Source organism: Trichosurus vulpecula, chromosome 4, assembly GCF_011100635.1.
Source record: "Trichosurus vulpecula isolate mTriVul1 chromosome 4, mTriVul1.pri, whole genome shotgun sequence".
Lineage (NCBI taxonomy): Eukaryota > Metazoa > Chordata > Mammalia > Diprotodontia > Phalangeridae > Trichosurus > Trichosurus vulpecula.
In genome coordinates, this window is record NC_050576.1 from 108,587,591 (window position 1) to 108,731,769 (window position 144,179).

A 144,179-nucleotide genomic window follows, 5' to 3' on the forward strand; every position below is an offset into this window, starting at 1 on the left:
TATTCATTTTCACCTCAGATTTGGTCCAAATTTCTGACATTTCTAATTCAGGATGCCAATGCTGCTAACCAGCATGTTAGCTATCCTCCCCAGCTTTTGTTCATTTGAATCTGACATGCACGCTGTCTTAGGGCTTTCATCTAACTCATTAATCCAGGTGTTGAATACTGCCTTAGTTTCTTCATATGAAACGGAAAAAAAAAGACAGAATCCTAAGATCATTCCTTGTGTGTCTAAGGCAGCCCCAGAGTCAACAAGGAATTTTTTTTCAGATTCTTCAGTCAACATATGTCATCAAAACAAAAAGAAATATTCAGACCAGGATCAAATGTTGAGGGGTGGGTTGGACAATTAAAGGGTATACCTGAAATGTAAGTTTTTGGGAACAGGAACTGGTTTTCATTTTGTTCTTATATCTCCGCCTAGCCTGGTGCACTTCATAAATGCTTGTTAAGTTGAATTGAACAGGGCCAAGTATGGATCTCTGGGGCATTGTACTAGATATCTTCTTCCAGGCCCATTGCCATGGGTCTTGCTTTTCATTTCAGATCAAACATTTAAGCGCTTAGTATATGAGAGGCACTCTTCCAGGTGCTAGGTACAAGGCCAGAGAATTCTGGAATTTCCTATAATTGTCATCATCAATGAAATTCTGTCCATCTTTTAAGGTCCAATTTAGCTACCTCCTTTTTCTATGAGCCCTTCTATGTTCAGTACAGCCAAAAGTGAGCTCTCTCTCCCTTCTAACTACCACACGACTGGCTTTATCTCTTTCTCAGTGTCCTTATCTTATACAGCCTAAAATTGCAACATCATCTCCCTGGCTAGACTGTAAGCTCCTTTAGGGCAGGAACCACAGCTCGTTAAGTTTAAACACTTACATTTTTATTTAAAGTTTGCTAAGGTTTTCCTTCCACAACCTAGGTGAAAGAGGCAAATCCCCTGGCTCCTTCCTTTTTGTGAAAGAGGCTAGGGGAATCATCACAGTGAGTTTTCTTCTCATGGTGGTTTCAAAAGGAAGCACCTTTCTGAAGGTCAGACATTTCATCTTCTGGTCTGTTTTTGATATTCTCATTTTACAAAAGAAGGCAATTGATGCTCCAAGAGGTTTTGACTCATAGGGAGGTAAATGAAAGAAAGCAGACGACAAGGAAAACTTGAACCCAGATCTCAAGACATCAAAGCCAATGTTCTGCCACTGACCTTAGCATGGTGTTTTCTTCACTTGAGCTATTTAATGTCTTCAGCAGTCTTTATTGACCCTCTAGAAACTCATGAATTTTTGCACTCCCTTTCTCGCCAGAAACCCGCTTTCCCCTTCCTTTATTTATTTATTTGTGTGTGTGTGTGTCACTGTCTTTCTTAAGAGCTGGCAGAGTCCGATGAAGCAAAGCAGCTAGTATAGTGATTCGGGCGTAGAAAACCTGGGTATGAATCTTGGCTCTCAGATTTCCTACTGGTGTGATCTTGGCCAAGTCACTTATCCGTCTCCACTGGGCCCCAATTTCCTCCTCTATAAAATAAAGGGGTTGGATGAGATGACCTCTAAGGTCACTTCCAGCTCCAATTCCTATGGTTCTCAGCATCTTCTTGTTCCCTCTTTATTGGATGCAGTTACAACCCTGAGTCACAAAGCCGCAGAATATTCGGACCGAAAGGGACCCCCGCCTCCGATTCCCACCAGCCAGAGCTGTCCAGGGTCTGCCCCCTCCCGCAGCCTTTGCTTCGGACGCCTGAATAGGAATCACACAACTGAATAAAAAGCGACCTTTCGCCTTGAATTACTCGGAAGGTTCCCTTTCCCTTTGTGTAGAGCTGGCCTCCAAGAAAAGCCTCTCGATTTTTCTCTTGTTCTTCTCCCTCTCCAGCCTCTCCCGATCGCTTCACTCCAACCCCAGTCTCTGATCCTTCCCTTTAAGGGTTCCCCCTCCCCTCCCCCACACCTTCCCTTCGCCCGTCCCCCCCCCCCATCCTCCAAACCCCGCCCCCTCTGGCCCTCCCCTTTAAGGGCCGTCCCCGGCGAAGCCGAGGCTCTGACGCGGCCGCCGGGCCCCGGGGCTGGTTACATTGTCGCGCCGAGCTTCCCCCGGGCCGGCCCCCAGCCGTCCCCGCGCGGCTTCCCGCAGCGCCAGGCCCCCCGGGGGGCAGGCGCGAGCCCTCACGCCCGGACGGACCGACGGACCGCCCGACGGAAGCCGCCGACGGGCCGAGCCTGGAGCCGGGGCTGAGCGGGTCTGGGGAAGCCGGCTCTGCCGCCACCGGGGAGCAAACTTCCCAGCCGGGCGGGGGCTGGCGGGGGCCCCGTCCAGGGCCGGAGGAGGAGACGGCCCCGAGTCCTCCTCCTCCTGCTCCTGCTCCCCGGTCTCCCGGCACCATGCTGTCTAACTCGCCCGGCCAGACCCCGCCCGTGCTGTTCCCCAACCCTCCGCCGCCACCCCCGCCGCAGCAGCCCCAGCCCCAGCCCCCGGTGCTGCCTCTGCCGCCGCCGCCGCCTCCTCCTCCTCCGCCGCCTCAACAGCCGCAGCTGCCGCCGCCCCCCCAGCCCCCCCAGCAGTTCCCCCAGTTCTATGTCAAGTCGAGCCTGCAGATCAAGAAGAATGCCATCACGGATGACTACAAGGTCACCAGCCAGGTCTTGGGGCTTGGCATCAACGGGAAAGTTTTGCAGATCTTCAACAAGAAGACCGGGGAGAAATTCGCCCTCAAAGTAAGTTTGGGGCCCGGGAGGAGGAGAAGGGGACTCCAAGGAGCGACTGCCACCTTATCGGGGGAAGCCGGGAACTGCTTAGAAAGATCTACCTGACCCTCCCTTCTCCCCCCAGCTCCTTCCTGGGAGCCCCCAGGGTAAGGAGGGGGAGGGGTAGAGAGAGTGCTGGGGGGAGAAGGAGGAGGAGGAGGTACTGTTTGAGTTATTGTTGGTAGTTATTATGGAGCGTGTGACTTTGGGGGAGGGGAAGGTCAGAGCAGATTTTTGGTGTCCCTGTGATCGCGGGACAGTTTCCGGTCACCTTAGGGAGTTAGTGTAGTGAACTCCAAAGGGACTAGGGAGGACTATACCATTTTGGGGTTTGAGCGGGCTTCATTTGAATCTGTATGGTCAGATCCTGGATCGCTTCTGCTTTAACACCCGTAGTCAGTCTCAAGGAAGTGATTTTGAGGGGTTGTGGTTCCCCATCTCTCCTCTCTCTGCCTCTCCCTATCTCTTTCCTTCCCTTCCTCTTCCTCTCCCCTCCCCTCCCCTTGCCTCCCTCTCTCTCTCTGCCGGCACAAAAGGCCCATTACTCATTGAGCTGGTTGGTTGGTTGGTTTGGAGAAGTCGGATCGTAGAGGTTTATTTTGCCTCTTTCCTTATTTGGGAGGCGGAATGTGTGATTTCACTTCCCTTGCCCTCTAGAGTAAAAGTCTTCTGTCTTCTACTTAAAATGCATTGGCCCAAAGAAGTGCCAGACCGGAGATTCCGGAGGGGGAACCCCGCCTTAGACCCATGGGTGGGGGAGGGTGATTTGTTTTGGCCAGTATGCCTCTTCGCTTTCGCAGTGTCCACCCCCAACCCCCATGTCACTCCAAAGAGGGAGGCTTTGATACTGTATCTGCTATTTTCGTAGTTCCATTGATCAAAATTATTATGTACGCCTTGACCTTTTTGAAGTTTTTAGTAAATCCTTGATGAGGTGTGTGGTGTGGAAAGAAGCTTCTCCTCCTGAAACCCTAGAGATGAGAGATTTAATGTGTCCCTCCTCTAGGTACTACTTCAGTTTTAGGGAGGAGGATTGAGGGACAGATATCGGGAGGCACAAGAAAGCAACCCTGTGAGGCAGGGGGTTTGGCCTTGGAGATCCCACACTGGGAATTGGGACAAAGCAGACTCTAGTCTGAGCTAGGGGCAGGTTAAGGGAAATCATCACAGTGAGTTTTCTTGCCACAGTGGTTTTAAAAGGAAGCACTTCTCTGAAAGCAAAGAACTTCATCTTCTGATCTGTTTTCGATAGATATCTTGGTGACTGGGGAAGAGGGGAAAGTCCTTGTTTGTATGAGGGGACAGCTGTGCTGTCGTGGGAAAGAGTCAACAGACCTGGGTTTGGAATCCTGGCTTTGTCACTTCCTTAATTAGTGACGTTGAACCTCAATTTCCTCAGATGTAAAATAAAGATAGTCTCTACAATACCTCCCTCACTGGATTGTTGTAACAGTCAAAGAAGATAATGGATGTAAAACACTTTGTAAACTGTGAAGTGTTTGAAGTCAGTTGTTAGTGTTAATATCCTTCCTTCCCAAAGTGATTTTTTAAAAAGGTGCATAAATTCATGTTTGAATAGCCATTATTCCTTCTCTGAGGGATGGTGAATAAAAACATATATATTGGCCTTAAATATGATGTGCTGACTAGCTCCAAAGATGAGTGTTTTTTTTTTTCTTAAACTGGACAAATAACCTTCAAATTCTCTTTTGTAGTTGCATGTTTCTCTAAATGTAAGCTGAAGGTATGCTCTGAGTTTTGAACGTTGTGAAGGGCAGTTTTCTCTAAGGGAGGAAATACAAGCTTCCTTCCAATGACCTATTCTTTTTCAGATTGTCTTCTAAACCCCTTTTCTTTCTCAGTCCATTATGGGGGAGGAGAAACTAGAGTTATGCCCTCGTAGAAGAATTAGAAGTTTGACCAGAGTTAACTCACAGTGTTAAGCCTGGGACAAATTCTTCTTTACAGGAGAGCTTGGTGGTCAGCTGTTCAGGGATATGAGTTATTTGCACTTTTCCCAAAGGAGTAAAAATACTGTGTAAAGATATCAGAACAATAGCCCTTATAAAAATAAAAGGCCTGGAGAGTTTATATAATTCACCAAAAGCCTTTGAAACATTTATTTATTTTTGTGTTGGGGAAGGGGAGTGAGTGGTGGTGGTTAGAGAGAGGACTGACATTTCTCTTCTAATTATCAGGAAAATGACATTGCCTTTTAAACATTTTTTTCCTTGTGATCCTAAAGGGAGAATCTCCTAATGTTTTAAATGACACTTTTAGCACAATAGGTTTTTATGAGCACAATTTATCCTTCTCTTCAGGTTAGAAGTGGGTGAGAAGAGTGAAGTCACTCTGTTTTGACAGACAGCCTGCTTCTAGATCTCATGAGTTGACTCAACTGTTAAATTGCACATTTCCCACACTTCATTGTGTAAAAACTTAATAACAGAGGAAGAAAGCCTGGGTGAGGCATCAGGAGAGTGGCAGCAGTGTCAACAGCTACAGCATATCCAAATATTGGTTAGGACATAATTACAGGGGGAAGAGGGGAAAGGAGGAATCTTGTTCGAAGAATCGTGCTCTTGAAATACACATGAAAGATCTTGACTTTTGATTAATCTCTTGTGCTGATTAGGGAAATAATATGTGTGTGAAGTTGAGGAGCTTGAAGACCAAAATAATTGCTTTAGCTTGACTGGTAAGTTGGGAGAAAGCCTGGGGTGAGAGGAAGGGTTAGTCTGGAGGCTTCCCAAACGTTGCTTGGCTTATTGAAGTGTGTGTTTTGTGGGTAGAAATGGGTGATATGGTTGGACCCCTTTGTGGCTATGCCTGGTGATGGGAAATTGAGATTGTTTTGATGCTCTGAGCCTTGTCTGTGGTGTAGTGACCTCAAATTCCTGTTAAGTGATGGCTTAAAAAAAATGACCAGCTTTGCTCCTTCCTTTCTAACTAACCTTTAAATGTATTTTGGTGGGTATTGCGGTCTTACCTTGTCATAGCCTCCTTGTTCTTGCTAAGAACTTTTTCCCCTCTTCCCATAAATCTAGAGAAAGGGTCTTGGAACCTGGCAGGTCTGTGTTTGAATTCTATCTTTGGTACTTCCCACTTGTGTGACCCTGAGCAAGTCACTTCAACTTTCTTCATCTGTTAAAAAAAAGAGTATGGACTAAGATGACTTCTGAGGTCCTTTCTAGCCTTAAATCCTTGATTTTATGCCAATGGGCTATAGAAGGTTTTGACTTTAGTCCCTAAATACATCCTTTTACACCACCCCCCAAAGCAAATCTCTCAAACTTAAATATTGTTTTAGGGTTTGTAAATTGCTTTTCATGCAACTCCCTAGTGAGCCAAGTAGGAAAAGTATTATATTTTGCTGAAAAGGAAACCGAGGCTCAAAGAGGTTGACCTGGACAGTAAGCATTTGAGATAAGATTAGGACTTTTTCCCATATAGAAACTCCCACTCCTCCCCCTAGCTGTCATTGACTTTACCCGCTTTGGCCCCTCGCTCATTGCTGTGATGCTAGAGGGTGTTTTCCACTGTTAAACCATGCTCCCCTTGAGCCTGACACACACTGTTCTCACCCTAGGTGTTACATTGAAATGTAGGTGAGGAACCCACAAGGCAAGAGTCTTGACTAGGTCATGGGAAATGGTCCAAAGTTTGAGGTATTTTCTAAACCAGAACTCAAGGGATCATAGCTTTAGAGCTGGAAGGAGCCTTACAGTCCATTTATGTCCAACTCCTTGATTTTACAGATGAAGAATCTGAGATTCAGGGAGATAAGTGATTTGCCCAAGGTCATACGGGTAGTGAGTTTTGGAACTTGGATATGAACCCGGGTAGGTCCTCAAACTGAATCTGGCATTTCACTGCTTGCTTCTTGCCACTATTTGAAAAGGTTTTCTGTAAGAATTGATTCTAGGGATTGTTTTTTAACTGTTTTAAAACTAAAATGTCTCTCAGTGGTGGAAGCCAGTGTAAATTTCATTAACTATTTCATATTCTATCATTTTAAAACTGAAAGGGACCTTTAGTGATCATCTTGTCACAGGATCCATTCCTCCCTTTCCTTCTTGATTTTACAGATGAAAGGAATTGCTATTTTGGGAAGTGAAGTGACTTATTTGAAGGCATACTGCTGGTTTGTGGCAAAATGATTAAAACCCAGCTCTCCTGAACTTCTTTCTTCTGGTTGGTTATAATCCTAGCCCCAACTCACAAGTGCTTCAATCAGTTATATTCCCAGATGGTATTCTTTGGTTCCTCAGCTGTACGCTCCTCTCCTCCCCAACCCCCCCCCCCCAATTGTGTAGTAATTACTTTGTACACTACCTTGACACACTTAATTAAAGCCAATCCTATTGTCACTGTTCTCTGATTAGTTGAAGCATGTTATTGCTTCATAAACTCTAGGTTTCCAGAATGTTGTCATAACTTATCTCTGTTTGTCTTCCCATGGCATGGACTGGAGAAAACAAGAACTTGTGGTTTCTCTTCTTTTTCCATCGTTTCTTTCTGTAGCTGTCTCTTACTTTCTTCCCTTTCTTCTTTAGATTTTTATATGGAAATATGAAGCATAGTTACTACCTTAACTTAATTTATAATCTCAGATAGTAAAATGTTCACTGGTAGTCATGGCATCATAGATTTAGAACTTGAAAGGAATCAATAGGTCTTCTAGTCCAACCATTTAGCAACTGAAGAAACTGAGGCCCATTGAGGTGGTAACATGTCCAAAGTAATACAGTGAGTTGGTCGAGTAAGGACTAGAACCCTGGTTTCTTAACTTCCAGCCCAATGCTCCTCCCACTATATCATATGTACTTACATATATACATATATTCAAACATACATACTAGTAAATGATCATTGTTGAGGATATAAAGGTAGATATGCATAAAATGCCCCATAGTATAATGTGGGTTGCCATGGGTTGTTCAGAGAAGAGAGAGAGTATCCAGGACTAGTGTAGTCTGGAAAGGTAGGATTGAGTTGAACCTTGGGGAATAGGATAAGACTTGGCTAAATTTAGAGGAAGACGTACTGAGTGAGAGGGGCTGTCCTGGGTAAAGAAGGAATGAACATGTTTTCAGGACATTGGCTTGACTAAAACTGACAGTGCTGGTGGTTGGATAGGGTCAAATGGTGACCATATTGTAAAATTCATTTTAATTTCAATTTCTGTAAACGTCTTCTGCATGTAGGATATGGGGAGGAGAGAGTGGTAGTGTTAAGATAGCCAGCAATTGGCAGCTGGTGGTGAGGAGGACAGAGAGCTGGGCCTGGAGTCAGGAAGACTTGAATTCAAGTTCAGCCTCAGAAACTTACTATCTTTGTGACCCTAGGCAAGTCATTTAACCTCTGCTTGCCTCAGTTTCCTCAACTGTGAAATGAGGATAATAATGACACCTACCTCAAAGGGTTGTTGTGAAGACCAAAAGAGACAATATTTGTAAAAAGGGTTTGGCATAGTGCCTAGCAAACAGCATGTACTATGTAAATGCTTATTCCTCTCCTTTTCCCCAAACAGAAGTCAGTTTGGAGGACAATAGCGTTTAGGTCTGAGGGACACTCTTCGATTTCTTTAATTTCTTGAGGACAAAATTCTATTGTATGTAGGTCTGACATGTCTCTGGGTTTTTTGTTTTTTTTTTGATGCAGTTGGGCTGCTGGCATCCAGTGACACAGGGTCCAGGCTGAGATCTTTCAGCGCTTTGCATATTATGAATTCTGGGCATGGTGGTGCTTGAGACCTAATCTTCAGCAAACATCTCAGATAGATGGGTCTGAAAGACAGGAGGCTAAAAGCAGGCCCTGGACTGCAGGATCAAGGCTACAGTCATCTGTGGGTGTCTGGAGAAATGAAACGGTTTCTTTCCCAGAGGATGAGGTGTTTACAATTGTGAAGGAATGGGAAGCTTGCTCTTTGGTTTTCTGGTTGGTTTATGAGAGGCTCCCGTGCTTTGTAAGTGAGACCACTTTTAATAGTGGTCTTCCATCAGTGGTGGGGCGTGGGAACCTCTGAGGTGGTAAGCGCTTGAACGCTTACATCCATGGTGTCAAATAGAAGTACGGGGACTCTATATATAAGGATCCCTGCAGGCTGCGTATTGACTTAGAACATGTTTTATTTATTTATAGATTTTAATTTGTTGTTGTTCAGTCGTTTCAGTTGTGTCCTCTTCTTTGTGACCCCATTTGGGGTGTTCTTGGCAAAGATACCAGAGTGATTTGCCAATTCCTTCTCCAGGAAACTGAGGCAAACAGGGTTGAGTAACTTACAGAGCTAGTAAGTGTCTGAGGCTGGATTTGAACTCAGGTCCTCCTGACTCCAGAGCCAACGCTGTCCGCTGTACCACTTAGCTGCCCTATTATATTAATAGATTAATTATATGCCAGTAATGAATATGATTAACTAATAATTAATATATAAAAAGATTACTCTCTTAATAGGTTAACAGGTATTAGCATTATCTATGATCTATTGTATTTTAATTTATTTTGTTAAATGTTTCCCAGTTACATTTTAATCTGGTAGGCTTCATGTTTGACACTTGACTTATGTGGTAAGAAAAGGTATTTCTATTCTCTTTCCCCTTGCCCCCAGTCCACCCCACCCCACCCCACTGCCAAATTCTCATGTGAAATACATTTGGGAGATCTTGACTAGGAGAATTGGTCTGATTAGACAAGCAGATGGGAATCTGTGTCTTGTGGAAATCTTGGTTTTCCAGATGGACCAGGAAAATCTCTTTGGTGGCCCTGGGCAGAGGGGGAAAAAGAAAAAAATGGCATGGCTTTTGCCTGCTTCCCTTTCACCACAATCTTCTGGTCCGAGGCTTCATGAAACCTATCTCTTTAAGTGTGGCACATCTTGGTCAGTTAAATCTTAATGCCGACCTTCAGATTCAGAGATGAGGGCATGGGGAATAGGGAGTAACGTAGTGTCAGTTCTTGGCCATAAAGTAGTTTCTGAATAGTGTACCATGTTTCTTAGATCAAAGAATAGGCTATCGGATAGTGTGTATTGGAGGTGATGAAGTGTCCCTGAGACTCAATAGTTATCGGTGGTGCTTCTCCTTCTTTCTTAGATAACTGTTTTCTTAGACCACTTGGAACGTGGGCCCCCATGAAGGGCCTTGGTCATCCATACTGGAAACTTCAAGGGTTCAGGGTGGCAGGAGCATATTAGAGACTGTTTGGCAAGTGAAAAGTATTGGAACAAAGGGGAAGGCAAAAGTACCCATTGTTAATTCCTGTGCTTTCTGTAAAGGAGCTGGGGGTGAAGAGGAAGGGAAGGAGGACCATATCATGCCTTAAAAAGATCAGCCAAAAGAACTTAGGATATGTAGCCTGGAGCAGAAAAGACTTCTGGGGTACATGGTGTATGTCTTCAGATATTTGAAGGATTGTTTTTTTAGAAAAGAGATTAGGCTTGTTCTGCTTGGAACCAGAGGTCAAAATTAAGAGCCATGGGTGGATGTTGAAGAGAGGCAGATTTAAGTTTGATGTAAAAAAAAAGGCTAAAAAAACAAATAATGAAAGCTGTCTCAAAGTGGGATGGGCTGCCTTGGATAGAATGGACTCTTTTAGATTAGAAGCCTTCAGGTGAGGGTGGCTTGACCACTTCGAATTGGAGGTCTTCAGGTGAGGGTACATGACCACTTTTGTTGGGGTTGTTTTAGAGAGGATTCTTGTTCAGGTACAGGCTGAACTAGATGACAGGTGAGGCCCCTTCCAACTCTCAGAACTAATTTTGTAATTTTGGCTACTCCATTCCTGTGTCTTTGCTCCCTGAACCCATTGTGAAGTTGTAACGTGACAACCAGTCCCGGAAAGAAAGGGGTGAGGCTGGATGGGGGTAGCATTCTATTGGACTTCAGGCAGGAAGGGAATCTTTGACCACTTAACCCTTTCTGATTTCACTCTGGCTTAGGATTTTGCCTTGTCTTGTACCATGGAAAGATCAGTCGATGAGAGCTGGTTTCCACTCTGTGTGTGTGTGTGTGTGTGTGTGTGTGTGTGTGTGTGTGTGTGTGTGTGTGTGTGTGTATTGACCATTTTTTTGTTGCTCTGATAGGCAGATTGTTATGGGGCTCCCAGCCCACTGGACATCTGCAGTCTGGCATCATGCCCAGGGCTGAGGGACTGTCTTACTCGCCCCCTTCTGTCCCAGCCAGCTAAAAATAAATCTGCCACCACTGCAGTCTGCCCTGACAGCCTGGCCCCTGAGATTTCACTCCTGGGCCACCTCCTGCCAGGCTCCTGAATTGTACCATTCTCTTTCCCTCTGCTTCTCTCCCCGTCTCCTCCCCATTCTCCCCACCTGACCCTGTGGTGTAGAGTTGGGCCAAATCACAACCCTGAATGCTAGGAAGAGAATCATGGGGTTGGTACCCTCCTGACAAGCCTTGTTGAAAAGGCTGATTGGGTATGCCTTGCCCCCTTGAGTGCCCCTAAGGGAAGGGTGAGAAGAGGAAGAAGAGAAGGATGATTGGTTGGAAGGTAGATAGAGCTTTCAGTTGTGCCAACCTCTCTGCTCCATAACTTGCATCCTGAATAAGCTTCCTCAGCCAGGAAGGGTTTGCCGGAGTGAGGATGAGAACCTAGGGGGCTTTCCCTCACCCTGACTACTCTTTGGCTTAGAGGAAGGCTCCTGCTTTGGCTCTTCCTGAGTCTGCTCCCAACTTTCTTCACCACTACCATGGAATGGGGCTTCAGGTTACAGCACTCAGAGTGTGACCTCATCTTGATGACTTCCAAGAATAACTGGGCCCAGGCATGGTGCTGCCTGATTCATGCGTCATAGGGGTCAGGTCCCTGTTGCAGAAGTTTTTTCTGAGTACCATCCCATCTGCCTGGCTTCAGAAAGCCTCCCTATCACTGGGCCAAGTGCTGCTGCAGCAACCTCCTCCATCCTCCTGACTGGGGGTCCAGGAGGCCTATGTGGTCTGGGTGGTGCCAATTATAAGTATTTAGAATGACCTTTTGGTGCCAGGTTAGGGTATATTCTTTTTGTTTCGTTTGACTTTGCTTCTTACTGTCTCTTTGGTCCCTGGAACAGGTGTTGGCATTGCTAATTGTGGCAGAGATATAGAGATATTCTATAGACTTGATCTCCGATTAGGGTTTTGAGTTGGTGTAGCACGGGATGGTGTTAGTAGCCAGGAGGTAAGAATTCAGGGCCCCCTGCCTTCAGCTAAAGTTGTGTAGTTTGTCCCTGTCTCCAGTGCTGCCCCACCACCCCTGGGGCCTCATTTCCTCTGAAGGGAGAGATTTATCTGCCAAGGCTCATTGGCCTCTGGAGGGGAGGGGCAGGGCAGGGAGCGCTAAGAGTTTATTTTTAACTCTGCCAGAAGGAGCCTGTGCACTGGCCCCTGCCCTTGGAATAGTTTTACCCTCTCTCCTCTCTCCCCCAACCTGGGCCTCCTTCCCTTGTTTTTGTAGTTCTTAGAAGAAACCTCACAGGATCCAGCCAGCAAGAGAAGACATCCTAAGAGTCATGGAAGGAAGGCCTGTTTGGGGAGAGTCCCTGGCTCCTTGCCATATCAGGCCACCCCCCACCTCCCCAAGTCTCAGGGCTCCCTGGAATTGGAGGTCACATTCATGGAACTTGGAGCATCCCAGGAATGCAGTTTGGTTTGAAAGGTTCATCCAGTCCAAGCACATGCCCAGACTGAGGTACTCTTCTAGAAAGAATATTAAGGGTTCATCCCTCCAGCTCTTCTTTTTCTCCACCTACTGTCTCTGATCAGGGACAGAGAGCCCCTGAAAGTCTCTCCCAGTCATTTCGGGATGGGTGAGGAGAAAAGGGGACTTTAATTTTAAGCTCCTCATGTTTAGATTGCTGAAAAGACTCATTCCTTTCCACTGGGGATCTAAGTAAGAATCTTGTTTTGAGGTTGAGACAAGCTGTCTTCTTGCTACTTCTTTCATATGTTCGCCATTCATGTTCTGTTGGTGAAGGAATAGAATAAGTGCCTCTGTGCCCCTCCTCCTCCCCCTTTTACCACCTTACCTACTCCTTCCCTACCAAGATGGCGGGGGGGGGGGGGGGGGGTGGGGGTGGGGGTGGGGGGGTGGGTCCCTGTCTGACCAGCTGCCTATGGTTACCTTGGTGACTGCTCTGGGTCAGCTTTTAAAACATTCTCCAGCTAGGGGTGATTAGAGAAGGGAGGTGGAGCAGGCAGAGTGAGGAGTTGGACATTAAAGGTTTGTGAAGCCATCTGGATGAGTATCTGAATTAATTAGTAGGCATTTATTGGGCCTAGAAATGTAAAGGATACAAAAGAGACCCTGCCCTCAAGGAGTTCATAATCTAGTTAGGGAAATAAGCTTAATTGGTGAAACAGGAGATCATGTAAGACAGTATGTAGAGGAGTATTGAATCTGGCTGGCCAAATCTATAAATGTAGGAGGAAATCGTTTGAAGGGTAGGATAGCCATTCATTGAAAGCACAGGATCTGGACACCGAGAAGACTGGGATAAGCGGGGGAAATGAGAGCAAAGGCGTGGAGCCAGTGAGGAGACAGACCCAAGCAGAAAAGATGGTCCATTTAGGGGAGTATTGGGAAATAATGTTGTTTCAGTAGGTCAGAACAGATTATTCAGAGCAAGAGAAGGGGGAGGGGGGCTGGATATGGTAGGAAGTAAGGAGGCATTGAGAATTGTTGAATAGGGAATGAGAGAAAAACAGACTATCCTCCCTCTCCCCCTTCCCCAAGGTTTATGATTTGGCTGCTCATCTGGCAGAGTGTTTCTCTGGACTTAGTCTCCTGAGAGGAGAGAAATAAGCCATTGGATGATGTTGGGGGAATACTATCTACTTCTGTTCAGTTTCTTTGTCCCCCAGAGAACTTTTATGCTGCGAGGGTGAGCTTTGCTTTATTCTCTCCCTTTTGGGGTGGAAGGAGAGTAAAACATGTGTCAGTAAATTTTGTTTCATTCACTGGTGAGAAAACTCAGGCCAAGCTAAGGAAAACTCGAGGATTACGGCTTCTTAAATCCTATTTTGGGAAAAACTGACAACAGAAAAAGTTTAATCTGAGGTAAAGCTGTCTGGCCCTATTAACCTTACAGACAAAGGAAGCAATTTTGTAGAATTGGGAGTAGAGGCAAGTGAATATTAGACTCAGTCTTGTGATCTAGCTTAAGGGTGAACATTCAGCTAAAGACCCTGGGTTCAGAGGTCTGATGGCTCTCCATTATTCTCCAGAAATTGGGATTTTCTGGTGGGAAACAGTGGGGCTTGTATATATATTTAAGGGGAAAAAAAGGTGGTGTTCTGGGGGTTGGGAGTGGGGGAGGATGCCTGAAGATGACAGCCATCTTATGAGGAATGGCCCTGGTCAGGATCAATCCCATCTCTCATTTTCCCTTCTAGTTAGTCTTCGTAGACTTCTCTTCCTGGAGAAGAAACAACCACCACCACCACACCATCATCAGTAACAACAACTTGCCAGAAGGCTGATAATCTGAGCATGGAGGTTCGAGCATTACTGTCATCCTGATGTTTGCGACTTCTTTGCTGTTAACTGTGGCCAAAGCAGAGAACTCTTTCTTTTTCATTTCTCCCCGACTCAAGTCTCAGCTACAGTGTAAGGGTTCCTTTATAACCTTTTAAGGTGGTGTAGCGAAAAGTATCCTGGATTTGCTACTTACTGCCTGTGTGACCTTGGGCAAGTCACCTGACCTCTGGGGCTCAGTTTCCTCTTCTGTAAAATGAAGGGATTAAACCCAAGGTCCTCTGAGTTTGCTTCTAGCCCCTAAATTTGTGATCCTCTGATTTTTCCACTTTTTGAGAATGTTGCCAGCTGAATTTTCTTAAAGCTCAGCTTTGATTCTGTCACTGCTTAACTTTAAATGATTCCCTGTTGTTCACTGGGCAAATTCCACCTTTCTTAGTTGAATGCCAGGCTACGGCTTGGCCTCAGCCTACTTTTTCCAGCCAGATCTTTGTTACGCCTTCCTTAAACTCTAGCCAAAGTGGTATATCTGCTATTCCCACTTTCCCATCTCTATGTTCTTTCTCTTCCTCTTCTCCTGCCTGACCCAGTGCCCTCTTCCTATCTTTTCCTTTCACGATGTGGAACTTGGACTAGCTGACCTTTAAGGTCTCTTTCCACTCTGAGTCTATGATCCTTTGAAGGCTTCCCTGATTCTCTTCTTATCTGAAATGACAAAATTTCCCCTCTTCTGAATTCTCCTTGTATTCTCTATGTCTTCCTAATGTGTTTTGTATTCTGTCTTTATGGTTTACGTATACTTTATTTCTGATACCAACCCCTATCTCTCATTTCTTCCACCCCAGATCTCCCTGAGATCAGAAGTTCTTTGAGGTTGCAGACTGTTATTCATATTTCATTGTGTAACCTTAGGCAAATCATCTAACTTCTGAGCTTTCTCTATAAAATGGGTGGATAATGCCTAGTCTGCTGTAGCCTGCTAGCCCTTGGTGGACGTAAGGATCCAGTGAGAGAACGGATGTGAAAATCCTTTGGAAACTTAGGTGCTGTACTGATGTAGTATCAGTTCAGTAAATGTCAGCTGAATGAATTAATCTTTTGGGCAGAGGAGGATTGCCTGGAGGTGGGAGTACTCTAAGGTAGTATGTTGATGCTATTCCCATGGAGGGGGCGGCTTTCCCAGGAGCGTGACTCTTACTCTACTAGCACATCATGACAGAGCTGGGAGTTCTTTGAGGGTGTATGAGGCTATGCGTGTGTGGGCAGGTGCAGGCATGTGCTTCTAGTAGGTTGAGAATGGGGATAATAAAGCATCTACTTTCTGGGGTTGTTGAGAGGATCAAATGAGATAGCATGTATAAAGTGATTTGCAAACCTCAAAGCACTATATAAGTACTATTCTTCATCACCATCATCACCACCACCACCACTGTGATCAATATCGTCACCATCATCATCATTATTCTTATTGAAAGTTGCTCTTTTTCCCTATGCAAATACTCCCCCTCTGTTATGAGTGAACCTAGAGACTGCCTAGAAAAGAGACTTCAGAGCTGCCTCTCTTTCCTCCCCCACCGCTGTCTGCTGACTCAGATTGGCACCCTCTGTTTCTCCTAACTAGGTTCTTGTTCTTGTAATCGGTCCCTCACCACAAGTCCCCCTCAAGGTTTCCCCTCACCTCTCTGCTTCCTTCCAGGACTCTTCCTTTTCTCCTTCAGCAGCAGAGACATCCTTCCCCTCCTTGGAAATCTTGTACTGGAGAGAGCAGACTGAGCATCAGAATCCTAGGCTGCAGAGCTGGAAAGGGAGCTTATGGATGATGTGGTCCAGCGGTCTTGTTTGACAGAGGGGGAAACTGAGGCCCAGCAAGGCGAATGAGTAATCATATAGCAAGTAAAGGGTAGAGCTAAGACAACTCAAGTCTTTAGACTTCTTATCTAGAGCTCCTTCCATTGTGCCTCAATACTTCCCATGTCACCCTTCAGTGGGTCTGCTGAACACTATTTCTCCCATTGGTTGCTTCAGAGTTACCTGCTGGACCTCACTCTTGAGTGTCACAGTGATGGCAGAAGTGGACAGAAAACCAAGCTATGAGGCCAAACCTATAGGTTTGTGGATCCTCGAATGAGCAGACTGTTTCCATGCTAGAAACAGTACCTTTGGTTCTGACAAAAGCGTACCATTGGTCATGAGAGTGTAGGTGCATACCTGGTGTAGTGGAAAGAACAACTGGATCATGAGGGAGTCTTTGGACTAGGGTTCTGCCTTCTACCATTAATGATCTGGGTGACTTTGGCAAAACACTATCTATTTTTGAGGCCTCAGTGTCCTTACTTGAAAAATGTTAGAGTTTGGAGTTCTCTCTTAGCTCTAAAGTTTATACTCTTGTGTTCAGCATGCTTTCATCCCTCCTATGGGACAGACCACTCACAGTGTATGTCCTACCTACATAAAAGGTACTGATGAGGCACCAGAGGAGAACAAGATACCCCTGGACTCAGGCACTATCTCTGAGACTGGGTACCTGGCTACTTGGCTGTCAGTATGGAATGGTGATTTTTGTAATACCTAATGTAGATAACTATATTAGTATTAACCAACTGGCAGGTTTTTACCAGTTTGTAAAATCTATTTTCAAAGTGCTTTTGCTTCTTAAAAGTAAGTGGCCAGTTGGTGCTGGAGATAGAGCGCTGAACCTGGAATCAGAAAGACCCGAGTTCAAATCCCACCTCAGATGCTTCCTTAGCTGTACAGCCCTGGGCAAGTCCCTTAACCTCTCTCAGCCTCAGTTTCCTCTTCTGTAAAATGGAGTTAATAACTCCATTTCACCTCATAGGGTTGTTGTGAAGGCGAAATGAAATATGTAAAGTCACTTGGCAAATCTTAAGGAGCTATTTAAATGCTAGCTATCATTATTATAATTATTATTATTAAAACCATAGCAAATTGAATGACTTCTCCCTAGGTCCTGTGCCTCTTGCCTCATCTCTTGAACTTTTAAGACAGAATTTTGACTCCTAATCCAAGTATACCATGAACCTGTAGGATAACAATGGATAAGATGACACTTGTCCTCTGTCTCAGCTGGAAGTTTAGGCACTTTGGGCTCAAGGCCTAACTGCTTCTGACTTGTGTTCCAAATCTCCCTGGGCTAAATATTTTTCCCCGTCTGTGAAATAGGGCTCATGGGGAGGGGAGGAGTCAATTTATCAGCTTTCTCACATCTTAGAGCAGGGGCTCTTAACTTGGGGTCTGTGGACTTTTTTTTTAAAGTATTTTGACAACTGTATTTCACTGTAATTGATTTCCTTTGTTATCCTATGTATTTTATTTCATGCCTTTAAAAGCATCATTCTGAGAAGGGGTCCATGATCTTCACCAGACTATCAAAGGGGTCTATGGTTAAGAATCCTTATCTTAAAGTAATAGATACCACAGACGTGGGAGATCTGATTTCTTATTTGGCCCAAGACAATGCTGGGCAACTAATTTAATCTTTTAAAATTTTAAAATTTAATTTATTTAATTTACTCTTTCTTAGCCCCGATTTCCTCATCTATACAATGAGGACAATATTCTTTGCACTTTCACAAAAATTGTTGTGAGGATCAGATGAGTTAATGTGCATATATGAAACACTATCTAAATTATTATTAATGAGAAAAGGTGGGAGGAAGTTGGCCTGATTCGTTCCCCCACCTCAGAATTGAAGTAGTTAGGTTAAGTCATTGATCGGGACCTAGGCACAGTTTGGGAGTGTAGTCTTCTACAAAGAGGTAAAAGCCCATTGCCTTGTATAAAATGTTTTGGTCTCCAGAAGGATAAAGTCTTCCTCTCCTCCATTTTTCAGAAAGAAAAATGAAGGCTAAGTAATTTGTCAGTCCTTGATTACTGAACACCTGAACTTGCAGCTTATGGACAGGCCTAAGTGTCATCTTTATTATGTATTTAAACTTTAATTTAATTGTCTTTCACATGATTTTCAGGCCTATTCTCCATCCCTGTTCCCACATCTAGCTCCTTCTAGCTGCTGTCAGTAGCCCCACTTTATATACTTCTCTCCCTCCACCCCCAGCCTCTCCACTTGCATTTCAGAGAGAAGTAAGTGGTGGTCCTGGAGTAAGAGCCTAGAGCCAAGGTCATCCTCTGGGCCTTAGATCTCATGTGATACTGCCACTGTATGAAATGGGAAGAATTTAGAACAACTGAGGTTCAACCATTTCCAAAAGCTGAGTTCACAGCCTGCAGATTCTGGAGCAGGCCACTTAGCTAAATAATCATGAAAAAAATTAATTAGCAGTCCTGGGGGTTTGGCAACTGCTTTGTCCCTAAGGACAGATAGGATGAGACTACACAATATATTGTGTTTCTTCCTGCCTTCTCCGAGCTGCATGGAGATGACACATCCAGGTTTCCCTCATTAACCCTTGCTGGTTCGCTCATTGTTATTTCTCATCTCTCAGTTCTTATTTTGTCCAGTTCTTATTTTCATTTCTTTTTCAAATATTTGTATTACATTTACTCTGTATGAGGTGCTATGAGAAATCCCCTTCATTCAACTGTCCCTTTCTAACTACCTTGGGGAGACTGTTCTACTGGTCATCTCTGGCCTCTCAAATTCATTTCCTCCTGGTGCCTTCCCCTGATTCTGTTATACCTCGAAGGGATCATTTTATTTCTCTCTGAGGCCAGACTCCTACAAGGACTAGCCCTCACTGGATGTGGGACTTCAGACCACTTTCTTCCTACTTGGTCCCCCCTCAGCCCTTCAGAATTGGGCTTTCATTTCTAACACTCTAGTGAAACTGCTGTTTCCAAGGAAACCAGGAATCTCCTAATTGTCAAATCTATTGGTCTTTTCTCATTTTTCCTTCTTGGTATTTCTTCCTCCCTTGAATACTGAAACACTACACTGTTCTGGTTCTCCTCCTACCACTGATAACCCATCTCCTTCTTCAGGCTTCTCTTCCTACTCTTGAAATTGGGTGTTTCCTTCTCCTTTTCTTTCTTGTTTCTCTTGGAAATTCTGCCCCTTCCCCTGGCTGTACATGACTTCCACAATATTTCTAGTCCCAAACTCTCTTCTGAGTTCCAGTTCTGAATTTCTAACAGAATGAATGAGTTAACAGTACCTCATGTTCAGCATGTCTATAAATTAATCTTTTCTCCCTTCTAACCCCCCCCCCCCCATTCCTTCCAATTACTCTGTTTCCCTGACCATTTTCCTAGTTAACCTAGGAATTCAATCAGTTGACAAGTTCTGTATGGGGGAAGGGCAGACTGGATCTATGATTTAATTGGTATCCCAATAAGAGAATTCCCTCTATAAATGCAGATGGTACCTGCTCTGCCATTTAGTCTTTGAGAGTTGCTTGGGGTACTCAATGTTTGGATGGCTTACCCAGGGCATCACATAGCCAGGAGTGTCAAATTCAGCACTTGAACCTAGGTCTCCCTACTCTGCCTCACTGTAGGCCCTGCTGCCCCTGTAGGCCTTCATCTTTTTTAGATCAGGAATTCTTAACATGGAGTAAACTTTAAAAAAATTGATAACTGTATTTCAAAATAATTAGTTTTCTTTGTTATTCTATGTATTTATGCTTTAAAAACATTATTCTGAGATGGGCTCCATAGGTTTCATGAAAAGGGGATCCATGACACAGGAAAATTTTAAGACCCTCATAATAGCCTTGTCTTTTGTTTTTCCCTTTTCTAATCTATCTTTTGTATAGCTGCCAGGATGAGGTCTCTATTTTGGATCCTTCGGGGGCTTCCCATTGCCCGCTGAAAAGCATTAAGAGGTAGGAGAGATCATTTACCTTTGAGTTGGTCAGGAAAGTCTGATATTTGCTATTTGAACCGGGCTTTTGAAGGCTGGCTAGGATTTCAGTAAGGGAGGGTAAGTAGGCAGGTTCAGAGGTGGGACATCCAAAGATGAGTAGAATACCTGATAGATAGTCCACTTTGGCTAAGAGTAGGTCAGTCAACAGGTATTTTCAAGAGCTTACTGTGGTGCCAAGCACTAGGGATAAAAAACAAACAGACAAAAAACCAGGTCAAAACAAAAGAAACAAACAAAAACCCCCTTCAGGAGTTCTCATTCCAATGGGGGAAGCAACATGTAAATAACTAGATATGACAAAATGTAAACAAAGTAGATGAGAGGGAGTCTAAGAAAGGAAGGCATCAGGGGACAGGGAGAGACCAGAAAAGGTGTCTTGTAGAAGGTGGGATTTGAATTGAAATCTTGAGGGAAGCTTGGCAAACCAAGAAGTCAGAGGTGAGGGGGCAGAGCCTTCCAGGCATGAGGCTTAGCTAGTGTGAAGGCATGAAGATGGAAGAGGGAGTGTCCTATTTCAGGCACTGCAAGTAGGCCAATGTACTTGGATTATAGGGTTTGTGGAGGAAAGTAGAGTAAGAAAACTGGAGTAGGGCAGTAATGGTTGTTATGCTTCTGACCCCTTGAGTTATAATCTTCTTGCTAGAATATAGACTTTCTGAGGCCAGACACTCTATTCTCTTGTTTAGGGCTTTGCACATACAGAGACTATTTGATATGTGGTGCTATCTGATCAGAGCCAGGGAAGGATTGGGAAAAGGGGAGCTCTAGAGTTAAAGCTGTGGGCTAGAGTAGTGATTTTAATCCTGGTTCTGACCCAACAAAACACTTCTCTGTTGCACTGGAGAATAGTTTCTTTGAGGCAAGAGTCTCCTAGGTAGGGTTAGTCTAGCTTCTGTTTAGGACCAAAGTGAGCATGCAAGCTGCTCTGAAGGGGAGATCTCAGAGGAAGAATTTGCCACCAAGCTTCCCTCATTTCTCCTACTCTCTTGTTCTTGGGTTTTGGCATCTTTGGAAGGATTGAGTAGAAGAGACTTGGAGGCCCATCCAATCAACCGTTGGTGCAGGTGGGAAAGTGAAACAGTGGTGTTATGCCTGTTTTTCCTAAGTGCTCACTCTCTCTCTCTCTCTCAACAAAGGAAGTTGCAACACCTCTCTCTCTCTCTCTCTCTCTCTCTCTCTCTCTCTCTCTCTGTGTGTGTGTGTGTGTGTGTGTGTGTGTGTGTGTGTTTAATAGAGTAGAAGGGAGGAGAAAAGCCCTTCCAGTAAAGGCCAGAAAAAAATAACTGGTCTCAAAGTAGACAGTTATTATCCCTTTTCTCTTAAAATCATTCATCTTCCTTTGCTCCCCTTTTCTTCTCCACTCTGCCTCATAAACCACTGCCAAGGCTCAGTAGACAAACTTTATTCCTCTTGAGAAACTGAATCCCTTCAATAGGTTAACTGTCTCTGCAAAGTGATTATTGTGGGACTGAAGGTACATTCTCTTTCAGGCGGGACAATGACCAAGCCAGTCCAGAAGGAAGGGTATTTTCAAATGTTTTTTAAAAAAGTTCTCAGAAGGAGATCACATACAGTCTTACTTGATTACCTGTTTCTGATGGGAAAGTCTTTTTAGACATGGAAATTGTTTCTGATATCTAGCTTAAGACCCTCAGTATTTTAGTTATATATAACCTTTTCCTGATTGATCTGCATAGAAGTGCATCTAGCATCAAATTACTAATTTATCTGCTCAGTTCTAAGCATGTTTCTAGGAGGGATATTGGTAAATGAACAGAGAAATCCTTCTAAAGGACCTGGGTACAAATTCCAGCTTTGCAACTTATTACTTGTGTGACCTTGGGCGACTCTCTGGTCCTCAGTTACCTTTTCAGTAAATGGAAGAGGCTGTCCTTTCCAGATCACTCTCCAGACACCATCCCCCCCACTTCAGTGAAAATGGGAATTAGTTTATAGAACCAATAATCCAGGATGTCAAGGAGAGCAGAGCTTTCCGAGCCATCTCTAGATTGTAGTTTGAGGGTGGAAGAGGGAAGTTTGACAAGTCATTGGTAGTTGTTACATTTTTAGTATTGGTTCTGGAGAATGTGGGGCCTACACTGGGTAGAGACAGTAACGTTTGACAACATAGAATACTCTTTGACAATAGCACTAGGGACACACATCAGAAAAAAAAGTTGTTTTGTCAGCCAAGTACTGGATGATTCTGTACCTGCCTATGTCTAGGGGCACAATGTCTAGGCAGACAAAGCTGTCCTGTGGCCTCACTCCACAAACCTGGTAGAGTGATTGAGGGTGGGGTGGTCTGTAGCCAGCACTGCAGGATATTAATTGCACCAAGAAGGGCAAAGTCCATTGGGAATAGGCTCTGTTTAGACTGTTCTGTTTTCCATAAAGGGTAGTTAATTATGTTGCTTATGGTGCAGCTGATAATGAGATTTCCCCTTCTGAGCCATATCTAGATTGAAGCTTGAGGAGGCCGGTCAGTTGTGCCAGGCAGCTCTTGTGCTAGAGAAGGGATGGTCACATGTGGGAGGAGCTGTATTAAAACTTGTTTATTTGGATCCACCGTTGAGACTACTTGAATAGAAGGTTCAGTCTTCTTGGGGATTCATTTATCCAGCACTTAAATGCCTACTGTCTACAAAGCACTGAATTAGACTGTTAAGACAATACAAAATTTAGTTAAGGCAACATCTCAATCTGGTTGGAAAATAGGATGCAAGTGGAGATAACTAGAATGCCCTGTATTCCTAAGTTCATTTGAGGAATAACAAAGTACAGTCAGTTTTGCTATAATGATTGCTTCAAAAACATGAATTTGTTCCAATTTGACTGATAGATGAGGGAACATTTCAAGCATAACTTGAATATTGGGTTTGCTTCTGAGAGATTTCTTCCACAATAAACAATGAGAGAACTCAGAAAATTGCCCCACTTCATGGTAACTCACAAGCTGCTGGCCTTCCGATGCTCATTTTCACAAGCAAAGTTCAGGTTTTTGTCAAGGTAAAGCGCCACCTTTATTGTATATCTTCTGGTGCAGGAGGAGCTGTGATTGCAGGAAGGCCAGTCCTCCCTCTCCTCCTCACCTCTGTACCCTCACTCCTTACCCTATTCTGCCTTAGCCTCCAGTCCAACTTGACTCTGCAGCCCGAGGTACAGGTGGAACAGCAGCCAGAGGTCTCTGATTCAGCCACTGCTTATATTTTCGTAGTATTTATATATTTCTTAACCATTTAGCATATATAAAACTAATCTACTATTTTAAAATTAGCCCCTTATCTTTTAAAAAATGTGTCATTGGCAAAGTTTTTGAGAGTTGTTCCCCAGCCCTTTGTGATTTTTATTGCTTGATTTTGTATATCGAGGTGATTCCAGTGTTTTCCCCATATGGCTATTGATAACTTGGATTTCATTCTTTGAGAACTGCTATCTATTGGGGGAATAGCTGTGATTCTTATATATCTGAACCCTATCTTTACATGTCTAGGATATAAGATCTTTATTAGAGAAACTTGCTGCAAAGGTGATTTGAGGTTTTTTTGATACTCATGCAGGTGTTGTTATTGTTTTTGTTTGCCATCATTTGTCCTTTGTTCCTGAAGAGGACCATGACATCAGGAAGATGATGCCATGACTTGCAAGTGAATTGGATTTAAGTGAGGGAGGGCTGTGCAGAGTCACCAGCTTCACTTTCTCCTCCAGAGCCATCTGGGTCCAGTGGCAAGATATGAATCAGGATGACTGAAGATGGCCCCCTTATGTAAGGGTACAAAGAATCAAACACACTTAGATTCTCTTCCATCCTCAGGTGAAAACAAAACAAAAACCAAAAGGAAAAAACCCAGCACTTTCCTTGATCTTTTTACCCTTTGTCCTTTTAACAGCCAAACTCCCAGAAAAAGCTGTCTCTACCCATTGCTTCTACTTCATTACTGGACACTCATTTCTCAAGCCTTTGCACTTTGGCTTTCTACCATGCCCCACAACTGAAACTGCTCTCTCCAAGGTTTCTAGTGATGTTTTAATTGTGAAATCTAATGCTCTTTTCTCAGTCCTCAGCCTTTGTGTCTAATCAGTATTGTTTGACATTGGTTGCCCCTTCCTCCTGAGTACTCTCTCCTCTTCAGATTTGGATGACAGTTTTCTCCTGGTTCTATGCATCTCTTCTTTCTCAGTCTCCTTTGTTTTGTATCATCATAAATGTCCCCATTCTTTGAATTCTAAAAATTCTGTCCTGGGCACTCTTTTTATCCCTTATGCACCCTGGAGGGGATCTTGTAAGCTCCTGGGGTTCAGTTATTTCTCTAAAGGTGACTCACAGATCTTTATATCTAGCATTAATTATTCTCCTGACCTGTTTGTTGGACATTTCTACTTGGATGCCTTGTAGGCATCTGAAACTCAACATGTACAAAGCAGAACTCATTCTCTTCTCTTCCTCCAAAGCCCCAGACTGCCCTTTCAAATTTTCCTGTTTATGTAAAGGGCACCATCATCATTCTGGTCATCAAATTTTGTCAACTCTGAGTCATCCTCACCTCATTGCTCTCCCTTGATGTCCAGAACCAATCACTTGCCAAGTCTTGTCTCTTTTAACAAAACACCTCTCTTCCATTTCCTTCTCTGTACTGGTTTGTCCAGCATCCTAGATGGGAAAAGACAGGAAGCCAAGAGTGCAGATGGGCTCCATTTGGACTCTTGGCTTCCAGGCTTTTCCATTCTAGCCTCTGCATAGCTACCAGAAAATAAAGAACCCTATTTTTACATATTCCTAAAGAATACCTGACCATGTCTCTTCCTGCTTCAGAAATGTCAGTGGCTGCCTATTGCCTCTAAGATAAAATACAAACTTCTCACAATCTGAAGCTACACTACCTTTCTAGGCCTATTTTATTTACTGTAAGATCTAGCATAACCAGCCTACTGGCTATTTCTCAAGCTCCATATTCTGTCTTCCATCTCTGTGTCATTGCAATGGTTGTCCCAAATGTCTATAATGCATTTCTCTTAACATTTGCCTTTTAGGATCTTTAATTTCTTTCAAGACCTCAGGTCCCTTTTCTGATCTACCCAGTTGTTAATGCTTTCTCCCTTCCCATATTATCTCATAGGTACTTATCAGTTTAAATATTTTATCCCCTCATCCCCTTAACCCCCTCTTCTATCCAGAGGAGAATGTAAACTCCTTACAGACAGGGACAGTTTACTATTTTGTATTTGTATTCCCAGTACTTTGCACACAGTAGACATTTAATAATTGCTTGTTGTATTAAAGACCTTAAAAGTCATCTACTTCAGTGGCCCATTACCAGTGATTTAACAATCTTTTACAAATTGTTTGTGAAACTTTTTACAAAAGCCCTTCTTAAAACTTAGGAACTTAGGATGAACTCCTCTGCTTTCTTCTCCCTGCATCATGTTCTTCCCAATTCTGCCCTCAGTTCCGTTCTTTTCCCATGACTCCTGGTTTCTACGCTTACCAAACCCATCTGTACCTTTAAAAGTGACTCATGGTGAAGCTTTGGTGGTCAGTGGTCAGTGATAGAGAATTTCAGTATTTTACCAGCCTAAAGTCTAATTTGGTCTGGGAAACGTTCTAATCCAGTCTCCCATTCAGTCCAGGAATCTGTTCCTAGACAAAAGTCTTCCCAGAAAATTGAACCTTTGTTTCTTCAGTCATTTCATCTTTCACCTGCCACACTAAAATGTTCAACCTCTGAATACTTGCATCAATGGGGACTTTACTTCTTTGAGACAATGTGTGATATTAGGGTAGTTAAAATTATTAGATTTTTAAAAACCTAGATTGAATGCAGATTTCTCTCTCTGTAACTTATATCCCTTTTTCCTGGCTCTGCTTTCTAGAGTATTGCAGAATAAATATAATTCCTTTTTCATATGGCAGCCCTGTGCATTTTTGAAAATGCATATCTTCTCCCCCCTAGATCCCCAGATGTTCTCTTGCTAGAACAAGTATCTGAGCTCTGGAGTTGACTAGAGAACATAGTACCTTACTCTGCATCGTTATTCAAACAAGCATTTATTAAGCGCTTACTATGTGCTACCCTGGCATATACAAAACAAATAGTTCCTGTCCTTGAAGAGTTTATATTCTATTGGGGGAAACAACATGTACACAAAAAATGCGATAGTTTGTATTTTATGTATTTTGTAACTTCTTGGATGAGGACAATAGCAACCAAGAGGGAGATAAGGCTAGGCTTCCTATGGGAGATGGCATTTGAGCTGAGCGTGGAAGGAAAGCTAGAGATTGAGTCTATGAGATGTGAGAGTGCATTCCAACCATGGGGGACTACTTGTGAGAAAGCATGGAGAGAGGAGATGGAGTCTTTTATTTGGAGGAATTGCTAATAGCCCATCTTAATGGTGGACCAGACTGGGCTTAGTAGGGCTATTTCCATTGAAAGGCAGTGAGAAGACTTTAACCTCTGGAGGCAGGATCTTTGTTACCATGGTTTCTGTGAAGTGGCTAGCTTCAAGTCACAGCAGGATACTGTAATATCCTCTGTATTTGGTTAAGGAAACAAGTGTTTCCAACTTCTGTTAGTTCTCTAGTTAACATTGACACCAGTTTGTTTTCAGTTGACTTAGCTTTGGTCTGATAAGCATTGAGCGACTGCTCAGCCAGCCCATTTCCACATTCTATGGGAGAAGATACTTCTTGGTTCTTCTGGAGTTTCTCTCCTCCCTTTCTTTTGCTGCTGCTTTAGTGGTAGACACTTCTCCCCCCACCTCCTATCCCCACATTATTTTTTGGCATTTGGGAGTCACCAGCCCTGGCATCCTGCCTTGGAGGAGGCAGTACCCAGTAGGAAACATTAACAGAACAGCTGATTATTGAGCTGTAATAAGCGGGCAGCTCCTGCTTGGGAGACAACACTGGTATTTAAACAATAAAGTTGTTTTAATCAGGAATTAAAGTGTCAGTTTCAGAACCAGCTACAGCTAAGGAATCTCAGTGGAGAAGATAAAAGTGAAGCAGTGACTGTAGCCAAAGAATTCTTCAGCCTGCAGTTGAATCTTTTGGGAGTAGAGGCTGGGCATTGGCAAAGAGACTCTTTTGTCTCTTAAAGAGTTGCTTGGAGAAGCTTAATTTTGTTAGCCATATAGTTGCTTTACTAGGGGCTAGTCTGTCTGCATGCTCTTTTGTCTTCTCACTTTTTTGTAAGTTTAAGTGTGTTTGTTGAGGAGGGCAGGAAGAAGGTTTGGGAAACATGGGTGGGACTACCCCAGGATGACACCTGTACCAAATTTGCCTGGTACCCTTCAGATGCCACCATGTATGAGAACCCTTGATTGACTCTGCCTATCAGAAATGATCTTTCTTTCCTTGGATTCCAAAGACCTCTGTACTTCTCTCATGCACTTTTTTTTTCTGGTGCTGTTTTATGGTATAGTTATTTGTACATACATTCTATCCCCCTGCTGGACTACACACCCTATGAGGGGAGGGACCGAGTCTGATCTAAACTTTATATCTCTTCTAGTTCTTGACATACTGCCTACTAAATGTCTGTTACTAACTGTAACCAAAATAAATTGACTCTTTTATAATTTTGCTAGTGACTTATTATTAATAAATGCTTCTAAATGAGAGGTTCTTAACTTTTGTGTGTGTCATGAAGTTGAAGTTGAAAGAGGTTGGACCCCTTCTCAGAATAATGCTTTTAAATACATAAAATAAAATACAAAGGATTACAATGGAAAGCAAAGTGAAATATAGTTACTAATTTTTTTTAAGTTTACTTATGCCAGGTTAAAAACCCCTGTTCTAAAGCAAACACTTTTGTCAGCATAGTGTAAATTTTAAGGACAATCAGATGGATTATTTGAGCCAAGGTTCTGATCTGGAATCGACTATAACAGGAAAAGAATAGACATGGAGCCTAAGAAGTTTGAGCTCTAAGACTTGAAAACAGCAGTTGGAAGGGGGTGGGGGATCTGTACCAATGAAACTGTCGCTCTTTGGGAAAGAGCTTATGGAAGTCACATTTGGTATAGGGATGAAATGGCCAGTAGGATGAAACTGGAAATCAGAATGTCATAGAGTTCAACAGTCCTGTCTGCAATATCAGTTTGTAAACTTTGCACAAGTGTATATTTTGTGATTGAAACTCCAGTGCATCCTGATGCATTTATGGGACATGCAATAGAAACTGTCACTTGCTATTGATGAAGGGTTAAAAATCAGAACTCTGGGGTGAGGGTCCACAATGAAAATTTATAACACTGTGACTGAGTCCTCTTAGAACATTACATCCAGGATTGGAAAAGCACATTTTTTTTCACAGAGGATAATTCTGTTGGTGATATTCATATAGATCTTTAAGGTTTATAAAGCACCTTACATACATTAACTCATGTGCATCTCACAACAGCCTTGTGAGATTGTTGTTTTTTTATAGGTGAGGAAATGGAATCCCATTTTATAGGTGAAGAAACTGAAGTCTAGAAAGTTTGACTGATTTGCCCAGGAATAGCACAATTAGGAAGTGTCTGAAGCAGAATATCCTGAACCCAGGTTCTCTTGATTCCCAAGTTCTAAGCTTTAACCACTATGCAATGCCACCTTTCTATTAACATAGGCTTTCTGAGAGGAAGAGTTGACTATTCTCCTACTTTTAGTAATCTGTGATTTTGCCAGTGTTCAGTCCTAAATGGAAAATGAAGTGATATAATGGGGAAAGCATTGAATCTGGAGTCAGAAAACCTAGTTTTGAATCCCAGCTGTATTTCATCCACCTAGGTGGCATAGTAGATAGAGAACACTGGACCTGGAGTTGAGAAGACCTGAGTCAAATGTGGCCTCTGACATTTACTACCTGTGTGACCCTGGGCAAGTCACTCTCTGCCTCAGTTTCCTTATCTGCAAAGTGGAGATAATAGTAGCCCTTATCTCCCAGGGATATTGTAAGAATTAAATGACATAATGCTTGGAAAACACTTTGCAAACTTTAAAGAACTATATAAGCTATATCATCATCATCATCATCATCATCATCACCATCATTGTGACCCTTCGCAAGCCATTTCACCTCTCTGGGCTTTGATTCTCTCATTTGTAAAATTAGGGGATTGGACTGGATCTGAGGTGTCAAACTTGGTGCCTTCAGGCCCCTGGCTCCCCACAAAACTCCCTAGAGTATTGCCCAAACCAGATTAAAATGTCCTTGGGAAATGTTTAACAAAAATTAATAAAAATGCAACACAGATAATGCTAATTTGTAGTTTTCTAAGTCACTATCTATCTCAGTTTGACTCCATCAGAGTAGATGATCACTCAGGTCTCTAAGCCTTGAAACCAAAAGTAAGCTGTGACTCTTGCTTCTTGTGACACAATAGTAGCGAGATATGGCAGATTTCTAGGGTCCTTTCCTTTGCTTGTTTAGAACTGAAGGATAAAGAAATCACCAGGCTGCCTCTGAGAGTGACAGGTGGACCAGCTGTTCACTATAGTTTTCATCTGTGCAATTACTTCAGCCAAAGAGTATTCTAGGGGAAAAAAATGCAGGCAGGGAACTCTTTGGATAGGTTGAGGGAGGGAGTCTGTTCAGGAGGCTTCCTGAATGAGGAAGTAGCAGGGGGATATAAGTCTGTGCCCCCTGGCAGCTGGGACTCTTGTGGCACAGGTGGATGGGACAGACTGGGCTTATGATGGTAACATAAAACCCACCTGGGGTGTATACAGTAGGAGAAACTGTTTGCAGTAACTTAGGGTGCATTTGAGCTGGTGGTGCAGGTTGATGTGAATTCAGTGTTAGGTCTTGACAAGTTTCTTCATCACTTTGATCCTTGAGTAACCTCAGAAGCATTTGCTACCCATGATTAGGCATGAGCCCAGAATGGGGAGCGGGGGGAGAGGCATTGAGTCAAAAGTGTTCATTGCTTCCTCTTTATTAGGGTCTTCCTCACTAGCTGAGTTTTCCTGTCCTCCCAATCTTAATTGCCTGTGCCTGAGTGAATAATTATGGGAGCTGTGATATGTCTGCCTACTCCTGTAGGAAGATTATGGTATTGACCTGTGGATGTTCACTTAGAGCTGCTTCTCCGTCTGTAAGGGTAGGTTACAAGAAGCCATCTGTACATTCTTCCCTACTCCTAGCAATGACATATATTGGCAAAACAGCTAGTTAGGTCCAGGAAAAATCTGACTGTGTAGGAGCAAAGAAAACTACCCCCTGTGGGGATCAAAAACATGGTCTTAGTCTAAATAGCACTGTGTGATAACCATCCAAAGACTAAGAAAAGTCTTTGTGCCCTTGCATATTTTGTCTTTCTTTAGGGTCTCCCATCCATCTCGGACAGTGGCCCAATTCTGAACTGCATTGAATAGGTAAGATATTCCAACTCCCCCTTCCTCAAATCCCCGGCTTAAACTCCTCGCCTGAGACTTTCCTAAGGCTCAGGCAATCAACCTGTCCCCCAGCCTGGAGGGGTTTGAAAAGGGCTGTAGGAGAGCAGGAGGTGTGGCAGGGAAGGGCCCCTGGCAGGTGGCTTCTATTGAAGCTGGTTCTGTCTTGTTCCCTGTTGGCTTTGTGTTTCTGGAGAATGCTTTTGTCCTGACCTGAAAAGACTCAATAGTGGTTACATCTGTCATGGCCAGGAAGCAGCAGTTTGCGGGGTGGGGGGTGAACAAACACTCAGCAGACACCCTGCCTTGGGGCCCAGGTCATGGGAGACTTCTTAGTAAAGGCAAAAGTGACCAGGAGGCAGCTGCCTGCTAATCCTGGAAATGGAGAAGAGAGAGATTGAGCTTTTTGACTCCTTCCTTATCTCTCTCTGGTTGTGTTTTCTTCTCAAAGAGGCAGGCAGTTCTGAATATTAAGATAAAGGCCTTGGATACAACAGTATTGTTCAATGTTTCTCCCACCCTGCCCCCAGTCCTTATGAATTTGACAGTGGCACCGGCCAACATGAATGGAGAAGTGCTAGAAGTGTCCGTCTGCACTTGTGTGTGCCTCTGGAAGGAGCTGCCATGTTTTGCTGAAAAGAGGCCAAAAGGCAGCAGGCAGATTATAAGAGGAGAAATGCTGCCTTAGCTAGTAAGGTGAGACAGCCCCGTGGTGTGGTGGGTAGAACACTGTATTCAGTCACAAAGGCCTGAGTTGGAATCTTGCCTCAGTCACTTACTAGCTATGTGATGCAGGCAAGTCACTAAAACTGCCATCATTTGTAAGAGTATAGTCTCCACAATAATAGTACTCATGTCCACTGTTGTGAGATTCCAATGAGAAAATGTATGTAAAGCTCCTTAAAAAATGCTATCTAAATATTAGATTATTGTTGTTATCAGAATTTAGGAAAAACTCAGAATTATAAGGTGCTTAAACAGTGCTTGTGACCTTGGGATTGTTTGAATGCAGACTCAATGGGAGGGAAACAGTCTAACTGACCTGAAGCCTCCTTCTAGTCCAGGGATTACTGGAGTATCCCTTATAGTCAGAAAGGATGACTTGGGGGTCAAGAGATGAGGAAACAGATGAGGGTTCCTAACCTTAAAATAGAGCATTTTATTAATATATGTTTGGTTTTCACATCATTTATGTTTCCCAATATAACTTCCTATCTTTTTTGGGGAGACCAAGTTGGTCATTATAACTTCACAGCATTTAGTTTGGATCATTTGGAGTTGTTTCCATTTTCATTTTTGTTAGTCCATCCCTCTTCCCTTAATCAAAGGATCTGAGATACTTTGTTGCCTTTGCCTTTGAGGATGCCTGAAGTAAATTTTCTCTGGCTGGGCCTAGCAGCTGGGTGGTGGTAGTTTAGGACGTGTTTGTCAGTCATTTTTAGCAGAGGTATGGGACTCCTGTGTTGGAAGCTGCAACAGGATGAGGCCTCAATGGATTCCTTACTTGGAAGGAACCCAGGCCTGGGGAAATCCCAGGATCTGTTTGTAGACCTCATCACTGGGAAGTTCAGTGAACACTGGAGTGTTTCCCAGGAAATCCAGTGATGAAGGATGAGGGTGAAGGATGGGAAAGGAGTCATTGTTTAGAGTTCCTGGGAATTGTTTGTCCTTAGCAGAGTATCTGCTGCCAGGATGAGGAGAGTACTAAATCTGATACTTACGATACCATTCTTGTGTTTGCTCTACTTTGTCTCAGCTAGCTCCTGCCTCTTCTGAGGGACAGGGGAGCTGTTGACTTTGTTGGAGGGAGTGAGATCTAGAAAACAGTCTCCTAAGTGTGCTGTTCGTCTGCCTGTGTGCCAGCCTCCTTTGCCCCAACCTCCTCCCCTGTACCCACTGGAACCACTAAGCTTTGGGCTCTGCTTGACTTCTGGGCTTGTGCTAGAACCTCATAAGTGGAAACAGGGAAGGACGCCTTTGAGCTCAGCTGAGTAGTGTGTTGGTAAGAGGAATACTAGACCACTTAGCTTGGATTAGCCCTTCCCCTTCCCATCATATACACTTCACATTATTTCCAGACAGGAATGTATCACCCCTGATGGCATCACACTGAAGCCATTTCTGGACAGAATTTGTCAGCATGGAAATTGTTGTTTTTCCCATTCTTGGGCTGGACCTGTCGGGATGAATCTGCAGAAGTGACCTTTTGGGAATCACACCATGGAGGGTCTGACTCTCCACGTTTCTCCATCAGGACTTGTCTCGTCTTAGTGTTACACCAGCTAGGGACTGTATGGCTTCTCCCTAATGATCCCCTCCCTCATGGCTGTTGTCTTTCTTTTCATCTAGCCATCAAAATGCATTTGCTTTTCCAGTTCCTTCCCAGGTTTTGTTCTGGAGTGGAAAGGGGAAGACCAAACTTCTGGAGTATCATGGGAACTTTAGGAATTAAGTGTTCATGGCTTTTCTGGGGGAGAGTAGGATGGTGTCGGAGGCAGTATGATACAATGGAAAGAACTCTAGTCAGAATATCTGGCTTCGAATCCTGCCTCTGATGCTCATACCACCTGTGTGATCCAGGCAAGTCATCTCACCTTTCTAGGCTATACATTGAAGGCGTTGGACTGAAATCCTGTTGAGCTCTAGCTCTATAATCTTATGTGCTTTTAACAGTATCTTTCACAGGCCTTTTTGAAATCTAGCATGTTGTTAAGTGATCCAGATTTATAGTTAGCCATAGGTTCCCAAAGTGGGCGATGCCACCCCTTTGGGGGGTGCTGGAATGATCCAGGGGGGTGGTAGTAGTCTTGGGTGCAATTGGGGGGCATTGAATAAAAGTAAAGGGTCAGTGGAAGCATAAGGAAAGAAGAGAAGGAAATTTTGAAAACCTGTTTGTACATGTTTCATTTGTTATGTAACAGAGTTAAGGTCATAGTGATTACATTATTTTCCAAATAAACACACAAAATGCAAATTATAACCAATCAGTGGTCAAGTTTGCCAACAGGTCTTAACAAGAAAGTGTTGGCAGGCAGGCATGTTGCTCATTGTTGGGAATTCCAGCATGCATTGGCTGGAATATGTGCGTGTAATGACTTGTTTACAATACGATACTATATGGTTACATGATGCAATATCGCATCATCAAAATTTCAATAGAGGAAAAAACCCACAAATTTACAATAAATTATTAAATTTAAGATGCGTCATTTTTGAAATGACAAAAATTTCAAAAAACTGCTAAAGGGTTAAAGAAAATAGATGGGGGGGGGGCTGAATAATTTTTTTAAAGGGGGCAGTAGGCCAAATAAGTTTGGGAATCTCTGGCTAGACCATCTCTCCCTTGCCACTGATTGACAGAAGCTAAATATGGACCAGTTTCTGTATTGGAATTTCTATTGCCAATCCAGGCATAGGTTAAGGTGGCAGAAGAATAGAAAATTAGGAAGGGAACAAGAAACGGTTCCTTTGTTTTTGTTCCCATGTAATCTGGGTTGCTTATGGAGGTCAGAAGGACCTCACTGGTTTTGGGGGTTGTATGACCATCCAGAGCTAGGGAGTAAGGGGCCAGGACAAAATACATTTTATAAAATCTACATTTTTCTGGGTGATATCAGTCAGTCCTGAATGGGGAAAAAGCTACCAAAGGGTGTAATTTGAGGTCTGGGTGGGGGATATATTCAAATGGTCTTAACAAATTTGCCTGGGTGTCAAAGTAGAGGATTTATGCATTGACTGTGTGAGAGCCTCCATTCTTTTTAGTACTAGCTTACCAAACTATTAAATGAAACAATTACTGACCAGATGTTAAGAGGGCTTTTTGCCCTCCCCCAACTCCTCCTCATCCCCTCTCCCCTAAGTGAGGCCTTGAGAGGCCTTGGATGATTTGCTAGATTTACAACTTTATATCCATTGGCCAGTACCCAGCAGGTATGGCTATCTGAAATGTTGCTGGAGAACAGGGGTCCCTAACCTGGGATCTATGAACTTAAAAAACATTTTTTTGGATAACTATTTCAACATAGTTGGCTTTTAAAAAAAAATTTGTATATTGCATCTTTCATGTGCAGAAACACTATTCTGAGAAAGTCTCCATAGACTTAAGCAGACTGCCAAAAGGAGGTCCACTGCATACTACTGTTGTAGGAGGGAGAGTGAAAACATATCACTTCTGTGGTGGAGGGTGTGGGTGATGACTTCTACATGAATTGGTGATAAAGACGCTGTGAGGCCCCTCTGAGGGCTGGGGAAAGCTTCTTAACTAATGGTGTACCTTGAATTTTTGCCATGTACTCTTCAATGGCCAGGTTGGGGCTCTACTTCCGGTCCCCTAAGGCACAATCAGCTCACTCTGCAGCTGTTGTACATCTGGACTGAGACAGGCTCTTGGAGGTATGTCCACCGGCTGCTTCTTCAGGGGGTGGAGCCCAGCTTGCACAGGCCTCTGGCCAAAATTGAGGGGGAGGTGGGGAGGAATGGGATTTCCCCTGCCCCTAAGCATTTCCTTGGACTTCCTCCTGCTTCTCTGTTCATATTATTTCCGAGTCTTGACCTCTGAGCAGTCTGCCTCTTCCCAGCTGGGACAGGGAAGGGAGGAAGTGCTGCTAGGTGGCTGTTCTTGGTTTGTGGGAGGGAGAGGCAGTTGCTTTGTGGTTTTGGGAACAGATGTGTATCTTCTTTCCCCTTACTCTCCACAACTCCCTAAGGTTTGGAACCCAAGACACTATAATCACAATATACCATTAGAAAAAGAATACTCAGTAGAGAAATGAGGAAGGAGAAGGGCTAGTTGTAAGGTCTTAGCATTTAGGAGGGGACTGCTTTGGTGAATAGACTAGTAGTATGGTCTTGTGGAAAGAATATTGAACCGAGATATTCCACATTTACTGTATGACCTTGGGCAAGTCACATGACTTTGGCCTAGCTTCCTCATCTGTAAAATACCTGCTTTGTCTATCTCAAAAGTTGTTAGGTGATTAAAATGAGGTAATAGGATAGGAAAGTATTTTGAAAAGTATAATATGCTATGTAAACGTAAGGCTGTAAGAGAGAAGAGAGGGAAGAGAGAAGAAACAATGCTGAGATGGAACATGAGGCCCGGAGCTAGAAGGAACCTTAGAAAGGATCTGGTCAGGAGTACAATGAAACATACATTTTCAGTCATGGACAATGTATCAAGTTGTGCTTGACTACATTTGTTCCAAGGGAGTGTTGAGGGGAGGAGATAGTGGGGTTGGCAATAGAGATTAAAAAAAAGAGCATCAATAAAATATTGAAAAAATACATTGTAGAAAACTAAAGTTCAGAAGGAGATACAAATGAAGCAATTTTGTTCCTACATTGTTAAACAATCTGTATGTAACATAAGTTCAGTTTCCTATACAAGCTTATTTTTTATCTTTGCTTAAATGTTCATGGATATTAATGAATAAATTCATAATAATAAATTCAGTTTTAAAGTAAGAGATGATCAAGTTCAACCCCATAATGGTACAGGTGGTGAAAATAAGTTCTGGAGAAGGTAGTTGATTTGCCTAATGAATTACCTAAGGTCACATAGCATGTTAGTGACAATCTTGACTAGAATCTAGGTTTCCCATGAACAGAAAACAAAGCACTTAGGAGTAGAATGTCCATTGGGACCCAGCCCAGTGCCTCTGTTGTCTAAGGTCTCCTTGGTCTTGTAACTGTAACTCCTATACTTTCTTCCAGGGAAGATGGAAGTTCTGGGTTTGGGTGAAATGCTCTTGATCTTCTCCCTCCCCAACCTGTTGTTTTCACATGACTCCCTCCCCAGCCTCCCCCCCCCCCCCCATCCCTACATACACATTGGCCTTGCTGGCCTTGGACTGATCTTGCTCCTGCTGCTTTCTAACATGATGGTGATTGTTGATCTTCTCTGACTCTTCCTCATCCCAGTACATCATGTTTATATAGTGCTTTAAGGTTTTGAAAAGTGCTTCTCTCTCTCTCGATAACTCTATGAAGCAGGCAGGGCAAATAGTCTTCTAGTCATGAGGAATCAGAGTTCTGAGGGAGGGGAGGTGACCTGCTCGTTGTTACCCAGTGTCAGAGCTAGATTTCCAAACCAAACTTCTTACTTGAGACCAGTATTTTTTTCTGTTAAACATTATGTAGCTGTATCTCAAATGGAAGAATCCGAGAGTTGGACAGCACCATCAAGATCCTCTACCTCAACCATCTGCATGAGGCAGCATCGTTGAACTAGCAGCCATTTCCAAGGTTAGGGACTTTAAGGAAGCCAAGTCTGTCACTGGACATCTCTGATAGTGTCTCTCACTTTCCTTTCTGCAGCTGCCTCAGGAATCAAAGAATTTGAAAGTTGGAAGGGCCTTGAAGCTTTCTAGAATATTTTCTTTTCAAGCCTCAAACTTTCTTTCCTCTTTCTTTCTGCACTCAGTCACAGCAGGTGGCCTTGCCTCTTTATTTATTGAGAAGATTGAGACCTCACTTTCTTTCTTGGACTTCTTTGAAGTGTCTTGAATCAATCTCTTCCATATTTTCTGGTCTTATAAGAGAAGGTGGTCTCTTCATGGCTAACATTTAAGACCTTTCTCTCATCCCTTCCTTTATCTTCTATGACTTTACTCCATAGTAGGTTTGTTCATTCTCTCCTTCTCCCCCTCTCCCTCTCCCCTTCACCCTCTCTCCTTCTCCCTCTTCCTCTCTTTCTCCCTCCTCCCTCTCCCTCCCTAACTTATCTTTTCTCTTTGTCTCTCAGCCTAACAATATCACAAGAGCATCCTTTCTCTCCTCCCCGCCTCCCTTTAGTGCCAAACCTATAGAGATTAATCTACACTTATGGTCTTTACTTTGTCACCACCTACTCATCTTTAACCCTTTGCAGTTTGGCTTCTTTCTTCACCATTCTACTGAAAAAGATTTCTCTAAAGTTACTAAATACTTTTTATTGCATTTTTTTCTGTCATTATCCTCTTTGATCTGTCTCTGGTATTTGATACTAGAGATCATTTGTTTCTTCTTGTTACCTTCCCCTTATGCTTGTACAGTAAGAGAGCACAGTAACATAATACTTTCATGATTCTTCTACCTCTCTTACCATCTCTCTCCCTTTTTTTGCTGGCTACACATTCTCTCGCTTGAATTTGGTTATACCCCAAAGTCTTTTCCTTCTCTTTCCATTGTACTCACTGTTCTTGGTTATATGTGCTCCCATGACTTCAGTAATTACCTCTATACAGATGAATACTAAATCTGCACCTCCACACCCAGGGCTCCAATCTTGTGTTTTTGTTTGATGCAATAGCTCCTCCAGGATATATTGGGGCAATTCAAATTCAACATTTTAAAAACCCAACTCATCTTCTACCCCAAAACCTTCTCCTCCTCTGCCTTATTTCTGTTTATAAATTTAATTTTTAAAAATTCAAATTCTTATTTTCTTTCCCTTCCACAATCCTTTCCCCCTTTGAAGGAAAAGAAAAACAAAGCTTTTGTTAAAAAAAACATAGTCAAGAAAAACAGATTCCAGCAGTGGCCTCTTCCAGGAATGTGTCTCAGTCTGCATCCTGAGGCCATCACCTTTATGTCAGGAGGTGGGTGGCATGTTTCACTGTGGCTTCTCTGGTATCATGGATGGTTATTACATCAATCAGAGTTCTTAAATCTTTCAAAGTTGTTTGTCCTTACAGTGTTGTAGTTATGGTATAAATTCTTCTGGCTCTACTCACTTTACCTTGCATCAGTTTATATCAATCTTCCTAGGCTGAAAAAACCTCATTATTTCTTATAGCACAAGTTAGTATTTCATTACATTTTTGTACTATAATTTGTTCAGCCATTCCTCAGTTGATGGAAATTCCCTTAGTTTCCAGTTCTTTGCCACACAAAAAGAGCTGGCATGAGTATTTGTATACGTATGAGTCCCTTTCCTCCTCCTTTGATCTCTTTAGGGTATATGCCTATACCCTAGAGACATATCATGGGGTCAAAGGATATATACAGGTTAGTAACTTTTTGGTCATCATTCCAAATTGCTTTTCCAATTGGTTGTGTCAATTCACAACCCACCAAACAGTACATCAAACAGGCCAGTTTTCCCATTTTTTATTTCTCTTACTATTACTGACACTCTTCCTGTTATCCGGTCATTTATGACTCCCCTCTCTCTCTCTCAACCCATATATCCAGTTGGTTACCAAGTCCTGTTGTTTTGTCTCAACACAGTTTCTTGCTTCTGCCTCTTCTTTTCGCACTGCAGCCAGCTTAGTTCAGGACCTTCTTTTTTCTCACTTAGGGATAGGAACTAAACTTTTGATTTCATTGGCATAAAAAATACCTGGATAAGAAAACTCCCTGTACCAGTATGGTTAGAGGTACCTTCTCTGCAACTTAAGACCTTACAGAATTGCCCGGAATGTTGAGAGGTCAAGACTTGCCCAAGGACGTGGTAGTTATGTGTCTTCTGTCATCTTTTAACAGTGAATCTAGCCTGTGCTGGCTTTCTTGTCTTTAGCATTTTTTTTTGCACGCCTCAATTCATTCTAGATAGTTAGGTGGAATAGTAGAGTGCTGGACTTGCAGTCAGGAAGAAAGTTCAAATCCTGCTTCCACACTTCTAGCAGTATGAAACTGGGAAAGTCACTTAGCTTCTTCCACCCTGTTTCTTAATCCATAAAATAAGGTTAATAATAGCGTCCACTTTCTGGGATTGTTGTGAAGATCAAATGAGATAATGTATGCAAAATGCTTTGCAAAACAAACCTCAAGGTTACGTGAATTAAGTTCACTTTATTGATTCCTTTTGCTTTCTGAAAGATGAGATGGTTAACTTATATAAGTCAGAAAATTTTCAGATTACTTTATTATTAGGAAAATGAGATCTCCAGCAAATGTCTGAATAGTTTAGTTAAAGCCCTCTCACCTCTCTCTATTGCCACTGCAGCATTCTTACAAACCAGTCCTAGGCATCATCCATATCCTTTGTCTGACAACAGGCCTGCCTTTGACAACAATGATTAATTCTTTTTCTCTTATCATCACCTACATGCTCTTCAACCTGCTTCTACTTTCAGGTTTGTGGATTTTTCACACAAGTGTATATGTTTTTGCTAGGTGGTGCTATTCACATTCTGTTTTGTTTTGTTTTTTTTTCTTTTGCACAAGACATATTTCAATTATGAACCTTGTTTCCAGGTTACCCAATGAAATAATATTTACCTCATTGTGTTAAAATTTCAAGTTTATATTTATTTATGGCTCATACTCTCTGTGGTGATATGTAGCCGCTTGAAGTTACAGTTATTATTCCAGATTCTTTCCTCCACTTGTCATGTATCATTGGGCACCATCCCTCTTATTACATTCTGTCAAACTTCTTGTTGTCTTTCGTGTTTGATTTTTATAGTTTATTTTGACCATTTTCTTCCTTCCCATCCAGATTCTACTTTAAAGCTCTCTTGGTCAAGTTGGGCAATCTTCTGCCAAACACATTCTTTTTAATATTCCTGATAACACATTGGGTAGTGGGTTTCAATTTTGGCAGGTTATGTATTGCGTTTTCGGATAGAACACCTCTTGGTTAGCCAAGTCAGATCTGCTTAGGGCTTCTCTATCCTATAGCAAGCCATAACCCACCACAACTGTGGTTTTTTTCTAGATTAGTAGGATGATTCTTGGCACTGGTGAGTCTTCTTTACTGTGTGTTGGACCAATGAATGCTATTTTCTTCAAAAGGTCAGATCCTACCTGATGGATAGCTTCAGGGACACAGAGTTCCTCCTATCTTTCTCCTCCATATTGCATTCTAATGCTCACTACCCTCTTGACATTGGTTTTGGTTCTCACAATCACAGGGCTGGCAGACAGGGATCTCAGAGGATGTTTGGACCCACTGCCTCTTGAGGTAGCCCATTCCACATAGTTCTGACCCCTGGAGCTAAGCAACATAAGTCCGATCTCTTTGGTAGGGTAGTTGTTAGAATATTTATAAAGGAAAGACATGCTGAAAGAAGTATCTTTGACATATTGTCTAATGGAGAAATTGCTCTTTTCTACTCCAGTGCTCACCTATTGGAGGAAAAATTGTGTAAGGAAAAGACTATTGGGTTGAGGAAGTAAGGAGGAGGGGGGCTGCATTTATTTTCCTAATACTCTTGGGCTGGTAGAATGTGGTCAATAATTAGTAGAACTAGTGATTCTTATAGTACACTGAATTCAAGATCTCTAATCTTCCCCTTCCCCCCACTGCCACCTTGATAGGAAGGGGACTTGTTTACAAATATCAGCTAGTCTTTGTCAGTTTCCCATCTTCACCTCTGCCTGAAATTCACTGTGGTTTTCTCTTTTGACCGAAGGTTCCTACTGTGAAAGTCACTGTGGTTCCTTCTTTTTGGGGACTGACAGCCCAGGCAAAGACTAGGAAAGCTGATGTGTAAAATTGGGGTTTGAGATACCAGTGGCTCTCTTGTGAGCAACACCTTCCTAGCTTTAACCAGGGGACTGTCTCTAGCCCACCAAACTAGAATTCTTAAGGCCTTCTCTTCCCTTTGCATATATATTAATAGATCCTCAGAGTTGGCTTGTCTGTCTCCTTGGTTTCTTTCCTGGATATATGGATTATTTCTTCTGTAGGAATCTATAGAGAGATAGGAGCTCTTCATTCTAGAAATATCCTTCTATTACTTTCACTTTCTTGGGGGGTGATGGTGGAGATCAGCTTACATTGATATGCAAATAATTAATTGATGGCTCTCTCAAATAGGGAAACAGATATAGGATAGGTCTAACAGGTTAATAGAACAATTTACTCTTTGCCCATATCTCCTGGGTATCATGTTGAGTTCTTCATGTTCCCCATGTGAAGTTCCACAGCAAATTGCCTATTTGATAGTTGGTGCCTGGTCTTCCAGACTATTGGGAACAGTACCTTTAAGCCAGCCTAATACTTCTCATCTCTTCCCTTTCCTCTCCTCAAAGATGTTAATCTCTTCTAGGTGGTGATAGATCTGGGACAGTAAACTGCAAATATCTGTTCCAAGGCCAACACTCTTCAGTTAATATGAAGACCTTTGCCCCCTAGGCAACTGCATCTTTTTTCCTGGCCCAACATACTCCAAGTTGCAAAATTTGGCACCCTACCTAGTGGTGAAAGGAGAACTTTTACATTGTTATAATTTCTGGGTAATAGGTACCTGAGTCATTGTTCTCTTTATAATAATACTTGATTCCAAAGAAATTTGACATACGGAATTACCAGACTTAATCCACTGAAGCTAAGAACAATGCTTTCAAATTCAAAATACTTAACAAATGTTGAAATTAAATGAATTTTGGGTTATAATGTCTAATGTGTTAGATTGTCATATATACTACATTGATCTGAACCAAATATTGGGCATACTCTGCAATGAGATATCATTGAAAGGAAATACATATGTATATACATACATATACATATATGTTACGTATGTGTGTATATATATATATACTGAAAGATAATTATGTGAAAAAATTACCATGAAACTATTATTTCTTTCAGTTCACTTCAAGAAGTATTTTAGTACATTTTTATCATTTACTCCTTACTTAATCCTCTTTACCCAACACCATCTTGCCCCCAAAAAGTGCAGTCAGAGGCCACACTCTGGTATTATACAAGCCAGGCCTGAAAGAAGAGTGTGGCCTGAACTTGGACAAATGCAATAAATACTGTGTTGGAGCCTAAGCCCTAACCCCATCAGGCATCCTTGAAATGACCAGGAGAAAGTGAATCAGTCATTGATTTTATTCAGCACTGAGGTCTAGGAGCTGTGGGTGCAAAGCCAGGGCTTCTCTAGATGTGGGAGAAATCTCTCTACTCTCTGGGGTAAGGCACAAGGGCTGACTGCTCATGGCAGGAGGGAGACCCAAGGGACAAGCAACTTTAGAGAAAAGTGAATCGTTAAAGGTGTTTGTCACTTCCCAGCTGTTGTTATGCTGTGTGTGGTATGGCCCAAAAGGCAGATCATCATTTTTGCCCTTTTCTCTCCACAAGTTTCAGCTCTGTTTATTGGGGCATTTTTCCCCCTGTAAACATGAGTTTATAATTTTTTAAAATAGTAGTCAATGGTAAAAGTAGAAGTAGTTTGTTCATCATAGAAGGGTTTATTTCCTATATGAGGCTTGTACTTTATGCTACTTCCATGTGCCTTTTCTGTGAAAGCCTCATTGATTTTTGAAGACCTATTTTATTTTGTGGTTAGTTCAGGTGAAAGTGAGAAAATCAGTGGAGGTTTGAATGGGAGCCTCTAATATTATCTAGCCTAAGGGCTCCTAGATCCTAATATGAAATTCCTCTCCAGCATGCTTTACAAGGGGCCTCCTCGTTTTTCAGATGACTTGTCCCTCTACTGGTGGGAAATTCACTGTTCCCTCTGTGAGCCCCTGCCATTTTGAGAAAACATGGCATAGTGGAAAGAAAGAATACTAGATTGGGAGTCAAAAGACCAGTGTCCAAATTGTACCTGTGCCATTTACTGCTTGTATGACCTGGCACAAGTCATGAGACCTTTCTGGGCCTTACCTCCTTCACTTGTAAAATAAGGAGGTTGGCTGCGTGACCTCTACGATCCATTCTATTCTAAACCTCAGAAACCATCATGAGCCATTCCTAGACAGCTTTAGGTGTTAGTTCTTTCTACTGAGTTAGAATCTTGTCTTTCTCTTTCTCTTAGCCCTGCCTTCTACGAACCAATGGGTTCATTCTCATTCCTCTTCTGTGGAAAAGTATTTCAGATATTTGAAAACAAAGATAATGAGAAGGTTATATGATTTGGTAGAAGAGGCTCTGACTTTGGAGTCACAGGACTTGAGTTCAAATTCTGGCACTGCTGATTTCTGCCTATGTGACCTTGGGCAAGTCACTGAACTTCTTTAGTCTTGTTTTCTTATCTACAGGATAACTCAGAAGGTTCCTTCAGGCTCTAAATCTGTGACCCTGTAATCCTGAATTTTTCTTTCAACCATACCTCATGTGCTATGATTTCTAGACCCTTTAACTCTCATTTACATTGGTGCTGAATTCCCCAGACACATAGGAAGGAAAAGAGTGTTGTTACTTTTTTTGTGTGTGTGTGAGAATTTTTTTTGTTATAATTTTTTAATTTTTTCCACATAATAGTATTTTATTTTTTCCAATTATATGTAAAGATAGTTTTCAACATTCACTTCTGTAAGATTTTGAGTTTCAAATCTTTTTCTCCCACCTCAGGATGGTGAGCAATCTGATGTAGGCGATATGTGTATAATCGTATTAAACCTATTTCCACATTAATCGCGTGAAAGAAGAATAGGAACAAAAGGGGAAAAGTTCTTCCTTTTTAAAAAAACCAAAGAAGCAAAAACAAAAATTAGAGACTAAAATGAAGGTTATATTAATTAACCACGAAATATTTTTGAGTAACTGTGATGTGCTGGGCATTGAGGGATACAAGGGAATGATGAAACCCAGTCACTGCCATCAAACTTATAACTTGTTAGGGACAGTGACTTAGATGAGACAAAGAATTATGCAGTAAAATCCTTGTGAATTATGTGGTTCAGGCTGTAAGTATCAGAAGGCATCCCCTGTCCTTTGCTCTTTTCTTTGTCTCACTGCTCAGCTCACATCATTGGGAGCCTGGCAGAGGTCACAGCTGGTAAACAATGAAGTAGCAAAACTCTTCTGCCATGGATCTCCTTGTGAAGAGAGTCAAGGAAGGGGTCAGGTTTGTAGGAGGGGCAAGCCAAAGGACTTGGATATCTCTCACTATCATTGTAGAATGAGCATTGCCTCTGTCTTCTGAGGACCTGGGTTCAAATCCTACTTCTGACCTTTACTATTTGTGTGACCTGAGGCGATCCACCCAACCTCCTCCGGATCTCAGTTTCCTGATGTGACTAGATGGCCTCTGAGGTCTCCTCCAGCTCTAGGTCTGTGATCCTTATGATCTCTTCCTCCTTCTCTCCAATCTTAGAAAAGAACTAGATGAAAGAACCAGAAAAATAATAATGAAATCATATAGAAACAAAAAAGGGGGTTGAAAATCTCAAGAAAAATAATGAAAACTGGGAATAAAGGGGGCCTCTCAGTGCCAGATCTCAGACTATTCTGCAAGACAATAATTTGCAAGGCAGTTTGATTACTGGTTAAAAATAACTTGCTCATTGGAACAAAGTAGGCAAACAGCACACACAGCAAATGAATTGTTTCCTAGTGTTCCGTAAACCCAAAGACCCCAGCTATTGGAAGAAGAACTCACTATTTAATTAAAAAAAAAACTGCTGGGAAAACTGGACAGCAGTATGGAAGAAATTAGATTTAACCTAACACCTAATACTTAAGATAAGCTCTAAATGGATGTTCCAAATATAAAAGGTTACATCATAAACAAATTAGAGAAACATGGAAAAAAATTACCCTTTTAGATCTATGGATTGATGAAACGTTAATGACCAGATATGGGCTAGAGGATCACAGAAGATAAAATGGATCATTATGATTACATAAAATTTAAAAGTTTTTGCCTAAACAAAGTCAGTAAAGCTAAGATTAAAGGGCAAACAATTAACTGGGGAAAAGAATTTTTCGTAGTAAGTTTCTTTGAGTAGAGTCTCATTTCTAAAACAGACAAGGAATTGATCCAATTTATAAGAATGAGGCATTCTGTAACTGATAAATGCTCTAAGGATATAACGTCAACTCTCAAGGGAGAAAAAAAGCCTCAAGGCTATCTCTAGTCATAAGAAAAAAAATGCTCCAGATAAGTAGTATAGAAGTGAAGATTAAAATAATTTTGAGGTTTCTCCTCCCACCCATCAGATTGGCAAAGGTAATAAAAAAGGAAAATGCCAGATGTTGGAGGGTCTATGGGAAAACAGGCACATTGATGCACAGCTGGTGGTCCTGTGAATGGGTACAACTCTTCTGGGAAGCAATTTGGAAGTATACACAAAAGTTACTAAACAGTGAGTGCATTTCCTTTGACACAGCTATACCCTTGCTAGGCCTATACCCAAAAGAATTCAAAGACATAGGAAAAGGTCCTGTGTACATGTACAGCTCATTTTTTGTGGTTGCAAAAAATTGGAAACTAAAGATTTTCCCATCATTTGAGGAGTGGCTTAAATAAATTTTGGTACATGAATGTGATGGAATGCTATTGTGCTGTAAGAAATGAAGGAAGAGATGGTTTCAAGGAGATATGAAAAGACTTGTATGAAGTGATGCAGAGTGAAGTGAGTAGAGAAGAACAATTTATACTATCACATCAATGTTATAAAAATGAACAATTTTCAAGATTTTTATAAACTGATGAAGCGTGAAATATGCAGATCCAGGAGAAAAATGTAAACAGTGACAGCATTGTAAAGACGAGCAACTTTGAAAGCTGGAAGAGCTATGAACAATGAAATGACCACCCAGGATTCCAGAAGACTGATAATAAAACATACTCTCCACCTCTAGAGAGAAGTGACAAATTTAGCGGGGAGAATAAGTATATTTTTGTATATAGCCAATGAGAAATTTTGTTGTGCTTGACTCTGTGTACTGTATTTGTTACACAAGATTTTCTTTTCTTTTGTCTGTCTTTTTTAATGGGATGGAAGATGAGAGGGGGAGAAAATAGAATTCAGTTAATTAAAAATAACTTTAAAAATAGAGATTCAGGGGTTACAGGTGTGGAATGTTGTATGCCCTTTCAGATGAGATCACTATATTGTTAGTTTTACTGAATTGTTTACCTGATTCCAAGAGAATTCTCTTGGGGTGGGGGTCACCTGGAAATGTTTGCAATGTAAAACCAAGTGATGTTAATAAAACTTAAAAAAAACAGAGCTAAATCAGAGTAGTAAGGTTAAGGCCTGGAAGAAGGAACAGAGGAGCATAGAGGAGTAATCCTTTATTTTGCTCCTTTTTCCTTGTGGGGAAGCCTGGGATTCTCTTCCCTTTAGCTTAGTCTCCTGGAATGTGTATTTTGGAAGGAGGGGAAGAAGAAGTCTATCTGTAGGGTGTCGGGTTTCTTAACCCTCATGTCTTCTCCCCCCCTCCCCAACTCCGCAGACCCTGTGTTACCACCACAGGCTGAATTCTTTCCACCTGCTGTCACATCAGAGGCAGCCAGGGCCAGCTGGGCATCAGATGCTTTCTTGGATCTGTGCTTTGGCCTTCAGGTGTGGGGGAGTAGCAACGGGAGCTCTGGGGTCTCCAAATTTTGAAGCTTGCTTATTAGCAGTCATGATTCTGTAGAAGCAGGGGCCTTTCTTTCTCCTCTCCCTTACTATGCTCTTAACCTTGAACACTGGGGAAATAGGACAGGAGCCAAGGTTCCTGGAGGTGAGAATGCAGCTTTTGGTCAGCACCTGGTCTAGACTTGGGAGGGGTCTTGTGTGTTGGCTATGAGGAAGGAGTGATGCACTGAGTTCCTGTTTCTGACTATTGTAATAAAAACTTGAAGGGGGTCCTGGCAGTCAAAACTCAGTGAATACTTACTGAGCACCTACTCTGTGCCATGTACTGTTCTAGACACTTGTAGGGGAGGGGTACTGGAAACAGTCATAAAAAAAAATCCCTGTTCTCAAAATGCCTAAAGCCTACAAAGGGGGAGGCAAGCTATTCATGGATGTCAGTGTGTGGTGAGAAGCACAGGAGTAACAGCCTGGGTGCTGTGCCGAGGCAGAGGAGGTCTTGTTTAACAAACACAGAACACTAATGCTTACACTCACCGTGGGTGATGTTCTCATGCCTGAATCAGACTTGTTGAATCAGAGGCCTGGAGAGGGAGGGAAGACTTGGTAGCATTTTACCTCTTTTCGACCCCTCTCCACCAGCTGTCAAAGTTAATTAGGTGGTGTGAGAAACAGAGGAGAAACCTAGCATTGGGATGCCAGAGCTGAGCTTCCTTTGGTAGCGGTCCCTAGAGTATCCCGTATCTCCTCCCCCCCAAAGCTATTAATAACACCTTCTTTGCAGAGCTGTTCATCCTTCTAAAGGAAATAGGTTGGAGCAGGCATGTTTCCCAGTGCTCCCTGCCCCACAGAGGATTTCTGACGCCACTGTGGGGTGGGGGTGGGGGTGGGGGTGGAAGATAACTTGGGATCTGTCCTTGGTTGCCTCTCTGCTCTTACTCTCACAGTAGCCTGGCCAGTGGTCAGGACCTTGGACCCAGCTTCTCCTTTGAACTATCCCAGACTGGGTCAGGCTTAGGGAGCAGATCCTGTGACCTCCAGCTTCTACCCTGTGTGACTCATAGTTAATAACAACACTGGCAGCTGAAAGGCTTGTCTAGTTGGATACAGGGCAGGGGAATCCTGAATCTATCCCCTTTCATCCCCACCTCCAAGTCTCGATTTGAATCTGAATGTCAGCCTAATAATAATTTGAATTTATATAGTACTTTAAGGCTTTCAAATCACTTCTCCCATGGCAGGTAGGTACTGCAAATTATTTCTCCACGTTATAGAAAGGGAAACAGAATCAGGTGTAGCATAAGCATGACTTGCTCATAGTCATGTCTAATAATCATCAAAGCTAGGATTCAGACCCAGGTCTCCTGACTCCATGGCCAGTTTGCTTTGTACTGTACCACACTGGTCCCAAACAGGAGATGCTCCTAAGGGTTTAATGAAGTTCTTCACCTATGGTCTATGAAATTATGTTTTTTCAAAAATATTTTTAAAACCATGTTTTAATATGATTGGTTTCCTTTGTAATCCTCTCTTTAAAGGGTTTAAAAACATTATTCTGAGAAGAGATCCATAGGCTTCATCAGAATGCCAAAGGATTCTATGACATAAGAAAGGTTGAGAACCCCTCTTTTGATTTTTTTGAATCCATCCAGGTTTTACCTACAGAGAATGAGATGTGATGAAATGGGGTGTTATACTACATCACAGGACAATGACTTAATCTTTGCTACCACACTACAAGGGTAAGAAGTGTGACAGTTCTCCTGGGCCTCTGCCTTTCTCATGCTCTTGCTGACTTCCCAGGCAGGCCATCCTGCCCTCTACAGAACATAATTAGTTCACTTATGACATAGATTGTGAAGAAATAAGCCATAAACATATATATGTATATGTATGTATATATATGTATATATATTTAAGCTAAATCACTCATCATGCTATTGTATTTTTCAGCTTAGCTGAGGCTCGGAATATTTAGTGCCCCTTTCCTAGATCTAGCAATTATATAAAGCTAGCATTTATATAATTCTTTAAGGTCTGCAAAGTGTTTTACAAATATATTATCCTCACAACAATCCTGGGAGGTAGGTACTATTGTTATCCCCATTTTACAGAAAAAGAACCTGAACCAGACAGAAGGTTGAGTCTTGCTTAGGGTTACCCTAGTAAGGGTCTGAGGCTAGATTTGAACTCATCTTCCTGACCCCAGGTCTATGGCACCAACCAGTACCCAATATAGTCAGTACTCCCTCATACCTCACCCACCTAATCTGAAGTCATTTCCTTTAGGCCTTAATGGTTCTTCTGGGCAAGTCACCTGACTTTTAGCCTCTGATCACAGGCCATACTATTGGTATTAATCTTTCTTGGGTTACCAGAAAAAATAAAAAGTTCTTTCTTAATTGGGTGCTTTTTTTGTTTTGATTTTGGTTGAAATTGCTGCCTATTTAGCCCTCACTGGTCACATGATGTCCCCAGAACACTATCCTGTACCCTGTCCCTTCCTGCCCCTTTTAAGCCCTCAGTCCCTGTCCTTCAGCTCCATTAGAATATGCTTCTCTGTCCCTTCTTTCTGTTTGCTCTGCAGTTTTTTGAAAAGATGCCTTAAGTTCTTCCCAGCTCACCCTCATAGGCTCAGTTGCCCACCTTGCCAAGTGAAGGTTGCATGTTGTTGTCCTGTGTTTTCAACAGGCTTCTCCCTGTATGTTTCCATGTTAACAGAAATAAAATTTTTCTTTAGAAGTCCTCTTTGACCATCCTTAATGCTTCAAGAAGTCTGACCCTCCTCCTAGTTACATTTTAGCACCACAATCAATGTTTGAGGAAAGGAACACTTTGATACAAGGGCTCACTGGATACCCAGAGAAAAATGTCAATGGGCAACACTTGGATCAACATGGCAGGGTTTTTCTCTGGATCACATGGATCAAATGGACAAATATACTGAAAGTATACACTTTATGCAAGGAAATAATGAGAATTATGAGACGTAGTCTTTGCCCTTAAGCTTATAATCTGATTGGGAAAAAGAATTACACATCTGTGAAAACAAGAGACACAGAGAGAGAGAAAGAGAGAGGACACAATGAAAGATGTAATAGGGCAGAACAGGATTCACTGCTATATAAGCAATATAGACTATGAATTTGGAGAGAGGAGAAATCACTGTGGGCTGGACACTTCCTCTGCAGTGGTCTTGGGCAACAGTTTCCAACTTTTTGCAGCAGGAAGATCTCTTTATAACGTCAAAGATTGTGTGAATCATAGCATGGTACAGTTAGACTATTAATGTTGGGGGTGTTTTTTGAGAAAAATATGACAAGAAGTTACTTTGAATTCAGTAATTCTCTTATTTTACATTTTATCAATCACAACATTATTCAAATACTTTGAAAAAAAAGTAACATATGGATAATAGGATCATGGTGATAAGAGTAGTGATTTACTGAAGCTAACGCCCCTAGTAAATGTTGAGTCTTTGAGACCTATGACTTATTCAGGCTACAAAAGTTATATTTATTTACTGTGCCATGATTTGTTGGTGTGCCTATGTATGGATTGCATTAATTCTGTAACATTATCTAGGACCAGGAGTGTGCTGGAGCCAGCTCAAACCAGCTCTTGTGAGCCAAGTATTAAATTTTTAGTCTGAGCATTTATACCTCAGAAAACACTGCAAATTAGGGTTTGATTTATTATTTTGTTGATTGTCTATATGTTAGAAAGTGGTGGAGAAAATGTCAATAATCCAGAGAAAGAACTATGAAGTATGAATGCAGATTGAGGCACACTTCATGCTAGCCTTTCCCCCCCCTCACTTTTTTTTTCTTTTTCTCTCTTTTGTTTTTGTTTTTGGGTTGGGTTTTTTTTTTTGGTCCTGTTTCTTCTTTCGCATGATTCATTTCATTGATCACAGTTCTTCTCCATAACTTGACTAGTGTGTAAATTAATTCAATGTGAAGTTATATGTGGAAGCTATATGGGATTCCATGCTGTCTTGGGGAGGGAGGGAAGAAAATCTGGAACTCAAAATTATGTAGAACCGAATGTTGTAAACTAAAAATAAAAAAAATTTAAAAAAAAAGAAAATGTTGATAATGCAGATTAAGCTTAAAAGTGTATCCATTTCTACCTCCCCGCGCCGCTACTGGCGCCCCCACCCCAAGCTGGTTGTTTAACATTTACCAGCACTCCTGGGCTAGGACCATACATTAGGAATTATTGCTCTGGGGTTATGCCATACCGTCTACCTTAGAATACCAGTGGCTGGACATGATGCTAAGAACTGGAGGGTCTTCAAGCAGGTTTACTCATTTTGCTTTGTTTCTGTGTCTCAGACTGCCTCCTCAAGCTCAGCTAGCCATCTTCAGTGGCATGCCATCAGTCAGCAGCAGCACTAGCCAGTAGTTTATGGACAAATCAACATAAAGGCGTGATGGAAGAGGCTCATCTCAGTATAGGAGAGGTGTCAACAGAAGAACAGAGTGCATTTGAAGCCTGCATTGTTTCTTCCTCCCTGGGCATCATGGGGTTGTTGTTTTTTCTTCTTCTCTGTCATCAGCAGATAGTGCTGGCATTTGAAGTATTCCCCAATGTGGCCTCCCACTGACCTTTCCAAACTTATTTCTTTTTACCCCACTTCATGCACTCTCCATTCTAGTCAAACTGGCCAGCTTAGTCTTCCCCATGTAAAACATTCTACCTTCCTGTCTTTCTTCCTTTGCACAGGCAAACGCTAAATCCTAGAAACCTAACCCTGAACCCCTCATGTCTTAAATAGACACCCTCCTCAGTTCTTAGAATCTTTTTTTTGTTGTTTTCAGTCTTGTCTGACCCTCCATGACCCCTTCTGGGTTTTCTTGGCAAAGATACTGGAGTAATTCACCATTTCCTTCTCTCCAGCTCATTTTGCAGATGAGGAAACAAGCAAACAGGGTTAAGTGACTTGCCCAGGGTCTCACAGCTAGTAAGTGTCTGAAGTCAGATTTAAACTCAGGAAGATGAATCTTCCTGACTGTGGGTCCAGCACTCTATCTACTCTGCCACCTAGCTACCCTCTTAGAATCCTTTTTTTTTTTTTCAAATTGCAGTTCAGATGCTACATAATACACAGAGCCTTTCCTAACCTTTCAAGTTGTTAAATTCCTTTAGTCCAGGTGGTGCAACAGATAGAGCAACTGGGTCTAGAGTCAGGAACTGAGTTCAAATCCAGCCTTAGATACCAGACTTGTGACCCTGGGCCAGTCACTTAACCTCTGCCTGCCTCAAGTCTCCCCATCTGTAAAATGGGGATGATAATAATACCATCTATGTCCCAGGGTGGTTATGAGGATCAAATGGGTAATATTTCTAAACACTGCTTAGCAGTGTGCTGGCACATAGTAGGTGCTTAATAAATGCTTGTTTCCTTTTGTTAGTACGTATACTTTTTATTTACTTGTGTGTATGTTATCTCATCTGTGAAAGGAGGGAGTTGGACTAGATGATCCTCTAAAATCTCTTCTGGTTCTAAATCTATGATCCAAATGCTGTGTATTGTATCCCTCCCCCAACATACCCCCCCACCCCCACCCCAACTTCGTAAATGCAAATTCCTGGAGGACAGGGACTGTCTGGTTTTTATCTTTGTATCCTGACTCCCAGCACACAGGATGTTTTAAAATGTTTGTTGAATTGAATTAAATAGTGAAGATTCCTTTCTCCTGCTTGGTGCCACTGGAAGAGCTTGTAATAGGCAAACAGATTACTGCCAGCCTATTGTAAATATTTTGGTCCCCTAGAGTACTAGAAAGGAAAATTCAACTTTATTCCTGGCTTGGGCTAATGATTAAGTTGAATGGGGGCGTGGCTAACAATCTGCAGTATTTCAACATAGCCGTTAGGTGGCAGTGTGACTCTATAGCAATAATTCATTTATTTTAAATAGGATTGTGGATTTACTCTAACCCCCTTACTTTACAGATGAGGACATGGCCAAGGTCAGGCATATAGTAAGTCACAGGTGCAAGGCTGGGCATGTTCTTATAGCTTCCAAGGAAGTCACGGGATCATCTAGCATCTTCTGGAAGACCATTCCCAGCATTAACTCAAAAGATCATGAGATTTAGGGCTAGAAGAAACCTTAGAGATTATCTAGTCCAACTCTCTTATTTTACAGATAAGGAAACTAGTTGGGTAATGATTTGTTCAGGGTCACACAGAGAATGTGTGTGGCGCGGTATGGATTCAGACCCAAGCCCTTTGAATGCAAACCTGGTATTTTTCCCCTTCACCAAGCTTCATTTTCTTGACTACTCTCTCTCCCTTAGGCTGAAAACATATCTTCCTGGCTACCAAAGCCCTCCACAATCTGTGTCCAACCCTACCTATCGAATTTTAATTCCTTCTCTTTCTTCCTTCCATTACTTACCCTTTTTCCTAATCCAGTCATTGCCTCAGTCTCCCATATGTCTCAAGCATTCTTCCTCCCCCGTGGGCACCTTTGTTTCTCTCCACTCCAGAGTGCCCTTCCTTCTCTCCTCTATCTGGTTATATCCTGTCTATCCTTCAAAGACCAGTTCAAATCCTGCCTCTTTCAAGTAGCCTTCCCTGACCATAGGAAGGCCTCACAGTTCACTCCCTAAGTCTAGGGTCCTGTGACTACGAGTCACTGTTCATTTGCATGCTGTGTATAGTCTTCTTGGTTGCATTTTGCAGGGAATTTTATTTTTTTTTCTTATGAGATTGTAAGATTTTTGATGATGAGGACATTGTCTTCAGTCTTGAAACGCATTGAAGTCTCTGTGTCCTCAGAGGGCCTAGCATTGTGCTGGAGCCCCTGGTGGGTGCTCAGTAACTACTTATTTGTTGGTTAAGGAGAAAGGGGGTGACCTGAGTGGACAGAAAAGTGGAGTGGCTTTGGACCTATGGGTCCTAAAGTACCTTCTGGGGATGCAGCTAGGTGACCCTTGGAGGTACCTCCAATTTCTCCTTTAAGCTACTTCCACCTCTCTCTATGTCTTGGTTTAACCATTCTCTCAGACACTTCCATCCCCTGAATCTCTATATCCCAACCCCTTAGACTGATGGGCTCAGCTGGAAACTATAACCTAAGGAACTGTTAGGAAGCTCTCCGTGGCGGTTGCCAATTCCAAAATACCCCAGAAAGATCAAGAAGGGTTTCTTTCTGATCTCACAATCAGTATGAGAGACAGGGTTGTGAAGGGGTAAGAACCTTAGACATGGAGTCTGATCCAGGCTTTTACAGTTAACAGGTGTGGACTTTGAATAAGCTGCTTCATCTCCCAAAATCTGTTACTCCATCTGAAAAACAGGCTTGATAATACTTGTACCAAGAAGGTGATATCAGTGAATGGAGAGCTGGTCTTAGAAAAGGAGAAGCTGAGTTCAGTACCTCATTGTGCTGCAGACAGACTCCTGACCCTGGTTTTCAAAGGCTGTCAAAGTACCTGTCAAACATGGGCAGGGCGCATCATACAAGAAAGGTTTCAAGCACAGGCCCAGGGGATCAGAGTTGTTCAGGGACCCTTTAGCTGATTTTTGGAGAGGCTCATCACCAAACTAGTTGCAGGTGATGATTTTCCCACATGAAATGAATAAATAAATGAATGGATGAGAAAGCATTAAACTCTTTTTCTTGTTCAGTTGTGTCTGACTCTTCCTGACTCCATTTGGGGTTTTCTTGGCAAAGATACTGGAGTGGTTTGCCATTTCCTTCTCCAGCTCATTTTACATATGAGGAAACCTAGGCAAACAAGGTTAAGTGACTTGCCCAGGGTCCCACAACTAGTAAGTGTCTGAGACTGGACTTGAACTCAGGAAGATGAGTCTTTCTGACTTCAGGCCCAGCACTCTAACCACTGCACCACCTAGCTGCCTTAAATTCTTACTATGTGCAAAGTATTCCACTAAGTGCTGAAAATACAGATAAAACAGTAAGTTAGTCCCTACTCTCATGGAGTTTTCATTCAAATAGGGGAAGACTCAACATACAGAAGCTTTCAGCTGTGAGCTACATTCACAAAACAGATGATAATGCCTCTTATTTAATGAATGACATTTCTGCTGACAAAATCCTATAAGTTTCTTGTGGCAAGAAGTTTCCTTTCTGGGTCCTCAGTAGCTGTGACTGCACCACCCACAGAAGCAGTTGCTAGGCCACATCTCCTTGAGGGTTGTACTTTCAGGATGGTGGCTGGGCTGGCTGGGCTAGAAGCAGGACCAGTGGCTATGGGGACAGAGAGGAGGGATGATGCTACTCCCCAGAGCTCTTGGGCTCACCTGCCTGATGCTGTTAAGTGGTCAGCAGTGAACTGCTCCCTCCAGTGCAGGGTCTGGTCTAGAAGGAGAATGAGGTGTCAGGAGGGTACTCCTATTCCCGACGTTCTAAAATCCTGGGTCCTGCACTGTCTCTAGCTGCATTTCCTGGAAGGTCGTGGTTTGGTGGTGTTTGACTCACCTGGTAACTTGCCTTCTGTCTCTTCTCCAGGGTTCTTTGCTGGTTCATGTGGTTTGGTCATTTACTCATGGGTCGTTTTTCTCTGCAGATGCTTCAGGATTGCCCCAAGGCCCGAAGGGAGGTGGATTTGCATTGGAGAGCCTCTCAGTGCCCACACATTGTCAAGATAGTGGATGTCTATGAGAACCTGTATGCTGGAAGGAAGTGTCTCCTGATTATCATGGAATGGTGAGCAACTCTTCCTGCACACCCTTCCCCCCCACCCCAAAGCCCTCATTCCCTGCTTGTTCCTTGGACCCAACCTCCCACTCTTTCCATCTCTACTCCCTGATCAACCCTTCTGCCTCCCTGTTCCTCTCCATCATTTCCTTCAGCCCCATTTAATCCAGTTATCCATTGTTCAGTTTGTTCTCATAGCAGTCTTGGCAATAACAGGGAGATCTTCGTATGTAAATGCTAAATTTTTTTTTAAGGATGGTGCATGATTAAATAGGTAGGAGATAAATGGAGGTTTCATTTTCAAAAACCCATTGCTTGTCTTTTGGCTTCTGTTTCAGCATGGATGGCGGAGAGCTCTTCAGTCGCATCCAAGACCGGGGAGACCAGGCCTTCACTGAGAGAGGTAAGTAAGCCCTCTTGGTAGAGGCAGAATGGGCTGAGTAAGTTCTCTAAAAACTACAATTCTCAAAGGAGACTTTCAGTGGTACAGTGAAGGGGCTACTCTATTAGCTGTGGGTCCCCTGCACCCCACCCCCACCCCATCCAATTCTGGAATCCTGCCAGGCTGGAGTTATGACTGATCTTGCTGACGTCATTCTTGGGCAATGTTCTTAAGCTTGTTTGTATCATGGATGTCTTTAGCAGTCTGGTGTTTTTAAATGCATAAAGTAAAATGTCTAAGATTACAAAAAAGCCAAAAATTAACTAAAATAAAGAAGTAATATTTTTCCTATCCAAGTTCATAGGCCCCTTGAAATTTTGACATGGACACCTTGGAGGAGGAGTATCTGGATCCCAAGTTAAGAACCCCTGTTCTGGGGGTGGCATCATTAGAATGTAAGCTCCTTCAAAGCAGAGACTCTTTGTTTCTTCTCACCATAGTGCTGGGGATCCATCCTGGTTCATTGATGGCTCAAGGCTCCCAACATGGAGCACCATTCTACTCTATTGCAGTTCCACATTGAGGTTAGGGCCCTTCAGTAAGGAGAGGGAGTTGTGTTATTGCTTTAAGCTTCAAGGCTCCACTTCAAGACCCCTCTTTCTTGTTCCTTCCGCCAGAGGCTTCGGACATCATGAAGAGCATTGGTGAAGCAATTCAGTACTTACACTCAATCAACATTGCGCACAGGGATGTCAAGGTAATTGTTGCAACCCCTCCTATCCCCCTTTCCTCTGTGTGTGTGTGTGTGTGTGTGTGTGTGTGTGTGTGTGTGTGTGTATGTGTGTCTGTCTGTCTCTCCCTCTCCCCCCTCCCTCCACTATCTGGGGATATGGAATGATGCTAGAAAGGGTTGGTAGTGATACAGTGGGAAGATCATTGGATTTGGAATGAGAAGACTGGTATTTAAATCTTGGCTATGCCACTCCCTATGTGTCCTTGTACAAGTCACCTAACTATTGTGAGCCTCAGGCTCTTCCTCTGTGAAGTATAGATAACACCTGTTAATATCAACCTCCCAGGTTGTTATGGGGCTCAAGTGAGACAATTTATGTCAGGTGCTTTGCAAGCTTTAAAGCCTTATATGTAACATGGGTTATCATTCCTTGTTAGCCCATCTACAAAATGGGGCAAATGATGTCTGTAAAGTCACAGGATTGTTGTGAGGATCAAGCAGGCTAATATATGTCATGTACTTTGTAAATTGTAAACTGTTAACTGTCAGCTCATTTATCCTGGATGAATATCAGCAATGATGAGGAGTGCTCTGGTCCATTTCCCTCTACCAGCTTCTGTAGACCGACACAGCCTCTTCGTGACGTTGGCCGCTGCCAATTCTGACCAGATTTGGGTTGTGACCTTTTGCCTGATGGATTTGGGAAAGGCCTTTGCCTATCCTTCCCCCTCCCTTCTTCTCTTTGTCTCCCGTTCTGCCTCCCCCATGACGTCTTCGCTTCTCCCTCTAGCCCACAGGAATATCTCCTTCCTTGTACTTCTGCAGCCTCGAATGCTGTTACTTGTCTTGTCTTGGGTTGTTTTCTCGCAGCTGTTTTCTGTATCTTCTCTCCCTAACTTGATTATGAGCTCTTTCTGTTCAAAGACCTACCAGACTTCTAGATTTTCCTTCGGCGTCTAGAAGAGTTCTGAGCTTTTAAGATGCATTCAGTACTTGTTGATTGATTGAATGAATGCATGAATGAATGAATGAATGAGTGAGTGAATGAATGAGTGAATGAATGAGTGAGGGGCTCCAGGGCATCCCTGTTAGCTTTGGAATACAGGGAAAACTCCTTTGTTTATTGTTTCAAGCCCTTCACAATCTGGCTTTAGCCTGCCTTTACAGATTTTTTGTGTATTACTTCCTTTCATTTGCTCTCCAGTCCAGCCAACTTGGTCTAAATAGGCCAAACAGTAAATACTGTTTTCTGTACATAACATTCCAACTTATGTTTGTCTTTTGGTGCACAGGCTGTTTGCCATGCCAAATGCACTCCCTCCACACCCCTCGGGAACTTTGACACAATCTCTAGCTTCCTTCCTGGCTCAGCTCAGGTGCTACCTCTTATATGAGGTCTTTCTTGATTTCTGGTCACCACCCCCCCACCCCCCATGCCCTACTCCCTTTCCTATCATGTCCCCAGTACCAAACAAACACAGTGCCTGAGGTACAGCAGACCCTTAATAAATGTATGTTTAATGGATGAATTGGCTGTCCTCATGGCTCTTAGTTTTGGTCCCACAGGCTCAGGGAGACCTTTACTTCTCTCTCTCTTTTTTGTTTCTGTGCAGCCTGAGAATCTCTTATATTCCTCCAAACGGCCCAATGCTATCCTGAAGCTCACTGACTTTGGCTTTGCCAAGGAAACTACCAGCCATAATTCCCTCACTACCCCTTGCTACACACCATACTATGTGGGTAAGTTCCGAGACTAGATGCAGAAGGTTCACGCTTCCCCTGCCTCTCCCCTTCTTCACTGAGCTCAGGTTGCCAACCACCCAAAAAAAGTCATGCATTTTGAGCCTCACTCTGTGGTGGGTTTGTGGCCTGAAGTAAGGGTGTGGTCAAAATAGTTTAGAAAGGTTTACAATTTGCATATTTTATAGTCTTGGGACCTTGGACAGGTCTTTTCATCCCTAGGAGCCTCAGTCTTCCGCATCCCTAAAATGATGGGGTTGAGCTAGATGCTATGTAAGGTTCCTTTCCACCTCTAAATTCTAGAATCAAATGACTGATGACTGTAGCCTTGGGATATCTGTGGAGAATGGTAGATATTTCCTCTCCTCTAGGAGAAAGGAGGGGTTTTTCCAGTATGGATCTCTTCTGTGGGGCTTGTGATGGATATAACGGTATATCCAGGAGAATGAAGATAGCCCCCATTGGCTTTGCTGAGGCACTGATGAGGACCTCTCTCATGCTTCTGGGAGTATATCCCAATCCCGGTAACCTCTTCTCCTTTACAGCTCCAGAGGTCCTAGGCCCCGAGAAATATGACAAATCCTGTGACATGTGGTCTTTGGGTGTCATCATGTATATCCTGTGAGTGCTATGGGAAGGGAGTGGGCAGGCACTGTTCTCTCATAGGCAAGAGCTTGGATGAACAGTGGGGGATGGAGTGGGAGGATACTGCTATTATTTTTCTGGTTATATATGAATTTCTTTGGGAGATCTTTGTAAATAATCTGTCCTGTCTCCCCCTGCCCCATCCTTGAAGCTGAAAAGGAGCTGGGAACTGTCCACATGGGCAGGTACTTGGTGCACAGGATTCCTGATTACTATTCTGGGATTACTTTTTTATTTTTTGGAGGGAGGAAGCAGGGCGATTGGGGTTAAGTGACTTGCCCAAGGTCACACAGCTAGTAAGTGTGGCAAGTGTCTGAGGCTGGATTTGAACTCAGGTCCTCCTGACTCCAGGGCTGGTGCTCTACTCACTGTGCCACCTAGCTGCCCCAACTGGAATGACTTTTTATAGTGGGACCAAATTACCAAGATACCCTTTCTTCTACCAGTGGGACAATGGGAGAAGCAGGCTTTCCCCCTTTTTCCTGGTATATGTTTCTCAAGTATACCTCTCATCTCTTATCCTTCCCTCCTTCTCCTCTTCTTACCTCTGGATCTAGACTGTGTGGTTACCCTCCATTCTATTCCAACCATGGCCTTGCCATCTCTCCTGGAATGAAGACACGAATCCGAATGGGCCAGTATGAGTTTCCCAATCCAGAGTGGTCAGAGGTATCAGAGGAAGGTAGGAGGTTCCAGTCTTCTGGGGCACATAAAGTATATCCATCTGGGTATTTATTTATCTGTGGATGTATAAAGCCATGTATTTTGCGTGTGTGTGTGTGTGTGTGTGTGTGTGTGTGTGTGTGTGGTAGTAGTAGTAGCTTCATTGTGTGTGCATAATTATGTGAAGGATTTGGGAGAATGCCTGATTAGGATATCAGGACTTGTAGGGACTTCAAAAAGCTTAGATGTTGTCAAGCCTTAGTGCTCTCTCCATCAGGGAATCTTGTCCCAAGTGGGAACTCATCTCTTTTTTAGAGCTATAGGTAGTTGGTGGTGGGTGGGGAACATGGAGCTTGAATTCCAAAATCAACTTCTTTTTCCTCTTGTGCAGTCAAAATGCTTATTCGGAATCTGCTAAAGACAGAACCAACTCAAAGAATGACCATCACTGAGTTTATGAATCACCCTTGGATTATGGTGAGATGGGTCTGCTGGGAGGACCTCAAATCCAGAAGAACCCCCTCTAGGGATTGGGAGACCAGCAGTCAGCTCCTGTCCAGGGGGATCCTCCTGTCTTTGATATGATCCTAAATCCTCTTTTCTCTCCTCCAAGCAATCAATGCAGGTCCCTCAGACTCCACTGCACACAAGCAGAGTCCTGAAGGAAGACAAGGAGAGATGGGAGGATGTGAAGGTAAGGGAAAGGCATTGCTTTTGGAGTTGGGGTGGAGATGAAAGGGTGGGTGCTGGCTCCTGGAAGGGGATGGGAATAAGCATTTATATAGCATCTCCTGTAGGCCAAGCAATATACCAAGTGCTTTATAAATATTATCTCATTTGATAATAAGGGAGGGAGAAGGAGGATGTCAAAAAACCTGGTGTCTTTAGTCTTTTGTTGTCTCAGGGCATTCATGTCAAAGAAATAAAACTCATGGTCATCCCTAGACAAACCCCAGGCCACATTATGGGAAAAGGATTCAATTTTCTCATAGGTTCTGTTGCTACCCCCACCATGATGAATCCCCACTTTATTTAGTATAACGTTGGAGTTGGAAGGGACCTTATCAATCATCTAAGGACAGATAAGCAAACTGAGGCAAAAATCACACATAAGTGTCAGAGCCTAGACTCAAAACCCAGATCTAGCTATGCCTTATGTCTGGGCAGTCAGTCAGTAAGCATTTATTAAATACCTACTATATGCCAGGTACCCAATTAAGAGCCAAAATACAGTCCCTGCCTTTGAGGAGCTCACTCTAATAGGGGAGACAACATGCAAACAATCATCTACAAGCAAATTATATACATGATACATAGGAAATAATCAACAGAGGGAAGACACTAGAATTAAGAGTGATTGGGAAAGGCTTCCTGGGCACTTAATAATGTTTGTTGAATTGGGTTATTGAATCTCCTCCAGTGGTCTTTCTTCCATCCTTGCTGTCCTTTCCTCTGCTGTCTTGGGAGAGTTGCCTGAAATGGTGATGGTGTCCACTCGAAGTCCATCCCCAATGTGGAGGTGCTATTAGCCAAACCCAATGTACTGACTGTTCTATGTCCTCTTACCTTTTTAATTTTTCTTTTTTTTTAAATAAACATTTTGTTCCCTCTTCTTATCATCTTTGTGCTTCACTCGGGTCTTCCCTTCTCATTCTTTTTTTCATCTGGCCTCATTTCTTCTTCTTCTCCTTACACTTACCCTTGCTGTTCTCCTCCTCAGGAAGAGATGACCAGTGCCTTGGCCACCATGCGTGTTGACTATGAGCAAATCAAGATTAAGAAGATTGAGGATGCCACCAACCCTCTGCTCCTAAAGAGGCGGAAGAAAGCCCGGGCTTTGGAGGCAGCTGCCCTTGCTCACTGAGCCAACCTCAGCCCTCCTCCCGCCCTGATGGAGGGAAAGCAATAACTCTCTAAGTATATTTTTTAAAAGCAGAGACACAGAACTGTCCTCCCGCAGCTCCCACTTGCATGGAGCCCAGAAACGTGTCAGCAGATGACTTCTGGCCCTTTAACTGCCACCTTCCCTGGAGCTCCTGGACCTGACTCCTGGGAGGTTGGGAGGGTGGGGACAAGGGGGCAGGTCGCTCTCAAGATCTTCCTCATTGTGCAGTTTTTCTTGGCCGATTTGGCCTTGAATTTTTATAAAATTTCTATTTTTTTTCTCCTCCTTCCCCCCTTTTCCCTCCCAACTCACAGGATGATTTTTTTAAAAGGTATTTTGGGGAGCTGCTTCAGGGAGGTGACTCAGTGTTTGTTATCTTGTTTCCTCTGCCCTCCCCTCACCCCAGTCTGAGGCTTCAGCAGACTTGGGGGCCAACTGGCTGGGAAGCTGAGCCCTGTGAAGGACAGGGCCTTTGTGGTATGGGATCCAGGGGGCATGGCCTCAGGGATAGGGGCCAGGAAGCTTCCCCTGCCTTAACTCAGAGGCCTTGGACAGCTGGAGCTGTGGCCAAGGAGTAGGCATACAGGGCTGGATGTGTGAGTGTGTGGACAGGGGGTATGAATCAGTGTGCAGATATAGTGTGTTTGTGGTGGGTAGGAGGCCCTGATGTGGCTCAGGGGGCTTTCCTGTTTGGATCTGACACAGCCCTGGGAAAGGTCCACATATCTATCTGCATGGGAAACTGGCTGAGACTTTGAAACTGGCTCATGGTCTTTCTCTCTAGCAGGCAGGGCTCTGAGGGCAAGGGGAAGGGCTTCCCTGACATTGGCACTGAGATAAAAGAGACAGGAGCCTTCCTCTTCTCCTCCTCCCTCCAAATCTTAGCATTTAGTGCAGAATTTCAGAGTCCTCCCTCCCTCCTCAGTGAATGAGAAGGCAGTACTATCCTGTGGAGGAGGGAACGGCCAAGGATTCAGAATGATCCCTCTTTTCCCACTTTCCCTGAACACTGTGTGTTTGGGGAAAAAAAAACCGAACTTCCCTTTCCTTCCCTTTCCTAACCAGAGGTATACAGGGCCAGGGAGTGGGGAGGATAGTGTTCAGGGCCCTGGGTTGGTTTTTTTTTTGTACACCTTTCTCCAGGCTCCCCCGCCCCCCCCCCCCTCCAAGACCTGGAGTCAGTCTGAGCCCACAGTATTTGCTACCTTAAGCTGGGAGCAGACAGTGAGCCCTGCTCTGGAAGATGAGTGGGAGATAACGTCCCGTGGGCCTCTGTGGTTAGGGCCATCCACTCATCCCACTTGCCTCTCTCCCTTATTTTAAAACTATCCTGGTTTTCTATTTCCTGGATTTTTGCCTTTTGTTGTTGTCATTCTTCTTGCGCAGCCTTTTAGCCTCCCACCCTGTCTAGGGATGAGCCTGGGCCATTTGTTGCGACCATAAAGATTTTCTGTTTTGCTTGGCCCTCTCTCCAGCTGAGGAATCCCCCTGCCTTTTCCCCTTCCCTAGGCTTGCTTTCTCTGGGTTCTCCTTCCTGTCCTTCGTTCGAGTGTCCTGGAGGACAGAGAGGAAGCCTTCTCACCAAAGATGCCCCACCTCTACCCACTTCTTCACTGATGGCTGTCTTAGCCCCCTCCATGACTTCTCCAGCTGGCCAATGGGGATAGAGAGACATCTCTACCCCTTCTTCCCAGTATTAAGTGGGAGTGGAATTGGGGGACCCCCTGTACTGGTGTCTTAGATGTCCTACCCCCCCAGCAGTGCAATGGAGGGGCCAGGGGGGAAGGACTTGGGAGTAGCTCTTCAGTTCTTCATCTCCCTCAGGGGCATATGGGGGAGGGGCATTGGGGAATTGGGTTGAGTGCCTGCCATGCCTCCTGACCTCCCCTCCCCCCACACAATGGTATGTCTGGCCCTCAGATTATTGTTAACTTGTTGTTTTGTATGATCAAAACTGTCTTTACTAAACAGATTTAATAGTTGAAAGTTTTTCTTCTTTCTCTTCCTGCATTGGGTTTTCTCCCAGTTCCTCATACATCTCTGGCTGGTACAACATTTCCCCCCTCCTCCCTTCCAAATCCAGCATTTAGGGGATTGTAAGAAAGGGTGAGGTAAATCCATAGGTCAGGGAAGTCTATTTGCAAGGGTCTTGGTGGGGGAGTGGAATGGGAAAGGAAGTAGCCATTAGGGCAATGGGAATCCTCCATGATGAGCTCTTAATTTGATCAAAGAAGCTGTGGAGACCCCAGGTGGAAATCAAGCCTGGAGCCCACAGTATGTGTTTACTGAGATGTGATTCTTCTCTAGATTTAGTGAGGGGAGGATCTATGGCTGGTACAGTTGTATTTGGGAATCCATGCCACCCTCCATACGATGAAGAAGATGCTGGGGAATGGAAGAATGGAACCAAGCTTCACCAAGCCCAGTTTCCTTTTGTGGGGCATAGAGCAGGGGCAGGACTCCTTATTGTCTTTGCCATTGGCTCCTAGGATTATCTTAAATGACTTCCATTTTCACAGAAGGTAACCTTCTAAGCCAGGTAGGTGGGGAAAAAGCTGCCAAGTTAATGCAAGTGTCCTTTACTTGAGAGAGTAGATGGAGATAGAGAGCTGCCACTCTGGTTGGGAAATAATATGGACTGGGAGTGTAGTAACAAGACAGTCCAGCAGAGGGAGGAGGGAATTCAGCATTCATGCCACCAGCAATTAAACAAATTGATTATATACGTGTAATGTGTGTAGAGCTAGAAGAAATAGAAAGTTAGGTAAGATAGGACACCTGTCCTCATGAGGCTAGTACCAGCTTACAAAAAATCATAACCACTCATATTTCTATAATGTTTTCCAAAGGACTTTATTCCCAATGACCTAATGAGATAGATGTGAAAGGAAGAGGGGCGGGCAGGACTATGGCATATGTAAGAATAACTGTGATCAAATAATGATCAGAGAGTCCATGAAGTATCTTGGGAGGTTGGGGAGGCGTATTTGGGGATGGGTTCTAGGGAAGGTCATTACTAATTCAGAGATCTGGGGAGCCTTCCTGGAGGGGGTGGCAATTGAGGTGGCCTTAAGAGGATAATGTGTAGATCATCTAGTCCACTCCAATCTCTCCTTCCTCCCAACTTTTCAAATGAGGACACCAAGGCGCAAAGGAATTGGGTGATTTGGTCATGGTCATACAAATAAGCAGCTTCTGAATCAGGATTTGAACCCATCTCCTGACAACAAATGTAGCTCTTCTTTTACCATACCCTACCGCCTCTGATGGGTCAAGATTAAATCAGTAGACTGAGACCCAGAGAACCATGAGGCATGGAGGTGGGGTGATATAAAATGTGTTCAGAGAGGCATAGAGACAGTGGAGGTGAGTTTAGGCTGAAAAGGTAGGTTAGCAACAGATTGTGGAGCCTTGAATACAAAGCAAAGCAAATCTATACTTAACAGCTATTGTGTACTACCATGTGGTATAATAGGTGGTGCCTTAGCACACAGAGCGTTGGACCTGGAGTCAGGAAGACCTGAGTTCAAATCCAACCTCAGACACTGCTTAGCTGTGTAACCCTTGGCAAGTCACTTAACCTCTGTTTGTGCTCACTCCCTAAAGGAACTGTTCAAACTTCTCAGCTTTACCACACTATCTTCTCCCCTCATCCTTTAAGCTGAATCATACTTGATTGAGAAATTAGAGGCCATTCACTGTGAAACTCTTCTTTCCCCTCACTTTTTCCTATCTACTGATTTTTCTCTATCTATTGATTGCTGTTCTCTATAAATGTGCTTGTCTCCCTGATCCTGGGGAAAAAAACCTCAGCAGGTCCTGCTGTCCCCTCAAGCTATCATCTTAGAGTTCTCTCTTTTATAGCCAAAGTCCTAAAAAAAAAAACCAAAAACCCACCACAAAACCTATGTACAGCTGTTGTCTTCACATCCTGTCTCACTTGTTCCTCCACCCTTTGCCATGGTCATCTGGCTTTCAATCTCATCCCTCAACTGAAACTATTCTCTCCAAAGTTACCTATGTTCTCTTTTTGGTCAAGTTGGATGCTCTTGTCTTCATACTTACTCTTCTCAACCTCTTTCTGTAGCATTGGGCAGTCCTGCATATTCTTAGTGGCTTTTTCATGACACTGCTTTATCTTGGTTTTCTTACCTGAATGACAGTTCCTAAGTCTCCTTTGCTGGTTCATCAGCCATATCATGCTCCCTAATTGAGAAAAGTGGTTTGCGTGAAAAAGATCTTGGGATTTTAGTGGATTGTGGCTCTGAAAGACTTGGCAGTGTGATGTGGCAGCCAAAAAAGCTGTTATCCTAGGCTCCACTTTAGGCAGGCATAGTGTGGTCCTGGGCTTTGTCCTCTATTCTTACTCAGTGGTCTTATCAAGATGCTCTCTCCTGGGCTTATTATGTATCTCCAAATGCCTTTTGAATATTTTAAACTGACATGTGCCTAGGCATCTCAAATTCAACATGTCTAAAACTGACCTCTGTTTCACCCCCTCTCAACCAATACTCACAATTTCTGTTGAGGACACCACCGTCCTTCAGTTACTGAGGATTTCATCATGGGTGTTATCCTCAGCACCTCACACTTCCTCACCCCACATAACCAATCAGTTGCCAAATCTTGTTATTTCTTACTCAACACGTCCACCCCCTTATTTCTGCTCACACAGTAGTTGCCTTACTTTAGGTCCTCATCACCTTTCAGCGGCCTTCTGATTGGTGTCCCCCCCCAATCCAATCCATCCTCACTCCAATCTGTCTTTCATTTAGCTACCAAAGTGATTTTCATAAAGTAAAGGTCATTCCCCTACTCAATAAACTGCATTGGCTCCCTGTTGCTTCCAGGATGAAGTACAGGCTCCTCTGTTGGCTTTCAAAGCCCTTCACAACCTGGCATTGACTTGCTTCTCCAACTTGATTGTGTATTACTCTTCTTCTTGCACTCTCTGGCTCAATCAAATTGGTCTGTTGTTCTTCAGTATAACATCCTATTACCCAGGCTCCCCCTGCTAGTTCCTCCTACCTGGAATGATCTCCTTCCTCACCTCTGTCTCTTAGAATCTGTTTTCTTCTGTGTGAAGCATTTCCTGATCTCCACCCTTCAGCTTCTAGTCCAATTTATGTGATGATTTATTTTGTCTACATTTTGTCTAGGTAGTATAGCACAGTGGATAGTGTTAACTTAGAAATGAGGGAGTTCAAGTCTTCCTCCTGACACATACTTGCTGTGTGTGACCCGGAAAAGCTCACTTACCCTTTCAGTGTTCTGGGTAACTCTTGAGGATTAAAAGTCGTAGAAAAAGCACCACCCTGCAGTGAGAGCAGAAGTTCCCTATACCAGTGAAGTCAGAAGCTCAGTGGCTATCCCTTGTGCATGCTTAGTTTCTGTATGTCTTAACTCTTCAATAGAATGTAAACTTCAGGAGGGCATCCTTGGCTCCTAGCTTAGGGAAGTGATTGGCACCTGATTTACACTTAATAAATGCCTATTGATTTCTTGTTGTAAGATACACGAAGAAGAGTAAGATGTGATCCCTGCCCTTAAGGAGGTTATAGCTGCATAAGCTGAAATATTTATACCACCGTAGTACAGAAGAGGATAAGTGCTTAAAATGCAGAAAGCTGACTTCTTTGAGGAGGAGAGAGAGAAAGCTCCGTGCAGATGGGGCCGTTTGAGTTGGATCTTGTTGTTCAGTCGTTTTCAGTCATGTCTAACTTTTTATGATCTCATCTGGGGTTTTCTTGGTGAAGATATTAGAGCAGTTTGTCATTTCCTTCTCTAGTGTGGACACACCATTTTACAGATTAGGAACTGAGGCAAATAAGGGTTAAGTGACCTCCCCAGAGTCACACAGCTAGTAAGTGTCTGAGGCTGGATTTGAACTCAGGTCTTCCAGCACTCTATCCACTGTGCCACCTAGCTACCGTAAATGGCCTCAAAAGTTCCATTCAGCTCTGACATTCAACATCCTCCTCTTTTTTTTTTTGGAGGGGGGAGGGCAGGGCAATTGGGGTTAAGTGACTTGCCCAGGGTCACACAGCTAGTAAGTGTGTCAAGTATCTGAGGTCAGATTTGAACTCAGGTCCTCCTGACTCCAGGGCCAGTGTTCTACTCACCACACTGCCTAGCTGCCCTTGAACAGCCTCTTCTAAAGCCCCTTCTAGCTATCTTTTAATGGCACAGCCTCAAACAATGTCTTGTTCTAAGACCTAGTAAACTTGACATGATTCTCCAACCCTCAGGCTAGGTGAGGATTGGGGTGGGGACACGTCTCATAACCTGGAAATGGAGCCCCTCCCTGGAGTGGAGTTTCTGAAGCACTTGGAGAGACTAAGACCAGCAGGTAGAATGAATTTTCATCACAATGCCATTTACTCAACAAACATTTATTTAGTATCTGCTATGGCTTAGGTGCTGAAGAGACAAAGAAAAGCAAAAAACAGTCATGCTTTCTGAGGAGCTCACAGTCTGATGGGGGAGACAAGATGCAAACATTTATAGGCAGGGTATTTAGACTTAATGTGCAGAAAAGCTTACTAGCAGTGGTAACTGTCCAAAAACAGAATGGACTCTCAGGGGAGTGGGTGCAGCCTCCCTGCAGCTCTCCAGTGGAGACTGGGTGCAACAAATGTAGAGGACATTTTTGTCAGGTCCATGGAGGGCTGGCTGAGGTCTGAGGTCCCTTCCAGCTCCAAGACTCTGTGATAGGCAGAAGGAGGAACCAAGCTGGGGAGGGATGAGGAGCCCTCAGGTGGGAGTGAGAGAGCTAAGGGAAGAATCTGCCTGGCCTATCACAGGAGAGACTGCATCTGACTTAGTTATCTGTTGTTGGAGCCAGAAGGGGCTTCACAAACCTCATTTGACAGATAAGAGATGAGAGGATTTAACTCATCTAGTGTCACAAGGCCGGCTCCTGGCAAACCAGGACTAGAACCAAAGTTTTCTCACTCCTCGGGTCAGCGGGCCGGACTCCTTTTGTATCCTTGAGCCGTAAAGGTTTTCCTTCCTTCAGTATAACAGTTAAAGTCAGGACAGCTAGGTGGCGCAGTGAGTAGAGCACCAGCCCTGGAGTCAGGAGGACCTGAGTTCAAATTCAGCCTCAGACACTTGACACACTTACTTAGGCAAGTCACTTAACCCCAATTGCCCTGCCTTCCCCCCTTCAAAAAAACAACCCGCAATTGAAGTCATCTCCTACCTCTAGCAAAGAATACATAAAGGACCTGTGGCAGGGGCAGGGCTGCACTTGAGGACCTAGAGGGCTACATGTGGCCTCAAGGTGGCAGGTTCCCTTGACCTGGGGTTTGGCTTCTGTCGTTTCCCAGATGTGTGACCTTAGGCAAATCATTGAACTTCTCTTAGACTTGGTTTTTTCATGTATTAAATGGGCACAATAAATGTGTCCCTTTTGCATGCTGTGAGAAAGGCTGCTTTGCAAACTCAAAAGCACTGTAGATATGAGGGAGCCTGTTAAGGAAGGTAAGTGAGGGACCCTGGTCTGTGAGAAATAATTGGTGTGTTGCTGAGGTTGAGTTCCTAGTCAGAACCCTTACTCATTGCTTTTGGGAACCGTAAGTTCCAAATAAGCCAGCTTGAGGTTTTGTGTTCAAAGAAATCCAGCGCACTCGTTTGGGCCTTGGGGAAATGTCAGAAGTGATAAGAGCTTAGAAATGAGAACTGGGGGGAGGGGAGTGTGGCTGGAGGGGTGGTGGGTGCTTGGGAACCCCAGCAGCACTTTGGCCTGCTCTCCCCACATCCAGATTTCATTTCATCCAACTACCTGCCACCCTCCTCTCCTACTTTGGCCAGCCCAGCTGAGCCGGGACTTTGGCTAATAGGGATAGTGTGAGGTTTAGGGTTTGGAGGGAGGAAGCAGCAAGGGCTCTGATGGGCTTTTCTCTTGTGGACACCCAGGCTCCCTTTTTCTTGCTTTGAGGCCTGCCCATCTCTAGTCCTTCAGGAATACGCCCTAAAGGGGAAGATGCTGGTTTGGGACTTACCCAAGGAACCTAGAGACTGTTCCAGGCCCTCCAGAGAACTGAAGCTTCTTGGGCCAAGACAGGATTTTTTTTTGGTCTTTTTTTTTTTTTTGCTAGCACATAATCATATACTGATTTGCAGTTTGCAAAGTACTTTCCTCACAATAACCCTGAGAAGTAGGTTCAGTGCACAGATTATCCCCATTTTCCAGAGGAGGAAGCTGAGGTTCCGATAGGTAAAGCCACTCACCCAGGAAGTGGTAGGGCCAAAACATGTACCCCAGGTCCTTGGGGGACCATTCAAGGCCATGGTCATATAGCTAAGTGATGGGCTTCTTACTCTTTCTCCATGGCATAATATATAATTCAGGAGGAGAGGGTGGGAGAAGGGAAGGGAATTAACATTTATTAAGTTCTCACTATCTATATAGTAGGAACTTATTAGTATAGAAAGAGAATAAACATTTACAAAACTCCTATTATGTGTTAGGCACTGTACTAAGGGCTTCATAAATAGGCAAGATGTGGTGTTGTAGGGCACAGCACTGGATTTGGGGTCATAGGCCCTGTGTTAGAATCCTGGCTACCTTCTTGATCTCTAGAGTCCCATTCACCTCTAAATTCTCTGTTCCTTGAAGGTCAAGGTGGTATAACAAGCCCTCGTCACTATCACTACCTAAATCAGGCCCAGAGAATATAATTCTGTTTCCTACTAGGGTATGAGGACCTTCTTAATGGAGCTCCTCTTGAATTCTGCCTCTCACTAACCCTCTACTAACCTCTGCTTGTTATCTGTAAAATGAGGGGCTGCCGCATTAAGTGACCCTGGAAGTCTCTGCCAACTCCAGATCCTGAGATCTTTTTTTTTTTTTTGATCTGGAGGCTGCCCAAATTCGAAGAAGGCCTAAGGAGGCCTGGCTAATCCAGCCCTCTCACCTCCTAAACCACTGCTGCCACTGGGAGCCAGCTCGAGCTACTGCTCTCATACCCTGTGGGTAATTTGGTGGTTGAGGTGGTAAACAATAACAGTAAATTGTTTGGGGTTTCCTTTGAATTGGTAGGTAGCAGGAAGTGCTGGGGGTGGATGAGTAAAAGAATAGTGCTAGGTTTATGAAGGAAATACATTTTGGGGACCGAGTGGGGGTAGAGTGGTGAGGCCAGGGGAAAGTTATTGATGAATGTCAACAAAATTCTGAATGAGGGCCCAAGGGCAGGCCATTTCATAGGATTGTAGATTAAGGGCCACTGAATCCAGCCCCTTCATTTTAGAGATGAGGAAACTGAGGCAGAGGTTAATCTTGCCTAAGGTCACAAAACTAAGTATCTGAGGTGGGATCTGAACCCAGGTCTTTCCCACTTCATGTCCAGTGTGTAATATCCCTAGTCCATGTTGCCGTTCAGAAAGTGAAGCCCAGGAAGACTGTGACTTGCCTAAGTTGACATAGGGAGTAAGTCTCAGAGGAATGAATTGAATTGAACCCAGCATTCCTCTGCCCCAGGCCAGGTCCTGAAGAATGTCAGATCGTGTCCAGTTAGAATCTGGGTGGTTACTAGTCATTTGAAAGGGAGTCCGACTTGATGCCTGTGATGGTTCAAAGGGTTGAATACATCTATGACTGTCTTCAGGTCTAGTCTATACAAGACCAACATTTTCTCTTAGAAAGGAGAGGACAGACCTTATATTTCAATATCCTTTCACTGAGGCATATTGTCTTGGGTCTTTCAGAGTTGCCATGGTCAAAACAATTCCCTTGTGGCCAACATTGGTGGTAAACCTCTCTGAACGGACCCTGTCCCAGGAAAGCCCATGCTGGGAACCTTTCCAAGTTGATAGGATTTGCTGGACCTTGCCAGCCACTGACATAGGGGTCACTGCCACCCTATAACGAGGGAAAATGAGAACACAGCCGCTTGTCATTAGATCCACAAGCATCCAAGCTCCTGGGTGCCCAGAACTAGACAAAGTGCTTTAGAAAAGGGGCAGTTAGGTGGCGCAGTAAGTAGAGCACCAGCCCTGGAGTCAGGAGGACCTGAGTTCAAATCCAGCCTCAGACACTTGACACATTTACTAGCTGTGTGACCTTGGGCAAGTCACTTAACCCCAATTGCTCTGCCTTCCCCCCTCCAAAAAAAAAAAAAGAAAAGAGAATACAAGAAAGCTCCCTGCTCTCAAGGAAAGTTTATAGTTCTATGGAGGAGGCAAGTCAGACATAGAAAGCGCAATGGCAGGTCAGTACCAGGCTGTGCTGGGTAAGGTGTGGCCTGCGTGCAGATTGGGAGCATCTGGGTGGTCATAGAATTGTCTTGGGAGCCAGGAGAACTGGGTTCTAGTCCTTCATTTCACTTGGCCATTGGGTTTCCCCATCTATAAAACAGGGAAAATAATACCTGTTCTGAATACTCTGCAGGGTTGTGAAGGTCAAAAGCTAAGAGAAAAAGAATGAGAAAGTCAAGGCTCCCCAAGGAAAGTGATTTCCTTATTTTGCTGGCACTACCCACGTTTAAAAAGAGACTTCTCTATTAGAGTCTGCCTCAGGGTCTCAGGCCTCTCCCCACTCTCTCCTCTTGTGGGTACCCTCTTCTCCTGTTCTTCCCATAGCAACCTAGTACATACAGTTACAAATTTCATTTCAGTGTGAGGAAGTTGCTGGCTACAAATTATATCCCGCTGAGTTAGGTCATGGACTGCTAGAGCCAAAAAGGGCATAGGATATCAATCATCTGTTATAGCCTTCTCATTCTGTGATGTGGAAAGCAGTTAAGTAGCAAAAGTAAGAAACTGACATAGGTCCCCCAACTCCAAATTCAGCATACTTCGAATTCAAGTTTCTCATTCCTTAGCGAGGCAGATAGTTAAAGCATTTAACCAGTGCCTTCCAGGTTTTCACTCTACTTTTCCAGTACTGAGATCAGCACTGAAGAGTTACTGTTCTTTTAGCTTCTGTCCCTATGTTTCCTCCCTCCAGTCCTAGAGGAAGTTATTTTCTTTTAAGCCCAGAAGTAGCAAGGCCATTTTTTTTTTGGTCTAATCCTTTTGTGATGCCTGGTCGAAACCTTTGTCTAGAGAATCACCAGCTTTACCTAGTTGTCACCTGCCTGGACTCTGCAGCTTAGGAAACACCTGACTAACTTTTCTGCCTTTATTCTTTTTTTTTAATTTAATTTTTATGCACCCTTAATCTCTTCTCTCCTACCTATCTCTTCCTTTAAGCCATGATGTAAGCTTTGCTTTGGGTCCTTTCTTCCTAATTTTTTAAATGTAATTTTTTTCAATTATAACTATTTTTCATTCCTCCCACTATTCTCACCTCCATTACAAAAAATAAAAATGAAACCCTTGTAACAAATATGCATAGTCAAGTAAAATAACTTCCAGCCTTGACCACTTTGAAAAATTCTCTCAATCTTCTCCCAGAATCCATGGCTTTCATATCAAGGAGCTAGGTAGAATGCTTTGTCTCTCTATAACTGGTCACTGCATTGATCAGAATTCTTAAGCCTTTCAAAGTTGTTTGCATTTATAGTGTTATTGTGGTATAATCTTTTTCTCCAGGTTTCACTTTCCTCACTCTGAATCAGTTCACTTACATCTTCATGGATTTCTCTGAAATCATCCCTTTGGATCCTTTTTTCCCAGTCCCTTCATTTTGTATCAGCTTAACTTGGCTCACCATCCAGTTGTTAACCATAACCAGTTGTTATCGGTCATCAGTCTAGCCAACGACAATCAAGATCCCATTTCTGTAGTATCATGGATTATCCTTTAACCCAAATACATCTGATCTCAAGAATTCATGATACTTGTTAACATGTTGAAGAGAATCACCACTTGGTCCTAGAAGTTTCCATTAAAATGCTTATACTTCAAGATCAATGAGATCCAAGGATTTCCTTGATGGAAGTTTCCAACGCACCTGCTAAGTAGCCAGTCTTCATGAGTTGCAGTGGCAAAAAAATCTCATTGCCTGATGGACTCAGACTCCAGATTGACACCCACACATATATGCACACACATATTTTTGATGTGACTAATGTGAGACTTTGTTTTGCTTGACTATGCATATTTGTTGCAAGAATTTTGTTTTACTTTCTTTTTTCTTTTTTTGAGGGGGGGAAGGCAGGGCAATTGGGGTTAATCGACTTGCCCAAGGTCACACAGCTAGTAAGTATGTCAAGTGTCTGAGGCTGGATTTGAACTCAGGTCCTCCAGGGCTGGTGCTGTACTCACTGTACCACCTAGCTGTCCCTTTACTTTCTTTTTCAATGAGAGTGGTGGTAGGAGGGAAAGAAGGTGGATTTTTGTTAATGGAAGAAAATAAAATAAAACTTAAAACTCATCACTTGGTCAAAATTCAAAGGACAAGATTAAAATTATAGATTTAGAATTGGGATAGGTCACAGAAGACATTTAGTGAAGCTTACTTGTTTTACAGCTGAGGAAACTGAGGCCCAAAGAGGTTAAGTGACTTGCTCAGAACCATACAGTAGTAGATATGGGATTTGAAGTAGATTACTTGACTCCAAATACAGTGCCCTTTCATTTTCATCATGATGTTGCTCACACTCAACACCACACTTAAATTTTTAACACACAATCTTCCTACTTCCTGCGTAGGATTCTTTAGTGTCTTTGGAGGGGAGGTTATTTTTGCCACCAAAAGTGGAATCATAGGATTGAGAGCTGGACGGAATGAGAAAGCTGATTTTCCAGATGAGGAAACTGAGGTGCAAAGGAATTGATATCCCCTAAATCTTCTTTTCCCCAGGCAAAACTTCCTCTGTTCTCTTAAGTGGTATGGTCCTGAGGCCCTTCACTTTCCTGGTCCCCCTTAGATGCTCTTTAGCCTCCCCTGTGTCTTCTAAAACATGGCGCCCTACACATGTGGTCCAGGGCAGAGAACTGCAGGATTCTCAGCTTCCTGGTCTTGGATCCTATGCCTGTCTTAACATAGCCTAAGATGGCCTTGTCTTGATTGGCTGCCCTTTCATACTTTTAATTCGTTCACCTTGCAGGCCACTAAAACCAAAGCTCTTTCCTAAACAAATTGCTTTTTCCATTCATTTCCTCAGCTCAGAAAGTTTCTTCTTTCTGTGTCTAGCCTAGAGACCAGCTTGAGCCTGGTAGAAATGAATGAGGTGGAAAGGGGAGGTCTGAACCTGCCTGGGGCAAGTTATTTTGAGGGGCAAGGGCAGTAATGCAAATTTCCTCATTTGCATAAACTTCCTGCTTTAAGGGACAAGGAAAATCTTGATTGCCCTTATCCTGGCACTCTCCTCCACCCAGACAGGATTTGCAAGTAAAATACTGGGACTGACTTCCCCCCTTGCTTTCCCATTCTCTCCCTCCCACAACTCTTTAATAATGACCTTTTCCTCATGCAGTTTTGGTTCTGTCCTCATGTGATCTTAGACTTTTAAGACTTTACAGCTGGAAGAGACCATAAGGAATATGACTTGTATCACCCAGCATATTTGTCTTAACTTTTCTGGTACTCTGAAAGAGAGGATTCCCCAGTGCTTCTGATACTAAATGATGTGCAAATCATATGTAAATGGATATGTACAGCTTCTGGGCCCCTGCTGAGTGTGCTCCACATTGTATCACATCTGAGAATGAGTCCCATGGCAGGCAAAACTACAGGGGGCTCTGAGGGTCTGGCTTCTCAAAAAGCTGCTCCCTAGCCTGACATCTTACCATTCTGCAAACCAGTGATTCCAAACTCACCCATAACAAAGCTTATCCTTAAATTAATACTTAAGAAACAGCTCTAGCCTTTAGATTGCTGCAGTGTCCTCTGAATGAGGATGTAGCCTGCTGAGGACCAAGAGAATGGAGTCCAAAGCCCTTCCACAAGCTTGAAAAAAAAACTCATTAAACACATACTGTATGCAGAGCACTGTGGTTGGACAGGAATGAAGATTAAATAATCCTGTAATCTAATAGGGGGACACTGCAAAACAGATACACACATTTACCAAATGGGACAGGCTGTGCCCACTCACATAAGTGCTAATCCAGATTTGAGGTAGGAAGGACAGTTGCTGAGAGGGGAAGGATGAGACAAGTCTTCCAGGGTGGCTTTGGAGGGAGGTTGGGCTTTAAAAATGTCTAAGCTTTCAACAGATTTTAGAATTTCAGAGTACTTTTCAGGAACTTCAGAGGTCATCTAATCTAGCTCAGACCTGAATAAGAATTCTGTCTATAACAATCCCCACAAATAGCCATCTAGTTTCCTCTCAAAGGTGAAGAATGCACTTCTGTACCTCCACAGGCAATCTGTTTCATTGTTGCTCAAGTCTAGTCGATCATTGATTTTTTTTCCCCTTTACTGTTAAACTTAAATCTACCTCTTTTCAACTTCCTTCATGGATCCTAATTTGGTTCTCTGGGGAAGAGCAGAACAAAGTTAGTACTGCTTCCACAGGACAGTCTTACAAATACCAGCAGCTAGCTAGCACATTCCCCCCAAGGCCACTCCAGTCCAAATATTGAACTCCTTCAACCAGTCCCCACAAGGTATGGTCTGTAGGTGCTCCACTAAGCATGGTGGCCATCGTCCTCTGGATATACTCCAGTTTATCAATGACCTTTCTAAACAGTGGTGCCCATCACTGAAGATAGAATTCTAGGAGTGTGGCCTGATTAGGGGGACAGTTATCCCTGTTTTGGATGCTGTGCCTCTCAAGGAAGCCTAAATTTGCATCAGCTTTTTTTTTAAAGCTGCCAAGTTGTATCATGAATCCAAGCTTGAGGGGATGTGCTGTTTTTTTCAGAGCTCTTTCTATACAGCAAGCTCTGCCACACCAGTGCTCCTCCTCCCCCAAGAACCGCCAAACTAGACTCAGATCTTAAGCAGGCTCTGCATTACTGCTCTGGTCCACCACTTAATTCCTCCCACCAGGGTGCTAGGGCCTGTTCCTCGAGGCTCCCAGTCTGGTTGGTCTGGGCGCAGCCCATGCTGGGCTCTGCTCCTCTCTGCTCCCGGGTCCGTGAGTGATAGACCTTACCCAGTGACCATCCAGGCTGTCCTGGGCTGGAGCCCTGCTTCCCTCTGTTATTTCATGGGTTCTGCAGTTCTAGAATTTATTCAGAGCTGTTTTTTTATTGGTGTTTGGAGGGTCCTGGGGGAGAGCCCTAGGCAAGTCCCTGCTTTCCAGCCACCATCTTGGCTCCCCCCCTCCCCCCCCCCCACCCCCATCAGGAATCACTGGGTCTGTAGTCTGCTAAAATGCCAGGATTTTTTTTTTCTTTCAAGCAAATGGCCAGAGGTGGGAAAAACATTTCAGGTTTATAGAATGTTTTGAACAAAGGCCCTGAGGGGACATTATGCTTCCAGAAAAATGCAAATATCTTTAAGCCTTCAGCCCCAGTTAATGGAGCAAGTTGAAGCTCAAAATCTTTGAGGATACTACCTGACCAGTTAAAAAGAATGAAAATGAACCCCTTTAATTCAGAGTACAATCATCTTGTAGATGCCCAGTGAGCCAAGGGGCAACCCCAACTCTGAATATCTCAATCACTGGAGTCACTGATATTGATTTTTCTACTCATTTAAATGGAAAACCACATTAATACAGAATTTTTGTAATATTGGCTATAAGTTTTAAGAGGCTATTTAATTTGATGTGGCTGGCCCCACACGTTGATTTAGGACTTGAATCCCAAGGTGCTCTAACTCTTAATGTACTCTTTTGAGATATTCTCATTACTGGCGGTGAATCTTCCACCTTAATTTCCAATGTACCGTAAGTAACTTCTGGTGCTCAGTATAATAGAAAATGCCCAAGAGAAAGGGAGCAACTTGTGATATTGCTTTATCTTAAAGATCAAAGCAAAGGCTTAATTAAAAAAAAATAGACTGTTTATTGAGTCAGATATCAAAGCCAGTTCTAAGAGGCTGTCATATGGCCATAGCTTAAGCTAACTCTTTTGAGAGGTGAGGTGGGGTCTGGATCTGTGATTTTATTGGAGGAAACTCCCAATGAGAACTCTACCAATCAATCAATCCATCAAGCTTTAACTAAGTGCCTACTATGCGCTAGGCATTAGAGATACAAAGATAAAGCAAAACAGCTCCTCCCCTCAAGAAACTTACATTATAATGAGGAAGACAATATGTATGTATATAGATATATACATATACTTATATATAGCTAGATGGATAGATGGATGTAATAGGGTTATTCGGGGAGACTCCTAATGGCCAAGAGGTCATTTCATAGGGAATGTATAAAACTGCAACTTGGGACGTTTCTGGATAGAAATGGTCAGGGTCAGCATGGAAGGATTTGTACTTTGGGATAAGTGCAAACAACTTCTTATTGGTCCTTGACTCTGTGATGGGTTGGGGTGTGTGTGTACCAAAGAGGATTGGCCACTAAACCAAAAGAAATAGCCCACTCATTAGGCTTTAATAGAGGAGTCCCTCTGCCTTTTATTTCTTTCTCCTGGACTCTTTACACACTTCCTCAGATTTCCAATAAGAGGAATGGAGACTTTCTGTCCTTTCACCTGGTAACTATGGTGACTGAGTCACTATGCTACTATGTGGCAATGAGTACATGCAACCTAGGTGAGTTTGAGACTGAATCTTAAGTACCATGCTTGTGTTTCCTTGTGTTTCTTTCCTTGAGAGTTCCTACAGTATAGTACCTACTCTAATGTTACCTACCCTTCAAGTCATGCTTGGTGGGGACCCTTGGAGGCTACTGCTGTGGGCCCAAGGTACTCTATGGGACTACACTCCTAAAACCATAATTCATGAGCCCCTACCTGTTTATTCACCATTAAGAGTTAGCTCAAAGCAAAAGCTTCTACTGAAATGGATTAGCTTGAACAGTAGTAACAAAATATACCTGCCATAAACTGGGACTCACCTTCACAAATATACACAGTGCTACTGGGATAAGTGTACATGACACACGTAGAGAGATACAAAGATCTGGCTGAGCCAACTCATCCTTCTGCTACTGCAGGGACCTGATGGTGTCATTGTGTTTTTTCTCAGCATCTTTAATGGGAATGTCATCTGGTTCCTGGGCCTATTTTTCTCTGCATCTCCACTCTGGAGTTCTACTCTTAGGGCTTATTTTACACTGGGAGTTTATATCTGGTACTGGGAAAATTGCTCCTCCACAAGATGCCGTTATTGATTTAGAAGGGAGGAGAGAGATATCCCCTTCTGTCCCTGGACTTTGAAAGAGATACTGGGGAAAGGTGAAGAATAATTCTTTCTCAAGAGCAGGATTCTTCTTCCAAAACTGGTTCTTTTCCTGGTTGCCAAAGATGACCCACTCAATGTTTCAGTGACTCTGGACCTCTTGAGGGAGCCACTGTTGGCTAGGCACAAAAGATAAAACTGGAGACTTGAGACCCAGCCTAGGGTCTGGAGACTCAAGACCCAGAATCACCTAGGCAAGCAGTTGTACTGATTGTCATGTGCTCATAGCCACCATAGTTTAGTTCTCAAGGAAGAAGGGAGGGAAATTCCCTTATTACTTGATGGAAGTTTGAAGAGGAGTTCAAAGAGTCCTAATGCAATGGTAGGTGAAAAAGAGAAGGGAACGAGAGAGATAAAGAGTCAGAGAGATGGAGTGAGGCAGGGAGGAGGAATTATATTGGCTCAGTGGCAAACCCTCAGTGGCACTCCCTCAACCCTGTAATAAACACCAAGGGACCAATAAAGGATGGCTATGTCATCCCAAAGTACAAGTCCACAGGGACTTAGGTATCAGTTCATGGAACAAGTCCTTCAGCTGAGGACTGACCTGAGGCATTTTTGTCCAGAATCAGTCCATAACTCTGGGCCATGTTTATGTGTGACTCATGGAATGGTTCCTGCAGGTTCCAGTCCAGTAGGTCAGGGGACTCTTGATTACCACCCTTCCCCCATAAAACTTTCCCTTTGGTTATATGTTTGCTCTTCCCAGAAAATTAACTGGGGTATAATTTCTGCATTTGTCCACATCTCCAGTTTTAGAAAGTGACCTGGAGACCTCAAGCATTGTGCTTTTAAGTGTCCTTCCCCAGGGCCTTTCACTAAAGAATCTCAACAAAGTCCATTGGGCACAGTTCTTAATGTCCTCCTGGATGCCACATAAAGAATACCAGCGATCTATTCAGCACAGTTCTTAGAAAATCCCACTATTAGTCCTTTTTGAAGAGCCATACCTACCATAGGCACCATGACTGGTGGTCCTGGAGAGTATATGTATCTCCAAATACATGATTGCACAAATTTAAACACAAAACATTTTATCAAAATTCTCATAGAATATCACTTGCAAAGGTCTGCCCCAATCTGAAGGAAATTCAAAAAGAGTTTAAAAACAACAGCTACACAACTAACTGTTCCACCCCAGGAAAGTCTGGCTCCCAACAGGGAAAGAAGACCTACAGTTTACTGAATTACCTCCTCACTTTCAGGTGAAAACCCGATAATTTCTCCAGGTTCCTGCAACACATTGGGTGCCCCAAATTTCTGATTCCTACAGTTACATGGAACATTCCCCCTGGAGGACTGGATACAAATTCATCCACTGTATCACTGTGATGGCAGCTAGGTGGCACAGTGGATAGAGCTCTGGACCTGGAGTTAGGAGGACTTGAGTTCAAATCCTGCCTCAGACACTAGCTGTGTGACCCTGGGCAAGTCACTAAACCCTGTTTGCCTCAGTTCCTCATTTATAAAAATGAGCTGGAGGAGGAAATGGCAAACTTCTTGAGCATTTTTGCCAAGAAAACCCCAAATGGGATGACAGAGCCAGACACGACTAATCGACTAAACAACAACATCCCTGTAACACATATGGTGACTGAAATTTCTCCAGTGGATCCCTGCATACATTTGACATTCCATATGGGGAGGTCCAAACTTATACCTTGCCAGGATAAGCATGCCAGCTTAAAAAAAGGTCAAACAAACTCAGAAAGGCTTCAAAAAGGCATAGGGCTCCCCAGACGAGTTTAAACTTTTGGAATAGAATATTCAGGGCTTCTAGGCAATCAGGTAAATCTTATCCTACAAATCTGTAATACATAAATAACTGACAAATTGTCCTGACTTGTATCACAATAAAGCAAACCGTCTAGGTGTGCTCTTTAAAAAAGAAATGAACATAGATGAGCACCCATAGTGTGTTGCAGACCCGTTGCTAGGCACCAGTATTTGTCCTGGGATATACAACATTCAAATTGCTCATAAAATTCCTATGCTCAAGGAGCACAGTAATACCACAGAAATCAATACTTCAGCTGCATCCGTGCAAAGCCATCACTAAGAAATTGGTCTGATTTGTAAAGGAAACACATCAGAAATCAAAATATCCACTCAGTTTAAAAACAGCAGAGTTTAAAAACAATCGTAGTAATTTTTCTCCAGGGAGTCCCTACAAATAGAGTCCACCAAATATATCCCAGATGAAAGCCCCAGAATTTAAATCCCATGACTCTGACCCTAATTCTATTTTGAACTCAGCCCTAATTCCATTTTTAGCCATCAGACATCTAAACCTAATTCTAAGGTTAGGTAGGGTAAGAGTTAGAAATAGAATTTAAGTTAGAGATGAAATTAGGGGTATAAGTGGAATTAGGGGTAGAAGGTGCCCTCTTCCCACCAAAGGGTTCCAACTCTGGACTCAAGTGGAATGCCTTCAGACCAGGTTACTCCGTTGATTACATCCATTATACTGATGCATATAAAGCAGGTGTACGGGTTACATACAAAATACATATAAAGCAGATCCAGCGTAGTCTTGGAGCGGAAGACACCAGTGGCTGGGGAAACCAGGAAAAGCCTTAAATCATCAACACATGTGCAACTTATAATTTCCTGGTGGTACACTGAATGGTTAAGCAATTTAAGTGTCAGATCCTAAACGGGGAAGGGAAGGAATCAAGCATTCATTTCAACCCTAAACATCTCATTTTGTCCTCACAACAACCCTGTGAGGTAGGTGCCGTTATTACCTCCATTTTATGGTTTAGGAAACTGAGGCAAACAAATTAAGTGACTTCCCCAGGGTCACACAGCTAGTAAATATCGGAGGCTGGATTTGAATGCAGTGTTTCCAGTCTTAGTGCTCTGTCCACTGAGCTACCCATCTGCCTCCTGAAGACAGTGTAAGCACTTGGTGTCGTTGGTCACTTGGATTTTCTAGTACTGATATTTATTGTATCTCTGTGATCATTGGGAGTGTTATGAGCTGTCTCTCACTTACAGAGTCATTCATTTTTGGCAGCTCCATTGGGTGGATTTAGGTACAGCCAGATGCCTAAGCATCTTAGCTTTTGATTAGGTGAGAATGGGACGAAGGTACAGGATCTAAATAGTTTAGCCACCTAAACTCTTCGTTACTAGAGCATTGCACATTTTTTGCTCAGTTCAGCAGCCTGAAAACCCAGGCTCTAAGCAGGGTGAAGAAAATGTGAAGTGGGGAAATGAGCACTAAGCCTTCTCTGGTACTACTTTGCTACTGCAAATGGATTCTGTGATCTGATAATCACTAGTGTGAAATTCTGCATTCACTTTGCAAACCGGTTTTTCTTATGCTTCAAATGGTTTCAGCAGACATTTCTGGGGCATATTTTTAATAAAAATATTTAAATTCCTTGGCATGATGGTAGAATGAACATAAAAGAAGACATACAGTTTTTATTTAAATTAAGCAATATCTTTTAATTTAGGTGCTGCTATTCTGAATTCTTTTAAGTTAAAAAATTATAATGAACTTGTAACATCAATGAATTAGAGCCTTCCAGAAAGCATGCATTCTGAAGGGAATACCCAAGAGGTAAAAGGAGCAAGGGACTTTGTGGCCCTGCATGCCTCAGTGAAGAGATTGGCTCTGTGTTTTTTCTAGCACATTTTCTTCCGCTCTGGGCCTCAGTTCCCTTTTATGTGAAATGAGACTGTTGGACCAGATGAGCTATAAGTTCTCTTCTAGTTGTGAATCTGTGATCCTGACATGTTACATTGGAGGCCACTATTGAGTTTTCCAAATTTGCTGGCAAAAGTGCAGCACTTTAACAGCATCGTTTTCTAGGATTTTAAATGGCTAAACTGGAATTCTATCACTTCCACTAGTCTTATTGTTAGCAATGCTTCCTAAGGCCCTCTTGACTTTCTTCTCCAGGATGTCTGGTTCTAGATCAGTAACCACACTATTGTAGTTATGGATAATGTATAGTTCTTTAGTGTATTCTTGCCATCTTTTCTTGATCTCTTCTACTGCTGTTAAGTCCTTACTATTTTTTCTTTTATCTTGCCCATTTTTGCATGAAATGTTCCCTTGATATCTCTAATTTTCTTGAAGTAATCCCTTGTCTTTCTCATTCTATTGTTTTTTTTCCTATTTCTTTGCATTGCTCATTTAAGAAAACCTTATTTCTCCTTGCTATTCTCTGGAATTCTACATTCAGTTGGGTCTGTCTTTCCCTCTCTCCCTTCCTTTTTGCTTTCCTTCTTTCTTCAGCTATTTATAAAACCTCTTCAGACAGCCATTTGGCTTCCTCGCTCTCCTTTTTCTTTGGAGTGTTGTTTGTTCCTGCCTCTTACATGATCTTGTGAACCTCTGTCCATAGTTCTTCAGGCACTCTATCTACCAGATGTAATCTTTACATCTATTCATCAGGTCCACTTCATATTTATAAGGGATTCTATTATTTGGGTTATATCGATACGGTCTGATGGTTTTCCCTACTTTCTTCAATTTAAATCTGAATTTTGCAATAAGAAGTTCCTGTTCTGAGCCACAGTCAGCTCCAGGTCTTGCTCTAAATGAGTGTATCAAGCTTTTCCACCTCTGGCTGCAAGGTATATGATCAATCTGATTTTGATATTTACCATCCGGTGATGTTCATGTGTAGAGTTGCCTTTTGGGTTGTTGAAAAGGAGTGCCTGCTTTGACCAATGAGTTATCTCAACAAAACTCTATTAGTCTCAGCCTTGCTTTATTTTGCACTCCAAGACCAAACTTGCTATTATTCCAATTATCTTTTAATTTTCTACTTTAGCATTCTACTTCCCTATGGAGAATGTGACCACTCCCCCTCTCTCCTTTTTTTGTTGGTGTTATTTCTAGAAAATGTTGTAGGGTCTTCATAGAACTGATCAACTTTGGCATCAGTGGTTGGGGCATAGAATTCCCTTACTGCAATGTTGAATGGCTTGCCTTGGATTCAAACAAATATCATTCTGTCATTTTTGAGATTATACCCCACTGCTCTTTTCTCACATTTTATTGACTGTGAGGGCTACTCTGTTTCTTCCAAGGGATTCTTGCCCACAGTAGTATATGTGGTGATCATCTGAATTAAATTCACCCTTTCCCATCCATATAAGTTCATTAACATGCAAGATATCAATGTTTAATCTATCTTCTGCGTGACCACATCCAGTTTACCTTGGTTCATGGATGTTATTCTTAAATGCCCAGAATTAAACTCAATTCTCCTGATGCTGTCTGACTAGAGCAGAGTACAGAAAGAAGGACTATCAATTTCTTATTCCTGGAAACTAAACCTCTCAAAGCAACCCAAGATTGAATTAGCTTTTTTGGTGGCCACATCAAACTGCTTACTCATACTGAATTTACAGTTACTCAACCCTCAGATCTTTTTCAAACAAAGTGATATCCAATTCTACCTCTCCTTTTTTGTATGTGTGAAGTTGATTTTTTTAAAAAAACTTGAATGTAAGAATTGACATTTATCCCTATTAGGTTGTAAAGAGGACAATTTAGTCTTGATATTGGGAAACATTTCCTAACAGCAAGAGCAGTTGGAAAGTAGAATGGACTACCTTGGAAAGTAGCTGATTGCCCTCTCTTTGGAGGTCTTCAAGCAGAGGCTGAATGACCACATCAGGCCCATTGGAGGGGTGATTCTTTTTGAGTTGAACTGGTTGCTCATTGAGGTTCTTTCCAACTCAGAAATTCTGTGAAAATGAAGAATTTCTTCAGGGGATTAAATAAAATTTATTCTATACCTAATGCCTCATTATCTTTTTTAAAATTCAATTTTATTTTCGGTTCCAAATTTCCTCTCTCCTTCTCCTTCCTCCACCTATTGAGAAGGCAAGAAAAACAAAAACCATCATAAATATGTTTAATCATACAAAACAAATTCCTGCATTAACCATATGTTCTTCCCTCCAAAAATAGAAAAAGAAAGAAAAGAATGTGCTTCAATTTATACTCTGAGTCCATCAGCTTTCTATAGGGAGATAGATAGCATGTTTATCAGGAGTTTTTTGGAATTAAGGTTGATTGTTTGTTGATCAGAGTTACTAATCATCTTTACAGTATTGTTTTTATTGTATAAATTATTCTTCTGGTTCTGCTCACTTCACTTTGTATCAGTTGATGTGTCTTCCTAGGTTTCTCTGAAACCATTCCCTTCGTTATTTCTTACACCACAATAGTATTCCATCACATTCATATACCATAATTTGTTTAGCCATTCCTTAATTGATAGGCATCCTCTCAATTTCCAATTCTTTGCCTCTTGTTCCCCCAAAAGTTGTTATAAATATTTTTGTACCAATGGGACCTTTTTGATCTCTTTGGGGTATAAAGTTAGTACTGCTATTACTGGATATTTCTTTTCCATTTCTTAACCACATCCAGGTTCTGTAATAGATTCCCAAATGATCTCAAGACCCCTCACCACCCTTCACACAGTTTAATAGCTTTTTGGGCATAGTTCCAAATTTCTGTCCAGAATGGTTCTAGTTCACAGCTCCACCAAGAGTGCATTCATGTTCCTATTTTTTCCTTCATAGCCCTCCAGTGTCTTATTATCTTGAGTGCTAATTGGAAAGATAAAAAATCCTTAGAAAGAAAAGTCTAATTCTGATGGTCCCAGGAGAAGTGCTGGTGGGGAGCAAAGTGAATCATAGAGATTAGTATTGATCAAGGCACCCAAGGTTCTCCCTCTTGCTTTCTAAGCTTCTTTATTACTATTGGGTTACCACCAACTTCCTAGTCACCCAGGTTTGAATGGTAAGTGATATCCTTAACTCCTTTCTCTCACCCTGCAATCCAATTTATTGTCAAGGCTTATCATTTACTTTTGTAACATCTCTTCAGTATACCCCCTTTTCTTCTCTGGTGCTGCTACCACTATGGTGCGGGCCTTTATCATTCCATGCCTGGACTAATGTAATAGCCTACTGGTGGGTCTGCCTGCCACAAATCTCTCCCTACTCCAGGCCATCCTCCACTCAGCTGTCAAAATAATCTTCCTAAGGTGCATGTCTGACCATGTCAGGTAATTTCCCCCTTTCCACCTTCTCCCCAACTCAGTAAACACCAGTAGCTTCCTATCACTTCCAGGATTAAAAAAAAATCTATTGTTTTATGCTCAAAACCATTTATAAGCTGTCTCCTTCCCTCCCCTCCCTCATCTTTCTAATCTTCTTAGATAATAAAACATTATAGGGATTCATAGCTAGTTGAATGACTGTTCTTTATGTATCTTTGCGACCCTATTTGGAGTTTTCTTGGCAAAGACGTGGGAGTGGTTTGCCATTTCCTTCTCCAGCTCATTTCACAGATGAAGAAACTGAGGCAAATAGGTTTAAGTGACTTACCCAGGGTTACACAGCTAGTAAGTGTCTGAGGCTAGATTTGAACTCAGGTCTTCCTGACTCCAGGCCTGGCACTCTATCCACTGTGCCACCTATCCTGCCCCATGTACAGATTGGTAGCCCCATTTCTGAGTCTGATACCACTACCCTATAATATCAGTCAGTTAAAAAGCACTTACTAAGAACTTACTATGTACCAGGCACTGTGCTAAGCTCTGGAGATACAAAGAAAGTAAAAAAATACAACCCCTGCCCTCAAGGAGCTCATATTCTAATGGGGATACAATATACAAAAAACTTTATACATGCTATTTACAAAATAATAGGTTTGAATATTTGTACTCCTTTCTATCTTTAAGAAGAAAGGAAGCTAGCAGCTACAGAGCTAGTGAATACAGGTATCTCAATCTTAGAAGAGATCTTGACCACACACATGTAATTCTTTACCACTTTGCTTCCTAAGAAATAGCTTTTAAGAACTACTGAACACACTTCTGGTGCCAAGATGGCAGAGTGAGGAAGGAGCCCTCTGAAGCCCTCCCACATTCTCTTCTAGACAAATGGAAAATCACCTCAGAATTGATCTAGGAGCAGGAAAGGTTTGTTTCAGTATGGTGGGAGGGGAGTGAGGTCCAAGAGCAGCAGCAACAGTAGCAGCCAGTCTCACAGCTGTGTGCCTGCACCAAGGCTCCAAGCCTGGGGCAATCCACCAGTGAGGCTCACACCTCCTGTAAACCATTAGTCTCCTAGGCAAGGGAGCAGTCTATGCAGAGTAGCAAGGCCCCACCCCCAGCACAAGCCACTAGCTATGCCTTGACCCCATTGCTGACTAGAAGTGAAGCCCCACTCCAGGGTTAGCCAATAGTGGGACCCTTCCCCTGGAGCCTGCCAGCAGAGAGATCCTGTTTCTATAGCAGTGTAGCAGCAGGGCCCCACTCCTGGGGCAGGCCAGCAGCTAAACTCCACACCCAGGAGATGCCAACAGGAAGGCCCCAACCCCCAGTACTAGCCAGAAAGGAAGCCTACTCTCCAATGAAAGCCAGCAGTAAGAGCCCAGCATGAAAAGCTTGGGACAGTGCAGGACCAGAGCCCAACTCTTGCATAAAAACACTAAATCACAAAAAGGGCAGAAAAAATTATCAAAGAACAAAAAAGAACTCAAGTATAGAAAGGTACTATGCTGACAAGCAGAATCAAGGCATAAACTTAGAAGAGGATTGTAGTGTCAAAATGCCTACACATGAAGCCTCAAAGAAAAATGTTATTTGGTCTCAGATTCAAAAAGAATTCCCAGAAGAGCTTAAAAAGGATTTTAAAAAGCAAGTTAGAGAACTAGAAGAAAAATTGGGAAAAGAAATGAGAGCAATACTAGAGAATCATGAAAAAAGAGTCAATAGTACGGGAAAAGATATATAAAAATTTACTGAGGAAAATAACTCCCTAAAAAATAGAATTGGCCAAATGGAAAAGGAAGTACAAAAGTTCACTGAAGAAAATAATTCCTTAAAAATTAGGATTGAGCAAGTGGAGGCTAATGATTCCATGAGACATCAAGATATGATAAAAAAAATTTAAAAAGTAAAAAAAAATAGAAGAAAATGTGAGATTTCTCATTGGAAAAAACAACCAACCTAGAAAGTAGATCTGGGAGAGATAAATTATTGAACTACCTGAAAGCCATGATCAAAAAAAAAAAAAAGCCTGGACAACATCTTTCAAGATATTATCAAAGAACCAGAGGGCAAAATAGAAATTGAAAGAATCCACCAATCACCACCTGAAAGATATCCCAAAATGAAAATCCTAAGGAGCATCATAGCCAAATTCCAGAGCTCACAGATCAATGAGAAATTGCTGCAAGCAGCCAAAAAGAAACAATTTGAATGCCTTGGAGCTACAGTCAGGATTACACAGAATTTGTCAGCTTCCACATTAAAGAACTGGAGTGATTGGAATATGATGTACTGGAAGGTAAAGGAGTTAGAATTACAACTAAGGATCACCTACCCAGCAAAATTGAATATAATCTTTCAGGGGAAAAAATGGATATTTAATGAAATAGAGTATGTTCAAGCACTCCTAATTAAAAGACCAGAGCTGAATAAAAAATGTGACCTTCAAATACAACGCTCAAGGGGAAACATAAAAAGGTAAAAAAGAAACAAGGAAATGAAAATGTAAGAAATTCAATAATGTTAAACTGTTTATATATATATATATATATATATATATATATATATATATATATATTTTGGGGTTTTTTTTGGGCAGGGCAATTGGGGTTAAGTGACTTGCCCAAGGTCACACAGCTAGAACATGTGTCAAGTGTCTGAGGTTGGATTTGAACTCAGGTCCTCCAGATTCCAGGGCCAGTGCTCTACTCACTGTGCCACCTAGCTGCCCCACTGTTTATATTTCTATGTGGCAAGATAATATTTGTAACTCTTAAGAACTTTATAAGAGCAATTAGAAGTAGTACATATAGACAGAGCATGTGGATATAAGGTGACTTTGATGAGATGATACCCCCCTCTCTGGCAAAACCAAATAAAGGGGCAAGAAAGAAAACTTGCGTTGGAAGAAGAAGGAGGGGAGAGAATGAATAGGGGTAAATTATCCCACAAAAAAGAGGCATGAAAGAGCTCTTATAATGGTGGTGTCAAGACAAAGGGTGGGGGTGGCAGGCAAAGCTTAAACCTTACTCTCATCAGAATTGGCTCAAAGAGGGAGTAACACACATTCAGTTGAATATAGAAATCTATCTTACCCTATAAGGAAGTAAAAAGGGATGGTGATAACAAAAGGGGGAGGAGGGACTAATAAAAGGCAGGGTAGATTGGAGAAAGCAGTGATCAGAAGTAAAACACTTGTAAGGAGGGTAAGGGCATGGGGTGAGGATAAACAAGAGAAAAATACCATGGAGGGAAATACATAGTTAACATAACTGTAAGTGTGAATGGGATGAACTCATCCATTAAAAGGAAGTGGATAGCAAAATAGATTATAAACCAGAATCCTACAATATGTTGTCTACAAGAAACACACTTGAAGCAGAGATACATATAGGGCAAAGGTAAGGGATTGGAGCAGAATTTATTATGCTTCAGTTGGAGCAAAGAAAGCAGGGGTAGCAATCATGATCACAGACAAAGCAGAAGCAAAAATAGATCTAATTAAAAGAGAGAAGGAAGGAAATTATATCTTGCTGAAAGATACCAAAGACAATGAAGTCATATCAATTCCAAACATATGCACCAGAACTAGATAAATCTAACCAAAAAATAGACAAGAAAGAATTTAAGGAGGTGAATAAAATTCTGAGAAAGTTAGATATGACAGATCTCTGTAGAAAATTAAATGGAAATATGAACATACCTTTTTCTCAGCAGTACATGGCACTTACACAAAAAATTGACCATGTGTTAGGATAAAAAAAACCTCACAACAAAATACAGAAAAGCATAAATAGTAAATGTATCATTTTCAGATCATAATCCAATAAAAATTACATTCAATAATGGACAATGGAAAGAGAGATTAAGTAATCTAATCCTGAAAAAATAAGTGGATCAAAGAACAAATCATAGAAACAGTTGATAATTTCAATAGAGAAAATGACAACAATGAGACAACATAACAAAATTTATGGGAGATGAAGCCAAAGTGATACTTAGGGGAAAATTTATATCTTTAATTGCTTACATCAATAAAGTAGAGAAAAAGCAGATCAATGAATTGGGCATGCAACTGCAAAAACTAGAAAAAGAACTTTAAAATCCCCAATTAAATTAGAAATGGGAAATCCTGAAATTGAAAGTAAGAAAACTATTGAATTAGTAAATAAAACTAGAAGCTGGTTTTATGAAAAAAAATCACTAAAATAGATAAACCATTGGTTAATTTGGTTAAAAAAAGGAAAGAAGAAAACCAAATTACTAGTGTCAAGAATGAAAGGGGCAAATTTGCCACCAGTGAAGAGGAAATCAAGACAATTTTTAGGAGCTATTTTGTCCAATCATTTGTCAATAAATTTGACAATCTAAATGAAATGGATGAATATCTATAAAAATATAAATTATCCAGATTAATATAAGAAGAAATAAAATACTTAAATAACTCAATCTTTTACAAAAAAATTAAACAAACCATCAATGAACTTTCTAAGAAAAAATCCCCAGGACCAGATGGATTCACAAGGAAGTTCTACCAAACATTTAGAGAACGATTAATCCCAATACTATTAAACTATTTGGGAAAGTAGGTAGAGTCCTCCCAAATTCCTTTTATGACACAAATATGGTGCTGATACATAAATCAGGAAAAGGAAAAACAGAAAAACAGAAAAAGAAAATTATAGACCAATTTCCCTAATGAATATTGATGCAAAAATTATAAATAAAATGCTAGCTAAAAGATTACAGTAAAATATCATAAGGATCATACACTATGACCAGGTGGGATTTATAACAGGAATGCAGGGCTGGTTCAATATTAGGAAAACTATCAGCATAATTGACCATATCAATAACAAAACCAACAGACATCACATGATTATCTTAATAGATGCAGAAAAAGCCTTTGACAAAATACAGCTCCCCTTCCTATTAAAAACACTAGAGAGCATAAGAATAAATGGAGTTTACCTAAAAATGATAAGTACTATTTATCTACAACCATTAGCAAGCATTATTTATAAACAGAGATAATCTAGAAGTGTTCCCAATAGTGTCAGTGGTGAAGCAAGATGCCCATTTATCACCTCTATTATTTAGTATAATACTAGAAATATTAGCTATACCAGTAAAAGAAGAAAAAGAAATTAAAGGAATTAGACAACGAGGGAACAAAACTATCACTTGAAATTATAAACAACTTTAGCAAAGTTGCAGGATAAACCCACACAAATCATCAGCATTTCTACATACTACCAACAAAGTCCAGCAGCAAGAGATAGATGGATAAATTTAAATGGATAAATTCCATTTAAAATAATTGTAGACAGTATAAAATATTTGGGAGTCTACCTGCTAAGACAAACCCAGGAACTATATGAAGACAACTATAAAACATTTTTCACACAAATACAGTCAGATCTAAACAACTGGAAAAATGTTCTAAGCTCTTTATAGTAAGCTGACACTAGAATGAAATACCTAGAAACTTGGACACCAGCTGTACACAGTAAACAGAAGCTTGTGTGGCTTGGGTGGGTGGGAGGGGTGGCATTTTATGGGTTGTAGCTAGCCCTGGACCTTACTCAGGGGAACTCTCCATGGTGATCAACGTGGGGTGGGAAGCACATGCTTCTTGTAGACTATGAGGTGGGAAAAGGCTGACCGGATGAAAGGTGAGTCAGAAGGAGTCATGAGTAACACCTCTTCCTGGCTTCTGTTTTATGGGGAGGCTCAGGAGGAAGCATCTACCTTTGAGGAAGTCTTTTACTTTTTCCTCTTCTACCAGTTGTCAGACGGGGGTAACCACAGCAGCTTCCGCTGGTGGGTTCCAGTGTCCCCGCCCCAACTCTCAGGGGACTATAGAACCTGTATTTCTCTTTCCAACCCTTCAGGTTTCATACCTGAGTGGTAACATGGAAATGGAAGAGAAGGGGCCATGCCAGGTAGTGACCAATGATCTCAGGGGAATTTCTTCTGACCAGGGTCCCATTCTCCTTGAGACTGGTCTCCTTGGCTCTCACCTGAGCCTTCCCTCTGAGATCTTCTCAAGAGTAATTATTAGCACTGTATGAATAGTGTTTCATTTGATTAATTATTATCCCCATTTTATAGACAAAGAAACTGAGACATAGATGAAGTGATTTGCCCAGGGTTATACAGTTAAGTGTCTGAGGCTGGATTGGAACACGGGTCTTCTTGATTCCATGCCCAGTGCTCCATCTACTGCACTGGTGATTGGGCCTGCTGCAATCTTTTGTATTTTGCAACAGAGAATAGACCTCAGTGCCTAGGGCCAGGTTGAACCTGAAAGAGACTGGGCTGTGAACAGAGCCTGTGCTGGAAAACACCACTTAGTTTTCATTACTAATCAAGTGATTGATTATTATTGAGATTGACTAACTAATTGAAAGTGTGACTTCTGTTTTCATTATCAATCAATCTAATCACCTTTCTCCACTTTTGGGAGGCCGTTGGGCCTTTCCCAGGTGTTTCTTAGACAACCTGTGGAAATAGTCATTTGCTTAACACTTACCTCCCAGGGCTATGGTGAGGACAAAATGAGATGATATTTGTGAAGTGCCTTGTACATAGTAGGCGATTAATAAATGCTTGTTACCACTTGTTCCCCTTCAGGCTGAATACAGCATATCCACCCACAGGTGAAACACGGCTAGAGGAGGAGGATGTTGCTTCTGTATCAATAAAATTATGACTGGACCAGGGGCCATGCAAAATTACTGAGAATTGTATTCGAAGCATTTCCACAAAATGATGATAATGATCGTTTATATTTCTACAACATTTTAAAATTTTCAGATCATTTTCCTCTGAACAACAAGGGGGTGCAAGTGTTACCATCCCCATTCTGCTGATGAGGAAACTGAGGTTCAGATAAGCAGAATCACTTGCCCATAATTATTCAGATAATAAATATCAGAATGAATTTGAATCAGAACAAAAAAGGTCAGCTTTCTTTCCAGTTTACCACATTGTCACAGGGTAGCCTTATGTGGGGTATGCCTATAAAGTCACCTCTCTTATTTACACGTGACTTATCGTACAAACTTTGTGGGTTATCTGTGGTGAATTTTTATGTCTCAGGCTAACCTCTCACCTTTATGCTGTGCCAACCCCAGTTGTCAATGGGTGTTCTTTGCCTTGGCTAGTTAACTCTTATTATCAGTTAACACTCATATTAAAAGTATGTAATGAGTGCCTTTGAATCCCCAAGGTATTTATTAGGGACTTGAAAAGAGTACATGTGCAGGCATGCAATCACACATACATACATACACATACATACGTATGTATGCATACACACACATTGTTCTCAGTTGGGGCTGCCCATGGGGTTTTTAGAAGTTATTAATACAAGAATGGACCACAGAAATGTAACAGAAATGTCACCCAGCTATCACTGAAAAGCCTTAGACCTTTTCTGCAACATTGACTGTCAGCCAATTAGGCAATAAACATGTATTATGTGCCAGGAACCATGCTAAGAGCAGAGGATATACAAAAAATGGCAAAAGAAAGCCCCTGTCCTCCAGGAGTTTACAGCTTAATGGGGGAGATAATAAGCAAACAGACATGTACAAGCAAGCTACATATACACACATATAGAGACATACGTATGTATAGGTATGTGTGTGTGCATATATGTATATATATATATATATATATATATTTAAATGTATATGTATGTGTGTATAGGAGAAATGCTGCTGTTTGTCCTTTGTTCTCAGAGGACCATAACATCAGGAAGGTGATGCCATAACATGCAAGTGAATTGGATTTAAGTGAGGGAGAGCTGTGCAAAGTCACCAGTCTTACTTTCTCCTCTGAAGCCATCTGGGTCCAGTGGCCAGATACAGATCAGGACAACTGGAGATGGCCCAGAATGCAGTGGAGCACAAGACAAATAGGAAATAATCAACACAGGGAAGGCCCTAGAATTAAGGGGGTTTAGGAAAGGTTTCCTATAGTAGGTGGGATTTTTATCTGGGACTTGAAGGAAGCCAGGGAAGCCTGGAGGTGATAAGGAGGGAGAGAATTCCAGGCATGGGAGTCAGCCAGAGAAAGTGCCTGAAGCCAACACGTTAAAAGGATTCTGTTTACAATGAGTCATTGTAGGGTGGATGATTTCTTATGCAGACTGGTGGTATCTTCATGGTCCTCAGCTGGGATTCTTGAACTGCTGTCCTTAGACTCTAGTCAGCTAGCTTGTCTCTGAATCCAAAGTAAATTTTGGGTCATTTGGATCATCCCACAGGCCAGGGACCATTAGCTGAATTGCTTCCCAGGGCTATTATGGACCCTGGGCCAGTATAGTCTTCCTGGAGGCCACTGACAATGCTCAATTAGTCCTTTAGGATATTGCCATTTACTCACTTGTTGACATGGTTTATGAGATGGTAGATTCAGAGCTAGAAGGGAGCCTTGGAGATATCTAGGGTACCCCTTTCACTTTATAGATGAGGAAACTGAGTCCAGCCATACAGGTAGTAAGCAGCAAAGCAGGGATTTGAACTCATGTCCTCTGACTCCAAATCCAATATTCTTTCCACCTCTTTGTGCTGCCATATCCTTATTAGCACCAAGCCAATCAATTATCTGAGTAAATTCATAATGATGAGCTAGATCAGTTCAGGTTAGTGGCAGTGATGGGGGTGGGGAATGGAGGGTATTCTTGTGTGTCATTCCTCCACTGGCGATATTTGATTATAATGAGTAAAATGGCAACAAAAATTATGTGCTAAGCATTGCGCGTATCATATGCCTGTCTAGTTTATTGACCAGGACATACATTACCTGGAGTGAGGAAGGAGAGGTGGCTTCGGGATGACTGGCATGAGGAGCCTAAGACCAAAGAAGTCAATGGCCTTAGATGATGGTCCTGTTCTGCCCCTTTTAGTCATCCTTGGATTAACCTAGAACCCAGAAGAGTTCCTTATCCTCTTTATAATTCCTCCATCCTACCCAACACCCTAGTCAAATTCTAACTTTTAATGTCAGAATAGTCCCTTTGATGATTTCCACTTCCTTCCAAGGGTTACTTTAAGCAAAATGAGTCAGGTCTTAACTGAAAAACTGACCCCACAATCACAACCAGTTTGGGTTTACTCTAAAAATACTCAATTTGCTCTTATTTCCTCTCCTTCCATCTAAGTCATGGTCAGTCCTCTGGATCCCTCAGAAGCCAAAAAAGAATGAAAAGGGTAGGAATAGCTTGCGTCCTTGCAATATTCTAGTCAGTGGCCTGACAATATGGCTATGTGCTCAGCCTGCTTTGAAAGGTTGGTCACCCTTGCCTCTTGCTCCAGGCCTAGGGTGGCTTTGATGGGAATTCTGGCCAGGAAAAATAACGTCAGCACTGTCATGTTGAGGTTGGTGTAGGGGGATTTTGAGAGGGAAGATACAGTCTTTCAGTGTTGAAAGAGGAATATTTATGCAAATTAATTCCTACCCACATACCTCTGGACAAATTTGGTCAAATCTATTTGTCTTCCATGTGCCAACTAAGGATAAATAGATTGAGTTTCATCGTGGGGAATTTCTCTTTAATAATTTAAAATTTAAACTTAATAAATTTAAAACATGAAAATTTAATACTTTATTTTAATTTCTTTCTAATAAATAGCATAATTCATGTTTGCCCTTATCCAGAAGCATCTCTGGAAATATCTTAATTTGGCTTGTTTCTAACTATCCCCTGAGATTGCTCAGTAATTTCCCTGAAAGCACAAAGCTCTTAAGCGGTTCAAAATTTTCTCTTCTCAAGTCTCCCACATCTCCTTCCCCCCACTTTCTCCGCTAAAGACTTTTCCTTTTTATTAAGGGAATTGAGACCTTAAGCTTCATCTCTCTTTACTTTGTCTCAAAACCCCTTGACATCACCTCCCACCCCCAACTTTGTTGTCCATTCTCCCAATTTTTGATAATGAGGTGGCCCTTCTCTTTGCCAGTTCCTCAATACATGCACTTTCTTAATGCCATTCCCTCCAGCAGACTGATCCCTCAAACACTCCTCTTCTCTCCAACCTCCAACCTTTCCCTCTCTGCTGGTTCCTCCCTACTGACCTCAAATATACCCAAGCCTCCTCATCTTTGAAAAACCTTCATGAGACTCCACCATACCATCGAGCTGGATTTCTTTAACCTTCCTGTTGCCACCCAACTCCTTGCAGTAACTATTTCTACTCTACCTTGACCTACTCTCCTCTGGCTCACTGCTCAGCCCTTTGAAGTATGGCTCCTGATCTCATCACTCCCCTGAAACTTGTTTCTAAAGTTGCAAACAATCATTAGACATTATTCCTGTTCCTCTGCTCTATGATTTTTGGATGAACTGGTCTTCTCACTAAGCACCATATCTTTTGTCCCCATGTTTTTGTACTGGCCAAACTTGGAATGCACACCTTGTACCTTTGCTTCATGGGATCTCTTTCTTTAAGAAGCAACTCATGGTCTACCTTCTGTATGAAACCTTGTCTGATTCATCCCCCAACTTCTAAAGTCCTCTGTCCAACTTCACTTTGTATTGACTTTTTATTTATTTATATTTTTATATTTATTTATTTATTATATATTGCATATTGTCTCCCATACTTCTATGTATGTAGACATGCAAATACACATACATGTATGTAAGTTCCTTGAGAATGGGAATTGTTTAATTCTTTGCATTTGTATCCCCAGAATCCAATGTAGTGCCTGGTCTGTCACGGTTGCTTAATACATGTTTGTTGATTGGTCGCTTGGTTACTAAAATTTTGACCAAAAGCATAGTTTTTTCTAGCAGACATAAGACTTGCTTTTGAATCAAGCAGTTATGGAACAGGACTCTTCTCCTTCCTTCTGTGGAGAGTCAAGACCCCATCTCTATAGAAACAAGCTTCAGAACACTAACGGGGAAGTAGCATTCATGGATTTAGGAACTCCACTGATGGCAATGTTCATGTGCTATCTTGTGGCGACATCCACTTCCCTCAGAGTCTTGGTTTCCAGGGGTGGGAAACCTGTGGCCCCGAGGCCTCATGTGGCCCTCTAGGTCCTCAAGTGTGGCCCTTTGACCAAATCCAAATCAGTCAAAGGATTGCACTTCAGGACCTAGAGGGTCACACGTGGCCTTGAGACAGCAAGTTTCCCACCCCTGGTTTAGGCATTCACACACCTGATTTATGCCTGTTTCAACTCTAGGTCCTGGACCTAGAGGGTCACATGTGGCCTTGAGGCAGCAAGTTTCCCACTCCTGGTTTAGGCATTCACATACCTGATTTATGCCTGTTTCAGCTCTAGGTCCTACAACACGGTTCAGATCACCACCAGTTTGTTGTATCTCCTACTTTGTACTAGGCTCGGGTGTCCATTTCTGCTTAGTCAGCAGCCTGCTTATCCTGCCCTGTGGGTTAGGTGTTTTTAATTGGCCTCACCAGGTCACTGTCATTTGGTATTTAAAGCCCCTTCACAACCTGCTTCCTTCCTACTTTTCTAGTTCTCTTCCACTTGACTCTCTCCCTTCCACATACTTGACGATCTAGCCATACTTCTTGTTCCTCATAAACTCTTCTCTATCTTTGATCTCTGTTCCTTTTTGCTAGCATGCCCAAAATGTTCTCCATACTCATTTCTGCCTACTGACTTCCCTGGCTTCCTTCAAGACTCAGCCTAAAGCCCATTTCCTGCAGGAGGCATTTCCTGGTTTTCTCCACTGCTAGTGACTTCTCTCTTTTCTGTTCACCCTGTTGATGTCTTATATATGCAATTTTTTGGCATGTTGTCTTCTCCATTAGAATATGAGCTTCTTGAGGGCAGTATCTGTGTTTTTGCTTTTCTTTGTATCCCCAGAACTTATCACAGGTCCTGGTACAATGTAAAGGCTTAACAAATGCTTATTGACTGCCTGCCACCCCCATGGACAGCTGGTCTCTTCATCCCAACAATCCCTTATTTCTCATTTCATATGCACCTGGGGCAGGGGTTTGCTGGGGAGTCAGGTTCGTGAGAACCTATTGTTAAATTTTCAGTGTGAGCATTTACACACTACTCATTCCAAGGCATTTATAGCATGCCTCAGAAAATGTCAAGGTTTGATTTGTTGTTTTGTTGATTGATAAGAAAGTGATAGGGAAAATGTTGACAATGCAGATCAAACTTACAAGTGTGTTGTGAGTACATTTGGTCTCCTAGAGAGCCAGTTATTAAACATTTACTAGTGTATTCCTGTCCTGGGCCCAAAGCATTATGAGAAACTAAGTTTTTTCCTCTAGACCTATGTTGACTAAATGTTTATTACAAGAGTCTTTGCATTTCATGGGAATGTATGTCTAAGAATCTATCTCTAATGAAGCCACCCAAGGGGAAGACCTTACTACATACTTATTTTGTTGTTTTTGTTGTTATTCAGCCATTTCAGTTATGTCTGACTCTCCATGGACCCATTTGGGGTTTTCTTGGCAAAGATACTGGACTAGTTTGCCATTTTCTTCTCCAGATCATTTTATAGATGAGGAAACTGAGGTAAATGGAACCAAGTGACTTGACCAGAGTCACTACAGCTAGTAAGACTCTGGGGCCAGAAGTGAACTTAGGGAGATGAATCTTCCTGACCCCATGTTTGGAACTCTTTGCCAACACACTTGTTGCTGGTTCTTAAAAGAGAGATCATAAGTTGTTGGATATTCACTTGAAAATTTCCTCTGTCCATGTCCAAACCTGAAAGCTCAAAGACCTTGTACCTTACTTACTGCATAAATCCCCACTCTGGTGGTCAGCTAAACTAAATAAGACAAAATTGAATTGGAATAAATAAAATTCTTTTTTAGATTCTTACATTCATAAGATCATAGATTTAAGAGTGGAAGCCACCTTTGAGGTCATCTATTTTAGCCTCTTGGTTTCACAAAGGAAAATGAGGTCCAGAGAGGTTAAGAGTGATTTGCCCAAGGTCACACAGGTAGTGAGTAACAGAGCAACAAAAAACTCCAAAAATGACAGCAACAACACACCCAGCTATGTGAGTACAGAAGTGGGGGCAGGGTGGGGTAGCTAGCAAATAGTTTACTTGCAAAATACTATGGTGGGTTCTTTTGGACTGGAAGCTAAAAGTTAATGGTGATGCAACAGTTTAAAAACTAATTTATATTTTTCCCTTAATGCTAATGTCTCTATGATGTTACTGCTATAGTTATTTCTTTCAATGATACAGGTCACTATCTGTTCATACCTGCCTGTGTGAATTTTGTCCACATTCTACCTTATGTGAACTTATGATGAAGGGGAGCATTGAAAGAGTCACTGAAAAATTTAACAACATTGTTCACTTTGTTCATCCACTCTCTGATTACTAGTATCAAGTGAGCAATAAACCAAGGAGATGTATGCCCATAGAATGTGTTCACTACTTTAGTGGAGAAAGTCCTGTGCGGTGTCCAAACCAAAAAGGGTGGGGTCCTCCAGATGTTCATCCAACATCCAAACATCCTCCAATGTTTGCAGATGGCATTGTACCAATTTCACTAAGCCCTGGAACTTTGAAGAGCCATCTGCGAGGAGCTTAGATCATATGCAGAGAAGGAGGTGGCCATCCCCCTGAATTCTATTCTGATTTGACAACATCTGGAAATTCATCTTTAGCTCTGGGTGTCACCTTGAAGAAGAGACATTAGTAAGAGAACACATCCTGAAGACAGTGACCAGGATGGTGAGAAGACTACAAACCAACATGAGGAACTAAGGATGTCTAGCTTGGAGAAAAGGAATGGGACATGACAGCTGTCTTCAATTATTTTAAGAGTTGTGTAAGGCAGAGATTAGCTTTCTTCTTCTTGGCCTCAGAGGGTGGAATTAGGAACAATGGATTTGAATTAAACTTCTATATTTAGACTTGATATTAAGAAAAGTAATCTCCAACAATTAACACCATCTAGAAAAGAATAAATCTGCCACAGGAATGAGAGCTTGGGTAGGGGAGTAAGAGTAGAAGCTTCAGAGGTTTCTTCTGACTTTAAAGTCTATGATTAATATTTTGGTCAACCAGATCCATCTAAGGTTGAACTAGCAACAAACTAAAATTTCTTCTTGTTTCTTTTTTTAAATTACAGCAAATTGTTTCCTAGCTATATCTTTCCCATTCTGTATTTGTGCAGTTTTATTTTTTAAGATAAGGATTTTATATGTAAACATCTCAAACATACTAACAGATAACATGTAAGCATATTAAATTTAATCTTATTAGCTTTAGGCCATCCTTCCAGCCAGTTGAGCTGATTTTGAATCTTGATTCCCTCTAAGGGATGGCCAATGTCTCATGTGATAATTTGACAAGTATGTGTGCCATTCATGTCATCATCTAGGCCACTGGCAAAAATGCTAAACAGATTAGAGCCAAGAGTAACCTTGGGTCACTCCAGCAGAGATCTTCCTCCTGGTTGACATTTACCTATCAATGAATACTTCGGGTCTAATCAATCAACTGGGCAGCTAGGTGGCTCAGTGGATAGAGTGCTGGGCCTGAAGCCAGGAAGACTCATTTTCCTGAGTTCAAATATGACCTCAGACACCTACTAGCTGTGTGACCCTGGGCAAGTCACTTAAGCCTGTTTGCCTCAGTTTCCTCATCTATAAAATGAGCTAGAGAAGGAAAATGGCAAACCACTCCAGTATCTTTGGGGTCACAAAGAGTCAGACACAACTGAAATGCCTGAACAACAATCATTTAACCAACCATGAATCCTTATAATGTTTTGTTATCGAGCCCATCTCTCTTCATAGGGCCACAAGCATATCAAGAGACTTAGTAAAGTAGTTTCAAAAGGATTGAAATTCAGATGCTGTAACTCTGCCCACATGATTTCCTGGTCCAGGACTCCTTCCAGAAATGGGAGTGATGTAGGAAACCCATAATGGAGAGAAGTGAGACAGACCAGAGCAGGGCAAATGCATCTCTTCTATAGAGGGGACTGCTACCATGGTAATCTCAATAGGGCAAAAGTTACAGAATCATAATTTTGGAATTGGAAGGGTCCACAGTAGCCATTCAATCCAGCCCATGCCTAAAAAAAAGTCACTCCAGCTTATCCAAAAAGTGGTCATCTATCTTCTTCTTGAAGACCTCCAATGACAGGCAACTCAGTGCCACTCAAGACAGGCCTTTCTACTTTTGAAGAATTCTAATTATGAGTAAGTTTTTCCTGGTATCAAGCCTGAATTGACCTCTTTGAAACTCCCATACATAGTTACTGGTTCTGTCCTATGTGATCAAACAAGACAAGTCCAGTCCTTCTTCTATATGATGTCCGTTCAGACGCTTGAGTACAACCATTATGCTTGTCTTGTGTTTTTGCTTCTCCAGGCTTCACACTCCCAGATCTTTCATGGCATGAACTCTCAAGGTACTTCACCAATCTGGTTGTTTTCCTATAACCAGCTTATTATTTTACTTAAACTGTAACATTCAGAACTGAACATAATATTCTAGATGTGGTTTGACCAGGAAAGAGTGTGGCTGGACTGTTTCCTCTTTATTCAAACAGCCCAAGATCATAAATTGCTCTATGTTGAGTCGAAGTCCACTAAACTCCCCCAGGTCTTTTTCAGACCAGCTGATATTACCCACATTTCCCTCAGTTTGTATCAACAACACACATTTCACGAGTGTTCTTTCTTTTTTATTACAAAATAAAATTCTCATACAAAATTATACCCTGCAATTCCCAGAGGAATTTTATAGCTCTTAGAATTAAAACTGAGTTCTATTAGAACCAAAATCAGGTCATTTAAAATAAAATACAGTCTGTGGCCTCCAAGAATGAAGCACATAGCAGACACAAATGGGGTATGATAAAGGGGAGCTGTGCTGTGATGGGATTTCAAGACAATTAAGGAAAAAAACCCTGAAGTCCCTCTTGAGCATGAATCAGATTATTGGTACGGTTGCCCAAGGCATTTGCCAGTTCCCCTTTCTGAAGGAGAAAAAAGAACTTATGATGACAGCAGGTCCACGAGGTTGATACATGGTGCTCTGGAGCTCATGCTGGACTTGGTGTCAGAGGCTCTGGGTTGAAATTCTTACTCTGCCATTTTCTAACTCTGCGATCCTGGGTAAACAATTAAGCCTCTTGGATCACAATTTCCTTCTCCACAAAATGAAGGGGTTGGATTAGATAACCCCTAAACTCTGTTATAGCTCTGCTTCTAGGATCCTGAAATCCTAGGTGAAGGGATCCAGAAAAAGGACAAAAATTTGACTGGTGAGAAAGTGGAATCCATTAGTCTTGAAAAAAGAAGTCAAATACATGTACATATGTATATAAACATACACATACACATGTATACATACGTGTAGTCTATAACCTGTTTTTAAAAATACATAGGATGTTATCCTATGGATATACAATTTAACAGATACAAACAATAAATAGTTTAAAAAATAAAAGAAATAATCTTCTTTCTAAATAGTTCAAAGAGAAGTTTGATAAATAAATAGAGATGCTAGATGAGGTATTGAATTAAGGTAATAAATAGCCCAAGGGATGAGAGGAAGAGGTGTCACTGGCGTTTCCAAATCCTGGCTAGGCTTCCATGGAACCCTGGCATGTAAATGTGGAGGTGTCTTATTTTGTTCCACAGTTTCTAACAGAGGCACCATTTTGGTTTTCCTGGTCTGTAGGATCTCTCATTTTCCGATATGCATCGTCAAATATTCCTCCATGTAGCCGATGAATATGTCAAAATCCCCCATTGCTTTGTAGACTCCTTGTTCCTGGAGCTGGACAAGGAGGGAAGAAACATTTGGTCAGAATCTAGACCTCTCACCTTCTAGCTGGACTGAACAGGTCATGCAGCATTTGAAGCACTGGACCAACATTCAGCAAAACCTGAGTTCAGATCTGGAACTTAGACACTTCCCTGGGCAAGGCACTTAACTGCCATCTGCCTCAGTTTCCTCATTTGTCAAATCTGGATTATAATAACACCAACTTCCCAAGGTTGTGATGAGGATCAAATGAGATGTAAAATGAGCACTTTGTAAGCCTTAAAGCACCATATAAATACTATTATTTTTATTATTATCTTCCCAAAGCACACCAAAACCTCATTGAGGGCAATAAGAGGGGTTCTCAAAGCATGGTGGCATGGCTATTTGGTGACCTGTGGGAGCACTTGCTCTTTTATAATTTCCCTAGGAGGGGAGAGCGTAGCTGCAGCCCTAGTTCTTGCAATTCATGGGCATTTGTGTGGCCTCCTCTGAGGGAAGTTTCTGTGCTCCCTTCATCTCATCCCTCATGAAACTAGTTTGTGAGGAAAAGATTCATCTCTCTGGGACTCAGTTTCCTCCTCTGTAAAATGAGTCATCTTAGTTCATAGATACAGAGCTGAAAGGAGCATCATAGTTCATCCACTCCAAAGTCTTTATTTTACAGAGAAGAAATCTGAGGACCACAGACTTTTCCAGGGTCACACAAGCAGTGTATTAGAGAGGACACCTGAGCCTTCTGAATCTCTGTCTGTCCTTCTTTCCAGTGCAGTAGGCTATATGTCCCTCTACCAACTTAAAATTATAGTATTTCTGGCAGTCGGATGAATTAATTATGAGCTGGGGCTTTCTTTGTCAGAGAGGAGGTATGAGCCTCCCCTCAGCCCTCGAACTATGCCTGCACTGACTAAGGTAAGTGTAAATGGCAGACAGAATGAGCTCAGGGCTGAGGCAATGACTGTTGTGCGCCTGACTAAGCCTACGGAGCCTGTGCCACTTTTCACGTCTGTTCCCTGCACACGTGATGATTCTCTGTTCACAGAGAGGCTGTAAATGCTCCTGGAAGAGAGGAGCTATCTTGCACTGCCCCCACTGCTCAGTACGAAGTGCTCACCAGCTGTTATATCAACCGACCCACTGAACAGGCCTGTGAATGCCTTGAGGAGTCATTTAGAAACCCTCAAAGACACTTCACAGAAAACAAAATGTAACCAAGACAGCAACTCCTATCTGACACCATTTGCTGAGTTCCCACACTTGCCTAAGGTGGTGAGGGGACAGAGGGGACTATTGGGCCAAGAGGGCAAATTGGGACAGCTTGGGAGCAGCAGAAACAAATGCCCTGTACAATGTCCCCCTCACCTTCATCACCTCCCACTCAGCAGGACTCACCTCCTTATAGGTGTTCCTGACTTGCTTGACAACCCTGCTGTTGTCTTCACAGGGGAGGAATCTGTGCTGTAAAGAGAGAAGCAAGGTCAGGTGAGCGAGGCTTTCTAGGGTGCTTTGTAATCTCAAAGGTTGGGGGTCAGGCCAGCTAGATAAAGGAAAGGGGCCCTTCTCTTCCTGCTTCAGAGTGGGGCACTCAGGCAGCAACCCTCTGATTTCTTCATGTCCTGTGAACCTCTGAGCCCTGCACACCCATCACCTTATTCTTGCTTGGAAGGGGGTAAGGCATATTGACTTTTTTTTTTAATAGAGGGAGATCACTTAGGCCCAGAAAAGATGAAGTGGCCACATGGAGAGTCTCAAGTCACATATACGGACCAAATTGGGATTACAGCTCAGGTCTATTGGCTCCCCACCCTGGGTTTTACCCTCACAACAGAGCTGAGGATGAGAGCCCTGTAACCACCAGTAAACATCTCGTGAGGCAGTAGAACCCGGCCTTAAGATTTAGCTGGTGGCCACACTGGACACAATCTGCCTAGCTCCATATTCTGATTTCTCTGGATAAATATATGGAAATGAACAAGCAGAGGAAGTGTATATGTGGTTAGAGGGGGGTGGGAGGAGAGGGGATGCCTTTATAATTTCAGCCAGAGAAATAAGGAAGTTCAATATTTATCTATGGGCACAGAAACCCATTGAAAGGCCCAGCCTTGGCTTTTCTGAAGCGAAGTGGGTTGACTTCTCACCCCATACACTTCCACTTTGAGTTCTGCTCCAGAATACCTTAGAAATGATAAGTCGCTAGTATCCCCACAATTCAAAGGAATAATTAGGGCGTTATTGGTACTTTCCTAGGAGCTTGAGGGGCGCATGTTACCCTCAGTCTCCTCCTCCTTCTTGCCCAAGGCCTCTTATCCAGAATGTTAAGAAGTCAGTCTCCCAGTGGAGCTCAATGATTCCTAATTGTATGTGGTGGTGGGGGAGTCCCAGGGGAAGAGACCAGGGGAGGGGGAAGGAAAAGGGGAAGGGGGAGTTGTTAATAAACTCACTAATGACTCAGAAATGACAGGAAAGTTTTTGCAAATTGTCAATGCTATGTAAATGCTTAACTGCCTCCCTTCCCTTCCACCACCCCCAGTGAGAAACAAATAGCTGATCTGTCTCTCTGTATAGATGTGTTTGTGTATTGATGTCTACGTGTGTATATGGTTGTCTCTCTGTGTGTGGTTGTATGTCTCTGTGTCATTGTGTCTCTGTGTGCATGTGTGTGTTTCTGTGTGTCTCTATGTGGGTGGTTGTGGTTATGTGGTTGTATGCCTATGTACGTTGGCATACGTATGGTGGGATATACATCTCCATGTGTAGGTCTCTGTGTATATGTACTTGTGAGTTTCTCTGTCTGTCTGTATATGTCTTTTTGTGCGGTCTGTGTGCCTGTCTTTCTGCATGTATGTGATTGTTTATGTTTTGCATGTGTGTATGTATGTGGTTGTATGTATTTCTGCATTTGTGTGTGTGTGTGTGTGTGTGTGTGTGTAGTACCAGGAGGGCTGTTCTATATATCCTCTCCTACTCACACATCGCTTGAGCCTCAGTCTCAGTGCCTTCAATTTCTCTCCTAAGGAGCCCACGTCCTCTTTGACATCCAGTTCGTTCTCCTCTGCCCGAGGCATCACTTCCTCCAGGTAAAACTTAATCATCTCTGACAAGGCCTGGCAGCCCAGGTAACTCTGTGAGGATCCAAAGTTGGAGTGGTTGTGAGGGAAGGGAAGAGGGAATGATGAACTAGATTAACACTTGTTTGGACTCTCTCCCCCAAGGTCTCCTATGGAGATGCTGAGAGCCCCACTCCCAGCCACTATTCCAGCCTTTAGTGGGGACTGTGGCCTCCCTCGGTGGCTAGGCTGTGGGTGAAGGTCTCCTTTGCAGCTTCCCCTTTTTGGTACCAAGGAAGCAGAGAGACCTCCCTGCAGCCAATAAGTAAATTCATATTTTGGAGCCCTGGGATATTTTACCCCGAACATGGAAAAGTCCTCACCTTTAATTCTTCCAGCAAAGATTTGTCTATCAATTTGGTTTCCAGCTTGTCTCTCGTTTGCTGTAAGAAGCAAAGAGTTAGAATGTACCTGAAGTAACCACGCACTGTTGATGCTGCTGTCTCTTGGGTCCCCCTTTTTCTGTCTAGAGGTTGACAATGTATTTCAGGGGTTGTGGCCTTGGTGGACCCCGGCTTAACCAAATAGGAACTCCAAACAATTGGGTTTAGTGGAAGACCCCCTTAGAATGTTAGCTACTTGTCAGTGGGAATCGGTTCAGTCATTGTGTATTTATTCCCAGAGCCTGGCACATCCACAGTAGGCACTTAATAAATTGATTGATTGACCCAGCATGGCTGGATCCACAAATTAAGGTAAACCCCCTCCTCCTGCTGGCCCTCTCCCTACATCATATCCTATAGATTTCCAAGTCAAGACAAAGTGCTAACCCAGCACTAGCGAAGGGCTTCCCAGGCTTGCCTCTGTCCAGTGGCTCTCTGCTGACTTCAGCAAAACCATAAGCCACTCTGGTTAAAAGGGCCAAGCTGGTCTCAATGGTTCTGTTCTTTTACCTTCAATCTCCAGCACTTCCTTTCCTCCTTTACTACAGACACCCAGTGCCAAGTTCTTAAGGATCACAGGGAAGGGAAGATATCAGTTGGCATAGGCTTTCTGAGCAAGTGCTATAGAATCGGAATTCGAGAGTTGGAAGAGACCTCAGAGATCATCTAGTCCAATCTATGCTTGAAAATATCTATTGATGGACATCCCTCAGAGCCCATCAATCAGTCTTTAGGACAATGGGAGCTCTTAGAGAAGAACTTTGCACTATGTACCTCAGATCAGATATGGGGAAACCAGGGTGGGGGAAACCCACCGAAAGCAATAACAAAAAACCATTGCACTAGGAGTCAAGAACTGGGTTGGAATCCCAGCTTAGCCATCACTACAGCTGCATCCTTGACCTCTCCAGGCCTCAGCTTTCTCCACTGTAAAATATAGGGATTGTACTAGTGAGCCAAACCATCCCTTCCCAGGTTTAATATTCTATGATTCTATAAATTTGTAAGACTGCCTTTTTGGTGGCTCTCAATAGATAAAGCAGTGGGTATGTTGAAAAGCTTGGAAATGTCTTAGAAATTATCTGTCTATGCATTCATCTATGTATGTTTGTGTCTATATATGTATGTATGAATCCATCTATCTATCTATCTATCTATCTATCTATCTATCTATCTATCTATCTAGTGGTAGGGCTTTGCCCAACTCACTGAACTGATGGTGAAGAGTGAGCAGAAGGGTTTTAGCCCCATTAGGGATCTTGTTCAGGGCAAGGACTCCAAAAAGGGAAACAGTAGGTAGGTGGGTGTACTTACAAAGTATGTCTTCACGCTGCTGAAGGCTGCTCGAAGTTCTCGGAGCATGTTGGGCAATGTGGTGGAGAAGGTCTTGCAGTTGTCCTCTAAGGCAGAACTGAGGTTGGAGCTAGTCACACAAAGCAAGCAGAACAGCAGCATCCAGGTAGGCATGGTAGGGCTTTGCTTTGTTTTCTGGGGGCTGGCTGGCAGCTCTGTTTTGCAAGAGCAAGCCCTGCTGATACTGTCCTTCACTTTGCTGGTCTTCATTTATACTCAATGGGGACTAACCCTCATTCATAAAAACCACAACATGCTTCCGGGCAGAGATTTTCTAAGTACAGCCCCTCCCTTTCCCTGCCCCACCCCCAACCACCTCCCCCCCACCCCCTCCACTGAATTGGAGTAGAAGCTTTGAGTTTATGTATTTTTTTTTTAAATTTCTGCATTGTAAGCATGTGGTCGATCTTCACACTTCTCCATTAGGGCTATTTATAGGGCTTGGGTTGGGGAGGGGGGAGATAACCTCTCTCTCTCTTTTTTTTTTTTTGACACTTCTGTACTGTACTGCTTACATAATATGCAGCTTTTACCTCAAACATTACAGGCCTGAGGCTGTCATAGAGAGAATGTTCCTTGCCTACGGTGACGTGGATGGGAACCCATTTCAGGATGCTGTCTGTTGAGAAATTCTTTGTCGCATGTCATTTGAAAAATCAAGGCTTTAAACCTGTTCAGTTTAGAAAGTAGCCACCTCTACTTCTTACCTCTATCAAAAGAAGGCCAGTTTCTCAATAGGGCAAGTATAGGCATCCAAACTTATATATTAGTCATGCCTCAAATAAAAGGTTCATTATCTTTTGATGCCTATGAACCTGTTTTCAGAAGAATACTTTTAAATATATAAAGTAAAGAAGTCATCTTTTTTCCCATCCAAGTTTTTGGACTCTCTGAAATCTATCTAGAGATTCCTCCAGCACCCACGAATCCTGTGCTGAGATCAGCTCTGGCACAAGGCTGGAATCCCAATGGATTCTCTGCCCATTCTATGCCTCTGCTTCATTGAGCATCTCCAGCTTGGAGGAGTTTCGAGTAGTATATCACTTACAGAATTGTACAGACCTAGGCTAGTTATCTTCCCACCTTCTGCAAGACCACATCTAACTTAGCTTGAGTGACATGGGCTCCTCTTCCCTTCTTAAGCTTCAGTGAAATCAGGCCAGCAATCAACAAAACATTTATTGAACATCTGATATGTGTGAGGCACCGCACTAATTAAGCATTGAAAAGAAATATTTAGTTGAGAGATTCCAATCTACGAAAGTTTTCTGGGACGTGGACTTTGGATTTGGTTTTCTCTTCTGAAGGTTTAACTAGAAAAGGGTTATGTAACTATAGAAATTAGGGGGTTTGGCACAGTAGGTAAAGGGCTAGACCCGAGTTCAAATTCTGCCTCAGACACTAGACCTATGAGTCCAGGCAAGTCACTTCATTTCCCTGTGCCTTAGTTTTCTCATCTAGGATGATGAAAAAGGGAAGAATAATACCACCTCCCTTATAGGGTTGTGATTATCAAATGAGATAACTTAAACAAATTGTTTTGCACATCTTAAAGCACTATATAATGGCTAGCTATTATTATTATTAGAATAAGTACTAACTAGAGGTGATTATAGAAAGGATTTGAATGGGAGTTACTTAGGTAGAAGCTCTCTCTCTTATTCTAATAATAGAAATGATCTCTCCTATCTGTTCTGGGCAATTTTCTCTCCCTGACTCAACCTTCACCTTGCCAACTAAATTTCCCTCAACTTCAGAGGGAAGTCCATGCTATATAGGCATCACATAGGAACTATTTCAGGACAGAGAAGCAGACTCATAATAGGAAGGTTTGGGGACAGAAAAGGGAAAGAGGAGAATAGTGACATGGGTGATGCAGATGGAGAAGTCTATGACTCGTGGTCATGGGGCATCCTTACCCCTCCACTTGTCATCGCACGCCAGTCCTAGGCTTAGTCTGGGTAGTTAATGCCTTTTCTCTTTGATTATCCGAAATTTATGCTGCCTGTATCTTGTTTGTTTGCGTGTCATCTCCTCTACGGTACTACGTGCCAGGCACTGTGCTAAGCATTTAGGATACAAAAAGAGGCAAAAATCTGTCTCTGCCTTCAGAGAACTCAATCTAATGGGGGAGAAGATAAGCAAACAAATATTTACCAACAAGCCCTATACAGGTTAAAAAAGAAATAAGAGAGAGAAGCCACTAGAATTAACAGGGGTTGAAAAAAGCTTCCTGTAGAAGATGAGGTTTTAGTTGGGACTGAAAGGGGAGGGAGAGCATTCCAGGCATGGGGAATAGTCAGAGAAAATGCCTTGAGTGCCTTGAGAATAGGGACCTTGTTTTTGTTTTGTTTTTTGCCTTTATGCCCCCAGCATTTAGCGCAGGGCCACGCACACAGTAAATGCTTAGTAACTGCTTGCTGACTTGTTGGTATGAGAATTAGAGGCAGGAAAGATGGATATTTCAAGTCAGGGAGGGCAGAAGAATGTCCTAGTGCTCCCTAGAACTATTAGGATTTGAAGTCAATGAGAACATTTTGATTTCAACATTTTCCCTTCCTTGTTCTTTCCTGAAGGGGTATCTTCTCTCTGTTCCAAGGATCCTTCTCTGCCTCTCAGCCAGGGTATCCTCTAGAAAGAAGTGTGAGGTACTGGGAGAAATAGTGAATTGGTTTCAGTTCCAGGCTCTGTGAAATAGCTATGTTCCCTTGGGAGGCACTTGGCTCACATGCTTCAAATGCCCCAACTGCCAATTTGAGATGATAATGCCTGCACTAAACAATTTCACAAGGCAGCTGCCTGGTACAGCGGATAGAGCTCCAGGCATGGAGTCAGAAAGACCTGAGTTTCAATCTGGCCTTAGATACTTACTAGCTGTGCGAGCCTGGGCAGATCACGTTACCCTGTTTGCCTCAGTTTCCTCATCTGTAAAATGAGCTGGAGAAGGAAATGGCAAATGACTCCAGTATCTCTGCCAAGGAAACTCCACATGGGGTCACAAAGAGTCAGACGTGACTGAAACAACCGACCAAGGACAAGCTATTTCATGGTGTTATGTCGGAGATCAGTTGGAATGACTCCTATGGAAGTATTCTACAAATATATGAAGGGAAAAGATTAGAACTCTGTTTCCTTAGGGTTTTAAGATTTGCCAAGTACTGTCCTCACCACACCTGTGATGCATGTGGCACATGCATTACTAAACCCGTTTTACAGATGAGGAAACTGAAACTCTGGCTTAGTGCCTCTTGCCCAAGATAACACCATTAGCAAGTTTCAGAGTGGTGAGATACTGACTGACTGATTCGTGGAGGAGACAACATACAAAAAACTATGTACAGGGTTAGGGTTAGGATATCTTGCATAAGATATAGGCAGGATAAACTGCAGATAATCAGCAAAGAAAGACCTAAGCATGCCAGACCAAACCTAGGACTTTGGCGGTATGGCAAACGTGCTTCCTCCTCATTCCAAGTTTTCTCCACCATGCCATGCTCTCACACCAGCCATATGACCTTCACAAGTCACGTCACTTCCCTGGGTCTCAGTTTCATCATCTGTAAAATGAGAGGATTGGACTAAATGGCCTCTAAGTTTCCTCCCAGACCCCTGCGTTTGACTCCAAGGTATTACTTTTGTTCTTACTACAATTTGTACTCGTTGGGCCTACGTGGAGGGAACAGAACTGAGACTTGAGTTCTAAGGATGATGTAGGATATGTCATTTTGCTAAAGCAACATAGCAGCCAAGTTGAGGCACGGGCACCTCCCACCTCTCAACTTGATAAACTTAGTTAAATTGCTACAAAGACCAAGTCATTGACCTCAGAGTTCTGGGAACCTAGAAGGAGTCAGACTCCAAATGCCTCTAGGAAATGGGGTGGGACAGATCTAGAAGCCACTCCCTGGGCCAGATTTTGGATGTTGATGTGGAACGTGAAAGAGAACTTAGTTATGCTGGCAGGGAAGGTTGTCCTTTCAACTTGGGTCCACTGTTTGTGCTGTTCTTGGGAATCTGTGGTTTAGATCGTGGGGCAGATGCCTCTCTAAGGGGCAAATGGAGTTTCTGCAGAAGTTGTGTCCGCTAAGATTGGCCCTTAGCCACATTGTGATGTGTGGTGGGTTCCTCTCCTTTCCTTTCTGGCATCACCTTTCCTTCTAGGAGGCCATGTGTTGCTTCTTGCTGTCCAGTCCTCATTATCCTGAGGGAATAAGTTGTATAAGCTTAGTCACACTAAAGTGTGGGGTGTGTTAGCCCTCCTAGGGATACTTGCAATTTAAAAGAGGTCCACAGGGAAAGTGCCAGGTTGAACTCAAAAGACTTTAGTGGGGTGATGGAGATAGAGCCCAAGAACTGAAGTTAGAAGGCTTTCATTTAATCATTTAATATTGCCTATATGAACTTGGTCAAGACATTAGTGTGAAAAAATACTTGTTTGTCCTTCATTTCCGAAGAAGACCAATGACATCATGAATGAGTATTGTTTAGGCTTGTGCACAAATTGGATTTAAGTGAGGTGGAGTTGCTCAAATTGTCATCCTCTTTCTCCTCCAGAGTCATGGAAGTCTAGAGGCAAGACAAAAGTAGGATGACTGGCAATGGCTTGGGATGCCATGGACAACCTTGGCATGGAACTAGGAGTGAAGGCAGAAAACCTAGATTAAGCCCCAACTGCCACTAACTAGTTGTGTGACCTTAGGGAAGTTGCCTTCCTCCTCTGAGCTATTTGCCTTATCTTTAAAATCCAGTGAGGTGAGCTAGTTCTCAATCCCATTATAATGGAGTGTAAAGAACCAGGTAATTGGAGGAGTTATTTTAGGGGACAAAGAGAGACTCACATCACACATATCACCTATTGGTAAGGCTAAGCAGGATGCCTACCAACAAAGCCGGTCTGTTAAGAGAGCGCTCTGGTATATTGGAAAGGGTACTAACCATAGAGTCAGAGGATCTGAATTCAAATCCCACTTCTGACATTCAGAATCTGCACAACCATGAACAAGTTACCTCATCTCCTCAGGCCTCAGTTCCCTGAGGGATTTGGACTACAGAACCTCTGAGGTCCTTTATTGCTCTAGATCTATGTTGTATGTGAATCCTCATAGGCTTTCGAACAGAAAGGGCAGCATGAAATGGGGGGTGGTGGTGGTGGTTGACATTTGCTTCACACTTTACAAAGGGTAAAAGAATGCCCTCTGAAATTTTAACCAGGGTAGAACTCAAGAGTATAGTATCATTTTTCTGAGAATCAATGAGTTACATAACTCACACTTTTCTCCAGTCCCTTCCTCCCCAACCTGGGGATACCCTGAGTAAGGCTGTGATTGCCCAATAGTTAGAGGGTGGGGTGCCTTACTAAGAACTGCGATATCTGGGGGTAAATAAAACTAGTAATTCACTCTAGTCAAAGGAGAAAGAGAACTTGTTCCATATTCTGCTGTAGTAAGAGAATGAACAGCCTTGTGCGTTTACATTTCATAGAATGATGTCTGACTAAAGAGGTGGGTGCCATACTGTCTCACACACTCCTGCCTTCCAGCAAAACCATACCTAATAATTCCCAACCAAAGGCACTCTCCCCTTATTGTTATGGATTACTGGAAAAGATTCCTCAGTTTGGCCGTTGGTGATTCATCCTAGATTTGAGTTACTTCCCCAAGTCCTCAGTTCTTCCATGGGCATGTCCCAGATTCCACCTGCCTTCTATTGATTAAACTGATTCATTCCCTCTTGCTCTGATCTTGGTGGAGGTGGAGACAATCTGGCCAGCTTTGTGTCAAATTGTAACCATTGTTCTGTTACAGGGGATTAGACCCAGGTGGAAGAAGGATAGAAGTTCAGTCTTATGGTCAGAAAGACCTGAGTTCCAGTCCCATTTCTGACAGATTCTAACTGTATGATCATGGTTGAGTCATGTTTACTCACCTGTAAAATGAGGGAGGTGGATTAGATGCCTTCTCAGATTCTTCACTATGATATCACCTATCTCTGAAATTTCTCTCATGCCCTAGGCAACTCTTTATGAGACTCTAAATTGCAGAAGATGGCTGATACAGAAAGTGAAGAGGTGTTTCTTTGAAATCCCAGATCTAAGCCAAAAAAGATACAAAAAGTTCCAAGGAATGCTCAAATGGAAATGTTTTTTCAGACATGGAAATAGATGCCCACAGTAACTACATGGCACTTAAAATGGCCACCTTCTTATTCCAAATGGACTATACAATTATATAGCCCAAGACAAATGGGCAACTTTTTAGCAAAAGAACTAATCTCTCTGGGTTCCAGAGTGGTCCCCTGTCAAATGGAGCTCAAAACATTCCATTCCTCTCCTTCACAGGGTTGATATAAGGACGAAATGAGAGATTGGCTAGAAAGGACTTCAGGAAGGTAAGAATGTCATGCAAAATGTAAGGTATTCTGAATATTTAATCAATCAACAAGCATTTAGTAAGTGCCTACTGCATACTAGGTACTGTGCTAGGTGCTGGGGATATAGATATAAAAATGCAACAATCCCTGATTTCAAGGAGTTCACATTCTGAGACAGGTTAAGTGACTTGCCCAGGGTCACACAGCTGCTAAATGTTTGAGACCAGATCTGAACACAGGTCTTCCTTATTCCAGGTCCAGCTCTTTATCCACCATGCCATCTTGCTGCCTCTATAATGGGAAATTGAGTGTCACGTATGAGGGCATAGTAAAAATATTGGTAATAATGGCGATGATGTTAATGATGACAACCAATAATAAATTCTATTTATTCAGATTGTGAAAAAATACCATCAACAAAAATAATCCTTTTGTTCCTTTAAAAATAGCTACTCAGTCCTGAAAGACCCATATCCTCAGTTTGTATGAGAGTGAATGATGCAGGTCATCCACTTTTCAGGAACTTTGAGGTTGGGTTATAATTGCTGGAACAGTAGGACTCAGGCCGGGGGTAAAATAGTGGCTAAGGCCAAGGGTGAGTCACAAAATACCATCTATCTAGGTACTCTCTTTCAAGAAAATGTAAATACCATTTTTAAGACGTAGACCTTGAAGTGACTCATTAAGGAAAGAGGGGGAAGCTGAAGGAAGAGGGACTCCCCCTTCTCCCTTGGATACCCTTTCAAAATGCCCTGTTGTTTCTTACAAGGAATTGATCTCATTTATTTGTGCTCCAAGTAGGGAGCTATGGAACTATTTCTCAGCAAGGTGTTAGAAAATGACTGTGTCCCATTCCCTTGGAGCTATCAAGTAGTGTTCTCACCCCTGACTAGCAGATTTCTTCTAACTCAAGCCTTCAGGATGGTTTCTGACCTGGATTGAAGGGTATTCCTTTAGCTTAAGATGCCTCCTATGTTGGGGTCAACTTGTTTCTTAGGTTGATGCTTATGTTTTTGGCTGATGATAGAGTTTCATTTCTCCTTTTCTAGGACATTCACTTTGACAGCGTTCTTTGCTTGATGTCTCATTGTTCACTTCTACAACCTTTCTTGACCTTGATAAAGCTCTGAATTTCTCAGTAGTTGTTCTGCAATAGGATTTAGTGAAAGGCAAGACCCTGGAAAGGAAGGGTGGGGGGGAGGGTAGGCAGAGTGAGGAAATCTCTGGCACTTAATTGCTTGTACTTGACTGTCTTCCTTCCGCCTTTGGTCAGGTTAAAAGTAAAACATGTTCTCAGGAATCATAAAGGAGCTAAGCTAGAGTGGTCTTTTTGCCAAACCAGGCAAAAGTTGGGAAAATTGAACTGTGGATCCATCTGTGAAGCTAAGCAGGCCAAGAGGACATTTGCAAACCACAGCGGAACAGCTGGTCTTTGGACAGCCAAAGTGGAATTCCCCTTTATGCAAGTGTGGTGCCAGCTTTCTTCCCTAAGTAGACAATTGGATTTTTCTCAGAGAACTCATTGACCTCTAATTTCTTGTACTCGGAGGTCTTGAGCTGGCAGTACCTTAGATATTTGGCTGTCTCATGAAAGGCAAGGAAAGATGGATCAGAGAACTTAGGGCCTTTTCCACAGGGCACAGTCCCTCCTTCAATTCAACAACAACAAAAATAACAACACGCATTTACATGATACTTTAAAGTTTGAAAATCATTTTCCTTACAAGAACATCATGAGACATGTTGTGCAAGTGTTATTAATCTCCTTTTACAGGTGAAGTTCTAAGAGTTTAAGTGATGTGCCCATCACCACACCTTTAGTAAACTTTTATGGTAGGATTTGAATTCAAGTCCTAAACTCTTTCCATTATACCATGTTGCTTTCCAATAAGTATTTATTAAGCATATAGCATCTGTAGAGCATTGATCTAAGCATCTGGATTGAGCTGAAAGTTCAGATAAAACATGGTCCTTGTCTTTATGGAGCTTATAGTCTAGCTATCCAATCCCTTTTCCTGCAAAGCCAATCCACTATCTATTGCTTGGAAGGTATGAACTAGTCTTGAGTCTGTGATGAGGCCAGGTAGTTAGTGTACCAGAGTCTCCCTCCAAGTGGGCTAGGCTAGTAGCTCTTTTCCTTAAAAGGCATAGAATGATCCTCAAGACAGAGGACTAAAGTCTTGGGCCACCGATATTGTCTCTCGGTCACATGAGCACCACAATCCATAAAGATCTCCAGCTCCTCCCAGAGACTGACTGACAGATTGCTATGATCAACAACACAAAGGCAAGATAGCATAGTTCAGCTATGTCAATGTGGAGTCCTTGAGGAACAGCTTTATTAAATATCCTTCCCCTGCCATGGCTAAGTAAATATTTTGCTTACCATCACATCTCCTATAAATGTTTCATTTCATTTCACTTTGGAAACTCAGACTGAGGTCTGGCCTGAGGAGGACTTTCCTTTGTTATTTAGCATAGTCATTCAAGATTGGGTCAGAATGACCTTGCCAAAATCAGAGATGGACAGTTCAGAGGAAGGAGAGCCCCACTGGTGTTTCTAGGCATGCTTCTGGTAAGGCCTCTGCTTATGGGAGATTAGAATGTAAACTGTCTGTGGCCATTTAGCAACTACAGATACATGTCAATATTCTCTGTGTCTTGAAGAACTGTACTTTGAAGGTAATTGCAGTAAATTGAGCTCTGTTGAATTTGCATGCTTTTTTTTTTAATTAGGGGAGGGATAGTGGTAATTACAGCTGATGGACCTGGGCCTCCCTTCCCTCCCACTATCATTTTGGGATAGTCTGAAGGATTGTGCTAATTAAAGGAATTGCTTGGGATTTTTGGGGAGACCATTGTGAACCATGCCATGTAGACTTTGTTGGGACTATGATGCAGAGTACTGAGAGGCACTTAGGAGGATCTTTCTTAGTCTTCCCCAGGAACTCAAAGAGTTTTCTGGGGCTGGGCATACAGATGAATGCCCTCAGTTAGGAGGGTGTAGCACTGCGTAGATTTGAAGGGTTTAGGGGGAGAAATAGCTTCCTGTCTTGCTGTGGATCTGTGCACTACAACTTTATCTGTTTCTATCTGTCTCTCTCAGATTTCCAACAGGGGTTTGATAAAAGCCTTGATAAGAGTAGAAACCAGGTTGCTGCAGAGACCAGAGAACTGAGGGGGGAGAGAACACAAGCAAGCAGACAGTTAGGATTCATGAGTGTTTATGGGGAGGCCCTAGCAGGGGGGAAGTTTACAGGATGACTTGGTTCCTTGCTATAATACTGTGTTATAATTTTCTTGTTTCTGTATTGAAGTGGGCTTAGTGGTTTTGAATATAATTACTGCTATATCGAATTGGAGTTATTGGTCTTGGGGTTTGATCCTCTGGTGTCTAAATAAATGTCATACTTCCTCTACTTTCTACCTAGAGAGTTTTTCATACTTTGTGATTCCAAACCATATAGACATGTTCATGGTCATCTTTGAGGTCATGAATCTTGCCTTACTGATACAATAAGTAGTCTCCTAAATTTTGTCCTGTTTGCTGGTCTGATTCCTATAATCTACTTTTACTGGATCCAATAATTAACCTACATATTTTCCAGAATTATATCTCCCTAAAGTCTGCTCAATTCCCCCATATGTTGGGGAGATAGATGTACTTTGTGTCCTGGCTAGAGATGTCATTGTTGGAATTTGGCAACAAATGGTTCAAGAGAAAAGGGCTTCACAGTGGCTTTTGTTTCCCCAAATTTGACTGCAATAGTATAAAACCTTTGGGCTAGATTTTTAGTAAATACATCTTACCGCTTCTGTGAAATTCTTGTATTGACTAAAGAAATGACTTTCTGTTTACCCCATCCAAGCTAATCTCTACTCAAATTATATATATCTTCTTATCTCCTACCATTGAAATTCTCAACATCTGAGCCCTAATGATATGGATGTCTAGTTGTTGATCTCTTTCTATGATTAGTGTTTATGTTCTGAATTCTGTTTATGTATCTTTCCAATGTGAAACTTTTTCTGACTCCTTCCCTGTTTCCCCCAGATGCTAGTATCTCCTCCTCCCAAGTACCATGTATTTACTCTCTCTTTCTCTCTGTCTGTGTGTATATCTATCTATCTATCTATCTATATCTATGTATGTATATATACACACATACACACATATATGTACATATATCTATGTAAATGTGTATATGTGTATATATGTGTACACACATACATACATACATGTATACTTATAAATACATGTGTGTACACATATATAATGTGCTTATATGTATATATAATATTTTTCCCCATAGGATATGAGCTCCTTGAAAGCAGGGATCGTTTTGTTTATTTTTTGTCTATATTTCTCCTCAACTTAATAAATTCTTTTAGACTGATTGATTAGATCACAAGTTCTCTTAGGGCAGGGACTATCTCCATATCACGCTCCTTAAGAGTATCCAAGCATCACGCACAATTAGGTGATAATGATGATGATGGTGATGACAATTAAACTGGACCTATGATTTCATTAGTATAGCAGCTTCCATTGAGGAACATTCTTTACCTATGCAACTCTGCCCCTATTCTTCAATATACAGTCTTAGAGAATTTCTTCATGTCACTGACAATGTGAGTGACTTGCCCAGGGTCATACAACCAGTATGAATCAGAAGAGGGACTTGAACTCAAGTCTTTTTGATTCTAAATCCATCTCTTTATCCTTCACTGCTAATGCCTCCTCCCTGAAATTCCATTCCCTCCTCCCCACCTCTCTATTTCTCTTCCTTTACACCCTATCTCTGTTTCTCTCTGTCTCTCTCTCTCTCTCTGTCTCTCTGACTCTCCTCTCCATCCTTTCTCCCTCTGTCTCTATGCAGCACATATGTATACATATATGTACATATATACACACACATACATATTCTGTCTTGTGCCTAGTAATTTGCATGTGGTCACCCCCATTAGACTATGAGCTTCTTGAAGGCAGGGAAAGTTTTTGCCTTTCTTTGTATCCCTGGGGCTTTTTATAGTGTTTGGCATATAATAGGTGCTTAATAAGTGCTTGTTGATTAATTGGTTATGTCATACCCCTTCTCCCAATCTTGTAATTATTTTTACTACTAAAAAAAGTGACATTTGTTTAAGGAAGCTGTGTGGCATAGCAGAATCAGAGGGCCTAGGTTCACATCCTGTTTCTGATGCTTATTACCTTTGTAAACTTGGGTATCTCAATTAGGCTCCTTGAACCCTAGTTCCCTCCCCTGCACAATGAGTGGGGCTGGACTAGAGGGCCTCTGGTGGGTTTCTTTCCAGCTCTAAATCTCTGCTGTCTGATAGAACTTCACATACATTCTATCTTTCAAGACTCATAACAATCTTGAGAAGTAGGTAGTGAAAATACTATCTCCGTTTTAAAGATGGGGTAAAGATGGACCCAGAGAAGGGAAACTATTTGTCCAGTCACTCCACTTGTATAATGGGTGATAGGGCCAGGATTAAGATTCAGATCTGCTTCTAGGTCCAATGTTCTTTCCTACTCAGCTTATCAACCAATTAGCCAATAATGGATGAAATTGAGGAGGAACAGGAGGAAGAGAGAACAGCCTAAAAGGAAAAGGCAGGGATGGATCCACAGGACCCTCTTTCTCAAGTGAGGACAAGGTAGGTCCAGGCAGCAGCCTGTAGCTGGAGTCTGTTAATCAGAGTTTCCAAACGGCCGATTCAGCAGCTGTTGTGAATACAACGTGTGTCATGGAAGCGAATGTGTTTCACACTCAGGGTTTTTGTGGTTTGAGAACAGAAAGAGGCTGGGAGTTTCTGAGTCGAACCCTGAGGCCTTACGTATTCCCAGAAATGGCTTCCTATGATAGGTCCCATGATGGTACCAGATTGGGAGCCGGTCACTGGCTTGGGTTTGGAGCTGGGCCTGGGTTGGAAATCCAAATTGTGAAGATCTGCTCGGCTTTCCCTCCTTATTCTGGGTGCTAGTGTTCCTTTCATTTTCATTCTCTGTTCTTTCTTTGGTCAACTTTCACATCCCTAAACGGACGTCAAGGACTCTGGTCAGCTCTGGCCAGGCTACGTCCCCACCAACAAAAGCCAAACATTTCCTAACCTTTCCTACTGGGGCCTGCCTTGTAAATTACTCATGCTGAGCAAGCAAATGTTTTCCCTACTCAAGCTGACTTTGCAGCTACCAAGAGAAGTTTGGTGCTTTGATACAGAAATGATTTTTGTGCCAGGAAAGAAGATGTCGAGTCAACAAGAAGTAGATCCTAGATCTTAGTTCAATCCTTTACTTGCCCATCTGATTTTGACTGGAACTCCATCTTGATGAGATACTCGGTTTCCCCATCCGTAAAATGGGGAAAGCAAAGGCTTCTTACTTCCCACTCTCCGCTTCCGGGACAGTTTCCCACAAGCCCCTTGAGGGAAGAAATCATGTTTGTATTTATCATCTGTTGTTTGGGACTATCTCATAGGTGGTAGAATCTGGAAGGAAACTTTTAAACCCCATCTGGTCCAACCCCACCAGAGAAGTAGCAAAGAATTGTGGAAAGCTTGAGATTGAGAGGAGTTGGTTTAAATCCCTGCTTGGCTGTTGACTGACTACCTGCATGACTTTGGATCAGCCACTGAACTTTAATTTACTTATTTGTAAAATGAGACTTTTGGAATCATTTTTTCTGCAGGTCATTTTTAGTTCTAAAGCAACAAATAATCCCAGAATTTTAAAATTTAGGTTCAGAGAAGTTTGTGACCTGTCCAAAGTCAAAGAATCCAAGCTGTAAGTGACAGAGGACAAGGTTCTCAGACTCTAGAATCTAGTTCTAAATCTACAATGCTATGATGAGAGAGATGCAACATTTAGCTAAGATATGATGCCTGCCCTCAAGGAATTTAAAGAGTTTGCAGGGGAATGACAGACCAACACAGAAACCTACAATTGCATAGTCAGTTCATTTGAGAGTTACGAGGTTGTGACCAATCCAGGGATCAGGGAAGACTTCCTAGAGGAACTGATGATTTGAGAGTGGTGAGGCATTTCAGGCTCTGGGACCAACATGAGCAGAGGCAAGGAATCACGACAACAAAATCTGTGTTAGATGGGGCAGAGGGTGGTCTATTTAGGCTACGCTAATCTGAGCAAGATGGAAAGACAGTGTATTGCCAGCTTGTAGAAGACAGACCAAAGAGTCTGACTTTTCCTCTCGTAGGGAATTACAGAAGATGTCTGTACAGAAGAATGGCACGACCACATTAATAGGCAAGAAAGAATATACTAGCAGAGGTTTGGAATCCAAGTCAAAGGCATCTCTCTCTTCTTGGCCTGTAAAATTCTGAAAAGGAGGGCTTCTCAAGAAAAGGATCTTGGAATTTAGCACCAGTAGGGGTATCAGAGCTCGTTTGGTCCATTTTATAGATAAGGAACCTATGTCACACAGGTAGAGATCCTAGATTTGAATCTTGATTTTCTGGCTCCAAATCCAGTACTCAGTTCACCACTTAAGATCTCTACCCCAATCAGTCAATCAAGAAGCATTTATTAAGCACCTATTATGTGCCAGTAGCTTTAGTGTGTGTGTGTGTGTGTGTGTGTGTGTGTGTGTGTGTGTGTGTGTATGTGTGTGTGTGTGTGTATGTGTGTGTGTATGAGGCAATCAGGGTTAACTTACTTGCCCAGGGTCACGTGGCTAGTAAGTGTCAAGTGCCTGAGGCTGGATTTGAACTCAGGTACTCCTGACTCCAGTGCCTGTACCAACTAGCTGCTCCAGTGCCAGTAACTTTGCTAAGCACTTGGGATGCAAAGAAAGACACATAGCAGTTCTTTCCCTCAAGAAACTCAGAGAGCATCCAGAAGAGTTGGGGGGTGTGGGATATCATGGAAAGGGTACAGGGATAAGAGGAAGGATACTTGGACCCTTGTCCTTATTTTGGTACTAGTTCAATGTGTGACCTTGGGCTGAACTTCTCTGGCTTCAATTTCCTCATCTCTATGGCAAAATGAGGCAGTCAGCTTATCAGATCCCGGTGTTTGCCCCCAATTCTGCCTGCCTGGCATCACGCCTACCTCTACTCTGCCCCTTCCAGTTAACTCTCCCTTCCCCTTCTCCGGAGGTGCCCATTCTGTAAGGGAAATTGGAACCTGTTCTTCACTCCACCGTGGTGCATTCACCTGTATTTCCTTTTCGTGGCCCCGGCTTCGGCACCCTTGAGGTTAGAGTTTCGATCTGAGTCAGCCCTGCTGAGAGTAGTGGAAAGCAGAGGGCCTGGGCAGCTGGCAGCAGGGTATGATGTGGCCTTTTCCTCAAGAGTATTCAGCGTGGGGGCTGGAAGGGGAGTGGGGAGTAGGAGGGAGGTGATCACCTTTCAGAAGCTGAGGGCTTTCATTTGCTGACGAGAGCCAATTTCAGGCAGGAAAGAATATTACTGGAAAGCTCTGCCCAATCTCGCCATCTTTGTCATTGAAGACTCTGTGTTCTCATTAAATGATCCTCAGTCTGTGGTTTAAAAACAACAACAAAACCACCCCTAGACCTGTGTAATTGTTGTGCCATAGGGTGAGATGGTGAAATGTCATGTAGGAGCTCTTGGCTCATGCCCTGGCACTTGTGCAATATAGCTTCTTCAGTGGAGAATGTGGTAGTTGTACCCCCGATGACAGGGACCATTGCCAATATGGATAAAATTGTTGATTGCCACCCTGGAAAGGATGATTTCTCATGACTATTCTGCCTGTGCTATTCAACGACCACTTGGATTTGGGGTCAACAGACATGGGTTAAAACCTTGCTACTGTGTGACCTCGAGCAAATCACTCACCCTCCTTTATGCCTCAGTTTCCTTATCTGTAAAATAAGAAGGTTAGATTAGAAGAGTTCTAAAGTCTCCTCTAGCTCTTAGTCCTAAGATCCTTTTCCTTAGGATCCATTACTTTCAGAGCTTATGAGCCAGGAAGAGATGAATTGTTGGACTTGATGGCCTCTAAGTTTCATTTGAGATCTAGGTCTAGGTTATGGGATTTTAAGATACTATAGGACTGTGCTGGGGGAAAGTGAAGACTGAAAAGAATGTATCAGCCAGAAATAGTCAGTTAGTCCCATGGACTGAGACACTGTGAATAGAACCTTGAACCTGCCACTGCATTTACCTTGGACCTAAAGGCTGGTCTCTGCCCTCTGGGATCCTTTAGTCTGATGGAGCAAATAAAGTGGGGAGCTCCAGTCTGATAGAGGAGACACATAGACCTGATGAGTACAAAGCAAAGAGACATATGGCCCCTAAAAAGGACCAAATGATCATATGTACATACACATATAGACACATAAGTACACATAAATATATAGAGTGCGTAAGGCGGATTTCACTCAAGACTGGGGCATATGCACGTTGTTGGATTTGCAGAGGAAGTCATGACTCCTAATGTGACTCCTAATTAGAGCTGGTGAAACAATTCTGCATACTTGTGTGAGGGGCGGAGTTGAGGCCAGAGTGTTTAGAGAGAAAGCCGATGTCCCAGGTGCTTTTCCGGAGAGGACACACTAGGAGGAGAGGCAGAAAGACTTGGGAAGCTATAAATATGTGAAAGAAGCTGGCTTCTTAACATGCTCCTCATGTCCACCTTGCTTCTTTACAGACTTAGGAGACTTTCCCATTGGTTGAGATTGGGGCCTCTCTCTTGGTTGAGCTGAAATCTTATCTCACTTCCATCTAGAGAGCTCATTCATTGTCATGTACTTACTGGTACATTCTAATCTGACTTTTATGATTCTTCTTTGTATTTTGCTTGTGCAAATGGGTTTATTCACTATTTGTTATTGGTGATGGTCTTTTGTATAACTTAACAATTATAAACTAAAGGTGAATGACCAATGAAGAAGCTTTGTTCTGTACTAGGCTTATACCCTTAGACCAGCACTGTTTAAGAGTAGCATAGAAATATAATCCTAGTCTGGCACCTTACCAAGACTAGGGAAAAGAATACCCATCCTTGTAGTGTTCCCTTGTAGGGAACCTGCTTACCTCTCTACTGGGCTAGAATGCCAGCGGTAGTATAGTATGCCCTGACCTGGGCTCTTCTCTTGTCAGAGGCAGGCCTGACCTCAGAGATATTTCAAAGCACCCGTGAGCCACAGTTTAGGTAACCCCATGTGGAAGTACATATGTCATATGAACACACACACAGATATACACATTGCAGTCATTAACCCAGAGAAGGTACTCTCCTGCATTAGTTGAAGGAATTTCCACATCTGAGATTTTCTATATCAATGAAATCACAGGCCTAGGTCCCTTAAATGAGTTTCTCCATTTGTGTGTGTGTGTGTGTGTGTGTGTGTGTGTGTGTGTGTGTGGTGTGTGTACACAAACTTCTTCCACTCAGGCTTTCTTCGAGTGCCTCATTTTGATGTAGAAATGTTCACCCTTTCTTAGAGGCTAAGAAATGCAGAGCGCAGTTCTAGGAGGTCCTACTAAGCTGGAAATGTTTCAGGGATAGATGGCTCCAGCAACTGCCTTTGTCCCAGAGGGGGACAAGAGAGATTGGGGGATTTTTGACATTAGCTTGATCCCTTCATTTCCCATTTGGCTACACTCCCTAAGACTTCACCTTGTCCTCAGGAACCTCATCACTGGGAAATCTCATTATCCTGCATGATGCCACCAGCTTTGGTAATTACACCCCATGGAGTGATGGAGTGATGGATCCAAACCCTCCATTTGAGGAGAAAGCTCAGGGTAACCAACCATCTCATTTCCCACCCAACTACACTCCTTTGATCTCATGCCTATACTGAAGAGATGATACATTATTCAGATATGTGTCTGTATATGTATGTGTATGTTGTTGTATGTACATACACACAAACATATTTTATATGTACCTATACATACACACATGTATGTATATATACATGCATGTGTACATATAGAACATTTATAAATCAGTTAGTTATTAAGAGGAGAACTACATAGAGATATAACCATATATATGGTATGGCCACACACACATATATATACATATATACACGTATGTATGTATGTATATATGTATACCTTAACCACCATGCATGACATAATTTCTATGAGAAAAATACATCCTGCATTACAGAGGCTGATCCTTCCCAAGGTGGCATTTGACTATAAAATAATGAGCAACACATTTATATAAGAGGTGTTCCTGTGTCCCTGACACAGGATGATGCTATTATGTTCCCTTTGAAAACAACACCGCCCCTCCCCCAGAACTCTATGAGTTTGGCAAGGGATGACATTACCCAGGAAGTCATTCAAGGGGTAAGCAGATGAGAAGTGTGAATGTTGAAGCAGAGAAACTTCGGGGTTAAAATGTAAGTAACATTCTTTGCTGTTATATATCAATTCCTAGAATCTATTCCAAGAATGCTATTCTGTTGTTCAGGAATAATTACCACGAGTCTTAGCAGCTAGAGTCTCTCTTGCTCTCTCTCTGTCTCTATCTCTCACACACATGCATACTCATGCATGCACATATGCACCCAGTTGGATAGCAAGAATTCTGTCTATACTTCATCTGAGCAGCATGGGCTCCGTGTGTCAGGTCAGTTCCGTTGAAACTTTGGCTGACACAAAAAGCACCATGGGGCTAGAGCTCAAATGACATAAACTCATAAGATGATAGATTTTAAAAATATATTTTATTGATACCTTTTGTCTTTACATCACAGACAAATCAACCTCTTCTTCCAGATCAAACCTTCTCTTGTGACCAAAAATAATTCAGAAAAACCATTCAACGTAATGACTGCATCTGGTAATACATGTACACAATATTCCCTCCTAGTAGTTCTCTGTCTGACTGTCTTGATGGGGCCAGTATGTTTCATTACCTTTTTTTTTTCTGAGCTGTTCATTGGTTTTTACTCATAATATGACTTGTTCCAGTCATTTTTTCATTATTGTAGTTATTGTGTATGTTGTTCTCTTAGTTCTACTTATTTTGTTCTTTATCGGTTCATAAAATCTTCCCATCTTCCTCTGAATTCCTCGTATTCATCACTTCTTACTGTATAGTCTTATTCCTTTACATTTATCATAGTTTTTTATTAAGCCATCACCCATTTGATGGACACCTACTTTGTTCCTAGTACTTTGCTACCACAAAGACTGGTATGAATGTTCTAGCAGATGCAGACTTTTGTTCCTACCTTTGACTTCCTTGGGAGGGTTATAGAGTTTGAAGAGACCTGAGACATGATGTAATCCAATACTTTCATCTTACAGATGAGGAAACTGAAGCCCAGAGAAGTCATACAACCTGTAAATGTCAGAGCTGGGATTTGAACGCAGATACTCTGGTTCCAAACTCAGTGATCATTCCACCACCCTATGACGTCTGATGCTAGTGAATAAATATTGGGACAAGAAGAGTCAAAAAGAAGACAAAATTAGCCTGCCAAGCTGTTGACTTCACTCTCCCAATTGACTAGGGATGGATGAAAAGACAGCAAGGGTTGGCTGTAATCAGTCAATAGTCAATAAACATTTATTAAGTACCTATTATGTGCCAGGCATAATGCTAAGGGCTAATCAGCTTCCAAGTTCTTTCAGCAATCTGAATAATGACCCTGTTAGTCTAGCATTGGGAACATTTGCTGAACAGTGTCCAAAGATGCCTGAGTTGTGTAGTTGTGTATGACTATAGACTGGTTAAAAGCTTTGTGCTTTGTGCCCACATGGCAGTTATTTTAATATCCATTCTCTCATTCTCTCTCTCTCTCTCTCTCTCTCTCTCTCTCTCTCTCTCTCTCTCTCTTTCTCTCTCTGTCTCTCCTCCTCCTCCCTCCATCCCTCCATCCCTCCCTCCCTCCATCCCTCCCTCTTTGATTATAAATAAACTACACAAACTTGTGGTCATTTTCATTACATCATATTCACATGATCAGGGTTCATTGAAAACAACATAGAAGGAGAATAAAGTTTCCTAGTGGGTGGAAACCTGGGTCAAGGGTTTAATCAAATAAACACACATAGGTCACATTTCTAAGTTAATGAAATGAATTCTGGCACCCATCAAAGAGGAAGAGCTGGGGATAGAAGTAGCTATTCTCTGAGAACCACAGAGAATTTAGTGTTTTCCCCTTGGTGTTGGTGAAGTACATAACGACCTCAGTCAATGTGAAACCCTGCTGTGCCTTTTCTTGTCATTTAACAAGATCAGGTTAGGGGCCAGTACCACCCCTCCTTTATGAATTTAAAAGTAATGCAAAAAAGGAGGAAGATTTACTTAAAATAGAAACATAAGGCAAATAATAGGAATATAACATAAACAACAAACACTATCACATTATCTCCCAACACCCTGCATTTTAAATGGCATTTTAAATGTCTTCTGGCTTCCCTGAATTTCTTCAAGTCCCAACTAAAACCCAACCTCCTACAAGAAGTCTTTCCCAGTTTCCCTCAATTCTAGTGCCTTCCCTCTGTCGATGATTTCCAATGTATCCTAAATATGGCTTGTTTGCATTTAGGACTATGTGTGTGGATACACTGTGTTTTTGGTTATGCATGACTACCGGGGTCTGCCTAGATATGGCCTACAGGTATGCAAAAGTAGATATCTCCAGAATTTTCTCACTCTACTCTTCTCCAGAATTCTTGCCAGGAGGTTGAGGCCAGAGGCTGGCCACTCTGCTCTCCTTAGAGAGAGGGGGTACTAGGCTAGAATGATATCTATCTGCTCCTTTTTATTATATTATGTATCAATTTATTTCTTTATTCATGCATTCATTCATTTGTTTGTTTGTTTGTTTATTTATTTATTATGTATCATTTTTAGGTTCAATCTGCACTCCTGATCACTATTTCTTGATGGGGAAGGAGTGTCCATATATCTGAGGTTTGATCCCCTTCCTACCAGATGCTATATATCTGAGGCTTCCCACCAGTTCCACAATGAACACACATAGCAAATAGCAAATAAATCTATTTATTCGAGTTGTTAGCATAACACAAATCACAGAAAATATACATAGGAGAATATATATCAGACAATACACAAATTTCTCATATATTTGGAGCAAAATAACTCAACTCAATCAAAAGAGTCTCAGATCTTACTCAAGGGAAATTCCCTTAAGTCTCCAATGTAGTGATCTGGGAATAGGGATGTGAACAAATTGCTGGTTCCTTTACATGTCTGCTTCTTTCTTAGATTCTTTTTCTCTCTTAGGGACCTGAAAAGAGGTTGGCACGAAACACCTTGTTTTGTTTTGTTTTTTTGCACACCTTGTCTTTCTAAACTCAAAGCCCAGAAGACTTGATCTGTTTTCTCTCCAGTTCTTACCAACTCTGCCCAGCCTTCATAAAGACATGGGTCATTGAGTAACAAACCCTCACCAATGAGGAAAGAGTCCCATGAAAACAGTCCTTTGAGCCAAGGGTTATAATTGCTGGCTGTCTCTGATTAGACCATGTGACCCATGAGAGGGGGCATTGCCTTTTGCTTCTTATTGTATCCCAGTGCCTAGTGCAGTGCCTGGTACATAATAAGCATTCAATAAATGTTTATTGACTAAATGACACCACCACAAAATTCCTTCTCCTAAACTCTAGGTCCAGTGTCCCTTTACTCAGCTTGTGTGTTCAGCATAACAGGAGAAAGCTATACAATTTCACTGTCTCCTATTTAATCCTATGGGCTCCCAATACAGATAGAAAGTGACATTTCAGTCAATCATAGGAGGTGATAGGGAAATTTACTGCTATACTTGGTATAGCAAGGATCTCTGGGAGTGAAGGAGAAGAGGAAAAAGCAGGAGAAGTGGGGATCAGGACCTAGAAGGTCTTAAGATTTTTATTTCTAGTGTCTCTGACCACAGGAGGTTTGGAGGCTTGCTTCTGGTCTTTGGTGACAACCATGTCAAGGAGACTGCGTCATTTCACATAAAAGCTTTTAGTTTGCAAGTAAACTGGTAGGTAAGGATAGGAGGCCAGGGCTGCACCAGACCCGACTAAAGTAGAAGAGGATCCCACAAGTGCCCCAGAAATGGGGCTGGGGGGATGGGTGGGTGTGGAGTGTGGGGGGTGGGACGGACAATCTCTGAATTTACAGGAAAAGCTGAGGCCCAGGGGCTGCTGCTGTTGCTGTGATGTTAGACTGAGAAACTGGTGTGAGGGTCGCAGTGAACCCTGATTTGATCACTAAACCAGGCTCTCTTCCCCTACAAAGTCAGAATTTGCTTAATGAGTAGAAATACATGTGACTGACCTAGGACTCAGATGATGTTGGTGATGACAGCTATTAATAGTTCTGAGAACATAAATTGGAGGATTCTGGGGGCCCCCACTGCTTTCAAAATGGTTTCAGCTTCTGAATCTCTTCCCACAACCTTTAGTCCATCTTATACATTGATGGTAAACCAATCACTTTTTTTCCTTTTTAGAATACTTTTTTTTTTTGCCCAGTTACATGTCAAGAAAATTTTTAGCATTCATTTTTACAAGATTTTGAGTTTCAAATGTTTCTCCCTCCCTCTGTCCCCTCCTCTCTTCCAAAAATGGTAGGCAGTTTGATATCATTTATACATGTGCTATCATGTAAAAATATTTCCATATTAGTCATAGTTGTGAAAGAAGAAACAGAGAAAAAGGCAAAAATGAGAAAGAATAAAGTAAGTGACAAAAAAATGCTTTGATCTGCATTCAGAGTCCATCAGTTCTTTATCTGGATGTGGATAGCATTTTCTTTTGTGAGTCCTTTGTACTTCTCTTGGATCATTATATTGCTGAGAAGAACTGAATCATTCATACATGATCATCACACAATGTTGCTGATTAAATTAATCTTAAAAAAAAACAGGACAAAAGAAAACAAAAATTCCCACTGGATTTGAAGTTAGAAGGACCTGGGTTCAAATCCTTGTGCTGTTATTTATTGTGAATCTGCCTTTCTGGATCTCAGTTTTCTCATCTGTAAAATGAGAGGCTTGGACAAAATGATGTCTAAGTTTCCTTCCATCTCTAAAATCCTGTGAGCCTTTATTTCTCCTCTGCCTAAAAGCCTTCAATGATTCTCCTTTATCTAAAAGACCAAACTCCAAACTCTTGTGTCTGGTATTTGAAACATTACACAGTTTGATCCTCACATACCTTCCTATAATAGGAAAGTTATTTAGTTTAAGGGGCAGGGGGCTGCATTTCATGAGACTGGGTCTGAAAGGCAGGACTGATTGAAGTTCCTAGGACTCTATTTCTTGGGGGATGCTATGCCAATGATGAATGCTGTTTAGATCAGGAGTGCTATGGGGACTTCTCGGTTGGAGGAAGAAGGGGACATTCATGGAGAGATAATGCATTGGTTTCCAGGAGCCCAGGGGCAAGTTCTTAAGCACCTGAAAATTTCCTTCTCAGTGCTTCACCAGGCAAGGAGAGGAGACATCTATTTTGCAGAAAGGTGGTCTAGGAGATGGAAGACTCTGATGTTGCATGGGTGGAATTGACCAAGCCAGGTCCATCCTCTTCAGAGGCTTTGCTATCCCCTTTCCACCTCAGAGTATGAGTCTTTCCAGGGATTGTTGTCCAGTTTTTTTTTTTGGTTTTTTTTTTGTTTTTAACCATCAGGGAGAAGACTCTAATTTCCTAAGTGTTTGTTGAGAGTGATTTCCCTATTCATTTACTGTTTCTAATCTCCTTTGAATGTTTTACTTCTAAAATTCTTGTTCTCTGTCTAGAACTGCAGTGAAGTGCAACCAGAATTTTGATGACTGAAAGGATTTTATTTATTAAAATATTTATTATTATCATTAAATTATTATTTATTTGTTAAAAGCTCTTATTGGCACTGTGTTATGTTGTACGTTAAAAAAAAAAGCAAGCAAGATGGCCTTTGTCCTTAAAAAACTTACATCTCAGTAGGGGAAACAACACACATGGGAAGCTAGATGTTGGTTGGTTTTGTCCTTCATTCTTAAAGAGGACCAAAGTAACACCACTATGTTGGGGTAGAGCTACAGTGTGTCTGACTGTGGCTGCTCAGACCCATACAAGCTCAGAAGGCTCTGTCGCAGGTTGGCCACTAATAGTCCATATGAACATTTGGAGGGCAGATGCCTCTAAATTTGCACATCTTAATTTCTTTCAAGCTACTGCAACTCTACTTCACTCATAGAGCATGATGCCTTCTTTGATTTGGGCACTCCATGCTGTGCAGTCCTTTGACAGTGCCCCCCTGTCACACAATAGATTCCAAAGTTCTTCAAAGAGACCTTGAGAGTGTCCTTGTATCACTTCTTCTTACCAAGAGGAAGGGACAAGATATAGGTGATATGGTTTGGACCTGGTTCCAGGTCACCACACCAAGTAAGGTGAAAGCTCACCTACCAGAACCCAGGGATCCTGGGGACAGAAATCTACATTCCAATGGAGCAGACATTTTCAAGGTTCCCAGCTAAGTTAAGACAGGGTCTTAAACCAACACTATGTTGAACTCAATAGTTTACATGAAACCAGAGATGAATGGAATGTGGGCTATATTCCAGCCTTATTTCCTACAATTCCCTTTCATAAACTATTCGCTCCATCTAGTCTTCCTTTATCTGCCCCCCCACACCCGTCCCACCACCCTCCTGCCGTGCCCTTCCCACCTCCACCCCCACCCCTCTTACTTTTCTATCTTCCAGCCTGAGGTCATGCCCTTTCTTCCCTCCACCTACGTGCATCCAATCCATATTTAATGGATCTGTGCATCTTTGTGAACCTTTAGAGAGACATTGTTTCTCACAGTTCAGACTTTTCTACCATGCCTCAGCTTCCTTCTCATCCCAAAACATCCCTCTAACTCCTTGGTTCCCATCTCCCATTGGCAACTTCCTCCTGGGACCTCCATATTGAGGAAGGTCCCAGGCCAGCCACATTTCATTTCTCTTCCATCTGTTTCTGACTTTTCAGACCTGGATGCTATCCCCCCCACCCCTTATTTATTTATTTATTAGATTTTTTAAATTTTTTTTTTAAATTTTTAGTTTATAACACTCAGTTCCACAAGTTTTTGAGTTCCAAATTTTCTTCCCCTTCCTCCCCTCCCCCCTCCCCCCCAAGATGGCATGGAATGCAATAGTACACCTTTGCATTAAACTTATTTACACAGTAGTCAAGTTGTAAAGAAGAATTATAACCAATGGAATGAATCATGAGAAAGAAGAAACAAAACCACCAAAGAAGAAGGAAAAAAAAGAGAGAAAGCAAATAGTTTGCCTCAGTCTGCATTCAGACTCAGTAATTGTTTCTCTGGATATAGATAGCTCTTTCCATCATAAGTACTTTGGAGCTGTCTTTGAATCTTGTATTGCTGAGAAGAGCCAAGTCTATCAAAGTTAGTCATCACAGAAGCAATATGTCTGTGGTTGTGTACAATGTTCTCCTGGTTCTGCTCCCCTCACTCAGCATCATACCATGTAGGTCTTTCCAGGTTATTATGAAGTTCCCATTTCTTATAGCACAATAGTATTCCATTACATTCATATACAACAACTTGTTTAGCCATTCCCCAATTGATGGGCATCCCCTTGATTTCCAATTCTTTGCTGCCACAAAAAGAGCTGCTATAAATATTTTTGTACATATGGGTCTCTTTCCCACTTGTGTGATCTCTTTGGGATACAGTCCATGTGTTATCTTCACCCACTGAAATGTAAGGGTTTGCTTTTCTTTTAGCTGACTGCTGAGGCACTCCCAACCAGCTTAAGGGTATCAGAGAACCCTGGAGGGGAAGAATGAAATGGAACAAACCTGGCCTTCAAGCAGGAAGGACTAGGGTAGTCAGTATTAAATATCTATATAGTTATTTGGATGTTGTCTCCCACATGAGAATGTGAGTGCCTTAAGAGCAGGTACTATGTTTTTGGCTTTTGTTATATCCCCAGTGCTTGACATAGTGTCTGGCACATGGTCAATGCTTAAAAAATACTTGTTGATGGAGAGCCTATATGTGTTGTTCTTGACATTATGTTTCCCATGGATGAGGGTAAATTAGGAGGCTTCTGATGTCTCCACTCATTGTGCAGTCTCACTATTGTACCCACTTCGGGCTGTCAGAAGCTGGTCAGGGGAGGAAATCAATTTGTTTTGAGCACAGGACCCTTTATGATGGAACTATGGCTTGCTTAACAATAGCCAAAGAAGCTGTGGAAGTTTCCCATGCTCATCAAAGAGAGGAGTCCAAATCCAGGACCCATAAAAATTCCACCTTGGCCACCAAATATCAGACATCCAAGCCCAGGTCTTACCTGTTTCCGAGACTTCTAAGACACAGAACACATATAGAATTTCTATGTGGGAATCTTCAGAAAGGAAGAAATCTTCTGCTCTAAGTCATTCATTCAACAAGCATTTATTAAGTGCCAATTGTATGCTGGACATTGCGCTAGGTCCTGGAAATATAAAGACAAAAAAAATTTCTCCCCTCAAAAAACTTAGATTCTATTAAGCAGAAATAATATGTACACAGATCAGTAAATACAAACTATATAATAAGTAAATATAAAGATATATATATATATTATATAAATATAACTAGCAACTGTGGGAAATCTGAATAGGAGATGTCACTTGAGATGAGCTTTGAATTGAGCAAGAGATTCCGAGAGGTGGAGATTAGTAGGAGAATTTCCAGTCACGGAAGGCAGCCTATACAAAAACATGGAGGTGGGAGATTTGAAACACAGCTCACCCACATGCTCATCCTATATGACTTGTCATCATAATCAGTGGATATATGAGAGTCCATCCAAGGTGCTTTTTCAATTTCTCTTGACATCACAAAGCTATCATGGGAGTATGTCAGTTGTCTCCCTGTCACATAGTTATCATAATAAGGTTGATGATGATAGGGGGATGATAATAGTCATGTTCTCAGCCTATGTTTATATATTATAATACATATTTTTATATAACCCTACCAAAAGAATGAGAAAAAAGGAGCCAACACCAACAATAGTAATGGCTCATATTTGTACCATGCTTTGTAATTTATGAAGGAGCACTTTCTCTATATTACCTTGTTTGATTTGTAAGGTAGCTATTATCTTCATTTTGCAAATGTTGTAACTAGGCACAAATACCAGGAGTAATGCAAACTGACTTCCTATGATCTCAAAATACCCCCAAAAGGTCACAAAGACTTCTCTAGCCTCCACTCTATCCTCTGCCCAGGCCAAGAGGCACCTCCTCTGTGAAGCTCATTCTCCATCTCCATAGCATCTCCTCTACATTCTAATAGTCCCTCAATAAGAATAATGACTGACCTCTGTTTTTAGCACCTTAAGGTTGGCATAACTCTTGATATACATTGTCATTTGATTGTCTTAACTCTGTGAGGTAGATACTATTATCATCCCCGTTCTGAAGATGAGAAAGCTAAGACTCAAAAAAGGTAAGATCCAAACCAAAGTCTTCCTGACTCCAAATAGATCCCTTTATCTACTTTGTCATGCTGCCGATAGCAAAGATTTCTTTTTATTTTTAATTATTTTTATGTTTGTGGATGCCGTTGTCTCTATTTGGTATTGATGTTCAGTCATTTCAGTCGTGCCCAACTCTTCATGACCCCATCTGGGGTTTTCTTGGCAAGGATACTAGTGTAGTTTGCCCAGAATCATACAGCTAGTAAGTGTCTGAGGCTGGATTTGAACCCATGAAGATGAGTCTTCCAAGCCCAGTGCTCTATCTACTGCACCTCCTAGCTGTCCCTTCCTAAAAACTAGAACTGACCCCAAGTAGAACAGGCTACCTCCCAAGGCTCTGCGTTCTCCTTGATTGGCCATCATTGAGCATTGGTTGGCTGGATGCTCATTTGTTGGGGATGGGATTACTTTCATGTATGAGTTGGACTGAATGGCCATTGAGGCTATTGCCCATTCTCAAATCCTGTGAATCTGTGTCTGGTACAGAAGACTAGGAGTTGGAAAAAGACTTGGGGGTCCTCAGTTCAAACTGCTAGCTGACATTTAGAGACAGGGTGATGACTTACCGTGGGCTGGTGGGAATTTGAGCGGCTCTCTGAGAAGCAGTGATTCCCGTGGCTGCGAATCTAACTAGTGGAAAGTCAAGATCTTGTTGTGCTGAGTTCCTCACTTAGGCATACATTGGGATAAGGATCTCAGTTCTCCTTCCTTGAACAAATAGGTTTCTTGAGTCAGAGCCAAGATTAGGGCACAGGAATTTCCTGTGTTCCCTCTTGCCACAAACCAATGGCCCCAATATATGCTTGGAATGCATTAATCACTCTTACGACCGCAAGGCAGCCCACACAGAGAGGTCCTCACTTACCACAAGACATTTAAGGTCCAGGGAATTACTGCTGCTCAGTGAGACTTCTTCTAAATTTCCCATCTATCCAGGACCTTGCCGGGCTCTAGCCTTGTTTGCTCATTATGACATGTCCGGGGAAACACATACAGACTGCAGACTCATTATTCATCAACTTGCTCCTGGGAATGACAAGTTTAAGCAATCACCTATGTTGTGTGTATGTGTGTGTGCTTGGGTACCTCTGTACGTATGTGTGTATGCGGTTTGCTACTTTCCTGTGACTAAGGGATGTTGAGGGGGGGAACACACAGATTCTTTCTTGCAGCTTTCTAACCTAGTTGATCTAGAGAAAGAAACGCTGGGCTTGACAACCTTCAGGGTGAGTCTATTCAATAGACACCAACTAGGAGGTCCCCCTCCAAAAAAAGATGTGTCCGTCCCAGGACTGGGTCTCTGGTATTACCGTGTGACTTGAGTTCCAGGGTCCCAGAAGCTCAGAGTTGGAGGGGGGCCTCAGAACCATGTAGTCCAACCCATACCCTTTTGTCTTCACCCTGACACCCACTTCCCATGCTAATAAAGTGAGGCAGATCAGTTTTAATGTTGCTAGCTGGATTCTTCCTTGACTTTTAATATTTGTGTTTATTCCTTCTCTGAAATAATAGAATCTGAGTCAGAAGACCCTTTTGAGATTACTGAATCTAACCTCCTAGCATATTCAGAGCATCCATTTGCTTACACACCTCCAGTGCTGGGGGGAGCTCACTCCTTCACAGGACCATACATTCCATTTTGGAATTTTTATCTTTATTGTATTAAGCTGAAGTCTTATTCCTTGACATTGCCATCAGAATCCAAGACCCGAGTTCAAATTCAACCTCAGACGCTTAACTAGCTGTGTGTTCCCTGGGCAAGTGACTTAAAGTCTATTTGTCTAAGTTTCCTCATCTGTAAAATGTGGATCATAAGAGTACCTATCTTCCAGGGCTGTCAAACGAGATTCTAATTGTCAAGTGCTCAGCACAGTACCTGACATGTAGTAAACACTATTTAAATATTAGCTATTACTATTATTTCTACTACAAAAACAAACTACTACTACTACCACTACCACTACTACTACTACTACTACTACCATCACTACCACCACCACTACCACCACCACCACCACCTCTACTACTACTACTACTATTACAACTACTACTACCATGCTCTAGAGTGGGGATTCTTAATTTTTTTGTGTCTATGGACCCCTTCTCAGAATAATGTTCTCAATTCCATAAAATAAAATCACACAGGATTACAAAGGAAATCAATTACATTGAGATGTGGTTTCCAAATTATTTTAAACAAGCAAGTTAACAGCCCCTAAGTTAAGAAACTCTGCTCTGGGGTATTAAAAAAGAATTGCCATTCCTTTCTCACGTGATTGCCCTCTAAAGTTTAAAGACACCTCTCGCGTTCGCTTTAAATTTTCTCTTTTCTAGTTCCAACTTCCCCAGTTCCTTGGATGGAACCTCTTGGATCCTAGCATCTAGTGTCACCACCCTAGCTGCCCACCTCTAGACACTCTTCACCGTCTTCCAGTGGCTCACCATAGAGGCAGCCCTAGGCTTTCAAAGACTATGCCAGTGGAGGGCAAGCTCTGCAGGACCCATCCAGCTGGAAAGGTTTCAGGTATGCAGAGAGAGGTCTTGTGATAGATTGTATGTACTTTGTCTGAAGATAAAGACTTCAGATTTTGTCTGAAGCCTAGAATCACTCAGCATAGTGCCCAAGATCTGGGGTGAGAGCTCCCAAACTTGAACCCTGGTTCTACCACTAAAAACCTGAGTGACTGGGAACATGTCACTTCATCTCACTTATATCCTTAATTTCTTCATCCATAAAGCAAAGGGACTGGACTAGATGACCCTTAAGGTCCCCGTCCAGCTGTATGGTCTTCACAATAGCCCAGCGATGTAGGTAGTATTACTATTCCTGTTTTACAGATGGAGAAGCCAGGTTGGCAGCAGGGTGCTGGATTTTTCAATCCCAGTCACTTTTGGACAACATGCTGAATTATACAAGGTTCCTGACCCACACTGGTGGAGGAGAGTACTCACACCAATGGGATTGCCAGTGTCAGCGCAGGGGTTCTTAACTTGGCACTGATGGACGCCATAGTCAGATGTCAAGGGAGTCCATGAACTGAGATAGGAAGAAATGACATTTTCATTTTCACTACCACACCAAACAAGGTCCTGCCTGTCTCTTCATATTAGATAAGAACTCCTTGGGCTGAACCTTTTCCTGGCGTCCAGGTGACATTCCATGGTTTGATGAAAGGGAAAATAATGATAGCTGGCTTTTAGTACTGTAAGGTTTACAAAGCACTTTACAAATGTTACATCATTTTAGATCATTTCAATTGTAAAGTTCTCACAACAACCCTGGGTGGTAGATTCTATTGTTATCTTCATTTTACAGGTGAGGAAACTGAGGCAAACAGCGTTAAGTGAGTTGCTCAAGGTAACATAGCTAGTAAGTGTCTGAGGCTAGATTTGAACTCAGATTTTCCTGACTCCAGGTCCATCTCTCTATCTACCATGCCAGCTAGGTGTCCCTAAACTATCCAGATATGGAAGGAGTTGCTTCTGGAGGTAACAAATTTGCTCCTTCCCTAGAGATCTTGAAGGCAAGGCTGGGTGGTGATGCTGTAAGGGAGGATTCTTGTTTATTTGTGGTTTGGACTAGACGGTCTCTGAGGTGCTTCCCCCTCTAACACCAGCCCCCCCACCCAAGCTATTCTGCTCCTTCCTCTCCTTTACCACAGACATTCAAGCATTCTGAATGTCTACCCCTGCCCGGGACCCCACCTGCACACTGAATGGCAAAACAGCCACCACAACGGCAGCAGTGAAGGGGAAAAGTCACACTTACGCACGCACACTCCACAGGTGCCCAGAGAGAAAACCCCCAAGCCTTGACAACCCATGCAGGACAAACAACCCTGAAACCCAATATAGTTCATTAACAGAAGTTTCCCCCAGTAAAAGTCCCCCCCTCCAAACTCCATCAGAGCTTCACTTTCCACTCTGCTGCTGTGATTTCATGTCATGGAACTGACTTCTGATTGAGTCTGGGGGCTCAAAGCCAGAGGTGTAGAAATGACCTCTTGCCTCCTTTATGTTATAAAGATAAAATCATGAAATAATCTCATTATAAGGTGACAGCTATCGGTTTTAGAATTCATTAAGGTTTGCAGGAAGCTTTCCACCTGTCATCTCATTTGGTCCTCACAATGATCCTGGCAGGAAGATGCTATCATTATCCTCATTTTGTCCAGATGCAGCTAGTGAGTGTGTGAGGCTAGCTGAGAACTGGGCCCTTCTTGTTTCCCAGCACAGTGATCCATCTCCATCCTGGAGACCCAACTTCCCCAGGCCTCTGCTGCTTGGATTGCCTGAGACAGGAGGAGGATGAAAAGAGGTACTAGGGCTAAGATAGAGTTAGAAACTATTTGTGCTTAGTGGTGTTTTTCCAGAGTTTCTTTTGGTGTGTGTTGGGGGCTGGGATATAGAATGGATAGTGGTGCCTAGGCTAGCTGATAGCACTCAAAAGCTTTCTTGTAGGATTTCAGTAGAGTTTAGATGGATAGATAAACTTCAGGTCACTCCTTGTCTCCAAAGACAGGTAGGTGGGATAGTAGATAGAGTGCCAGACCTTGAGTTAGGAAGATACAAGTTCAAATTCAGCCTCAGATACTTACTACCTGGGTGACCCTGGATAAATCACTTAACTTATTTGCCTCAATTTCCTCATTTGTAAAATAAGGATAATAACAGGACTTGAATTCCTGGATTGTTTTAAGGATAGAAGGAGATATTAATTGTAAAGTGCTTAGCACAGTGACTGGAGCATAGTGAGCATTATGTTTAATGTTAGGAGTCATTACTATCTTCCTCCTATAACATTTGAAGAATTCTTAACTGATAGAAAGACTCTGAATAAGGCTGAAACTCTGCCAAGAAATCAAACCCTATTTTCAACAACTTTATTTGATTTCCACCAGGTGAGAGGACACCCTGGAGTAGGGGAAGAAAATCCCTAGAACAATAGCCCTCTAGGCAGAGTGACTAGGGCTCAGGCCACTCTGCTCAGGAGCTTCTCCCTCCCATCAGGCTTGGTTTGGACAGAATCATTATGTATGTGATGACTGTCTTCTTCCCTCCCTTTCCATGCCCCTCCCTCTCATTTCCTAGCGCTCCCTCTTCCAGACATCCTGTATGATCCTGCTGCCTTGGCCACCAAAATCCTACATCTAAGTGCCTCCTCCCCATCAAACTTGTCCTCTTTCAAATCCCCCATTTTGAAAATTAACCCCTTCAGCTCTGGGAGGTGTCAATAGGAGAGCAGTTTTATTGAGCTGATTCATATCAAGCAGTCAAAGATCCATGACCAACTTGATCTCCCCTAGGGTATTTGCATTTTACAGAGGATGATTGTTAACTTCCCAACCCCCATCTTTAATTGATGACATGTTAGGCAGCCAGCAACTGAATGGACAAATTTTAGGAAGTGTGAGGGAAATATTTTGGGGCAGCAGGGACCTTCCCGGGGCAGAATTTCAGGCAGAATAGGAGATGTTTACGAGCAGAGGGGGTACCCAACAAGCAATGCAGGTCACCAGCCAGATGGGCACATGGGCACTTGATCTCTGGAGTGGTTCCATCCCATTTATTTAATAAACTTCTAAAGGGGTTACAAAACTTAGTTGGTTTCCCTTCTCTCTTCATTCTTGGTCTCTGAAAACTTTAGCCAATGCTGAATTATCCAATGCTGTGACTTGACTATTTTGGCCTGGGGAAGGACTAGGTTCCTCAGCTTAGGACCACATGTGTGCAGGAATTTTATATTAATGGGGTCCCAGAAATAATCGTGGGACTTCAAGAAACTGGTTGCAGGGGAAGGGGAATAGACGGTGGGGTTGCAGATGTCTCCCAATAGAGCAGTGTTCTTGGGTATTTGTGGCCCTGCTCTAGATCTATTCCCTAGTGCTAGCCTTAGCTCTTGCCTCGGTCCTTACTTCAAACCAGTTTCTCCTAGACCTAGAGGGAGTGGTGACAGGAAAAATTAGCAAATGGTTGACAATATGGTGGCCCAACTTCCCCCATGGGGCACCCACTCATCAGCACACCAACACCCAGAGACACACAGGATACTCATGCTTGCAGCACTCTGGAGAGGATCTGATGCCAGTCATTCCTACCTTAGTGTGTATTTAAGTCAGCTTATTACCCCTGTCAGGAGCATTTGCATTTTAAGTCATTCTGAACTGTAATAATAACAATAATGCACATATCAGCACTTTGAGGTTTACCAAACCCTTTCTTTACAATAACTCTGTGAGGGCTGGTAGTGAAGGTATTACTGTTCCCATTTCACAAATGAGGAAACTGAAACTCAGACAAGTCAAATAACTTGCCCAGGGCCACATAGATAGTAAGTATCAGAGCTGGGTCCAGATCCAATGCTCATCGATAACTATGAGCGATTGTTAAAGAAAGGACGTTGTGTCCTGTCGAATAAACAATCTCCCCCACCCCCACCCCAACTAAAATGATCTATTTGGTACATCTTCCAGTTAATTATATTTATCTTATTTTATAGATAAAAGTAGCTCATTTTTAAAACAAGTACTTTACATGCTTTTTTTTCCTTTCCAGCAAAACTGACTTTGAGCAGCATTAAGTCATAGCTTCTGGGAATATGGAGGTAATGGTCCCGTTAGCTAGAGAGATCCCAGAGGAAGGTGGGGTGACTCATGAAGGCCTCACCTTCATGCTGCATGAGGACTGGTTATAGGCACTGAGAGGATGGTTGGCCCTAAGAAGAGAACCCCTAGAAGGACATGGTAGCCCCCTCTTCAAGTCTATGGAAGAGGGGTCAGACGTGCTCTGTTTGGTCTCAGAAGTCAGAACTAGGAGCAACAGATAAAAGTGACAATGAAGGCAAAGGAAGCTGCTGTCAGGAATAATTAGATATACTTAAGAATGGACCAGCCTTCCTTGGGTTCCAGGGGGCTGCTTCCTCCTCTCCATTATAGGTCTTCAAGCAGAGGTGTGACCGCAACTTTTTGGTTAGGATGTAGAAGAAGATCTTTTTTTGGTGGTGGTGGTGGTGGTGGGATATCGGTTTTGGATTAGAAGCTGAGGTCCCTTCCAACTCTGAAATCCTTTAATCAATGACTTTCAGGGTTATCTAGCAGGCTATGTTTTGGACAATGGGCATTGTGTGTGTGTGTATGTGTGTAAAGTGGGCCAAATAGGCCATATCAAGTAAGCCAGTCCCATCCAATCACAGGGGACCTAATCTTTGGCCACATCTACTCTTCTGAACAACCTGATAGTGGATCTGTTTGGGGCTTTTGGGGGACAGGGCAAGAAGGCTGATTGATAAGTGTCCCCTCCCCCCACCTCCCCATCACTTCCCTGTTCTAGATCCATAATGAAATCGATGTTACCATTGCTATAGGATCATGGGATGAAAAGGTCATTTAGATTTGGAAGAAGCTTCCAGGTCATCTCTCATTTTGTATAACTTAGACTTGGGGTAGTTAAGTGACCTTGTAGCAGAGATGGAATTTAAACTCAGATGAACATGGTATGTCAATCTACTCCCCTATAGCTCCATTCAACATCCCTGTAACTTTCCAAACCCAGATTCTCCTCCCTGATCACCACTCATCTATAGGTACTGTTTCCCTCATTAGAATGTAAGCTTCCTTAGCACTGGAACTAACTTTGCTTTTTTTTTTTCCTTCCTTCCTTCCTTCCTTCCTTCCTTCCTTCCTTCCTTCCTTCCTTCCTTCCTTCCACTCTTAGGCAAAGCAGGGCTTACTTATTACCTAGAACTTTTAAAATAAGCAGTGAGTAGATTGAGTCTCTGGAAGCCCAGTGTGACCTGGGGTGTGGGTGTCACTCACACGTGAGACTGAGAAGTCTCAGAAATAGCCAGCTGAACCTCAGGCTGGGAAAGTAGTGAATCAGGAGTCATGTAGCAAGACAGGATTTTTCTCCTGGCACATGTCTGTTAAGGCAGGAACAAGATTCCCCGAAGGGATTCCCCCCCCTTCGTCTTTCTTTGCAACTGTGCTCCAGCGAGCGGTTCAAGTTTGTGTCTGTCCTGATTCAGTAGGGCCTCTTCATTACTCAGTGATACATAGACCTCCATTAAGGTGCTGCTTAGACAGTCAAATGGGACCCTGGCGGGCTAGCCCCCACCCCCACGGGCTGGAAGGAAAGGCTGAATGTTCTCAATTCCGGGAAATGCTTGTCCTTTCTTTTCTGTCCTTCCCCCTCATTGATCAGGCCCTCAAAACAGGAGGGTAAAAGGCCTTCAATGAACCAAAAAAAAAATTAATAAATGCCTTGTGGTTTTAATACTACCAGATTAGTCATAGTCCCTGCATTTGGGAGGTTTAGACTGATAACACCTTGGTGACCTAATAACATTTGGCGGGGACTGCATCATTTTCCCACCCTTTGAAAGGTTTGGAGGTGAGTTTCTCTCATTTGACAGGAAGAAGAAACCAGACTTTAGGGGCCCTCCTCAGGTGAAGGCCACCAGGCTTTGCCTGATGGAGTGAAAGCCACTCATATATATTGCAACAGGTCCCATTTCACTGGGATTGAGACTTAGGACTCCATTTTTTTAAATGTGAATCACCAAGGCCAAGGTCACCTACCCCTAAGTAGTAAAAGCCAAAGGCTTTCCTCCCTTCATCCTTCTACCCTGCCCCCTCCCCACTTTGGGTACAAAGATACTCCAAGCAATCCTGTATCGAGGTATCCAGGTAGCATAGTTTGATACTGAGTGCTGAGTTTGTAGTCAAGTTGTTGTTCAGTTGTGTCCAACTTTTGTGACCCCCCTTTGGGGTTTTCTTGGCAGAGATACTGGAGTGGTTTGCCATTTCCTTCCCCAGCCCATTTTACAGATGAGGGAACTGAGGCAAACAGGGTTAAGTGAGTTGCCCAGGATCACATAGCTAGTCAGTGTCTGAGGTCAGATTTGAACTTAAGAAGTTGAATCTTGCTGACTTAAGGCTCAGCACTCTATCCACTTCACCACCTGTGTTCAAATCCTCCAGGAGACACTCATTAGCTATGTGACCCTGGGCCAGGCACCAAACCTCTCTCCACCTCAATTTTCACATCTGTAAATTTAGGATAGTAATAGCACCTACTTCCCAGGATTGTTGTGAGGAGCAAATCAAATGAAGTTATATATATATATATATATATATATATTTGTAGACCACTTCTGAGGTTCCTTCCAATTCTGCAATTCTGTCAATAGTATGAGTTTTTATGTTGTGTGTGTGTGTTGTGTTGTGTTTGTCCTTCATTCTCGAAGAGGACCATGACATCAGCGAAATGATGACATGACTCACAGTTGACTTTGATTTGAGTGAGAGGGCTGTGCAAGGTTACCAGCCTCACTTTCTCCTCTTGAGCTATCTGGGTCCAGTGGCCAGATATTCATCAGGATGACTGGAGGTGGCCCAGGATGCAATGGGAGACCCTGGCAATATACTGGTTGCAGAGATCAGTTTCTACTTGAGTTTGACATCCCTGGACTAAATGACCTTCAAAGTTCCTTCTGGTTCTATGATTCAGTCTCCCTTTCCTGCTTAAGAAGAAGCTACAATGGACTCTCCAAGGACTCCCCATTGTGGAATCAAAGTTAAATCTCTGTCTGGCTTTTACTATTCCACTAAGTGGCATAGTGAATAACATGGTGCATGTGGAAGCAGGAAAATCCAGGTTCAAATACCAGCATCAGATACCTCCTAGTTATGTGGTCTTAGGCAAGTCACTTAACTGTTCTCAGCCTCAATTCCTTGATTTGTAAGATGGAGGTAGCAAGGCTCACCTACCAAATAAAACTGTGGAAGGGATTAGATAATGTACATAAAGCTGTTGGTAAACCTTGAAGCAGAATGAAAATGTTAGCTATTACTATTATTTTCTCAGTCTGGTCCTACCTTATACATTTAACCTTATCTCCTACTACTGGAAGTGGAGGCACCCTTTACTTTGGTAAGATTATTGTCCTCATTGCTTTACCAAAACACCATACCTTCCTTCCTTTGAACTCTTTGACCAATAGTGCTTTTCCACTCATTTCCATAACTAAAGGTGCTGGTGGCTTCATACCACTTAATGATTATTTTTTTGGGCCCTCCTAGCTCAGAGTAAATGTAAATTTCTCTTTTGGTCAGCAACCCTGATGGTCTTCCCCTCCCAGTTTGATTTCTTTTTTTTTTTATTAAAGGAGCCATTCCTTGATTC

The 144,179-nt window shown here is 42.5% G+C and overlaps 2 protein-coding genes across 2 annotated transcripts; one reads left to right on the forward strand and one right to left on the reverse strand.

Annotated features, from left to right (window-relative positions):
• Positions 1 to 2,063: 2,063 nt before the first annotated feature.
• Positions 2,064 to 63,325, forward strand: MAPKAPK2 (MAPK activated protein kinase 2). Its single transcript, XM_036757674.1, has 10 exons — positions 2,064 to 2,707; positions 55,161 to 55,300; positions 55,630 to 55,694; positions 56,351 to 56,430; positions 58,020 to 58,146; positions 58,692 to 58,767; positions 59,349 to 59,473; positions 59,846 to 59,931; positions 60,068 to 60,148; positions 61,175 to 63,325. Exons 1-10 carry the CDS (start codon positions 2,375 to 2,377, stop codon positions 61,316 to 61,318), a joined length of 1,257 nt encoding a protein of 418 aa, XP_036613569.1. The 5' UTR covers positions 2,064 to 2,374; the 3' UTR covers positions 61,319 to 63,325.
• Positions 63,326 to 101,254: 37,929 nt separating this feature from the next.
• IL10 (interleukin 10) lies at positions 101,255 to 107,397 on the reverse strand. The gene is made up of 5 exons (XM_036757131.1): positions 107,149 to 107,397; positions 105,775 to 105,834; positions 105,314 to 105,466; positions 103,737 to 103,802; positions 101,255 to 102,356 (listed from the first exon to the last, which is right to left on the reverse strand). The coding sequence occupies exons 1-5, from the start codon at positions 107,395 to 107,397 to the stop codon at positions 102,264 to 102,266; spliced, it is 621 nt and encodes a 206-aa protein (XP_036613026.1). The 3' UTR covers positions 101,255 to 102,263.
• Positions 107,398 to 144,179: the final 36,782 nt, after the last annotated feature.

Excerpts from the sequence above, each read along its gene's own strand:
- MAPKAPK2 (XM_036757674.1), top strand. The coding sequence starts at position 2,375 with ATGCTGTCTAACTCGCCCGGCCAGACCCCGCCCGTGCTGTTCCCCAAC. Across the intron at positions 2,708-55,160 it reads GGGAGAAATTCGCCCTCAAA|ATGCTTCAGGATTGCCCCAA; the intron begins GTAAGTTTGGGG and ends TTTTCTCTGCAG. Across the intron at positions 60,149-61,174 it reads AGAGATGGGAGGATGTGAAG|GAAGAGATGACCAGTGCCTT; the intron begins GTAAGGGAAAGG and ends TCTCCTCCTCAG.
- IL10 (XM_036757131.1), bottom strand. The coding sequence starts at position 107,397 with ATGAAGACCAGCAAAGTGAAGGACAGTATCAGCAGGGCTTGCTCTTGC. Across the intron at positions 105,835-107,148 it reads GCAGCGTGAAGACATACTTT|CAAACGAGAGACAAGCTGGA; the intron begins GTAAGTACACCC and ends TGCTTCTTACAG. Across the intron at positions 103,803-105,313 it reads GACTGAGGCTCAAGCGATGT|CACAGATTCCTCCCCTGTGA; the intron begins GTGAGTAGGAGA and ends CTCTCTTTACAG.